We start from the raw sequence: 144,179 nt of genomic DNA, 5'->3' as shown, positions 1-144,179 counted from the left end.
AAAGTCAATCTGAATTCATGAAAATAACCTGGCTTCTTACCTGTTTTTAAAAATAATGCTCTGTGATTTCTGCTCGCCTTCGCCTTCTTTCAGCGGCATCTGGTCCGCGCATTCTTGCATGTGGTTGTTGTGGCTGGTTGTCATTATTTGGTAGAATGTCATCTACATCCAGTTCCAAGCCTCTCCGTGTGGCAATGTTGTGCAGGGTGGCACATGTCGCTACTATTTTGCTACAAGGGATTTGTTTCTATAATGTTAAAACTCAGTTGGGAGTCGTATCAATAGTATCAACCTCCTGTGTAACAAGTATCACATATTTACTGAAATAGAGACCAATCTTATGGAAGGCAAAGGAGACACGGAGAGGTGAAATCTGTTCTTCACAAAGTTTTATATTGATTCAGTAAAGTGAATTTCGAGTCAAAATATGGGGAGACATACATAAAAAGCAAAAAAGAAGTGAAAAGGGGTATATATCACTTCACCACATCAATTCACAACTTGAACATCAACTCCAATCAAATTATAACAACAACCAAAAGAAATCAATTAGTAATGGTTGTATGCTTGTGCCCAAGCAACAGTAAAGGAGATGATGTAGCTGTCGACGTTTCGGTCTTATATTGCTGCCGTCGTCAAGACCATCATCAGGACCATGAAGTTCATTTGCAGGTAAAAAACCCCCTAAGTTAAAACAATAAATGTTACATTATTACATTTCCTACAACAATTAAAAAGGCAGAGTAATACCTGAATTACAATTCTCACGTGTATCTAAAATAAACAATATGCAACAACAATTGATCCATATGTAGTACCCCTTCCTGGTACTACTTGGATAATAGCTTAAAAAACAAACCTAAAGAGTGTTTGCAGTTATTTACATTGATTTTCATACATCCAACTGATTTGCAGACATGGGAAAATTGAGCCCCATTGTTCCTGGTGTTCTAATTAAATGACACGTAGCATTCTCCATTTAATGGTTGCTTAACGGAGTGAGACACTTGATAGAGAGTCATTTTTTATCAACTCTGTTCTAAACTGATTTTAGAAATTAGCTGAAAAGTTAAAAACTCGTAGCTAGAGCACATATTTATATAAAATACATTCCTTTGAATGTCTTTGAAAAAACATTGCTGAGCAATTATGTGTCTACATTACTTTTCATTGGTTGTCTATAGAAAACATTGCAATTCGTATCTATTTCATTCAGCGATATTATGCTAATACAATTTCTCACATGGCAAAGAGAATTATATGGTATTGTTTGTCACCTGAAAATTCCAGTAATTATATTCTCATGTGGAATTCTGTATGTTAAAAACGATTCTGAAGAAAGAAAGAAGAGTGGCTATAAGTATCCGAATTATGATTAATCACAAAAAAGGGGGTGGTTGAACTCTGTTAGAGACCTACCTCATACGAAGCGTGTGTGGTATCAGCGATCATGTAAATTCTACAACTGAGACACAAGGCCAGTAGTTGAAATCTGTAAAGATAATACCAGGCGTTTTACGATTCTGGATGACTTGTAGGGGTTTTAAAGCGGAGGCATCATTAAATAACTGCTTCATAAGTAGGGATCTTTATAATGACATCTACAATTTTTCAATGGGGTTAGAAATACTCTAACGCACTCGAGGTGCTACCGTAATTACTGGGAAGTACAGAGTGTGTGAGTCTCCCATGGATGTTAAGCAATCACAGGTAGCAGAACTGTTATTTATCCGCATCATGACTCAGTCATTAAGCAAGGGCCAAGTTCCGTTTACATTGACAGAACCTGGTGGCTAAAAACATTGCTAGGTATTGTTCAGGAAAAGGAGACTGGTTTAGAGCAACCATGTCTCCTGAAAACGGTAGTTCGAAATAGCACTAAACTGGTGTGTTTAGCAGAGTCGTTCTCACATTGTTAGTTATTATTTGGGAACAGGAGACTGGCTTGGAACAGCCATGTCTCCCAAAAACGATACTTCGTAATAGCGCTAAAAAAGTATCTATACTGAGACGGCAGAGTCGTTCTCACTCGAACAGAAAGGCATGCATACTTGCTTACTTATAATTCAGAACCGATGGCAGAATATCTTCGGGTCACGTCGCAAACAGTCAGTGTCGGCCATGTTTCAAAGACCGGTGGTTTATAAAGCCGGCAGGGAGGTCTAATAGAGGTAGGACTTCTATCAGCGTGATGCTGACTTGAATAGTTCACTAAAGAAAGGACTACAATTGCCGCGAAAGTGGCGGCCATCTTGTAGGTTCATATGTCAAGTTGTCATTGTTAAAAATTAAACATTACATGTTGTTAAAAATGAGCGGTTGTTAACAAGAACATATAAATGTGGAAATAGAAATGTTTATAGCCGCACTTTAGTGGTTTAGCCATTAGCTTGATCGTAATAGCTCATAAGCGAGGTTTTAAACAGGTTTTCAAAACCACTAGGAATCGAAGGTGTCAAACAAATACCAATTAGACAATTATTAAAATGCATTTAACACAGCTTAACTAAATTATACAGATCAGAGAGTAGTGTGAATCAATGCCAACCTAAGGGAAAAAATTCAGAAAGACCTAAGTAAGGCATGCCAACGCATGCCACTCAGTGCTAGAGTTGAGTCCCTGTTTGACTGACTCAGCTGTACAGATCCAGCGTTGTTCTTTAAGTGTTAGTAGGTGGTCTACATTAGGTTGTCTGATTGTTGGTTTAACAACCTCCACAACCCACCAAGTTAGGTCATTTTCATTATGTTGTTTTGCTAGGAAATGGTCCACTAACGGAGCATTTTCGGTATGGCACCGTATCCTTGATTGGTGTTGGAGAATGCGTTTTTTTACAGGTTGAGTTGTTTTCCCCAGATACCTGAGGCCACAAGGACACTCTATGCAATATACAACATTGGTTGTGTTGCAATTAGAGAACGTTTTGAGAACAAAGTTTCTGTTGTTCAGTGAGAATTGTTTGATATTCTTAGTGGTGTTACAAGCTGTACAATGATTGCACTTATAGTGACCAATAAGTGGACTCAATTGTCTCATGTTCTCTACTGTGTGGCAGTCCTTATTCTGATATGCATGGACGAGTCTGTCCCTCAGATTCCTTCCTCTTTTAAAGGCGAACATTGGTTTTTCAACTAGTTCTGGTAGGTCTGAGAGTAAAGTCCAATGTTTGGATATCAATTTCTTGATAGAGTTACTGTGTGTGCCAAATGTAGTAACACAAACAAGTTTAGATTCAGTTGTCTTCTCTTTGACTTGGAGTAATGAACTACGTTCATTGTACCATGCTCGTTTCAGTGAACGTTTCAAGAGTCTATTTGGGTAACCGCGTGCCAGCAATTTGATCTTCAAAAGATTGGCTTCTCTGAAATAGTCAATACGTCTAGAGCAGTTTCTGAACGCAGAAACTGCCCGAACGGGAGACCATTCCTAAGGGCTTGTGGGTGACAGCTATTGTATTTTAACAGAGTGTTCTTGGCTGTCGGCTTGGTGAATAAGGTAGTGTAGAGAGTTTTATTTTCATTCACCTTAATGGAGATATCCAAAAAGTCCATACTGGCATTGTTAAAGGCTATGGTAAACTGTAAATTATTGTTTCTGGAGTTAATCCACTTATGGAAATCGTTTAATTCTTCATTGTTACCATGCCAAATGAAGAAAATATCGTCTATGTAACGTAGCCAACATCTTATGTGGGCTGCGTAGGGATTGTTATTGTAGACGAATTGCTCCTCAAAATCAGCCACATAAATATTTGCTATATCCGGTGCAAAGACAGCACCCATGGCTACACCTTTGAGTTGTTGAAAGAAGGTTTTGCCATGGATAAAGAAGTTTTCACATAGTGGGATCCGGATACAGTCAATAATATATTCAGATGGAACTTGATGCGGTCTAGGTCTTTTTTCCAGTAAGGAGAGCAAGATGTTCAATGCATCAACCTGTGGGATGTTCGTATAAAGACTTTCGATGTCCATTGACACCAAAAGCTCATTCTCACCATCAAAGTCAATATTTTCAACACTATTGATGACTGCCATCGTGTCCCTGATGTAATTTTTGTTTTCGGTTGCGAAGGGGCGAATAAAAAAGTCAGCATATTGTGCCAGGGGTTTCAAGATGGAATTACATCCTGACACAATAGGGCGCCCAGGGGGACAAGTCTGGTGTTTATGGACCTTGGGTAATATATAGATCGCAGGCACTGTAGGTGCCTTTTTGATGAGGAAGGCTGCCTCTTTTTCACTTAGCCATCCACCCTCTACGCCTTTCCTGGATAGAGTTAAGATCTTTTTTTCTAGCTGGGTGGTTGGATTACATGTGAGTCTGCGGTAGTTGGAATCAACCGACAACTGTTTTTCTAATTCCAAATTATAGGCCTTTTCATCCCATAGTACTATGCCGCCGCCCTTATCGGCAGGTTTTATGATGGTATCTGGTAAGGATTGGAGATGAAATAAAGCCTGTTGTTGTTCCTTTGTTAAATTATAAGGGACCCATCTGTGTTGTTTGAGAAGATGTTCTATCTCAGTTAGCAGAGCATTCTCGAATGTAATAATTTCCTTGGCCACCAAATTATTTGGCGGAAAGAAAGTTGAGACAGGGCGTAGGCCGGTGGCATCTGCATATGGTAAGGCAGTTTTGTTGGCAAAGAAATTTCTGAGCCGAATGGCTCTAAAAAATTTATATAGCTCAAGCTTAGTGGAAAACAGGTCATTTTTAAAGGTAGGGACAAAGGATAATCCCTGTGAGAGGACAGATATTTCTGCAGTTGTTAGGACATGGTTGGAAAGATTAAAAATGGGTAGACTTACATTTTCTTCTACCACTCGTAGTATTGGTTCCGAGTGCGTCGGAATCCTGGGGTGTAGTTGTTCCGGCCCCATCCTCTGCGTGGTTGTCTCTGTTGTCCTCTGGGAGGCTGTCCTCTCTGGCCCTGTCCTAAAAAAGGAGGCCTGGAAGTAGAAGGTTGTTGGTGTGCGGCACCTTGTTGGTATTCTGAGCCGCTTTCACTGTTTGTATCAGAATCTGTGCCCGAGAAGGTGACTCTCTTCTGTTGGTTAACAAAAGGGCCTTGTTGATGTCCTTGGGGTTGGTAAAACTCCTTGTTCAAATAAGGGTACGTTTTTTCTTTGTTGTACCGTTTGATGTCAGATTGGAGTTTGGTGGTCTTTTTCTGCGAGTTAAATGTTTCAAACTCTTTGATGGTAGCAGTTATTTTATCTAATAAACCCTTGGCATTAACTATGCTGGAATGAGTGGTGATCTTATGTTCCAACGTTTCAATTTCCTTAAGTAAGATCTTCATGTGTTTCAACGCCGTTTCGATGCTGAGCACCATCCACGTGCGTGAACACTTGTTGGATGCAAAACTGAAGTGAAGTTTAAAGTCTTCGTCTTCAGTAAATATGATTGGAATATTACGTATCTGTAAGCCACTGGGGATTATATTTGCATTAAGACAATCTGTTAAGAACTTGGCATGCAGTTCTGTGCGTACCAGCTTCTTGCGTAGTCTTTCCAGCTGGTTCAAGTCTGATTCATAGGGATTGGATGCAATAGGTCCCTTAGTTCCTAGTAGTGAGGGCCCTGCTGAAATTTTCTGTATATACTCGTCGGTATATGACAAGGTCTCAGCTTCAGACATTTAGGGAGTTGAAACCAAAGATGGAGGAAATTTATGTACTCCAAAGGGATTAACCACTTATACAAAGTGACCCACAGCAGAGAAATCTCTGCGCGTAGAAACGTAAACGTAACAGGGGAAACCCAATAAACCCTTGTAGGCTTGGGCAATGGTTATTTCAAGTCGAAGGAGTGCTACAAGGGATTTGTTTCTATAATGTTAAAACTCAGTTGGGAGTCGTATCAATAGTATCAACCTCCTGTGTAACAAGTATCACATATTTACTGAAATAGAGACCAATCTTATGGAAGGCAAAGGAGACACGGAGAGGTGAAATCTGTTCTTCACAAAGTTTTATATTGATTCAGTAAAGTGAATTTCGAGTCAAAATATGGGGAGACATACATAAAAAGCAAAAAAGAAGTGAAAAGGGGTATATATCACTTCACCACATCAATTCACAACTTGAACATCAACTCCAATCAAATTATAACAACAACCAAAAGAAATCAATTAGTAATGGTTGTATGCTTGTGCCCAAGCAACAGTAAAGGAGATGATGTAGCTGTCGACGTTTCGGTCTTATATTGCTGCCGTCGTCAAGACCATCATCAGGACCATGAAGTTCATTTGCAGGTAAAAAACCCCCTAAGTTAAAACAATAAATGTTACATTATTACATTTCCTACAACAATTAAAAAGGCAGAGTAATACCTGAATTACAATTCTCACGTGTATCTAAAATAAACAATATGCAACAACAATTGATCCATATGTAGTACCCCTTCCTGGTACTACTTGGATAATAGCTTAAAAAACAAACCAAAAGAGTGTTTGCAGTTATTTACATTGATTTTCATACATCCAACTGATTTGCAGACATGGGAAAATTGAGCCCCATTGTTCCTGGTGTTCTAATTAAATGACACGTAGCATTCTCCATTTAATGGTTGCTTAACGGAGTGAGACACTTGATAGAGAGTCATTTTTTATCAACTCTGTTCTAAACTGATTTTAGAAATTAGCTGAAAAGTTAAAAACTCGTAGCTAGAGCACATATTTATATAAAATACATTCCTTTGAATGTCTTTGAAAAAACATTGCTGAGCAATTATGTGTCTACATTACTTTTCATTGGTTGTCTATAGAAAACATTGCAATTCGTATCTATTTCATTCAGCGATATTATGCTAAAACAATTTCTCACATGGCAAAGAGAATTATATGGTATTGTTTGTCACCTGAAAATTCCAGTAATTATATTCTCATGTGGAATTCTGTATGTTAAAAACGATTCTGAAGAAAGAAAGAAGAGTGGCTATAAGTATCCGAATTATGATTAATCACAAAAAAGGGGGTGGTTGAACTCTGTTAGAGACCTACCTCATACGAAGCGTGTGTGGTATCAGCGATCATGTAAATTCTACAACTGAGACACAAGGCCAGTAGTTGAAATCTGTAAAGATAATACCAGGCGTTTTACGATTCTGGATGACTTGTAGGGGTTTTAAAGCGGAGGCATCATTAAATAACTGCTTCATAAGTAGGGATCTTTATAATGACATCTACAATTTTTCAATGGGGTTAGAAATACTCTAACGCACTCGAGGTGCTACCGTAATTACTGGGAAGTACAGAGTGTGTGAGTCTCCCATGGATGTTAAGCAATCACAGGTAGCAGAACTGTTATTTATCCGCATCATGACTCAGTCATTAAGCAAGGGCCAAGTTCCGTTTACATTGACAGAACCTGGTGGCTAAAAACATTGCTAGGTATTGTTCAGGAAAAGGAGACTGGTTTAGAGCAACCATGCCTCCTGAAAACGGTAGTTCGAAATAGCACTAAACTGGTGTGTTTAGCAGAGTCGTTCTCACATTGTTAGTTATTATTTGGGAACAGGAGACTGGCTTGGAACAGCCATGTCTCCCAAAAACGATACTTCGTAATAGCGCTAAAAAAGTATCTATACTGAGACGGCAGAGTCGTTCTCACTCGAACAGAAAGGCATGCATACTTGCTTACTTATAATTCAGAACCGATGGCAGAATATCTTCGGGTCACGTCGCGAACAGTCAGTGTCGGCCATGTTTCAAATACCGGTGGTTTATAAAGCCGGCAGGGAGGTCTAATAGAGGTAGGACTTCTATCAGCGTGATGCTGACTTGAATAGTTCACTAAAGAAAGGACTACAATTGCCGCGAAAGTGGCGGCCATCTTGTAGGTTCATATGTCAAGTTGTCATTGTTAAAAATTAAACATTACATGTTGTTAAAAATGAGCGGTTGTTAACAAGAACATATAAATGTGGAAATAGAAATGTTTATAGCCGCACTTTAGTGGTTTAGCCATTAGCTTGATCGTAATAGCTCATAAGCGAGGTTTTAAACAGGTTTTCAAAACCACTAGGAATCGAAGGTGTCAAACAAATACCAATTAGACAATTATTAAAATGCATTTAACACAGCTTAACTAAATTATACAGATCAGAGAGTAGTGTGAATCAATGCCAACCTAAGGGAAAAAATTCAGAAAGACCTAAGTAAGGCATGCCAACGCATGCCACTCAGTGCTAGAGTTGAGTCCCTGTTTGACTGACTCAGCTGTACAGATCCAGCGTTGTTCTTTAAGTGTTAGTAGGTGGTCTACATTAGGTTGTCTGATTGTTGGTTTAACAACCTCCACAACCCACCAAGTTAGGTCATTTTCATTATGTTGTTTTGCTAGGAAATGGTCCACTAACGGAGCATTTTCGGTATGGCACCGTATCCTTGATTGGTGTTGGAGAATGCGTTTTTTTACAGGTTGAGTTGTTTTCCCCAGATACCTGAGGCCACAAGGACACTCTATGCAATATACAACATTGGTTGTGTTGCAATTAGAGAACGTTTTGAGAACAAAGTTTCTGTTGTTCAGTGAGAATTGTTTGATATTCTTAGTGGTGTTACAAGCTGTACAATGATTGCACTTATAGTGACCAATAAGTGGACTCAATTGTCTCATGTTCTCTACTGTGTGGCAGTCCTTATTCTGATATGCATGGACGAGTCTGTCCCTCAGATTCCTTCCTCTTTTAAAGGCGAACATTGGTTTTTCAACTAGTTCTGGTAGGTCTGAGAGTAAAGTCCAATGTTTGGATATCAATTTCTTGATAGAGTTACTGTGTGTGCCAAATGTAGTAACACAAACAAGTTTAGATTCAGTTGTCTTCTCTTTGACTTGGAGTAATGAACTACGTTCATTGTACCATGCTCGTTTCAGTGAACGTTTCAAGAGTCTATTTGGGTAACCGCGTGCCAGCAATTTGATCTTCAAAAGATTGGCTTCTCTGAAATAGTCAATACGTCTAGAGCAGTTTCTGCGTAAACGCAGAAACTGCCCGAACGGGAGACCATTCCTAAGGGCTTGTGGGTGACAGCTATTGTATTTTAACAGAGTGTTCTTGGCTGTCGGCTTGGTGAATAAGGTAGTGTAGAGAGTTTTATTTTCATTCACCTTAATGGAGATATCCAAAAAGTCCATACTGGCATTGTTAAAGGCTATGGTAAACTGTAAATTATTGTTTCTGGAGTTAATCCACTTATGGAAATCGTTTAATTCTTCATTGTTACCATGCCAAATGAAGAAAATATCGTCTATGTAACGTAGCCAACATCTTATGTGGGCTGCGTAGGGATTGTTATTGTAGACGAATTGCTCCTCAAAATCAGTCACATAAATATTTGCTATATCCGGTGCAAAGACAGCACCCATGGCTACACCTTTGAGTTGTTGAAAGAAGGTTTTGCCATGGATAAAGAAGTTTTCACATAGTGGGATCCGGATACAGTCAATAATATATTCAGATGGAACTTGATGCGGTCTAGGTCTTTGATATCCAAACATTGGACTTTACTCTCAGACCTACCAGAACTAGTTGAAAAACCAATGTTCGCCTTTAAAAGAGGAAGGAATCTGAGGGACAGACTCGTCCATGCATATCAGAATAAGGACTGCCACACAGTAGAGAACATGAGACAATTGAGTCCACTTATTGGTCACTATAAGTGCAATCATTGTACAGCTTGTAACACCACTAAGAATATCAAACAATTCTCACTGAACAACAGAAACTTTGTTCTCAAAACGTTCTCTAATTGCAACACAACCAATGTTGTATATTGCATAGAGTGTCCTTGTGGCCTCAGGTATCTGGGGAAAACAACTCAACCTGTAAAAAAACGCATTCTCCAACACCAATCAAGGATACGGTGCCATACCGAAAATGCTCCGTTAGTGGACCATTTCCTAGCAAAACAACATAATGAAAATGACCTAACTTGGTGGGTTGTGGAGGTTGTTAAACCAACAATCAGACAACCTAATGTAGACCACCTACTAACACTTAAAGAACAACGCTGGATCTGTACAGCTGAGTCAGTCAAACAGGGACTCAACTCTAGCACTGAGTGGCATGCGTTGGCATGCCTTACTTAGGTCTTTCTGAATTTTTTCCCTTAGGTTGGAATTGATTAGCACTACTCTCTGATCTGTATAATTTAGTTAAGCTGTGTTAAATGCATTTCAATAATTGTCTAATTGGTATTTGTTTGACACCTTCGATTCCTAGTGGTTTTGAAAACCTGTTTAAAACCTCGCTTATGAGCTATTACGATCAAGCTAATGGCTAAACCACTAAAGTGCGGCTATAAACATTTCTATTTCCACATTTATATGTTCTTGTTAACAACCGCTCATTTTTAACAACATGTAATGTTTAATTTTTAACAATGACAACTTGACATATGAACCTACAAGATGGCCGCCACTTTCGCGGCAATTGTAGTCCTTTCTTTAGTGAACTATTCAAGTCAGCATCACGCTGATAGAAGTTCTACCTCTATTAGACCTCCCTGCCGGCTTTATAAACCACCGGTCTTTGAAACATGGCCGACACTGACTGTTCGCGACGTGACCCGAAGATATTCTGCCATCGGTTCTGAATTATAAGTAAGCAAGTATGCATGCCTTTCTGTTCGAGTGAGAACGACTCTGCCGTCTCAGTATAGATACTTTTTTAGCGCTATTACGAAGTATCGTTTTTGGGAGACATGGCTGTTCCAAGCCAGTCTCCTGTTCCCAAATAATAACTAACAATGTGAGAACGACTCTGCTAAACACACCAGTTTAGTGCTATTTCGAACTACCGTTTTCAGGAGACATGGTTGCTCTAAACCAGTCTCCTTTTCCTGAACAATACCTAGCAATGTTTTTAGCCACCAGGTTCTGTCAATGTAAACGGAACTTGGCCCTTGCTTAATGACTGAGTCATGATGCGGATAAATAACAGTTCTGCTACCTGTGATTGCTTAACATCCATGGGAGACTCACACACTCTGTACTTCCCAGTAATTACGGTAGCACCTCGAGTGCGTTAGAGTATTTCTAACCCCATTGAAAAATTGTAGATGTCATTATAAAGATCCCTACTTATGAAGCAGTTATTTAATGATGCCTCCGCTTTAAAACCCCTACAAGTCATCCAGAATCGTAAAACGCCTGGTATTATCTTTACAGATTTCAACTACTGGCCTTGTGTCTCAGTTGTAGAATTTACATGATCGCTGATACCACACACGCTTCGTATGAGGTAGGTCTCTAACAGAGTTCAACCACCCCCTTTTTTGTGATTAATCATAATTCGGATACTTATAGCCACTCTTCTTTCTTTCTTCAGAATCGTTTTTAACATACAGAATTCCACATGAGAATATAATTACTGGAATTTTCAGGTGACAAACAATACCATATAATTCTCTTTGCCATGTGAGAAATTGTATTAGCATAATATCGCTGAATGAAATAGATACGAATTGCAATGTTTTCTATAGACAACCAATGAAAAGTAATGTAGACACATAATTGCTCAGCAATGTTTTTTCAAAGACATTCAAAGGAATGTATTTTATATAAATATGTGCTCTAGCTACGAGTTTTTAACTTTTCAGCTAATTTCTAAAATCAGTTTAGAACAGAGTTGATAAAAAATGACTCTCTATCAAGTGTCTCACTCCGTTAAGCAACCATTAAATGGAGAATGCTACGTGTCATTTAATTAGAACACCAGGAACAATGGGGCTCAATTTTCCCATGTCTGCAAATCAGTTGGATGTATGAAAATCAATGTAAATAACTGCAAACACTCTTTCGGTTTGTTTTTTAAGCTATTATCCAAGTAGTACCAGGAAGGGGTACTACATATGGATCAATTGTTGTTGCATATTGTTTATTTTAGATACACGTGAGAATTGTAATTCAGGTATTACTCTGCCTTTTTAATTGTTGTAGGAAATGTAATAATGTAACATTTATTGTTTTAACTTAGGGGGTTTTTTACCTGCAAATGAACTTCATGGTCCTGATGATGGTCTTGACGACGGCAGCAATATAAGACCGAAACGTCGACAGCTACATCATCTCCTTTACTGTTGCTTGGGCACAAGCATACAACCATTACTAATTGATTTCTTTTGGTTGTTGTTATAATTTGATTGGAGTTGATGTTCAAGTTGTGAATTGATGTGGTGAAGTGATATATACCCCTTTTCACTTCTTTTTTGCTTTTTATGTATGTCTCCCCATATTTTGACTCGAAATTCACTTTACTGAATCAATATAAAACTTTGTGAAGAACAGATTTCACCTCTCCGTGTCTCCTTTGCCTTCCATAAGATTGGTCTCTATTTCAGTAAATATGTGATACTTGTTACACAGGAGGTTGATACTATTGATACGACTCCCAACTGAGTTTTAACATTATAGAAACAAATCCCTTGTAGCACTCCTTCGACTTGAAATAACCATTGCCCAAGCCTACAAGGGTTTATTGGGTTTCCCCTGTTACGTTTACGCTACTATTTTGCAGCACACATCAGGGCGATATTGCAGTGCTCCACCGGTTTTGTGCAGTATCCTGAACCTAGACTTCATGACCCCAAAGGTCCGCTCTACTACATTTCTAGTGGAAATATGGGCATGGTTGTAGTTTTGCTGCTTACGGGTTGTTGGATTGAGGTATGGTGTAAGTATATATGATCTCACACCATATGCACTGTCTCCTATGGGTGTTTAAAAAAATAGAATGGCAGTTAAGTTATCATGCAACAGAATGTGAATGAAATGTACTTTGAGCAATAGACCATTATTTACCAAGCAAATATCCATCTTCAAATTCACCAGACAACAGTCGCCCATGGATGGCACTATGTTTGAAAATATAGGAGTCATGGGCACTCCCAGGGAAACTTGCAACTAAGTCTGTGATTATTGTTTTGGAATTGTAAATTACTTGGATGTTTAAAGAATGATAGTTTTTTCTGTTGCGAAAAATATACTCATTTGTAGATGGGGGACAGATGGGAATATGGGTTCCATCTATGCAACCTATGACATGAGGGAAATTAGCCATGTTGTAGAAGTCCAACTTTGTTTCCAAAAACTCTTGTGGATTTCTAGGGAAATTAATGTGATGCTGTATCCTTATCAGCATTGCATTAAGGAAATCTTGGAAAAATCTAGAAAGTGCACTCTGTGAAACCCCCCCAGCAATTGCTATTACTCCCTGGAAGGAACCTGAGGCTAGAAGGTGTAGACAACATAAGACCTGCACATGGGTGGGTATGGCTAGGGTCCTACGTGTTTCTCTGCGTAAAATTGGGTCTAATTCAGCAATGAGATCTATTATGGAGTCAGCATTCAGCCTATACTTGTCATATATTTCTGCCTGTGTCTGACCAAACAAAGTGATGCGCAATCTAAATATCCTTTCACTAAGCATCCTCCTTCTCCTTCCTGCTGCTCTCAACCTCCAGCGACGTGCAAGAACAATGACTGCCGCCATCCCCAAAGAGGTCTCCTGCAAATGTACAACCCCTTAAGTACCCTACTAATTGATTTCACATGTTTCCCTTCCAATAAAAAAATTTACCACCTGCTCCCAGTACTTTTAAATTTAGGAATTCCTAAATGCGATTCCTTGAAAAATCGCAATTAGCGATTTTTGATGCATACACTTTTTTGAGAATTTTTTGCGATTCCTTAAAATTGCGATTTTTTTAAGGAATCGCAAAAACAATTGCGAATTCGCAAAATGTGAAAAATACAATTTTTCATGATGCATCTCAAAAACAGGAATTGCATTCGCAAACGGCCGATTTTTGCGATTCGCACCATTTGCGAATGCAATTCTGCTTGATGCATGTGGGCATTGGTCCTTCATATCGTGCACCGGTTCGAGTTCTTGGAGTGAAGGGCACGAGAACAGTCATATTACCACCGCTTCCAGGTCGTAAGGAAAACAGATTTATCTCAATTGACAATGTCAAGATACACAGGGTGGCCGATTCTTCATAGCATGACACCGGCGGTATCCTGTCCTTCCATGGTGAGGCATTCTTTGTTGGCCATTACTTCTGGTGCTGAGCCAGAGGTGTCCCTCGAGATGCCTGTTATTTCCAGTCCTTTATTAAATACTTTTCCTGTTAATGACACTGATGAGCTGAACTACACCTATCCAACTGATTTATCAATGCCGGAATTGCAGACTCGTTTGGCCACACAATCCAGATTCTCCTTTGACTCTGTTTCAGTACATTCGAAGAAACCCTCAAATATTGCAATTTATGCCACTTTATTTAAAAAAAAATTTTGGGTACCCCTTTACATACATTTGGATGATTCTATTTTCAGTTTATCTTTTTATGTCAATTGGTTTTGTGTTTTATTTTTTCCGTCTGATCGATGGCCACTATGTCAAAGAAAGAACAGGAATTCGGTACCTTAATGGAACATTGGCCCCTCTTTCCTCTTCACATTCAGCACACAGACTGAAAAGAGATTTGAATACAGTTAACATCACTGCTTGGCCTGTTCTTGATGGGATTGTGTGGGATGCGGTTAGATTTCAAATACATGGCCCCACTGAAGTGATTAATGTTCCGAATGTGCTTAGAGTAAACATGGGGGATGTGGTAAAACAAGATATACGTTCTGATGATTGGGATATTCAGGCCGTGGAAGCATTATTCTCTGATTTAAAATACTATGCTGCCTTTGATGCTGAGGATTTATACTTAGATTCTGTTAATTATGGTGACTTGTTTTGCTTTCAACGTTATGGAAATCATTTTCTGCATAAAACAAGTTCCAGAAGGGGTACTGTAAATTACACACAGTGGGAACATTGTCCAGCTCCGTTAAGAGGCAGCTCCAGTACATTTCTGAAAAAATACACTTATTTTACAGACTTTAATCAATCAAATCCTGAGTCATTTTATTTCAAAATTACACAAAAGTCCATGTCCAAAGTTAGACTTACCAATACAAAATTGCTGTATTCTAAGTCCTTTCTAGACAAGTTAGCTGTGGATGGCTACGAGCTATGGAAGGAAACAATTGACCTTAAATCGGTTTGGGGTACCAAAGATTGGCAGGTACAAGACACTGAGGCTTTGCACCGTGCATGTCTCATCCCAAATCACATGTTGTTTCTAAATTCTACTGTTACCCAAACAACATTCTTTGGATTGGCTACTTCCAAAAAATTAAATACATCAACTATCCCCGAATTGGAAGAATATTCAGGTTGGGGTAATTATACTGAATTGTCCATTCGTGAGTTACAAACTCTATTGCATCATTCATCCTTTCATGTGTCCAGTTTGGATCCGAAGGGTTGGCTGATGTGGCATAGAAGTGCTGATTCTTGCCAATGTCGTTTTCTGGGTTTGACTGAAGGGTTTACACATGTCAGGCCTGATCCCCGTTTTGAAACTGACCATACTGTCACTACTTACTCTGTGGGTAAACTGTGTCAGAATTGGTTACAACATTCCAAGTTAGCTGCAGTTAAACTACATCTATCCCAGTTAAATGATAATGTGGATTTAAATGATTTTATAAAAGGCCCGGCTAATGGTAGATCTAAACGGTGGATTTATACGGTTTACAATCAAATTTGGAAATTTTCTCAAATTGAGGCTGCTAAGCGCCTAAGGGCTATTGACCAAGCAAATTTGGAAAAAGTGCTTGCAGTTGTTGATAACAGTATTAACATGCTTTCTTCCCGAATTTACACGTTGAATAATATTGTTTCTTCTGTAATTGACATTGTGAATGATGAGGTGTCTGTACTATACCATGGTCAAAATCAATTGCATTCTGTAATGCAGTTTGCATGGACACTACAGACTCTTAAGGCGGGCCGTGTGCCCTGGAGTTACATGAACGTGTCCTCCCTCTTTGCCCCATTTAATTTGACTGACAAACAGCGCATGCTTTCAATGCGGAATGCATCATTTTCTATTTTACACATTGAAAAGTTAGAATCTTTACCTTTTTCTGTAGCTGAAGCCGCTGCTGCAACATGGCTAATCCATGGATTAATTACATTACCATTTGCTTTGTACAAATTCACTAATTGTATGCGGTATATTGCAATAGGGCGATATGAACCACTAGGCAGCGCATTCCTCCATGAGGCATGGTCTCTACCATACACATACAGATGTCTAAAGGATGGAAAGGAAGTGAATCTTAATGGTGAACAATGCACACAGTCGCCTGACCGTTCATTAATATGCAGACACATCCAGTTACACGGTTCTTGTAATCAGGACCGGCCTAATTTAGCCTGTGTTTTGAAAGGCACACCAGTACCAGCGATTGTTCCCGCATTTACATTATTGACAAATGGTAGTTATTTGCTTTTAAATAACGAAGAATGTTGTGGTTTAATGGTCGGTATCGCTTATGTGGTTCCTGTATCAGAACGTGTGGTGTGTTGCAAAAATGTACTATATCCTCCCACACATGGGAATTCAGATGTTTCCATCTGGCCGCGCATCCCAACCTTGAAAGAGAAGTTCAATGGTATGAGTAGAATAAGAGCCCTTTTGTCTCAAAAGGAAGTGGCCCTGAGCTCGGCCCGTGAAACTTATGTCCTTCACATAGCTAACACACGCACAGAGGTGCAGGCACTTTTAAATACTGACTTGCCGTTTCATTTCTGCGAATTAGTTCATCAAATCTTTAATGCCTCCTCTACGTCTGGCTTAGCTCATTTTTTTAAATTAGTTAGCAGTGGTCTCGCGACTACCTTTGAAAACATTTTTGGTGTCATCCCTGCGTTCTTCCGTTCTATATTTTCAAGTTTGTTTGGCGGGTTCCCTGTTTTGCTGGCTTTGGCTGCAGGCATTTTGATATTATTTTGCTTCCTAAAACATGGATGCCCGTCCTGCGCAAGAAGCCGCTCAGCTACTTCTGACACTGTTTCGTAACCGGATGCTTGATTACTATGGCACCCTGCCGCTTGCGACTTTAAGCACGGCATTTGGATTATCGTTTCGATTTTCCTATTTCACATGTGTCCAGCCTGTGTTTCATTGCCTGAGCTGCGATTTCGACTGGGCCATTGATTTGTGTCTCTGCTTGCCGATATCTCCTGACGTCGACTTTAATCACCTGATGTGCCCCGTATTTCCTCACGAGTTGGTTTGTTCTGGCGAAAGGATTATGGCCTTGGCAGCGATGCATGGACTAATGGGTCAGTGGGACAAACCCGCAGCGGCGCATGAGTTTCTGGCACATAGCGTTCTTGAGAACCCACCGAGTTGTCCTCTGATGTTGCTAGAGGATCCGGTGCTGGAGGAGCACGTATGTTTTTTCCCATTGTTTAATTGGATGGCTGAACTGTTTTCGGATGATAACAGTGATTTCATGTTGGAAGCTTTTGCTGCCTATTTTGCATATTCTGCCCAATCATGAGATGCCTTGAAGACTTTGATTATTATGGCACGTGACTTTTTGGTATTTTTGAAAAGTTCCTTTTTCTTACGAACATTTGACTTTATACGACCTAGGCCTATAACTTTATACTTCAGTGGCCTCGCGTTGAAGACTTTTGATTAATTTTTGTTTGGCCACTATAGGCATTCATACATATTTTTTATATTTAGCTTGGCTCAATATTGTTGAACTCTGCTTTCATGTTATGCCTCTATTCTAGTATTGGCTTGTTTTTTGACCGTCCTTGGATCATTGGGGGGGGGTGTCATATAGTTACTGCTTTTCTATATACTGTGTTAAGTTAGCATGAGTTTATTAAGTGTTTAAACGACATATTTTCCTTCGGCTTCAGTTTGCACACGACACATAATTGTTATTGTAGCTTTCAACCTAGACGAAAGATGTGATTTATTTGAGAATAATATGTTATTGCTCTGATATCAGTCGTGCTTGGTACACTGTCTGCACACTGAGTGCTGAACCCTCTAAGAATAACCTAACACAAGGTTGCTGGGAGGCCTGATCCTCGCACCTTATTAGACATAACACAAATACAGTTGCTGCCAACATTGGGCTCTAAGCGGGTTTAAGATAGAGTTACTGAGAATGCAAAAACACACTCGATGATGCTTCGCATGCAGAGAGCTGGTAGCAGATGATGTGATCATCTCCTCCTGACATTTAGAGGTATGGGCCCGCCCTGCTAAAACCCAAATGAGACCTTCTTAGATATAATATAGTATGCTAAATAGGGAGTGCGAGAAATAGGTGTTATAAATTTCTATTGATTTTTGCACTATAATATGCTATCACCGTTTGCTTATTATGGACTAGTAACTATGCTGATAACTCTGATTCTTATAATATGTCTTCTTGTATTATATAAGATACTGCGTTTGAGAACCTTGCATTGAATAATAAATATTTCAAATGTGCACGTGTCCTCTTTTACTCCACGTTCTGGTTTGAAATGATTATAGAGCGAAAGAGTGTTCATGTGTTCCACGATACCTGAGGTAACCTAAGTTCATGTTCCGGTTTGTCTAAGTCATTGGGAGTTTGTTATGACCAATGAGACACTGTAGCTAGCTCGGTAAGGGGATTTTGGATACTGAGGTGAGTTTTGGGTCACCCTAATTCATTGAGGTTCCTGATCTCTATGCACAGTTCTGTAAGAGAACGGAATCCCTGCTACAGTATAAAATGAAAGCAGAAATGATTGAAGGTGTTACCCCTGTAATAGACAAATTCATAAAACAAGGTGTTCTAAAAGAAATTGAGAGTAGTCCATGTAATTCACCTATTATGGGAATTAAAAAGCCAAATGGAACTTACAGAATTGTTCAAGACCTGAGAAAGGTTAATAAAATTGTTGTTCCATGTTGCCCAGTTGTACCAAATCCAGCGGTAATTTTATATCAGATTCCGCATGGTGCAGAATGGTATACGGTTATTGATTTGTGTAATGCATTCTTTACTGTTCCATTGCATCCAGAAAGCCAACAAATGTTTGCGTTCCGGTTCAAAGAGCGTATTCTAGCATGGTGTAGAATCCCTCAAGGGTACATTGAAAGTCCATCTATTTTTAATCAGTTGCTAAAGAAATCATTGGAAAATCTAGATTTACCTGGAAAATCTACATTAGTGCAGTATATTGATGACCTCCTTGTGGCCGCAAAAACAAGAGATAATTGTGTAGCAGATACTATTACTCTTTTAATTCATCTGGCAGATGAGGGACATAAAGTATCTCCTGCGAAATTAAAGTTTTGCAAACAAGAAGTAAAATATCTTGGTCATAGAATTGCAAAGGGAGTCAGACAAGTGACAACAGAAAGAATAAAAATGATTCAAGCAATGCAACCTCCAAAAACACAGAGACAGGTTAGAATGTTTCTAGGAATGGTAGGTTATTGTCGCCAATGGATTAGTGGGTTTTCAGTGATCGCAAAACCACTGCAGAGACTGACAAAAGCAGACATTAAAGACCCAATTAGCTTAACAGAAACTGAATTAGAAGCTTTTGAACAGTTAAAGAAAAGTTTGTGTGAAGCTCCAGCATTAGGAATGCCTGATTATGAAAATGAATTTGAACTGTATTGCAGTGAACGAGACGGATGTGCAATATCAGTTCTGATTTAAAGACATGGAAAACTGAGAAAGCCAATAGCATATTTCTCAGCTGTTCTTGACCCTGTTGCAAAAGCATTACCAGGTTGCTTAAAAGCAGTAGCTGCAACAAGTGTAAGTTTGGAACAAAGTGAAGGAATAATAATGGGATTTCCTGTAAAAGTATATGTGCCACACTCAGTTGAAATTCTCCTCACTAGAAGCATAACACAACATTTGACAAATAATAGGCTAACAAAATATGAAAAGGTTATTCTTGGCTCGGACAATGTTTCAATTGCGAGATGTGTGAATTTAAATCCTTCCACATTATTACCTGACACTACTGAAACGGAAATCAGGGATGAGGTTGATCATGAATGCCTGGATGTATTAGAATATTGCACTAAACCAAGACAAGACATAAAAGATGTCCTGTTAGATGAATCAGATTATGTTTTATTTGTTGATGGTTCATGCTTAAGAACAGATGAAGGTGTTCTGAGTGCAGCATATTCAGTACGTACAGTTGCAGATGTAATTGAAGCTTCCTGTCTCAAAGGAATTCGTTCAGCTCAAGTAGCAGAATTAATTGCTTTGATTTGTGCATGTGAATTGGGAAAAGAGTTAAAAATGATCATAATGACTGATAGTCAATATGGTTATGGTGTAGTCCATGACTATGGACAGCTCTGGTCTCAAAGAGGTTATTTAACTTCTGCAGGATCACCAATAAGAAATGCTCAGTTGATTAAAAGATTGATTGATGGAATTCAGCTACCAGAAAAAAAGATTTAAGTAATAAAGTGCACAGCACATAAAAGAGGTGAGGATTACATAACAAAAGGAAACTCATATGCTGACTCAATAGCAAAATTCTGTACAAAACATAATGTGTCCATGGATCGGGAAAAAGAAAATGAACATGTTTTGAACTCACTTATGCTAACATCTGTAGTTGAGACTTGGCAGGAAGTAAAACAGTTGCAAGATGAGGCAAATGATGAGGAGAAAAACACATGGTTAAAAGCAGGATGCAGACAAAGAGAAGAAGATGAGGTTTGGGTTTACAAAGATGACAGAGCAGTAATGCCAGATAGTATGATTTCTGACATGGCACGCATGTACCATGGTCCAGGACATATAGGTAGAGATTCAATGATTAGATTATTCAGACAAATATGGTACAATCCAAAATTCAGAATAATTGCAGGGTCCCTTTGTCAAAGGTGTCTTATCTGTCAACAGATCAACCCCAGCAGAAAAACTGTTGTAAGCATGGGAACCATAGGACGGGAGGGTGGTCCATTTACCAGAATACAGCTTGAGTTCATTGACATGCCACCTCACAACAAACTCATATATGTCTTGGTGATAATCTGTTTGTTTTCAAGATGGGTAGAAGCATTCCCAACACGCCGCAATGATTCAATTACTGTGGCAAAATTGCTTTTGAGAGAAATCATACCAAGGTATGGTTTTCCAGTGACGATCGAGACAGATCGTGGCACACATTTTGAAAACAGATTGCTGAAATTGATTTGTGAAGCACTGGATATAAAGCAAAAATTACATTGTGCTTACAGACCAGAAGCATCAGGTGTTGTTGAGCAAGTGAATGGTACAATAAAAAACAGAATAGCAAAGATGTGCTTAGCAACAGGAATGAAGTGGACAGATGCACTTCCACTTGTTTTGATGTATTTGAGAAGCATTCCAGATAGAAAAACAGGATTGAGTCCTCATGAAATAATAATGGGCAGAGTTATGAGGCAAGCATTTGTTCCAGTTGACAAACTGTTGAGCATTAATGATAGCATCATTATGGATTACCGCAAAAATCTATCTGATGTGGTGACTTCTGTGTTCCATCAGGTGGGAACTGAAGCATATACAAAAGAGAAAGAAAAAGCTCATGATCTGTTACCAGGAGACTGGGTAAGGACAAGAGTACATCGAAGAAGAAATTTCCTAGTACCAAGGCGGCAGAAGGCAAGACAGGTGATATTAGTCACAACAAATGCAGTAAAGTATAGGGGATTGAAGAGATGGATTCATGCTAGCCACACCATACGTGTGCCAACACCTGAGAATCCCGACGAAAGTGAAACAACAGCTGATTCAGATTCAGAAGAAGAACCTGAAAGAAATCCAGATCCTGAAGATCGACAAGAAAGTCGACATCTGGAAAATTCAAATGTGAATGAAGCATTGAATGAAGAAAATGAAGAAATTGTGATACAAGATTCTGAAGAAGAAAAAAATGATAAAGATCTGCTAGATCAAGAAGCAGAAAAAGAAACTGAACAAGAAGTGATTCAAGATCAAGATCAGGAGAGTATTGAAAAGCAGATTGGCACTCTGGAAGAAGGAACGAAAATTCTGAAACTGGTGAGTTGGAAGTAATTGAGGAAGAAGAAGAAGAAGATAATCCTAGTACCAGCTATAAGGATGTTGTTCCTAACAGAGTGAAACTGCTGACTAAAGAAGTACCTGAATCTAAAGAAGAATCTGATACAATAAAACTGATTATTAATGGATCAGCTGATAACACAGAAAGTGAAACAGATGATAGTGGAGATGAATCAAAATTGAAAAGATCAAGGAAAAGAGCTTGGAGAGTGGAGTATAATTTAGCGGAACCAAAAAGGAAATTAACAAGAAAAGGAGATAATTGGCCAAATGAAAACGTAGGCCTAAAATTTTAATTAGTGAATAAAGCAATGGAGCAGGTGAATGAGATCACAAGTCAAAAAGAAGAAGACTCAAATAAGGAAAAACAAGCAGGAAAGAAAATAGAAGTGATAAACAGATGAGCAAAAAGAGTAATAAAGCCAAATCAGAAGTACAAATCACCTGAGTGGACCTATATTATAATTCCACCAGTAGTAGAAGTAAATAGTAGTCAAAGAAATTTAGATGATGCAAGTGATGATTGAATTTGTTCATTAGGTGACACAAGGTTGAAGAAATTGTGTTAGGTGACACAAGGTCGAAGAAATTGTGTTAGCTAGAAAACACATTGATGTATGACATAAGGTCGAAGAAAAGCTGTTAGAAAATAAAGTTATCTGTTAAAAAAAAAGAGGGGAGTATATTTAGTAATTTTTCATTTTTTTTTTCATTTTTAGTAAAGATGCCTTCTACTAATATTAATTTGAGATGCTCAGTTTTCAAAAGATGTTGCAAATTGTCTTCAATATGTGTAATCTTGATAATTTTAGTTTGGTTAATTTTAGCTGTCATTTTTCCTTTTGGAATAGATAAAGCGATGTATAAAACTAACATGACTAGTAAAGTTGTGGTTAATCATGATAAAGTTGATAAGACTGATAAAATTATTGTACATAAACCAGAGATTCATCAAGATAGATCTGTGGGAGATTTTTCTAGTAATACATTTTCAAGACTTTTATCTGAATATGTTAAGGTGATGGACGCAAAAGACTGCTACATTTGTGTGAAGTTACCCACTTCTGTGTCTGAAGGTGTTATGTATAATATGCTTCCTCTTACTTATGGCAAAACATGTAGTGTAATAGCTAGTTTGTTTTAGAAAACTGGACGTTTGGAATATTATTATTCAGATTTTGATGAGATTTTTGCAAATTTAAAAGTTGAAGATAGCTTGAATAAAGTAAAATATGCTAAATAGATGAGGGAATTTTTCCTAACGACTAGTGAACTCACTTATGAATATGCTATTAGAAATAATTTAACATTTAAATTGAGAACAGAAGAGAAGACGTTCTTAAATATGGTGGTAGAGAGAAGGGCAATTTACAAGCGAAATGAAATGTTGAAACCTATACAGTCTAAATTTTGGCAGATGGAAGATGAAAAGCTTAATGGTAGAAATGAAAATGTTGCAATTCATATAGATAAACCTGTTAGGGGAAAATTTTGTATAAGAAGAGATAATACTTTGTTTGATAATTATTTTGTAGGTGCAAGTCAATGTGAAGACACTTATCGTATTATAGGGGGTTGGGGATTTAAAGGAGGCAAGGATCCAATTTTTCCTGGAATTTATTTTGTTTGTGGGAATAAGGCTTATTACAATCTCCCAGACCATTGGTATAGGACGTGTTATGTAGGTTTAGTTTTTCCAAAAAATGTTCATGCAGATAGAAATGCAAAAGGTTCATTTGAAATTAGCAATCACTTGAATAGATTTAGAAGGGAAAGTTTTACAGAAATAATGGGAGACATATTTAGTGCATTATTACCTATGGTAGGAATAACCTTGAATGCAAAAAAAATCAGAAAAATGTCTACAAGTGTTGATAGATTGTCAACAGTGGATTTCAATTAGTGAATACAGAGCTTATTGCTATGAGAACTATGGTGATGCAAAATCGTCTTGCTCTAGACATTTTTCTGGCAAAAGATGGTGGAGTCTGTGGAATTTTGCATGTTCAACATTGTTGTACGTACATACCTGGCAAAAGTCAAAATATAGAAATGTATATAAAAAATATGACTGAATTACATAATGAATTAGAACCTTTAGAGGATGAACGTTTTTCAGAACGTTTAAGTAAAAGATTTGCAGCAATTAAACACTGGTTTTGAGAGATTGGTAATTCAATTATAGGTAAAATAGTTTTTACTTTAATAGTCATAGCTATAGTGATACTTTTGTTAAAAATTAGTTGCATGCTACACAAGAGAAGAAAACATGTAATAGAAAAGAAAAGAATTTGCAAACTAAGAAAAGAAAAAGAAATAGAATTAGAAGAGTTTCAGAGAATTCAATATGAAAAATGCAGAAAACCAGATGAATGTGAAGTTTAGAAATACTAATATTAAGAAAGTCCAAAACATGTTCAAGGGTTGAAAATGTATAAATTTTGGGTATTATTTGGTGATTTAGAAATCACCAGATGAGGGAATTGATGGAGCAAGGTGAAGAACAAGATTTTGTTCAAACTTGTGAAATTAATCCCCCATAACAGTAATTAAATTTATAACCTTGTGGTGAAATTACTAATCAACTTAGTTTAAGAATACATTCATCAATACACGCGGGATAAACTAATGCACTTTATGTTGCAAACACAAAGAAAAAAAAATTTAACTAACCTTGTCTATTGTCTTTGTCAGTATTTATAATGCTGCTTGACTGTGCTTTTTGCTAGGTAACATAATTAACAGGATTATTTAGTAAAGGGGGTGGGTAACAGAATGGGTCTCAATTATTTAATTAATTGATGTCTTGTGTTTGTTTAATAATAGTTTCTAAAGTGTGGCTTAAAGGTGGTTCAGAAAATATGGCTGACAGAGCTGCAGATGCAAAAGCTTGTCCAGAGTGAATTCTTTGCACATGCGTAGCTGTGAAGATTTTTACTGCATTGTCATCGTTAATTGAAAAAGCAGTTCTTTGGTCGAGTTGAACGTGCTCATGGAGAAAAGGCTCAAGGACAGGAACTTAAAGTGTCTGCCAAGGCTAGTAGGTAAATGTTCGAAACTCAAGGAAAAAGTAACTTTCTTGAGGAAGCTGAAGTTGTGGAAATGAAAGAGAATAGGGCTTATTTGAGCCTGGACTTGGTCAAGAATCGGAGATGACCTAATACATTTTATCATGGACTGACACAGGACAGCCAATGAAAAGCTCAGATTTGCTTAAAAGAATGTAAAATGTAGAAAGTTTAGCTAGAAAGAATGGTATAAAACCTGACACTATCAGCAGGGAAAAAACTCTTACTTTCCGATTCCTGAATGACGTGACATGCTGTTGGACCTGTGGCACATGTAAGGACAGCAGTCTTTAAATGATTTTTCCTTTTTAGGAGAAGTGAGAAATAGTCAGGGAAATAGATTTAGGGAATGGAAACTGTTATTCTGCTAATTCTTCGTTTTTCTGAGCTTGCTTTCAAAGTGTCCGTTTTTATTAATTTCCTTATTTAAATACTGCTTTCTTAATTGCTTATAAAATAAAGATTCTAAACGTAAATGCTTTTTCTTTCTGAAAAATAAAGTTAATAAATTTGATTTAAAAAGACAAGCTGATCTTGTTTATTCATGGTCTAGTTTCCATCAGTTGATCCAATTGCCTTAGTGGTCTTATTAATAAATAATAAATGCTTAAAACCATGGTAAAGATGGATAAACTGCAGTTGTATATAATATTGTAAATAATATGTGAGTAGTTTTAATTAATCATACCACCTGATTCAGTTGCTCACAAATTGTCTCATTGGTATTATGGGCCGTTATATGTGTTTCATGATTAATGGTGAGTATTGAGGTATAAGAAGTTTTATGAGACAGTTTTTCATACAGAGCGCTGGATCACTGCCTACATGTACGAAGTTGCCCTGCACTGGCTATGAAGCCTTCCTGCCCTATATGGCCGAGATAGTCCACTTACCACAGCTCAGCACCCAGTACAAGCTTAAGAACAGTCCCGGGGTCCAGCATGCCACCTTCGTCCACCACCACCCGACCGTTTACCCATACATCTAGTATGAATTTGAGGATCCCTCCAGGCCCAAGAAAAGCACCGGCGAAAGCACCTCACCCTGAAGGCCCGGCTGAATGAGAACTGCAAGCACCCCCCATCTAGGGTGAGAAGATCATACTCTAAAATGAAATATATATTTGTCCAACCCTAATCACTTCAACTTTTCTTAATATGTAATCTACAGTGAATTTGCAACTTGTACCCACTTAATGGAACTCTGCTTTTCTGTTATTTTTTTTGTTTTGTTTTTTTCCCCGAGAAAATCTACTATGTGTATATATATATATATATATATATATATATATATATATATATATATATAGAGAGAGAGAGAGAGAGAGATAACTCTAATCACTAGTATATGCAGTAGACCTTTGTACTCTCTACCATTCCTATGTGACTCTTTGAGTATATCCATTTGTATCCCGTCCATATGTATAGAGATAACTCTAATCACTAGTATATGCAGTAGACCTTTGTACTATCTACCATTCCATGTGACTCTTAAGAGTATATCCATTTGTATCTCTTTTTTGAGTGACTTTACTACTTGTACATTTGCAATTTTCCTTTCTGTTTGTATTTCCTCCTTCTGTGACTTTACATCTTGTACATTTGCATTTTTTTCTGTTTGTATCTTTTATGTAACACATGTAATTCTAAGTACTTATGTTTTGCAACTGGTTCTTATGTAAAGCGCTCTGGCACCTTTGGGTAAAGTTCGGGCTATAGAAAATCGTATTAAATAAATAAATAAATAAAAATAAACGATATATGTATTGTCATTTACTACCATACTTTTTTTTAGTTTGGAAGCATGTTATCTGTTCCCTACCTTATATGTAATTCATGTAATCTGAATTCCTCACATATGTAACTGGTTCTATTGTAAAGCGCTCTGACCCCCCCTTCCCCCCCCCCCCAACTCAAATGGCTTCAGCCGCCGCCGCCGTGTGAGGCAGCCCGGGCACACACACAGCCGCACCCGACCAATTGACAGTTCTTTCAAAGACCTTTTGATTGTTATTGTGGTAGAAAGCCTTAGCAGAGGTTAACGTAAACTAAACGTATCTGCTGCGTTCAAACTTAAACTTCGCCGCACTCTATTATCAACCTAGACGCGCCCCCTTTTCCCTCCTGATTTGGCACCTGCGCAGTGACAACTGGGGAGCAAACTAAAGACGCCAGGGCGCCATATTGTGTGTGCTGCTGGAGGTGCGGAGGTTGTTCGGGTTTCCACCCCCTGCCTTCACGGGCTGGGCAGCGGGTATGGCGTCTGCTGAGTCGCAGGGAGATACAGCAGACGCAACAACAGTGTACCCCGACAAAACCAAGGACAAGCTGCTGCTCGTGAAAGGTAAAGAGCACGAGTTAAGACCAACCAATAGGAGAGAGCACGATTGTGTTTTGTCATTTCCTGTGTGTACACAGTGCGACTTGAGTAGGAACCGTGCAAAGCGGCAACGGACTGCCTACGGCTCACATTCAGTGCTGCGCTCGATGTGCACTTCCTCTTCCGGATTCACCCGACTCCATCAAATACTTAAGGAGTTTTGCAGGTATTTTGCAAACTGGGTTCCTTCCATTCCTTCAAACATCACAAAATCCCAAAGCGCTAGTTTGTTCCTGAAATTGGCCATCGAGTACGAGGGATTTATGTGGAATTTTCTAAATGGTACATGTAAGAACAAGCATTGGCAAAGCTAATGTTTCTCGGCAATCCGAGAGCTGTTGGCATTGTCCGTGTTACTGTATTTTAGTCACGTGTTATGGAGTGGCATAACCTGTTGGCTTTGCTTGCAAAGACGGGTGTTAAAACTTTAGCAGGATGTCTTAAGCAGACAGCTGGCAAGACGAGAGGGGCCTCCGGCAGACTATAAACCATCTTCACAAGTGCTCTTTACAGTCCAGATAGAGGAGGCAAGATGATGGTATATGTTCTCCATTGTGTGGGCTCCGCTGCAATGCACCTTGAAACAGTACACGATTGTAACTGTATTTATTTAGTACTTACTACCCCTAACGAGGTGTTGAAGCACTTTATACTGCAAGAAGTAAACTGCTCAAAAGCCCATTGGTTAGTGTTTAATCCAGTGTTTTTTTTTAAATAATATTGGTTATTGAGATTAGTATTATGTCCGCAAAGAAACTTATCTATGCATTTTTTCCAATTCCTTTGTGTACAGAATTAACAAATGGCTCCTGTGACAATTAAGAGTAGCAGCGTACATAGAGTACTTTACATAGACCAATAAATAACGTCTGTTCATCGAAACAAAGTACAGTGAATTTTTACAACCATAATTCCATATTTATTGTACAATGCAGGACTTGTTTGGTAGGAGGTTGTGAGGATTCTAGTAAGGTTTCAACTCGCAGGGTAATTACTTTGAGTGAAGCTTGATGTAGTGGGGGTTACTGGAATAGCGGATGCAGCTGTGCCTAAAGTTTGAGTGTGCATAGAGGTGGCTTTTGGAAGACGTATAAAGATGAAAGGTATACCCTACTATGGGTTTAATATTTTTTCAGAAAGGGGACAGACCTACGTGTCATGAGCCCTCTGAGGAAGTGAGCCAAAACCAGTTCGGTAGAACAATGGAGTTTACCCATACAAACCACATATTCTGGAGATTTGGCTCTGTGGAGAAAACAAAAAAAGTGCGAAAATCAGAAATAAAATAAAAATTGGCTGACATGGTGGAAAATGAGACCACAGCCCCGCATCAAGTGCAAATCGGCCATTGGAAAAAAAGAGTAACTGAAGATCATGTATCAGCATGAGCCACAGCAGAATAGAACTACAAGAGTAAACCAGTGATACTGTGGTTGTGCTGAGTGATGCTGTGGTTGCGCTGAGTGATGCTGTGGTTGCGCTGAGTGATGCTGTGGTTGCGCTGAGTGATGCTGTGCTGGTGCCGAGTGGTGCTGAGTGATGCTGTGGTTGCGCTGAGTGATGTTGTGGTTGCGCTGAGTGATGTTGTGGTTGCGCTGAGTGATGCTGTGGTTGCGCTGAGTGATGCTGTGGTGGTTGCGCTGAGTGATGCTGTGGTGGTTGCGCTGAGTGATGCTGTGGTGGTTGCGCTGAGTGATGCTGTGGTGGTTGCGCTGAGTGATGCTGTGGTGGTTGCGCTGAGTGATGCTGTGGTGGTTGCGCTGAGTGATAATGTGGTGGTGGTGGTGGTGCTGCTGTTGTGGTGCTGAGTGATGCTGTGGTAGTGGTGTTCTGGTGGTGGTGCTGCTGAGTGATAATGTGGTGGTGCTGAGTGAAAATGTGGTGCTGAGAGGGTGTGTGAGGGTGAGCCGGTAAGTGAGGGTGGGTGGGGGTAAGTGAGGGTGAGAGGGCGGGTGAGGGTCTGGGGTGCGAGGGTGGGTGCGAGGGTGCTGAGTGGTGCTGTGGTGGTGCTGAGTGATAATGTTGTTGTGCTGAGTGATAATGTGGTGGTGCTGAGGGGGTGAGAGTGTGTGTGAGGGTGGGGGTGTGAGGGAAAGGGTGAGGGAGGGTTAGGGAGGGTGAGGGGGTGGGTGTGGGGGTGTGAGGATGAGGGTATGTGAGGATGAGGGTATGTGAGGATGAGGGTATGTGAGGATGAGGGTATGTGAGGATGAGGGGGGTGTGAGGGTGTGTGAGAGTGGGGTGTGTGAGGGGTGAGAGGGTGTGAGTGTGAGGGTGAGTGGGTGGGTGGGGGTAAGTGAGGGTGAGAGGGTGGGTGGGGGGTAAGTGAGGGTGAGAGGGTGGGAGAGGGTCAGGGGTGCGAGGGTGGGTGAGGGTGAGGGGGGGTGTAAGGGTGAGAGGGGGTGTGAGGGTGTTTGAGGGTGAGTGAGGGTTGTGCACAGAGGAGACGAGTAGGGTGAAAAACGGAGATATTGCTGGGACTTTTCTGGTAAAATACTTGATGAGAACCCAGGCCAGTATAATGCTGTCTTCTGCGTGCAAGTCTCTGAAGTCAGCGGAGATCGTACCTTGTAGGTGCCCACTGGACCTGTGTAGGAGGGGTGTAGGGAGTCAGGGAGGGTCGGGCAGACCAGGGAATGGAGGACGAATAAGGAAGCACTGACACTTGATTAAGAAAGGCTCCGTTTGTGCTCTGAGGGTGGGCGGGCTGGTAATGCGAAGCAGGATGGGGGAAGCTAAATTATGATGGCGAAGCGAAGGTCAGCATTCACCGTCATTATCTTTGGTCCCTACCTTATTATTGATGCGGACTGCGGACCACTTCGAGTCTCCCTTTCTCCCAATGCCTATTAAAACAAGCTTGTGTCCACTTAGGTCTACTCCGACGAAAACAGTGGAGTTCACTCACTGTTTGGAAAGGAGGGGGAGGGAGGAGCGAAAGGAGGGGGAGGGAGGAGAGAAAGGAGGGAGAGAAGAGAGTTGGGTGGAGGAGCGGGGGTAAAGGCAAGACAACGAAAGCAAATCCAGCGCGACATTCATGAAAGGGCACCGTCCTGGGGCTCCAGCCTCGACTGTCTCACAGGAGAGCTGAGGAGTCAGGCGGGTGGAGAGGGAGGGCTGTGCTGGAGCCTAATGACTAATTGGGGGAGAGGAAGGAAGACCAGATAAGATACGCAGCAATGAATGTGAAACCAACGTGGTGCTTGTAAAAGGGGCGCATGCTGAAAAACAAGCTTGTGTCCACTTTGGTCTACTCCGACGAAAACAGTGGAGTTCACTCACTGTTTGGAAAGGAGGGGGAGGGTGGAGTGAAAGGAGGGAGAGGGAGGAGGGGAGGGAGAGAAGAGAGTTGTGTGGAGGAGCGGGGGTAAAGGCAAGACAACGAAAGCAAAACCAGCGTGACATTCATGAAAGGGCACCGTCCTGGGGCTCCAGCCTCGACTGTCTCACAGCAGAGCTGAGGAGTCAGGCGGGTGGAGAGGGAGGGCTGTGCTGGAGCCTGATGACTAATTGGGGGAGAAGAAGGGAGACCAGATAAGATACGCAGCAATGAATGTGAAACCAACGCGGCGCTTGTAAAAGGGGCGTAGTGCTGATAAAGTATGTTGACACATTATCCTGCCTGCAATAGTAACGAGAGGTAATACCGTATTTCTCCTGCAAGCTCACACACTTTAAAGTCACCGCATGCCTACTGGTAATAAGGTACATACGGTTGGGGAACGTATGACGTGAAGAGCTTCTAACAAATGTTTTATGTTTGAGGAAGTGCCATCAGAGAAATGCGTAGAAAGGAGAAACAGCCTGGCGGCCGTGAAACTAAAAGCACGGCCGGCCGTGAAAAAGCCTTAGATGCAGCAGGGGGCAATTAGGGGAGGAGAATGGCTGGGCTGGCGGCACCAAGCTGACGATTTGATGCTGTGCACGCGCATTTTAACTCCTTGTGCTTGCGCAATGAGTTAAAAAGCACATGCACTGCATGGAATCGCCAGTGGTTAAACTCTGGATAAGCCACAATAGAGTTTCGCCAGCTATGCGCAAGCCCATCAGCAGGCGAGCCCTAAAAAGTTTTTCAGGTGGAATGAGCACATGCATTTTTTATGTCTGCAAAGGCAAAAAGACCTTTTCCGATCGCCTTGGCTTTTCAGCCAAAAACGGGCACGCGTTCCATTGCCATCAATGGCAACGCGTGCACGTGAGGCGATCTACCTATGGGAGCGCGCGCGCCGCCAAATAGCAGCAGTTATCGCTTCCACAAGTGCTCCGCCCCTCCTCCCGCGTGAGCTTGTTTGAAGACTTTCTCGAGTGAGAGGTGGAACTAAATCTCGTTTGTCAGTCCTGGGAAGAGCCGAAGACTCCTGCCCCAGGATATTGTTTTATGTCAGTTTTTAAGGTAAATTTTACTCTATTAATGCCAGCATAAAGGATGTGTCACCTCAACGTATTATGCATCACTTAAACATTGATTGCATATGCATATTGCTCTCCAGAGTACTGCTTTAGTACACGCGTCCTGATACATACAGATCATGGGCTCAGCCAATGGGGCTATCTCAGAGGCGCAGCGCGGGTTGCGCCCCATCTTCTCACCGCGGCTGCCTCTGACCACTTCCGGACGAAGCTGTGCTCCCTGGCTGGGGTTCCTGTGTCCCACTAATCCCCGGCCCGTGGCCCCGTGGGACGTCGCTGTCCGCAGCACGCGCTGTGAATAATGAGCGCGCGCCGACCCTCCGCTGCGGAGCCACCGGCGATGGAGGGAGGCTTTCTAATTGGCGAGCTCCTCTGCTGGCCACGATCAGCGCCTATTGCTCTGCCGCTCTCTTCTCCTCCCTCCTACCCCCACCCCCTATTTCTCATCAGCATAGCGCGCGTGAGGCTGCATATCTGGCCCTAAGACAGGAGCGCTGTAAAATTCTCTTCCACCGCCAAAGCCGGTAGTGATTCTAGACTCGCAGGCTGGGAAGACACACAGGCGATTCCACTGACCTGCAGGTTACAAGAGGCTGTGCCTGGGCGATGGCAAAGGCACCGAATGCTGTGTGTGGGTATGCAAGCTACGTTCACCACATTTTGCGCATGGTCTGCAGGATAGCCACATTCATGACGACTCATGAAAAAGACCCCTGATTTAGCGTGTATGTCTCAGACTCAAAGGCTGTTGATCGTGCGTATGCCCCACACTCGTCCACTGCAGACTTATCGCTGTGTCAAGGATTACTGAGCCTGCAGCAACTAGTGTTTCCCCTCCCCCGACCCTTACTAAGGGCTTGAACCCCTCGTATATTGAGAGCCGACGCAAGAGCGGCCCCAGCTCCTTCCAGCCGAGGGCGAGCTGCGCTGTGCCCAGCACATTTTCACATTGGAATTATCTCCGCCGTTTCACACACAGCCTTGCTTTGATGTACGGCTCAGCTTGGAAGGAATTACTTTCCTAGCCCCGCCCTTTGACCCTTCCTTGGCGTGCCTAAAAGGCAGCTGGCTGGCGCGGTTAGCGGAGTTGGGTTGTTATAGCTAAGGATCGTAACGTTACATTTTTGAACCATGTCTGACTCGGGGTTGGTGTGGAATGTGCACACGGCGTGATGACCTCTGACGGTACACCTTTCGCTCAAACTGGGCCTAACACGGAAACACAACCAATGGAAGTGTATTTATATTGTTTGCATTAAATGACGCATTCAGACTTCTTGCCCTTTTGTGGAGTATTTAATGGTGTTGGTGGTTGATAGCTCTGAGGCAGATTTCTAGTTTGGGTCGTCACTGGGTGATCACAGCCCGCTTTGTATTCTAAGTAAGGACTTTCAGCATTAGTCTGTCTTCTATTGAGATGGCTAGCATCTGTACTGGGGTATCGTGACATCACACAGGGCTTGGCACTAGCATGTCTGTGTGTAGAGCGTGGCTCCGAGTAAACTACTTAACGGTTTACACTCACTGCTTAAGGATGAGGAAGACCAACAGGGCCTGATGGGCACACCCAGGCCCGTACCTTCTTTCCATCCTTGGTTGTGTTGACTAGAGGCTCTGTGTACATCACTGCTGGACCCCGCCAGAGGCAGATTGGGGGTGTCTCGTTGACCTCGTGCCGTGGGCAGAGGGCGCCTTTCAATGGAAACCATGAAGTGCAAACACAGCGCACAAAAGGCCTCGGTTGACAGCGCAGGCCGTCGGATGTTTGGCTCAATCCGACTCAGTCATTGTTAAAGAGGTTATTTGGAGCTGTCGCCCCTTCCCGAAACGGAACACGGGGTAGCATTGGCATAGCCAATAGGTCTCGCTTTTGGGACCTTATAAGTATTTTTTTTATTGGTGCATTGCTGCAATGTGGAGTTACGCGTTGTATTTCATCTGATATTTATGCGATTTTGTGGATTTGAGAGGGACAAACTTTTTCTTATCCTAGTTTATTCCACTAAAATTTATAATACTTGTCAACTTTTTAAAAAAACGGAATTGGTCAAAATGCATTTTCAAGCTCATTATGCCTAGCTTTTTGTTCCGGGAAAAGTTTGAACAACTTAACTAGATTTTTCTGCGCTCCCCTCACCTCTCAATAAAAGATGATGCGTTTTTGCTTACAAACATGTGAAAGTTGCGAGTAGAATTCCTTTTCTGAACGTTTAGCATTAGCAGAGAGAAACTGCAAACTGAATCTTAGGAAAATGAGTCGAAAGAAGCCTGTAAACATGCCTTTACTTCATGAACTTGATATTTTAAAAAACATTATAAATCCTAAGGCTGTGCTATTTACAAGCGACCCCCTAAAATGTTATCACAGGATAAGAAATCCATAGAGCAAGGACTTCCTAAACAAAAGGAAATGCATCCAAGAGCAAACACAGGGTCTTAAATTGGATGATGTGTTTTTAGTCTAAATGATGTCATTCATTATTTCATTAATGGGCGGCCCAAACTAACTGTGGCACAGCATGATAAACAACAAGCATTGACATCGCCAATAGGTCTCGCCTTTGGGACCTTATAAGTATTTAGTTATGCAGCAGGTCCAAAAGGCAAGACCTATTGGCTATGCCAATGCTTGTTTTGTATGATTCTGTTCATTTCTGTAGCTTTAGAAATTACAAGAAGCACTGCAGACCCCCATGCACAATTCTTTGAGAGTTTCTCTTGTCTAAAAGCTTGCCCAGTCATTAGACTAAAAACAATTCAGGCACTGTCACCTTCTGAACTTTGCACCTCGATGTTACAGATACTATCTTGCACAAAGTGAGGACATCCCAAAAGAAAACCAAGCAATGACATAACAATTAAGCCACTCAGAAACCATTCTCAGCTGGCAGAATCTCAGTCACACAGAATTAAGTACAGAGCAGCCTGAGACCGAGGCGCAATATAGAACATTCACTGCCTGCAGGCATGGAGAGAAGACTCACTTTGCAGTTAGCTCACAAGCACAGACTGCAGTTTTAGAAGCCCAAACTGACGATAGTGTTTGTATTTGGGGTGTGTCTTAGACAAGAAGGGAGGCAAGTGGCATTATTAGTGCACTCTAATGTATCTCCCCACAATAGTACAAGTGACCGGAGGGCTGGAGACCAGTGTCGGGAAGCTGCCGAACTCTTGCCAAAGTAACGAGGATGGCTGGCGACATGAGTGTGCTATACTTTTCTCAGAATGGGATTTTTATTAGTCAGAAAGTGACAGTGGCAAACCCTGTGAGCAAGATTGAATAACAGGCACTTTGAAATGCCTTTGAAATATGAGCTTTAAAATATTTTTAGACCGTAGAATTAAAATGTCTACAAAAAGGCATGGAAAATAAACAAATAGATGTTTAATGTTTAATCAACCGCAATGGATCGCACCTCGCTAGCCCCTTCTCCGGATCGCCCCTAAGGATTCTGGTACGTATAGTTCGTAAGTGGTTCACCTAAGTAGGTGCAAGTAAGTACTTGTTGTTCTGAAGATCTCTAGACCCGGGACATGGCCCGGGTTTCGGGATATCTTCCCTCATCAGTAGAGAATGTAGTTAGGGTGGAAGAGAAGGCCGCCAAGTAACCGTCACAGGCCTCGATGCCTAACCGGCACGCAGGTGCGCCATCCAGAAGCTCGTCAGCTTAAAGGCTGAAGGGAGCCCATTTGTAGAATCAACCGCAATGGATCGCACACCGCTAGCCCCTCCTCCGGATCGCCCCTAAGGATTCTGGTACCTATAGTTTGTAAGTGGTTCACCTAAGTAGGTGCAAGTAAGTACTTGTTGTTCTGAAGATCTCTAGACCCTGGACATGGCCCGGGTTTCGGGATACCTTCCCTCATCAGTAGAGAACGTAGTTTGGGTGGTAGAGAAGGCCGCCAAGTAACCGTCACAGGCCTCGATGCCTAACCGGCACGCAGGTGCGTCATCCAGAAGCTCGTCAGCTTAAAGGCTCAAGGGAGCCCATTTGTAGAATCAACTGTTTAATGTTTGTTAAGCATTGCATGTTGGTAAAATGATTGTTTTGGGTTCTTTAGAACAAGATTATTGCAAAACAAACTAGCAAAAACAAGACATTAAGTACACATGCACGCTCAGAAAACAGTGTCTGACATTTGAACTTGGTCTTTGTACAGCCAATGTGATGAGATAAGAACAAGATTCACAGGCTTGTTTACAGGAATGAAGCAGTCGGTGAAAACACCAGTGCTCGCGTAAAGTGCTCATCAACCAGGAAAGAAGTAGTTTAAAATACTACTTAAAATGGGGGCAGTGGTTGGATAGCAGCAATTGTTCCATTCTCTCCGGTAGAGCTAAACACAGGAAGAGGAAGAGGCATGATTCATGCATGCCATGGACAAATTGGGAGAAGGAATATGAAAGTTATGATGCAGCCAGCAAATGGGTAGCCTATGGGCGGGCTGAAGCCCACAAAGTATATAGAACATGTCTCGTGCTGTCTAGTCGAGACCTAATACAATCCTTGGGGGCGGGGTGAATAACAGGTTGAAAGCAGTACTAAACTGCCACCCCTCCAGTCCCACCAGAAAAGCGATATTGGACTATGCATTTTAGCAAGGAATTGAAGACCACACGGCTCAGGTGGCCACATTTTTAATTTTCTGAATCTGGATGAGTGTTTAATTATCTTCACCATTAAGCAAGTTAATTACATTGAGTTTCGAACTGATGGCATATTCACTAAAACTGTATGTACTTTGGGATGTGAACCTTTTAATTTTCACCTTTGGTAGGTTTTGGAAATGTGATCAAAACTCCTTTAGTAAAACACTTCTCAAAATGTTTCGGTTGCTAGGAGATCCAACTAGTTGAAGCGGAGTTCCTTTGTAGGATCAGCACCAGTTGATAACCGAACACTATGCTTCGTAGAAAAGCAGGTGTTACGCATAGCCATCTATGTCAAGAAAACCATAGGGGGAGGAGGAGCTTAGCTAGCATCCAAGATGGTCGCGTGAGCCAGAGGTGGGGAATTCATATCTCCCGACGCCCGAGACATCTAGATTTTCTACAAGGGCAAGAGGTTTTAATTTCTGTTCTGTCCGAAGGACAAGTAGAAAGTCCTAAAGTAATTGGATACACAGCTGTTGAACTCTGTTCACATCCAGTTTATAAGTCGCTCAGAGCAGTTTATTAGCACTGAAAGGACGAATGCAAAAGCTGGGGGTTGCACTTTCACTTTCCCCTGAGCAGAAGAACATGATGGAGCGAAGGTCAAAGTTGCAGCTACCTCCGACCCCAGCATGTACATCCACAGCAGTATCAGGCTCACGTGTGGCTTGTGGGCCCCTTCTGGGCCTTTCATTTACTTTGTGCCTGAGACCAACATCGAGCTTCTGCAGCTCCAGAACACCCGCAGCACTGGCATGTAAGAGACTGCCTTTTCTGCCTCTTGGCCCCCGCTCTGACTTGAACTTGTGATCCCTGCCTTTCATTCTGTGATTCACCCTTGGGCCTCTTACGGCCCCAAGATTCCTCCACATCCTCACCTCCAGGAACTACTGTAAAGCACCTTGTTTTCCCTTCTCATGAAGCTCGTGCCCCCCCTCCCCTTTGTATTTCCTATACACCTTTATGTTTTACCCGGTGCCTATACCTGCTAACCCTCCTCCGCCGCCATCTCTGACAGCCCTGACCCCCTTCTCTTGGCCTCTCATATCTTACGCATACATTACATCTCCTTACTTTCCCCATGGGGCTTTCATGCAGGCCTCAGGCCCACACCTATTTCTGTACATTCACTTCGTCTCACTTTTTGCCTTCTCCAGGGTGCACGGTAAACACACAGTTGTAGCAGCTACTGCAGCTGTGAGGTTCTTGATAGGCGTCTTTCATCTGCAGGTTCGCAGACAAAGGCTAATTAATGTGAAAGGGTGGGTGAGTGGGTGGGTTAAAGGGTGGATGGATAGATGCAAGGATTGATGTAAGAATGGATGAGTGAAAGGATAAAAGGATTAACGCAAGGGGAAAATGAATGGATGGGGTGAACGAGGATGGATGAGTGAAAGGATGGATGGCTGAATGAAATGGTGGATTGACGGCTGAAAGCACGAAGATGGATGGGTGGATGGTTGGGTGGGTGGATGGATGGATGATAGGTGGATAGGTGGGTGGATGGAGGATAGGTGGATAGGTGTGTGGATGGAAGGATAAGTGGGTGGATGGAGGATAAGTGGATAGGTGGGTGGGTGGAGGATAGGTGGATAGGTGAGTGGATGGATGGATAAGTGGTTGGCTTGGTGGAAAGGTTGCTGGATGGATAAGCGGATGGATGGATAGATTGATGGGTGGATAGTGGAGTGAAAAGGCTGATGAGTGAAAGGGTAGATGGAGGGGGTTGAAAGGGTGGATGGATGAGCAAAAGGACAGATTGATGGTGGGATGGCTGAAAGGGAGGCTGGATATGAGTTGAAAGGAGGATGGATGGGGTGAAAGGATGGATGGATGAGTGAAAGAATGGATGGAAGATGAGTGCAACTGTGGATGGATATCTGAGTTAAAAAGAGGATGATGGGGTTAAAGCGTGGATGTATGAGTGAAAGGATGGAGGGAGGGATGAATGTATGGAGGGAGGGAGGGAGGGATGAATGAATGGAAGGAGGAATGGATGAGTTTGATGGATAGATTTGGAGATGGAAGGATATGGTTGGAGAAGGGTGTCATGAACCCCCCCCCCCCCCCCCCCCCCCCCCCCCCATTGTAGCAGCTACAGTGGGGGTGCAGCCCTTAATGTGCCTCTTCGGTCTACAACTCAGCAGACAAAGGCTGATAAGTAATGTGAAAGAGCAGGTGATTGAGTGAAAGGATGGATGGATGTGTGGGTGAAAGGGTGGTTGGATGAGTGAGTGTAAGTGTGTCTGGCTAGATGGATGGATGAATGAATGAATGAGTGAAAGGATAGGTTCAAGGATGGATGAGTGACAGGTATGGTGGATGGATGACTGATGTGATGAAGGAAAGAGTGGATGCATGGGTTATAGGGTGGATGGATTAGTGAGAGAGAAGATGGATGAGTGGAAGGATGGGTGGGTGGGCGGAATGATGGATAAATAGATGGATGAATAAAAAGGAGGGTAAATGTAAAATGTAAATGTAAATTTGATACTTGTATAGCGCACTACTCACCCGCAAGGGTCTCAAGGCGCTTGTACGAATACCGCTGTGGAACCCATCCTGGCTTTCCCTGTGAGGCGTCCACTCCTGGGCACCCCCAAGGTGGAGGCCAGGCATCCTTAGCGTTGTGGGGGCCGTTGTGGAGATTAAGCAAGCTATTGCCCAGAGTTGCAGAGTGGGACTCCATGATTGGAATAGGCACCGAGGCGAGAATTATCAGGTCCGTGGAATTTTGAGCCCAAGACCCGCCGAGGCGGGGAATTGAACCCTGGTCCGGGGCTAGACCTCTGCATCAGGGTCTGCCGCTCTAACCATTGAGCCACACTTCTCCACTGGAATGGAACGAGTGAAAGGGTGGTGGATGGGTGAGAAAAAGGAAGGGTGGGTGGCTGCAATAGATGGATGTATAGGTTTGGAGATGGTTGGGTAGGTTTAGATATGGGTGGGCGGATGGTTGGATGGAAAAACAATGGTGAAAGGCTATTGGATGAAAGAATGAATGGATGACAATATAAAGGTAAAATGGTAGATATCAGTGGGCGAATAATAAGATTAATGGGTAGATGCTTGGATGGGAAAGACAAGAGCTTTTCTAGAGAGGGTTGCAATGGCTTTCTTCACTTGCTTGGTAGCATAAGAACTTTGGCTCAAAGTGGGGTGTATTTTAATTTTCTGCTCACGCACTTGGCCTGCACTATGCTCCTTACTCTATCTCGGCTCATCAGGTGAGCGTGGTGCTGTTTGCCAGCACGTTCTTCCTAGACAGCCAACTGTTTTTGTTCTCAAAAAGCCCACATTGCCACAGTAGTTCCTGGAACTGAACAAAACTACTTTTTGTGCAGATATGCTTCTTGTAAAAGAGCAGAATGCTGTTACACACAGTGAAGTCAGCCGATAGATAGAGATAGCATTTTAATTAAAACAAAAGTTCTTGGTTAAAGCTCAATTGTTAAAGAAAGCCACAAAAGTGCACAATGATGGATGTCCTTGCATTAATGCACATTTACATCTTTCATGAATTCACATGAATTTCCTTAAGTAGGCCAGGAAATCATACTCTAGGAAATATTTGTGAATTGCACTTTCACATGAGCTATGAATGTGCAGTTTTACCACTGCGAAAATCTGTTGAATGTTTACAAGTTCACTTTTCTTCGAACCACATTTTTCCCAGCCCTCAAAGAAATGTTACTACTGTCAGGACTACATTTCCAACCCTTCTCAGTATTGGAAAGGATTAAATAGAGGCTGATGATAGCCCTCAAAATATGCGCGTTAGTAGGTTTGCATAGACTCGAAAGAGCATTCTAACCTTGTAAATATTGCTTACTGCTACCTCCAAACCCAGCATGTAGACTTGCAGAAAGGATGCAAAATAAGGGATTTGCTAGTATTCAAATCCTTCTATACTATGAGCCTGACATAACCAGAGTGGCAATTGCCAAAGCTCTTTTATGACGAGATTGCTGCCATTATTTGACGGTGCACTATATGGCACTAAAGGGACAAGTGGGTTTTGTTAAAGGACAAGCAGATTTATGAAGCTACTTGTCCCATGGACAACTAGATATTTTATTAAATTCCACACCCCTGCGCGTGAGCGCAGGGCTCCCCGGACCCCCACCACTCCTCGCAATTTATCCTGAGGATATCCTGATTTCTTGGACGGCTCTTCGAAGATGAACCTTGACTGAGTCCATAACTCTTCTCAGAATTGAAATCGGACTTGGGTAAACAAAATTACGGCACTTTGAACTTTCGAGGCCCACCTGGAGGCCGTGCCGGGGCCTTGGCTGCTTGCGGATTTGGGATGGAGTTGAACAACAACGGCAGTGGGGCCTCCTTGGTGCCGCATCTCTACTTTCGGTTTCGTTCCCGGATCCCCACATGGTCTGATTGAGAGACCATTTCGCCTGGCTGGGGACCGCTCTAGCCCCCACTTAGTGTCTGAACTGCCTCCTCATTTCATCTCTTTTGGATCACACTGTTACTTTTTCTTGGTCATACGAGCCAGCCCTTGTGGTTTTGTGTTGGCGCCCAGGTTTCCGGCGGCCATTTTCACCAGGTCTCGTGGGCCCCTCCCGGGAGCAGTCTCCAGTATGGCGGGCAGGGGTGACGCCGAGAAGCGTAAGACTAAGACGTCTCTTCGAGGTGGACCGGTCCAGACAAATGTTATGGACCTGTATACTCAAGCCAAAGGCTCCCCCGGGCTTTCCAGTCGTACCCCGGAGGACGTCAGAGACAACACTTCTGTTCCTGTTGAGCTGTCCCTGCAGGACATTATGGGCGCCATCACCGGCATGAGGGAAACCATCGGCCAGCAATATGAGGCCCTGGCTAATAAAATCGACACTGTGGCCGTGGATGTCACTTTGATCAGGGCCGACCTGTCTAAAACAAACGAAAAAGTAAAATCACTGGATCTGAAGACCTCCAGCCTCACGGCCGATGTGGTGGAACTCCAAACCGAACTTGGAAATTTGAAATCGGTGAATGACCAAATGTCCCATCGGCTGGAGGATTATGAAAACAGGGCAAGACGCAATAACATCCCCGTCATTGGTGTTCCGGAAAACCCAGAGACTCACTCGGTGGACCTCCTGATCGAAGATCTGATCCTCACCCATCTTGCCCCTTCTGGCCTGAGTAAATTCTTCGCTGTGGAGCGTGCACATCGTGTCCCGGGCAGTCAACCCAAGCCGGGCGCCCCTCCGAGGCCTATCACTGCGAGACTTTTCCACTTTAGAGATCGTAATGCGATTTTGCAGGCATCGAGAGTGCATGGCCCGGTGAAATTTGAAAACTCCTCGGTTAACTTTTTCCCGGACTTCACCCAACTTGTGCAAAGACAAAGGATGGGTTTTCTCGGGGTTAAGCGACGTCTCCCGGACCTGGGCCTGAAGTACGCCATGCTTTTCCCTACCAGGCTTCGAGTGGCATATGAGGAATGGACCTTCTTTTTCGATCGACCGGACAGTGTGAGTGACTGGTTGGATTCCCTGCCGGGCCGAGGCGATCGGACGGGGCACCCTGGCGGTGCCGAGGGTGGTGAGCCTACGCAAAGTGACTTTTCGGTCCCTGATCTCTGAACATTGGACTTTGCTCAGCTGGGTGCTATTTCTCTTGTGTATGTTGCTCTGTAGTAGTCCACTTTTAGGTGGCGGGTGGGGACGGGCCTCTTTCCTCCTCCGGGGTCTTTTTGTAGAATGAGATTGTTAGGGCGACAGGCACACTGCATTTTGGGGTGGCTTTTTAGTCTTTTGCAGGGGTGCAGGGAGGGGGGAGTTGTAACGCGTTTTGGTTGGAGGGTGGGAAGGGGTGTTTGTGTTTGTGTTTTTCTTTCTCAAGGCGGCATACTGGTTCTTTCTCTGCTCCTGATGTCCTACTCTTCGTGGGGAGCCCCATGCAGCATGTTTGGGAATGGGGGGTAGTGGGCTGAAGCTCATTTCTTGGAACGTCAATGGTTTGGGTGATTGTATAAAACGGGGTGTTGCACTGCAATATTTACGGCGTTTGTCCCCTGATGTGGTACTTCTGCAGGAGACGCACCTAGTTGGCAATGTGTGTCACTCTATGAATAGGTGGGGTTACCGATTGGTCGCGCTGGTTCTAGAGGGGTTGGTATTCTGGTCCGGTCTTCCCTCCCTTTTGAGATTGATAATGTCACTCTTGGTGACAGTGGGCGTTGTGCCGCCCTCACCGGTAGGTGGGAGGGCAAGACTCTCTCTTTGGTCACTGTTTATGTACCCCCAGGCCTCCAGACCTATACTTTCTCTGATGTTGGTCGGATGATGCAGGGGCTCCCTGACGGTCTTCTCCTTATGGATGGGGACTTCAATTCGGTAGTTCCACCACCCCCCCAACCCGGGACCTTCCCGCGTCTCAATCATGGCTTGGTGGGTTCCTGGACACTTTTGATGGACTGCTGGAGGTTAATGCACCCGACGCTACGTCACTACACCTTTCACTCTGGTGCTCATGGCAGTCTCTCCAGGCTAGATTACTTCCTTATGCCCGCTGTCCAGTCCTCCTACATAGCGGAAGTTGGCCATTTGGCCCGGGGTATTTCGGATCATTCTCCTGTGTTGCTACTTTTTCAGTGTCCCTGAGTGAAGCCTTTAAGGCTGTTATTCGCGGACACGCCCTATCTCTAATAGCAGAGACTAAGAAAGCTAGGAATGGGGAGGTTGAGAGTCTAGAGGCTGAAATACTGGATTTAGAGCATGACCTGGACACGGGTGCCACCCGGGACAAACTCCACGCCCTTAGCTTGAGACAGTTTGATTATAAATCCCTTGTGACGGACGCCGCCAAAACGATGTACAGAGAACAGCAAGGTAGATTGTATGATGTTGGGGATAATGCGGGTAAACTGATTGCCTGGCTCGATAAGAAGGAGAGAGCGAATCGTGTGGTCCCTGTGATTCAGAATTCTGACGGAGTAGATGTGATTGACCCAGGTGAGATTGTGGAATGTTTTGCTGATTATTTTCGTGTGGTCTACTCCCCGGTGTCTGACAGAGACGAGGATGACTCTAGCTTTTTGATGAGAGACATCGCGCTGCTGTGCCTGTCTGAAGAGGATCGGGAGAGTATGGATGCATCGTTGTCGGTTGACGAGATTGCGACTGCCATCCGTTCCCTCCGTTCCGGCAAAGCCATGGGGCCTAATGGCTTACCCATTGAATTATACAAATTACGCCCGGACAAGGTCGCACCATATCTTCGTGATATGTTTACGCAGTCGCGTGATCTTGGCTCTCTCCCTAGTGACCAGCGCCTGGCTACTATAGTGGTAATTCCAAAGGAGGGCAAACCTCGTGACCGCTGTGCTTCATACAGGCCTATCTCCTTACTGAATGCTGAGCCTAAGATTCTCGCTAAGGTCCCTGCTAACCGCCTCCTCACTGTTATTTGTGACCTGATCCATACGGATCAATCTGGTTTCATTCCGCACCGGAACACTGCTTTAAACTTGCGTCGCCTTCATGGCGTCCTCGCCAGGGCGGAGCTTCTGTCTGAACCGGCCATCTTGGCTTCATTGGACGCCACGATGGCCTTTGACACGATAGAGTGGCCGTACCTTTGGGCCAATCTCGAAAGGTTTGGCTTCGGTGCGGGATTTATCAGTTGGGTGAGGCTTTTATATACGGACCCGCTGGCCCAGGTGGTTGTCAATGGTAGGGTCTCCCAGTCCTTCGCACTTGGGAGGGGTACCAGGCAGGGGTGTCCACTGTCCCCCCCTGCTCTTTGCTCTTGCCCTGGAGCCGCTCGCGGCCTGGCTCCGATGGGAACCCTTGATAAAGGGCATTCAGTGGACCCCTGACTTTGAAGACCGGGTTTCGCTGTACGCTGACGATATTCTCTGTATCTCAGTTCCCCTCGCAAGTCCCTCAACGTCCTCTTTGACGTCCTGACTTCTTTTGGCAAAAACTCCGGTTTGATTATTAATTGGTCTAAATCGTGTGTTTATGTCATCTCTGGTGGCCTTCCTTCCTTGCCGACTAGGTTCCCCATTCAAATTTCTCACTCCGGCTTCAAGTACTTGGGGGCTTACATATTGTTGGACTCGGCTGCCCGCTACGAGCATAATCTCCTTCCTCCTCTCCGAAGCTTGACGTAGCTCGTTGGCGTAGACTGCCACTGTCCCCTCTTGGTCGAGCGGCGCTGTTTAAAATGATGTCCCTACCCCGATTTCTCTACACACTTTAGAACTCCTTTGATATTATTCTGGCGAGCTACTTTCGGGAGGTGGAGGGTTTACAGAGGAGACTTGTTTGGGACGGTCAAGCACCCATCGCTCTCTCAAATCTAACTCTCCCCTGGAATGACAGGGGCATCGCACTCCCAGACATCAGGAGGTATTATTGGGCCTCCCAGTTGTCCGCCATTAACCATGCTACATATGCACCCGGTCCGAATCCAGCGTTTGCGATGGATAAACACCTGTTGCCTGGTGGCGACTTCAACAGAGCACTCTACTCTCGGACGGCGGGGAGGAACCTAACGGGACCCACCAAGATTGCAGTGCGTGTATGGAAGGATGCCAATGTGGGCATGGGGTGGAATGATCGACTGACGCAAGCGACCCCTTTGTTTGCTTCGGAACGATTGAGATGCCTCTGGACGACGAAAGGTTTTGAGAACTGGGACACGATTGGCATTAGTAGAGTGGGTGATCTTTGGGTGAAAGGTGGGGTCAAACCATTCGCGGAGCTTCAGAGTGAGTATGAGTTGAGTGAGCGGGAGTTCTTCAGATATGCACAGGTGCGTCACGCTCTACTGTCGGTCTTCACGGCCGGTACCACGGTCCCTGAATCTTCCCCGCTTGAGGACCGTATACTCGATGGTCATCTGCCCGACAGTACAATTTCCCTGATTTATAAAAAGCTAATCAACAATCGGGCGGATCTCCTTGTGCGTCTTAGGGAGGCCTGGACTGGAGACGGGTTGGAATTGGACGACGAAGACTGGCAGTCTGCACTATCCTCCCCGAAAGAGGTCGCCATTCCGGCCCGTCTCCGCATTGTCCAGCTTAAAATTATTCACCGTGTGTATGTGACGGGTCCTCGTTTGGTTGCAAGGGTTTTTCTTCGGACGGATTGTGTAGGCGCGGTTGTGGAATGAGTGCCACTTTCCTTCATATCCTTTGGGAGTGCCGTGATGTCGTTGCGTATTGGCACCACGTGCATGCCGTAATGGAGTGTGTCACAGGGGTCGCTCTGTTGCCGGAGGCTCGGAGATGTTTGCTGAATGTGTGGGAGCCGAATGACTACAACGTCGCCCAGGCCCTGTGGGCGGCCCTTGGTAACATGATTGCCAAAAGGGATATTGCGCAGCTCTGGGGTTCCCAACGGCCTCCCACCGTGTCTGTATGGAAGGAGAATATGGATTGGTGCATGTTCAGGGAGAAGACAGTATATTTGGCTAGGGGCAAGCCTAGGGCGTGGAGTAAAATTTGGGGCCAGTGGAACACATACCGAGGGAACATCTGTACGCCCCCCTTCGCAGACATCCCGAACATTTCCTTGTCCCCCTGACCTCTGAGGTTCCTTGATTACTGTATTCCTTACCCGATTGTCCTGACTTACCCACTGCCTCCCCCCACTGGCGTTCTCTATCGTCCTCCTGATTCTCTGTCCTGGTATGGTAGGTCTCCCCCGTCTGAGCTAGACATCTTCTACAATGTTTCTCGTCTTGAGTTTTTTTTTGTTCCTTCGTTCTTTCTTTGTTCCTTTATAAAAACTTAAAAATACTTTGTATCCTGCATACCTCCTGTGTTGTCGAACGTATATCCTGTACCTCTGCTGGACCTATTGGGGTCGCCCGCTGCTTTTTGAATGTATGTAATTAATCCACAAACACTAGCGGCCGGCCCCTGTGGTTGTAGGCCCATATCTGTAATGATTTTGTTTTGCACAATAAAGTTTTAAAAAAACAAAAACATAGGGAGTTAATAAGGAAGAGAAGTGGCCATGCTTCCCTTTAGTTTGCTCATTTGTTCCAAGGCACCCTTGCCTGGTGCCCTATACCATTAGCATATTTGCAAACTTTTTACAATCTAATGCAAGTACTTAATTTGCTTAAGCAGCACAGCGAGTGGCACATTTTTCAAACTCATTGTTTGCATTTTAGAAGTAAAGTGCATCAGAATTTTTGTTGCCTGACTTGATTGAAGGGGCCGAGAAAGAAAACAAACCAAGGGGGCAGATTTATCAAGACTTGGCATCACCATAAAATCACTCAAGATGACATAAAGTGTCACAGTGTGTTGACTGGGGATTAACTTTGCCAGTTGAGTTTCAGAATCCTCAAAACTGTGAGCTGTGTAGCACTGCGACTGGGTATAAATGTATTGAGTTTGTCGACGTGCCTGCAAACGGCATGCTGTGTTACACTTTGTAAACATTAAGAAGCTGCATCTTGGGTCAGGGTGCCAGTAGTCTTATGTTTTAATCATGAATATTTTGAGCCTTAAACAAGAAACCTGTTTGGGCAAACATTTTCGGGCACACTGAGGACCCCTCATTTTGTTGGTGCAAGACTCCAGAGCTGAGTGCTCACATCAATGGTGGTTGTCCAAAGTGCGCACCTCATTCAGAGCGTGTCTACCGTACTCTGCCCTGGCCGTGGGAGACATAAAGTGGGGGCCAGTGATTATGTTCAGGAGAGACGACTTTTTTTTCTGTGCTCTGGTGGAGAAACTGCATAGTGGCTTCACCCCATGTGCATTCTTTCCGGACTTCCTTAACTGGAGTACTTTACCTCCATCATGGATGAAACATGCATGAAGGACTCCTCTACACACATTTACGTATGGTTATTATGATCACGTGTGAGGTGTTTAGGAATTTTAAACCATGTGCATTATGGAGTCCATTAGTCTTCTCATGTGTGTCCTTTGAAATAAGGATCAGCTTAGTGCACTGCTGCCCAGAGTCTGTGTTTTGCATTCTTTCCCCCTGTCTGAGCACATTGTTCCTGATGGCCTGGGAAGATAACTCGTCACCTCTTTAAATTACCTTGATGCATTTGCCAGAGTGACACAATACCCTTCTCATCTTCCCACCTCACTTTTGTATGCTTTTAGTTCTTGCCTCGTGTCTGAGACTGATGCACACTTTCTTGACCATTTCAAACGAGGACTCGGCTAATAAGACTTAAGTAACTTTGCCCTGACACTGGGCTCTGTCAACTGTCCCCTTGACCCCTAAAGGAATTTTGGCTGTTTGCTTGAGCCAAATGCACGTCACTCTCCAATCACAGAGGTACACTGGCAGTTAGTGAGGGTCTGTATAAGTTTCATCGCAAGTGCACAAAACCATATCTGTGCATATCGAAACTCTAACCTGGACGTCTTTTTCAAAATTGCCTTAATTTTGTTGGCCTTAGTAAAATTTTTGTCATGAACATTACCCCAATTCAAAACTTTGTTACACCAGGACATTCTGCCAAAATGCCATACTTTACTTTCACTCAATTTTTCAGATTTGGAGTACACTTCCATTACTTGTAATGGATTTGAAAATTTGCTACAACCCTTCTTTGTTTTGTGTGCAAACTTCACTTAAACCCAATCTCTCATGCTTAAGGAAAATATCTTATGTGCTATGCTTCTGATCATAATAAGCTTTACAATTGTCTTGTAACTTATTTTAATTAGATCTTACTTACTACAGCGGGTGACCACTTATTGCATATTTTCTTTTGGTTCAAAGCACCATTATCTTTTGTGAAAGGTTCTCTACCTCTTAAAATCCTGAAATGTCTGTAACCAGTACCTGTGAGTTTAATCCTGAATACCCAAATGGTTTTGAAAGGTTTGTAGCTACACTAATGGATGCTTGAATGCTACCCATAATCACTCTGTAGAATCTTTCTACAATTCCATTCCCAGCCAGATGATAAGTAGGTGCTTTTTTTCCATTGGTACCTTTCGTGGTCAGGAAGCAATTGAATTTTTCAGCACAAAATTGAGTACCATTGTCACTTAAAATGACCTTCGGGATCCCTTCTCTTGAGAATAAACTCTCTAAACAATCAATAACGTTATTACTTTCTATATTATCAATTAAAACTACCTCTGGTCATTTTGAGAAATTATCTACTATGACTAGTAGATACCAAGGTTTCCCATCAGAAACGGGGCCTAATAAATCAACACTCTATTCTTCCCAAGGACCATTAGGAATACTCCTCTCACCCAAATATGGTCTGAATAACAATTGTGTTTTTATTAGAATTGAAACAAACGCTGCAAGATGTAACTAAATCCTCAATGAGATTGTCCATATTAGCCCACCAGTACCAGAGTTTCACTCTTAGAATAACACCAGAGTCATTAACAGAAAGTTCATCTCTTATTTCCCCAAAACTCTTATGATGAGGTAAAATGTTTCTCTTACAAGGCCAACCATTGACAATGAATTCCTTAATTTCAGTAAGAACAGTATCTTTAGTGTATTCATTTATCTATTCAGAATTTGAAATACCATTTGAATCTAAATCATGAATAGTGGCTACATTACAATCTTCCCAATCTAAAGCGTTAAAATCACTGATACAAGCTACACTATAATTGTCCCAAACATTTTCAGTGTTAACAGAGTATGGTAAAGGTGCCCTACTCAAGAAATCTGCAACTTGATTTCTCTTACCCGGTAAGTAAACCACATCGTACACATAATCCAAAAGATGTAAGGACATCCTAGCAATTCTCTGTGTGGCTTTCATAGTTCCATGGGTGGTAAGAACTTTCACCAATGGCTTATGATTCGTGCTTATAGTACATTGAGCACCTCTAAACAAATGTATTGTCTAAACTTTTCCATCACCTAGACTGTGGCTAACATTTCTTTCTCAATGACTGAAAATTTGCTCTCAGAAGTGGTCAAAGATCTGGACGCAAAAGCTACAGTACGTTCATCACCTGTGTTATTCCTTGAGTTAGCACATCACCTAACCCTTTACCACTAGCATCAGTGGTTATGATACTGTGGGCAAGTGGATTAAACCCCTATAAAAGAAAAGCAACCACATAGTTAGTTTTTAACAGTACCAAAATCTTTTTGCAATTCAGAGTTCCACTTAAATTCTTGCTTTTGTGAGTTTTAGAGGCAAAATTGCTGACAAATTTGGAGTAGAATTCTGCTAATCCGAAAAAGGACATTAAATCGTCTTTTGAAGTTGGAGAAGGGGCTTCTTTTATTGCTTTGATTAAAATTTTCTTCGGAGAAATGCTATCTCCACCAACCTCATGACCCAAATATGTTACAGATTTCATGGCAAATTCACATTTGCTTAATTCAGTTGTTAATCCATATTCAGAAAGTTTGTTCAACACAAGTTCTAACTGTTCGGAGCTATAATATCCGGAACAACCCGACCCAGCCGATTAGCTAGAATAGATGTAAAAATGTTATAATCGGCATTTAGTATAGAAATGGGCCTGTATGAGCCACAATCAGAGGCGGGTTTACCAGGTTTCAGAATTAGGGTTATAGAGGCGTTATTCCATGACCCCGGTGGTGTTTTGCCCTCTCTAAGAATTTGGTTAAACAGAGTGGCCAGCACTGGTGAGACCTCCGAGATAAGTTTTTTATAAATCTCGCTAGGCATCCCATCTGTGCCAACCGCCTTACCATTTTTTGATTTCTTTATGGCCTCCTCCACCTCCACTATAGTTATTTCCCCGTCCAAATAGCAAGACTGTTCTGTTGTTAAGGACGGAAGAGATATACCCTCCAGCCAATTAATTACGTCACAATGATTGGGCCTAAGATCGTCTTGATATATGGTTTCAAAGAATTCTCTAAAAACTGCTCTGATTTCCTCATCCCTGGAACAAGTACCTGCCGCTGATGTAACTGAACAGATGTTATTACGTGCCCGATCAGATTTTATTTTCCAGGCAAGTAGCTTACCTGCCCCCTCCCCGTATTGAAAATGCGAGAGTTTGCTTGCCTCCCACCTCTGCATGACCCGCTTCTCCAAAACTGCTGACAATGAAAGTTTCAACCTATTCAATTCTGCATGTTTAACAGCAAGGGTTGGATTTCCGATGGGATCGATGGGATCGATGTTGTCTATATCGTTTTGTACTATCGAAATGTTTCTTTCGATGGAGGTGACTTCATCTATATATTGTCTACTACGGTAGGCTACTTTATTTTTAATAAGGCCTCTAAGTGTACACTTGAACGCGTCCCAAATTATCCCTATAGGAGCTGTATCCTTATTAGTACTAAAAAAGTGACTTGTCTCTGATTTGTAAAAATACAATATCCTCTATTGAAGAGAGAAGGGATCTATCGAATGACCATATTCTAGTGGGAGGAGTCGTAGCCAATTTTAGTACTAGTTCAATTGCAGAATGGTCGGAGAGATGCATCGGGGTGTATTGTATTGAGATAGTATTTTCAGCTAAAGCTCTACTTGAGAATGAAATCAATTCTAGACCTGTGTCTATATTTCTGATTTCTAAATGAAAATTCTTGCCTTTGACCCTCTTTAAACCGCCAAATATCTAAATAGTCATATTGGTGCATCAAACCTAACAGGCAGTTTCTAGATTTGGAAGTGATTTTCTGCCTACTATTAGGGGTTTTATCTAAGAGTGGATTCAAGGTTCTATTAAAATCCCCTGCTATGATCACCGGGTCTGGGAAACTGAGCAAGTGACTAAATAAAGTTTCCAGTGTTGAGGGGTCATCAATGTTAGGACCATAATATCCCACGAGTGGTAACTTAGTGTCTCCTAATTCTATTGCCGCGATAACCCATCTACCTCCGGTATCTACTTTCTGCTGTTTAATTTTGAATATGACAGATTTTTTGAAAAAGATCGAGACCCCCCGAGTGTTAGAGCCATGTGTTGTAGAGATTGATGACTCTATCCATCTGTTCCTACGGACCAAGTCAAGTATCTCACTCTCGATTAGGTGAGTCTCCTGGAGGATAATGATTCCCGCATCGGTATCTCGAAGATACTGCATGATTTTATTAGCTCGTGGTTTCGTGCGGAGACCATTAACGTTCCAGGACAATATTTTTAGTTTACTCATTGGATGGTGAAGTTAAGACATTTGTTAGGGCTGGCTGTAATAGGCAGAAAATAAACAATTCAAACAACTTGTTACTTTGTATCTTACAATGAGAAAAAAACATTGTGTTGAAAATGAAAGCTATTTACATACAAAGATTGGAGCTCTTTACTAGGGATGTGGTTTTGCCCCCTTACCCCCCCAAGCCCACCCCAACTCCCCCTCCCTGGGAAAACCCCGTACTCACCAACCGGAAAACATCCGGAAGTAAGTGCCCCTAGCTCTTCCCCGTCTCGACACCTCGTGCCCATAATTTCTACAAGGTGACTCGCCGTAACATTGCTATGTAAATCGTGTATTTGTGTTTGTTTTTAGTTCGTGGTTTTTTTTTTTTTTTTTTTCCTTCCCCTTATCCCCCTTTTCCCATTTTTTTTCCCTCATTTATACCCTTTTGTTTATACCCTTTGACTTATTTCCCTTTTTTTTTTCGACCTTGTAGCCATATTCCATTACGATCTCTTGATTCATCTGATTATGATTGTAATAGTGATAGTTTCAACAAAACTTGGTATCATTCCCTTTGCTTCCTATTGCCAAAGGCTAACAGGAGTTCATCTGCTGCTTGCACTGATCTAATATTGTGCATTTTGTTGTCTAACATGACTTTAAGGGATGCAGGGAACCCCATTTGTACTGTAGCGCCAAGCTTACGAAAAGCGTCCATCCTTTTACCGAGTTCCCATTGTTTATCCAAGGTGAAGTGGGACAAATCTGAGCGGATCTGGAAATTATAGCCTTTATATGTTTGCGATTTAAGCTTAAGAGCTTGGTTCAAGATATGTTCTTTTAATGAATAGGTGTGAAAAGTTACGAGGATTTTCCTAGGCTTGGTCCGCTGGATGTTACGCCTGAAAGGATCCCGGTGTATGCGCTGAATATCTACTGCTAGCTCCTCAATGGATTGAGGGAGATTTAGAGTCTCTTTCAGAAGAGTGGTTATGTAACTCTTGATGTCTGCACCTTCAGACCCCTCAGGAATATTCAAAATGCGTATGTTACTCCGCCTCGCATTATTTTCTAAAATCTCCATTCTTTCTGAGAGGGCTTGATCTTCTTTCCTTAGTTTAACGATGTCATCCGTGGTGCCCTCAGCTCTCATTGATATTTGACCCACCGTCTCTTCTAAGGCTTGTGTTCTTAACGTCAAATTACCTAATCTCTCATCAAGAGATTCACAAAAAGTCCTTATCTTTCTGATTAGAGGCTGACTCAGCGAAGCCTTGTTTAATTTCTGCTGACAAGGCCGCAAACATTTTTTGTACTGAGGCGACTGATATTGTGTCAGCACTAGAAACTGCCTCATCACATAGATCTTGAGGAGTTCTTAAAGGGATTTCAGAAAATATACCAGCCTCAAAATTATCTTCGATGTTAGCGTTAGGGATCTCGAGAGGATTCCTACCATCTGCTGGAGAGATAGATATCAATTCACCCCCTACAATTCCATCGTCTATTGTGTCTTGGTGAACAGAGCCCTCCGACTCAGACTCTCTCAGTGCGCTTGGTGTAGTCTCCTCTAAATGTGGTATATGGGACAGATCATTATTAGCAACTTCATTATCCTCTAGCTCTTTGGTTTCCATGGTCTCAGAACCAAACTTAGAAATGCTATTGCTGGACTGGACTTGTTCTTTCCCTAGGTTCAAAATTTGAGGGATCGCCTTAAAATACGAGCGCAAAGAAGGGGTGACTCTAGGGGGAAGAGCTGTGGAGGGGTTCGCTTTGGAACGTTTCCTTCCCCTTTTAGCTTTCACTTCAACAGAGAGGTATGAAGATGTTTCCCGCTCTGTTTGTGGGCTTTTTCCTGATTGAGAAGCTTTTTTATCAGTCTCCTCCTCGATGGCTTGTAGTGCGCTCTTTACTCTCTTTTTTCGAGATGCGCTAGCCCCCACTAAGTTCTTTGCTGCACTCTTTCCCCTTAACTTTCTAGCGGATTTTGAAGCACTCATGTGTGCCAGATTTTGGCTAAGGGGCGCGCTGTTAGCTTTGTAATTAATCACCACATTTATACACTTTATTGTATTCACAGTACTTACTGTGGGAGTCTCAGAAAATACAAAGGACCCGCTTTTTGGTATACCACTCGCATGCAGGGAAGAGTAATCACCGTGTATCTTTTTTCCTTCTGGAGTGCCGGGTCCAAATCTCAAATTGTAAACAGCAGAGGCTCCGTTCACATAGTTGGCGCTACCGACGCCGAGCAGACTCTGAACCCGTTTTATCTTGTGAAGCTCCAAAGCGGCTAGGTTCCACGGTTGCAGCCACGCCGATGGAAGCACCCCACACGAAGGGCGTTTACTTCCGCGTTCACTGGAGCTGCCGAGGCTGCCGCTCCCTTCCCGGGCGCTGCTGAGAGTGCTGAAAACTCGGCACATTGAACAGAAGGTATTTCCCTCGCCGATCAGCGTGTAAATAATAGTAACCAGAAAGAAATAGCCTGCGATTGTCTTGCAAGTTAGCAATGACGGCGAGTCAGTTTCTTCAGCTAACTGTCAGGCATCTAATGACGAGACGGAGCGGAGCACTGCCGCAGTCAGCCGACTGCCGCCATGTTTTCCCCCGAAGACACCCGTGTTGTAGGCATTACCAATCATTTTATAAAAGGGAGACAGCTCTGTGAACTCACATACGAATTGATTGGTTCAATGGACATTGCTATAAAGGAAGAAATTCCACTGGTTGTTCTCACTCTAGACGCCACCAAGGCCTTCGATAGGGTGAACTGGCTGTACCTATCGGAGGCCTTGAAGAGGTTTGGCATTGGGGATAGATTTCGGAGGACGATAGAGCTTTTATATCGTAATCCTTCTGCTTCACTGCTAATTAATGGAGGTTTGACAGAACCTTTTAAGGTCATGAGAGGAACCAGACAGGGTTGCCCCCTGTCCCCCCTTCTTTTTGACATATATATATAGAGCCATTTGCTCAGACTCTTAGGGACAACACACACATTAATCCTTTTGTTTATGGTGGCTGGGATAAGAAGGTGGCACTTTATGCAGACGATATTATGATTTTTTCCACAGATTATGAAGAGGCATACCCAGAAATAATTGAACAGGCCCATACATTTGGGAAAGTCTCAGGGTATGAAATCAATGCTCTCAAGACAGAGTCAATGTTTTGGAATTGTAACAGTATTAACAATAATGGGACATTTAAAAGCCAAATTCGTTATCTAGGTGTGAACATAGTTGAGGATATTAATGCAATTGCTTCTCTTAACTTTAATAAAGTAGCTGCAGAGTGTAGGAAACTCATGAGAGATTGGTCTCATCTCCCGCTTTCTGTTCTGGGTAAGCTTAATTTGGTGAAGATGAGCATTTTACAGAAAGTTTTTTTTATTTAATTAAATTCCACTTTATTTTGATCCAAAACTAATTTCTAAACTACAGAGTGCTATTACCAGCTTTATTTGGAATAATAAAAGCGCCAGAATCTCGTGGAAAAAAATTAGACGACGGAGGGAGAAGGGAGGGCTGGCTGGACCAGACCTTCAAATATACGCATGGGCGTTCCAGCTATCGCACATGCGTATGTTGCTTAAAACTCCGTTATCTATTGGGATGGGACCTCTTTTTTCTACTTTATTGGAATGTGAGGGAGTTAATCATGCCGGTTTCTTGTTTAAGTTCAGTGACCCAAAATTCTTTAAAAAGATCAAATTGAAAGTTCTAAAAGGTTGTGTATCTACTTGGTACAAAGTTAGACAAGCGATAAAGATTGGCTACTATTCAGCGAGGGCTCCGATATGGAACTTACCTGCCCCTCCTTTATGGACAATAGATGACCTTAATAACCCCTTAATAGAAGCTGGTATTTACTGTTGGGACGACTTGTTCATGGATGGGGCTTTACTTCCATGGGATTATCTTATTAACAAAGTCGGCCCTGAGCTGTCAAGATTTAAATATATTCAGATTTCCAGCTGGGCTCAGTCATATAACAGTCAGCCAATGCGACGTAACAAGCAACCTTTAGGCAGCCTTAGTGACTTGATAACCTCTTTATTAGACAGCCCAGTGGCAAAAAAAGAAATCTCGCGATAGTATAACAAAATACTAGACGAAATAGATGTTAGTTTTCAATTACCAATAAATTTGTGGGCAGAACTAATGCCAGATCTTGATGTGGAAGAGCTCTGGATTACTTCCTGTTCATTGCTTTGGGATTTAGTTAAACCATCGTGGCTCCGCCGGAACCACCTCTTTACTTTGCATAGGGCATATTATTCTCCTCATAGGTTAACAAAATTCTCATTAACCGGTCCAGTTTCATGTCCTAGATGCGGGTTAACTGCAGCCACGGATACACATATGTTTTTAGATTGTCCAAATTTATCAGAATATTGGGAAGCTATTAAAAATAAGTTGTCGCATTCTGTGGGTGACCACATTACTATAGACCTCGCTCTTGTGATCTTTGGTCTGAGAAATAAAACCCACAACGCAGCAACAAGATTGATATTCTATTCCATCCTTGCGGCACGTAGGGAGATATGTAGACACTGGAAGGATGCTCTACCACCTACAGTGCACCATTGGCGAACATCACTCCTCCAAATTTCCAAACTTGACCTTGCCAGGGTAGGAAATCCGAATACTAGAGCATTCTGGGCAATGCTTGGTTAGTCGTGATCTCGCCTGGGTTTTTTTTGTTTTTTTTTTCCCCCAGGTCCTATGATTAATGTGAGCATTGCCTATCCTGGCTATCAAGACTAATAGTCTAGATTCCAATGGGGTCTCGATGATTCGGGCACTATCAACTGAGGAACCATCCTAAGCGAGTTCAAGATTGGTCACTGTATTTAGTGCTGAAGGGAACTGGCCTCGCCTCTCGTTAGATAAATCCCCTTACCAGCTATAAGCTGAGTTGGCATAATACATGACCAGTTGGCTCTTTGCTCTGTGGTGGTTTTCTTCGCGGTTTTGATAGATTGGAGCTATGCACACAAATGAGGATTAAAAAAAAAAAAAAACAAGTTCTAACTGTTTGTCATGTTCCATTTTGTCTCAACTTATCACAAGAATATCATCCTGAAAGTATGTTGCCCCTTTGTGCCTTTAAAAACCTTATGCATTAGCCTCTGAAAAACCGCAGCGGCTGAAGCTAGCTCAAAGGGCATGCATATAAATCAATGGCATCCAAAAGGGGTAATAAATGCAGTGAGATTCCTGCTAGCAGGGTGTAACAAAACTTGGTGATAAGCCGGGGTTAAATCTATTGTAGAGAACCATTTTACGCCTTGAGATTGAGCTAATAATTCATCAATTCTTGGAATGGGAAATTTATCTACTATAATATTTTTATTTAGCTCTCTCAGGTCAGTGCATAAATGAAGAAGTCTATCAGGTTTCCGGGCGACAACCAATGGAGCCAACCACTCTGAACTCTAGACCGGCTCAATTATACCTTTCTGCCCTAAAGAGTCCAGTTCAGCCATAACCCCTTCTTTAACTCCTAATAGAATATTTCTGGTTTTATGACGCACAGGAACAGCTCCTTTCTTCAAAATGATTTTCTGCACAAAACTGTTCAACCTGCCAACATTACCAGAGAATACACTTGAAAATGTATTTTGAAGGTAATTAATCAAAACCTGGTTTGGATCGTCGAGTATCAAGACTTGGCTGCTCCTGTTGGGGTCAAGTATGATTCCCAGGGCTCATTGGTCCTTCCAACCCAAAACTGAGGGACCTTTTTCAGCTACATAGAGTTTACCTAAAGCTGATCTATCCTTGAATTTAAATGTAACTACAGTAAATCGTACCATTGGAATCTCTTCACCTGTGAATGTATCAGTGTGTACATCAGTGGGTCTTAACTCTTTCTTGAGTATATTGACTAACTTCTCCTCCAATACATTCTTTTGAATAATGGTGTACGGTTAGCCCGAATCTGCTATTAATTGAATTGTACCCCATCAATGGTAATATCACAAAGTGGTTTGTTCTGTGAGTTAGAGCAAACTCTCAAAACAACATTGTTTTCACAAATACCATCTTTAGTACAGTCTTCATTTGATGGGTCTACGTCTTCATTATCTCCCTCATTATTTTACACACACACACATGACTTGTTTGCGACCCAATCTGTTTAGTCTTCTTCTGCACATGTTTACGAAATGACCATTAATTCCACAAAAGGTGCATTTAGACTCCCAAGCTGGACAACTTTTATCTTTCACAAAATGACATTGTTGCCACATCTATAACAAGTAGGTACTCTTATCACCTTGAATTCTATCATTCTCTACAAACTTGTTTTTATTTGGTTCTTTGATATGAGGTTTGTCTAATTTTTTTGCTCTCCCATTTGGGAACTGTGCATACCTTTCCAACTACCTCACTTTCTTTTTTTTAATGCTGTTTTTGCGCATCTTTTCGACATCTCTTCCTTTTTTTTATTAAAGCAGTGACCTCTGCTGAAGGTGCTTCACCAACCACTCATAGTTTATCTTGAATACCAAAATTAGATGTGTGCATGACTAATTGGTCTCTGATAAAGTCATCATGTAGTGATCTAAACTTGCATGTGATGACTACCTTCTTCAACGCAGCAACATAATCTTCTACAGTTTCATTGATTTCTTGCTTCCTATGGAAAAAGGTGTATCTTTCTATACCAACACATACAGTGGGATGATAATGTATGTCTAAGTCTTCTAAAGCTTCTAAAAATACATTTGTGCTGCTCGCTCTCATCTTTTTTTCCATTTGATAATATACACGCAAATATCCTGGACCCACATTATGTAAAAGCCATTTATTTTTCCTAGGTGAGTATTCGTCTTCACTTTCTTCTTCTAAGGCAGAGATATAATTTAAAAAGTAATCTTTCCAATCTGGCCACTTTAAAATGGGTTCTCCAGGATGAGCCAGAAATGGATTAGGAGTTGAATAGTCCAAGGTTTTGTGCTCTCATGTTGAGCGTCTTACCAAAAGATAAGAGGAAAAAACCAATTATGAAAGTACTTACTTGATTTAAAATGTATTAAAAGCAATAGGAGAGAAGTCCAAAATTAGGTAACTTCAGGTGTGAAGTGTATAACCCTTGAGAAGAGGAGCAATCAGAACTTGTTTACTTCGTAAAATAAATTGGAACAATAACTAAAAATTGCTTCCTGTATGGCAAACGCAATACTCTTGGTGTGCGCGTCACTGTATAAATTATTCTGATGTAAAGAGCACAAAATCTCCTGGTGTGCGCATCACCGTTTATAAATTACTTCTGTGAATAAATTATATGTGTGTGACAAACACAATAATTATCTGGTGTGCGCGTCACCGTGCATGAATTAGTTCCGGTTCGGTAGACACAATAGATGCTGGTGTGCGGATCACTGTGATTGCAAGTGATGACTAATGAGAAATTTCCTAGTTACCACAAAGGAAAGTTTCAATTCTATTAAGGAGGCGGAGGCGAGGATTTCGCTAGTCCTTTCTCCATTTTATTGGACAGCAAGTTAGTAGTAAGAAAAAAAACAATACACCATGGACTACCCAAACATGGCAGCGGTAGTCCTGGTAACATAACAACCAATCAGAGTCCAACAGTTAGCATATAGGGAGTCCCAGCTGTTAGTCCTTCCTCTTTCTTGGGTGCTGCCGCAGGAAAGAAGTCATCCATCCACTAGTCCGCTTTTTGATCGGAGCCTAGGGAAGAGAAACAATAATAATAATATCTCGTCCAGAACAATGTCGAACAATTCAAGAACATTGCAATGGAGTAAACAGAACGAATTGCAAAGAGAAATTAATCATCATTGCACAGTTTATCAATGAGAACATTAATACACAGGAAAAGAGATACTTCCCTTAGACGAAGTAAAATCATCATAGTCCAGTCTCGGGAGGGAAGGCTCGATAAAGCCTGGGTGGGAAAATCCTCGCCTCCGCCTCCTTAATAGAATTGAAACTTTCCTTTGTGGTAACTAGGAAATTTCTCATTCTATGTCAGGAAGCGGAGGCGAGGATTTTGCTTGTTCAAAGCTTACTCGCCACCAACAAAGCAGCCTCATGGTTTGGCTTAAAGTAGAACTTTTTGAAAGTCGAATCCGAGGACCAATCCGCTGCATTCATGATATCTTCCAGGCGTCCACCTACCTGTATAGCCTTGGAAGCCATTGCACCTCTAGTGGAATGCGCCCCAAAGTCAGTGATGCTAATTCCAGCTTCTGACATAACCCACCTGACCCATCTGGCAATGGTGGGAGAGGAAACTGCCTTGAAAGGTTTCTTAACCGCAATAAGCAATTGTCTCTCGCCCGGAGGGCGGAGCTCAAGAGTAACATCTTCATATGTCTTAAGGCAACGAACAACACAGAGCTTTGGCGAATCTGGGAAAGCCGGGTAAGTTACTGACCTGGTATTACATTTAGTTCTTCTTGAAACAGTAAACGTAACCCCTTCTGGGGTAAAAACCCTGGCTGATATATCCAGTGCACGAACATCTGAAGCACGCTTACATGAAATCAGGCAGAGGAGAATCGCTAATTTGGCCGAAAGTTCCTTGCGGGAAAGGTACTGATTATCCTGCCAGGACTTTAGAAAATTCAAGACCACATTAACATCCCATAATCCTGTATAACGGGGTTCTGGGGGGCGCGAAAGGCGAATACCTTTAAGGAGTTTACAAACCCAAGGGTGCTCACCAACCGGAGAGCCATCAACAAGGGCATGCCCAGCAGATATTGCCGACCTGAAAGAGTTAATGGTGCTGTACGCCAATTTCTTTTTGAAAAGATCAGCGAGGAAGTTAATCACGTCGGTGACAGAGGAGCCCATGGGATCCAGGTGTTTTCCCACACACCAACGAACCCATCTGTTCCATGCTGATCCATAACGTTTAGTGGTGTTAGGGGCCCAGGCTCCTCGAATGAGGAGCTCAGCGTCTCTCGAAAGCGAGTCTCAAGACCAACGTCTCCTGAAATCCTCCATGCCATGAGACGTAGATGGCCCTGGAGAACCAGCGGATGTGGGTGACCCAAGGGATCCGTCAGAATGTGGTCGAACGACGGAAGTCGAAGAGGCCTGTCCCAGGACAGTTCCAAAAGAGAAGGGAACCAGCATTGAGCTCTCCAGATTGGCGTGATCAGAATCAAAGAAGCTCTCTGTCTGCGGACCTGCGCCGCCACCTTTTGAATGAAAAGGAAGGGGGGAAACGCATAAGCTGGAAACTGGGACCAGTCCTGTAGGAAGGCATCCACTGCTTCCGCCCCCGGATCCGGTTTCCAGCTGTAGAAGCGGGGCAGGTGGGCGTTCCACCTGGACGCAAATAAGTCCATCACTGGAAGACCCCAAAGGTCCGAAATTCTCCGGAATACTGAAGGATCCAGCCTCCAGTCGCTGGCATCCCGAAAATTCCTGGATTGCCAATCCGCTACTGTGTTCAGATCGCCTGGGAGATACTCCGCCGTGACAGAGATCTGGCGAAGAAGGCAATAGTTCCAGAAGTCTTTCGCAAGATCCGCTAGGACCTTGGAATGCGTGCCTCCCAACCGATTGATGTACCTGACAGCAGTCGTGTTGTCCATCCGAAGAAGAACACAACACGAAACCCTGGTCGAGGTGAAGGAGCGGATTGCGAACGAGCCCGCAAGGAGCTCCAAGCAGTTGATGTGGAGGTGAAGTTCCTCCTCCGTCCACCTGCCGCCCACCGAGAGTGAGCCGCAACGGGCGCCCCAACCCTGGCGACTGGCATCTGACTCGATCACAAGATCCGGACGGGAACCGAAAATCGCCTTCCCGTTCCAGGCATCCATGTGATCTAACCACCAAAGAAGTTCCGATCGGGCTTCCAGATTTAAGGAAATCAGTTCCGAGTAAGTGAGACCCTTGCGGAGATGAAACGCCTTCAGTCTCTGAAGAGCCCTGTAATGAAGAGGGCCTGGAAAAATGGCTTGGATCGACGAAGACAGTAAGCCCACAATCCTGGCCAGTTGGCGGAGGGATACTCGATCCCGCCGGAGAACCTTGCGAATCTCCTTCTTGATCTTGGAGATCTTTTCGGAAGGAAGGTGAAGAGTCGCATCCGTAGTTATGATCAGAAAGCCAAGGAAAGTCATTTCTTGACGAGGAAAGAGATCCGACTTCTGGGCATTGATGATGAAGCCCAGAGACTGAAGAAGGGTTATTGTAACCTGAAGATGGTGAAGAAGGAGGTCCTTGGACTGACACATTAAAAGAATGTCGTCCAGGTAAACAATCAGACGAATCCCCAGGGTACGGAGATGCTCTACCACCGGGCGCAGGAGTTTGGTAAAGCACCAAGGTGCTGAGGAAAGACCAAAGGGAAGCGTACGAAATTCGTAAACCTGATTCTTCCACAGAAACTGGAGGAATCGACAGTGAGGAGGAAAGATTGGAACCGAAAGATAAGCATCTTTCAGATCCAAGCGAACCAACCAATCGTTCTGTAACAGAAGGTCTCTCAAAAGATGGATGCCCTCTATCTTGAAGTGTCTGTAAATTAGCCACTCGTTGAAGGAGCGGAGGTTGATTACCGGTCTGAACCCTTTGCCCTTCTTTTCCACCAGGAAGATGTTGCTGAGGAAACCGTTTGGGTGAAGCACCGAGGGGATAATGGCGCCTTTTTGTAACATCGTCCGAACCTCTAAATCTACAAGTTCTTGTTCTGTGACAGAAAAAACTAGAGGACGAGGACGAGAAGGTTGAACGGGGGAACCGTAAAATTCGATGTGAAACCCCTGAACCGTCTCTAGAACCCAAGGATCTGAAGTTGACGCCCAGGCCTGGGGAAACAACGCTAACCTTCCCCCCATTTGAACCAGAGAGATGATACGAAATCTTTCCATTAAATCCTCTGGAGTTGGACTGGAATCCACCACGTCCTCTGCCTTGGCCTCTGCCTCCTCTGGAAGGGTAAAAGGTACCCTGTCGTCCATCATTCCAGCCGTTATTTCTTTTGTATTGGCCTCTATTGGGGCCTTGCTGGACCTGACGGCCGGAAGAGCGACTCCTGCCTCTGCCGGCCCCGCCAAAAACCTTTTTGGGAAAAAATCTTTTCATAGAAGCCTGAGCCTTGTCCAGAGCAGAAAAAGTTGCCACAAACTTCCCCAACTCCTTCACAAAGGGGTCTCCAAACAAAGCACCCTGTGCAATAGGGCCTGCCTCAGAAGACGACAACTCTCCTAGTTTTGGATCAATCTTAAGAAGCAAGGATCGTCGCCGTTCCGCCAAAAGCGCGCAATTGGCATTGCCAAGAAGGCACATTGCCCGTTGCGACCAACCATCAACGTCATCAACCGACATCGGTAAACCCGACTCCTTAGAACGTTGGGCCACTTCAATTATTTTAGTGAGAGGGCCCACAACATCCAAGAGTTTATCCTGACAGGCTTTCCATGACCTATCTATACCCTTTTTAGGGTCCTTGATATATTTGGCGAAGAAGGTACACAACTTGGGATCAATCTCAGGGGTGCATGCCACTCTAAAGGGAAGGGAAGGGCGTGGGCACTCAGAACGCAGGCGAAGGCGAACATCCTGAGGTAAAGGCTTTCGAAGCTTAGCTGCGACATAATCAGCTGTAGACTGCTCAGGAAACCACTCCGATGACCTGGGTCTTACAATAGTAGATGGGTCAAACATATTAGGAGGCACAAGATCACCCTCTGTAAGACTAGGAGCACTGGGCTTTGGGCGCCAAGACCTGCTCACATCAGAAAAATCCTCTGAGGAAGCGTCCTCATCCTCATCTACGTACTCGTCCTCCTCATCATCTCCCTCAATGGGGAACCCTTCCTCCGGGTCAAGGTCCTGGGTGGCAAAACCACCAGTCTCTCCGGGTGAGTCGTCCCCCCGGTAGGGTGCGCTTCTAAGCGTGCGCGCACTCTTACGGAAGACTTCAGATAATTTACAGAAACCCTCCAGGTGCCCCGCGTCACGCTTTCTGGCCGTACGTGGTAGAGCACATGGAACACCACTGGGCCCTGCCCCACTGTCCCCAAAAACACCTGTATCATTCTTAAAAACATGGGCTGACAGTCTATTTACACTGTCCTGCAGAGGTGCCAGAGCTTGAGCTATCGCAGAAGAGAGAAGCCTGTCAACCTCTGCAGGAGGGTGCAAAGGGGTCAGTTGTGGCTGATCATTAGGAGCCACCACCTCAACAGTAGAAGGACCGGACTGCATTTTAGCAGAAAAACTGGTACCCATACACAAACACCCCAACTATATATAAGGGGAAACCCTTCACACAGGTACCACACAGGCTAACACAAGTGAAAAACCTGAAACACAAAAGTTCTGACTGAGATTAAATTAAAATTTATAAAATTCCAGTCAGAAAATACTTCTTGCTGTCAAACGGCGTCAGTGTGAGGGAAGTGGCCAAAAAACGAAAGAAGCGCAGTGCCTCAGCGCGTTTCTACTCAAGCGCGAAAGGCGCTGAGGAGAACAGCTGATCGGCGTCAGAAGCCGACACCAAGATCGCGCACGCGCGAAGAAGAAATGCTCGGGCTGAAAGCCTACCGCGTTAGAAACACAGCCTACAACAAAGGCAAAGTCAATATCTATCAAGCGATATCCAAACAAAGCTGTCTACAATCACAACAAAAACTGCCACGACAAAGATAGTTAGCTCAAGAAAAACGTGACTTATCTTGCCGAGGCAGCAATGGAGAAAGAGGAAGGACTAACAGCTGGGACTCCCTATATGCTAACTGTTGGACTCTGATTGGTTGTTATGTTACCAGGACTACCGCTGCCATGTTGGTTTAGGTAGTCCATGGTGTATTGTTTTTCTTCTTACTACTAACTTGCTGTCCAATAAAATGGAGAAAGGACTAGCGAAATCCTCGCCTCTGCTTCCTGACATAGAATTGTAAATAAAACGGCGAACGCAGTTGTTTTCTGCTATGCGTATCACTGTAACGCTTGGATTGAATAGCCAATCCGTTCCTATAAGGAACTCCCCCAAGATAGAGGCACTTCCCGTACAAGCGTACTGACGTCACATTGTGAGTTTAAGGGTTATTCAACAGTGACGCACATCAGTTCCAGCACACTCAGGATGCCTCGAGCTTCAGAGTCTTCAAGATATGACCCGCGCCAACAGCCTCGAGCGCACCAACGGTCACTCCACGCCCAATACCTTAAATTTCTTCCAGAACCACGTAATCGGAACCTCAAAGGAAGGAATGGAATGCACATCTCTGCTGGTGAGTAGATTTTTTTTCCGGATTCTTCAATATGAAGGCTTGAAAGGAAAAGAAAATTGCTCTGGTTCTCTTCTCTGCCTGTTCTCGATTCAGTAAGTGGTGTGGTTCAATATCCCATACTTGTCGCCAATTTGTAGGAACCACAGAAGAGGGATGTATTCAAAATAAGTTTCATTGTAGGAGAACAGGCAAGTACAACATCCAGCTAGCTCCACTCACGATAACTGAATCCTTCCCCCAACATTCTGGAACTAATAGCATCCCGTCACCTAGGAACAGGTAACTAGGATACCCCAGCCTTGAAGAATAACGTTCTAAACCCTTTTCTAAGTTGATTGCGTTGCTGCAGTTAGAGATACTGCCTGCAGCACATACTCAAATGGTGTTGTAGCCCTGCCGGCTGGCCTATGAAGCTTTGTGAACATTGTGTTGTAGTCAAAGTGTGGAAGTCGTGTAGTATATTATAGGTAGGTTTAATGGATCGTAGTTACTGGGACGTAGGATGCGTTTACGACCCTCCAGGAGCAGCATCCTGCTACCAGGCCCAAAACCAACTGACACTTTCCCACCAACACTCCAGATCACCTCACACTCTGGCTGAGCAGCAGGGGCATAGACTCTGGGGAGGATGCATAGCAACCAAAGCAAGTCACAACACATCTTCCCCTCGTAAGGAAGCAATAGAATATATAAATAAAACAATCCAAGTCCCACAAATTAAAAGGACAAAAGATGCCACAGTGCAAGGGTGCATGGAGCCCAAAAACTGGAAAAACTACCCGATCCCAACACGAACACAGAACCAGCCTGTATCCTTCACAACACAACAGTGGGATTGGTGGTACAATGGGCTAAAACACTGCCACTTCACCCCTTAGGAAGGGTGGTAACATTGGGCTAAACAAAATGCCCTGGCACCCATAATCCCCTTAGGAAGGGTGTTACCTTGAACAGAGAACTTCAGCAGAAAGGGAGTCATTAAATCCATCACATTCCCCTCAAACAGGGAATTTCAGAAAAACGCAGCAAAAGGTATCTTTCAACCTATAACCTCACAGGGTATCTATAAACCCTTTACAATCAAAGAGTATTGTTTTAAACGCATCATATTCCTACTCGTACTCAAGGAAATTCTGGGAAAACGTAGCAAAAATGTATCTTTCAACCCATAACTTCACATGGTATCTTTTGACTCCTCAAAATAAGAGGGTATTTTTAAACCTGACACATTCCCACTCACACTCGTGGAAACTCAGTAAAAATGTAGCAACAGATATATAGCAACCCATTGCATTCTCGCTAACACAGGGAATCTCAGAAAAATGTAACAACAGGTATAATATAACAGCTCATCGCATACCCACTCACACAGGGAATCTCAGAAAAATGTAAAAACCACCAAAAACCTGCACACCATTCACGATCTCAAACATCACACCTGGTCTCCCAAAAGACTCAAACTTTAACCTTCACTAATTCGTACGCACAAGCAAACTTCACAGTGTAATACTTTATGCAATGGCTCCGGATTTTCGTCCCCCCCCCCCAACCACGTGTGGGGAGGTTCATGGTCGTTGCCCGCCCAGCGGACAGGGTACCTGCCACTAAGGTGTCATTACACGGGAGAAGCCCATTGAAGCCCGCTAGTGACCTTAGTAGGGTCCCACTAGGACACAGCAGGACTGTGTGGCCTGCTTCTAAGTTTCCAGTGGAAGGTAGTATTGCCCCTATCACTTTGTGTAGCACAGTTTGTACTTTTTAGGTCCTGATGAATTGCTATAAGAGCATGAAACATGTCGACCACTAGGTAGAATATACACCACAGGATCATTGCACCAGTGTGTAACTTTTCCATTCACTGTTTTTATTAAGGTAGTTAACCACACCATTAAAATGCTTTGTGGATTACCTAACTTTTTTTAATTATCACCCACCTCTCACGTCCACACTTCACCCAAAACCCTCATACCCACATGCACCAACTGGCAGGAACAAAAGCTCTCTGATAAAGAGCCCCTTCATGGGTGCCCGTCAGACATTGCATCGCCAGTCTGACGAGGAGCAAAACCCAGATGATGAAGCATGACACCTAGCTTGCTGGGTGTGTGAGGGTTTTAGTTCCGAAAGGGGAACTCCCCCTTATCCTCTCTTGCTTGGTTCTCCTACTCCCCCCCCCCCCCCCCCCCCTTTTGGGGAACTGTGTATTCTCTTTGTTTAACATAGTATCAGGGCTTATACACTGGACCCCGTAAAAAATAGCCCACCCCGGTTCCTCTCGTTGTTACCCGATGTTCTTCACCAGGGCCAGATAACGGGAGACAATGCAAAAAAATCCTGAATGTAACAATAGATCTAGAGTACTTAGTGCTGGCTTTATAGACTTCCCACAAAGAGCCTCAGAAATGAAATTATTCCAGCATTAGGGTTCTCTCCTCATACCTTAACGCTTCACAGACTCCCTCCACAGAGTCCTCACCAATGACTCGTGACGATACTGCAGCACTCATTTTGACTTGTGGTGTGAAAAAAAAATAATAATGCTGCCTCCTTGCTTATGAGGTGAAGGCATCTTTATGCAAGTGCACATTCCAGTCTACCGCACTGACGTCACAAGGAAGGGCAACTCTTCACGAGCGGCATGCTCCAGCAAGCAAGTCTTGTCCACATAAAGATGACAACTCGGGGACTCTCAAACCAAGGGCTACGTATGATGCACAGGAACTCATGCTGCAGCTTCAAGCGCTGCATCGGATTTCGACAATCTTCACTCAAGGAAAACGGCGATGACGCACACGCAGAGGTATGACATCACAGCACCCGGCTCGCTAAGCTGCATACTGGCCGTTACGCTCCGTCGCCTGAGTCAAACAGGTTCGCATGCCCCAGAATCCTCATAGTTCTGTTTCAAAAATATAAATGTCGCCGCCATTCTCACGCTAGTAGCAGTAAGCACAAAACCCACTCACCGCAGTGATGTCTTGCTGTCCGTTACTCTCACCGGTATGTGCATATATTGCCGCCAATGTTCAGATCACAATGGTAATTCATCCACAGCGATGTGTTAATATGGGCTCTATTAAAAACATTAACTGTCACATCAGCATCTTCTCTGTGTTAAATGCAGGTAAAGGCTCTGCGTCTCGCGCTCCTTGCTTCACTGGTTCCTAAGTGCAAGTAGAAGTCCTGCGCAAGTCTGATACCAAACCAGTTCAACTGAGCAGCTGGCCTCTCGATCTGTTACACCTTATACACTGGCTTGTGACAATGCCCTGGATTGCAGGATGACAGATCCTTCATAACATAAAAAATGCTGCATGTTGATAAGCATATTACGCAATTCGTTGTCTCCGTGAATAATACCAGTCTATGTAAATAACAGATCCACGCCCTGGCAGTGGGCTGTCCGATCGGGAACATACTGGTGGGGCTGCAGGGTGTTCTGGTTCTTCTGTAGTGCTCTAAAGTTTATTCAGTAGTTTCCTCTTGAGTTCCTTTACATTTCTTCTGTAATTTCTTCAATTCACACACATGGTTCTGTCTACAAATCTTCCTCAGAGTTGTAATCAAAGTCCGGATGTTGTGGAGTATATTATAGGTAGGGTTATTGGACCATAATTACAGGTAAGTAAGATGATGGTTAAGCCCTTCCAGGAGCAGCATCATGCTGCTCAGCCCATAACCAACTGACACTTTCCAACCAACACTCTATATTCCAGATCACCTCACACTGTGGCTGAGGGGCAGGAGCATAGATCTCTGGCGAGGATGCACATAGACCAAAGCAAATCACAACATTTTGTGATGGAGAACGGGTAGATGTTTCAGCTTTTGAGATCATCTGCACTCTTGCGTCATGGCACCTTTTGGATTCGGGGGGCTTATTTGTCCTTTCTGATTTGTGTGACGTTAGAGATGTTACGTTTTAGCTGTGTGCATTATTTACATCTTGCATGTTTACATTTTCTATGTATCAGATATGTGTGTTGTTTTTACATCTTTCAATCTTGCATATGGATCTGTTCCCTAGTATTTTATGAATGCGTGATCCCACCTTGCACTCATCATTAATATATTATTTCATATCCATCTTGCATTAGCTATCCATGCATTATCTTTATGCGGTATGCCCATATTACATCTGTTGTTGTTTTTTCTTCTTCTAAAGAGGGAAGATGTGTTGTATCTTGTGTGCTGCAATACATTCTTCCCCAGTGCTTTGTTCCTTGCTACTCAGCCAGGGTAAGTGTGATGTGTGCCTGGTTGAGTGAGTGTCAGTTGGTGAGAGTGGACTGAGTAGCAGGGAGGCTGCTCCTGGTGGGGCGTACCTTCCATCTTACCAGTTACTTGGAAACAACTGTGACTTAAACCTTTCTCAGGACCTACTTTACTGCCTACTGGATTATCTGGATGCAAGGATGTTACTTCCATTCCAACACATTGCCATAGAATACAGTTTGGGCTGGACTGTTTGCATGAGGAGCAGGGTCAAGACTGATTTGCATATGGTTGGGTTCAAACCGGGTAGGCGTAGTGAGCAAAAGAATGATGGATTTAACCCAGATGTCTTGACTGAGGGTGGATGTTTGACTCCGCACTCCGTCCATTTGTTGCTGTAGCACTTTTCGCCCTAAGTGGGATGGGTATGCCCAGACTCGAGCCCTTTCCCCGCTGCGCCACTGGATTCAAGCTAGCCTGTCTGCTGAGAGGTGAAACCCCAAAACTGGTCCCAGGATGCTTGTTTCCGGTCCAGGGAGAACCTGGCTTGGCAATTCGGCCTGGACTGTTCCATGAGGAGCAGGGTCAAGACAGATTTGCGTATGGCTGGTTCCAAACTGGGGTGGCGTAGGGAGCAAAAGAATGATGGATTTAACCCAGATCTCTTGACCAGTGGTGAATGTTTGATTTACTCAGCATTCTGTCCATCATGTGTTGCTGTAGCACATAGTATAACATTGGCCACATACCCCATGTTAAACCTGTTTAAATGTTCTATCACTTAAGTACTATAATAATGTTTGAGATTGGCCAGAGAGCGCTAAAGACATGTTTTTCTGTGCTAAACCTTGTTTTGATTAAATAAAGAATAACTGGACAATCATTTGTTTTTAAATTGATTGTTTTACTATCTTGTTGATCTCTAACCTCCAATCACCTCCTGGAGTAAGCCTTGGACATTCCAGTTTCGTTACTTTGAGAGAGTCAAGTGCTAAAACAGAGAGCTTGGTAATGCAATTTGGGGTTCAGTAGTAGTTTTTCCCCAGGACACAGATGCTACACACCGTTGTAGCACAGTGAACCCTGTCTGCCCATCGATACCAGGGACCAGGCCTTTAACTTTAGCATCATTTGTATTTTACTTATCGTAATTTATAAAAAAAAAAATATTACAAATAGAAGTGTGTTCAGCAATGTGTTTTTTTTTCTCTCGCTATGCTATATTCTAGAGTGTTCTTCAGCCAGTGTGAAATGTATTTACATCCAAATTTCTTTTGAATGCTTTTCAGGTGGAATTTTCCTTGCTAGTGCTGCCGCAGTTGGAATGGTGGTGGGCTTCGGTGCAACTCTCTCTCTTGCAAAAAGGAAAAGCCCTAGTTGGTTCAACAAGGTCTGTTTTATGCTAATATTACAGTACATTCCTGCATATCTTTTCCCACTGCATTCGCTCGGTCTTCAATGATTTCCACAAAATTAAAGGTCAACGTTGGATAGTTGCACAGAAGTGTTCTGGGGGTACATCATTACAGATATGTATGAATTGGGTGCACGAATAAAAACATAGATTTTACCAGCGATTATAACAGATTTTTGTTACAGGCCACCAACCCTGATTATATTATTAATCTCATTTAAAGGATAGATTTCCACAGGGTGTTTGTGATTTGCCCAAATGTAATTTTGTCTTATTGGTTGCTCTATTTGTTTGACCAAAGTCAACTGCAGGACCAGTTTTGGTGGCTATTATCTCTCCTTAGAATTATACCACTTCATTCTTAAGTGCTGGTCTAATATCTTTGGTAGGGTCTTTTGGTTTTCTCTGGCCCTTCTTGACAAGTTAATAATTTGGCAATGTAAAACTGTTTTATTAAATAATCCAAGCCTTTAACTAGTGCCTCAATCTTATTATGCTTGTGTGGTTTATGTATTTTAAAAAAAAGTATTTGTTTCTCCCAAATCCATTAAGCATTTGGAATTTTCACATGCTCATGAAAAGCCTTGAGAACTCATCTCCTTCCTCCCCACTCTATTTTTGCTCTCACGTTTGGTACCTAAAATGCTGATTATCAGACGAGGTAGAATGTAGCCTGGACATTCTGTCTAGCTCCAATTTTGTAATTTCGGCTGGTAAACTTGTGAGTTTTGGCAGGAGTATGGGGCTAGCCTTCTGTGTGGGGAATGCACAAGTGGAGTTTAAAGGTTCCTACCTACGTCTTTCAGACCAGACTTTCTAAGCACAGTTGACTACTAGGCTAAAAACCAACTCTTTTGACATACAGGTAACTTTTCCTGTTGCGGTCATCTCCATTGTGAAACCCATTCTAACCAGAAAACGGGTGAATGTAGGTTTCGGTCAGTTGGAAATATTAGATTCAACACTGCTTTGTAATCTCGTGTTTATTTATGTGTTGTACTCCGACTAGGTTCGTGATGCCCTATCCTGGCTTTCATAATTGCATAGTCTGCGTTTAACTTTGACGAATGCATCCTTACAAATCTCTTGTTTCAGTTTCCTCTAGGCTCAGTTGAAGTTTTGAAAGCTGTTTTTCGTCGAATTTTTCTGATTTTCAAAGGAGCACGTGTCTGGGAGGCATGATGAAGAGAAACTGACCTATCTATCAGACAAGCTCGTGACCGTGACCTAGTTCTCTGGGAACAGTAGCTTACAGATTCCCCCAGTTTCATCAATGAGACCGTATTGTCAAAGCTGTTGTGTGGCAGCTGGTTTGACGATAGATTACTGCAGCGCTTGTCTTGAGGCTTTGGAAGGGTTTGTGCAAACATCATCTGACGGCATATTTCCGATGCCACAATTAGTATTGGTACAGAACACCCTAGAGGCGCTGACGTGTGACTCAAGTCAATGTTTTTGCACTCTTTTTAGCCTTTTCTCTTTAGCACGACGAATCTTAAAGTGGCTTCTTCAGAACAGTTTGCGTTTGTAAGGGGCGAATTTACCAAAAGTGTTGGAATTTTGAAATTGCTATTTATAGCATTAAATGAGTGGTCCATACCGTAAACACAGTGCCCCATTGTGTTTCAGCTTATTGAACATTGTCCCTTCAAATGCCCACGTCCTGCTATACAAGAAACCTCTGCCCATGATTGCATTTGTCTGGAGTTCTGCTGTTTCTTAATATGTAACGGTTCGTTGTCTCGGTTGACCTCCGGTTTAAAGTTGTTTTTCTTTCTAGGAAAATGCGCATTTAACATGTCGAGGACGTTATTTGCTTTTCTAACATTAGCCAATGTTCATTATTAATGCCAGTGGGCCCATTTTTTACATTTGATATCACAGATCACATGGCGATTTATGAAATATGCTTATTCGGTATAAAGTTATCAAATGCAACTCGCCTTACTTTTTGCTGGATGCCAATGTATGCTTTTGACTCAGTTTATCTTTCCATGTGCTGGGTTCTCTAATACTGCATATACTTTCTATGAAAACTCCAATAGATGCAATCTGTATTGAATCGCATCTTTCTGTTAGTGTGGTCAGCAAGCTTTATTTGACAGCTAGCAAGATGGCAGACTTTATTGAATGGTGGTCTGTGGTAGAGGCTGGCTTATGCCGCCACTTGAGAGGTCGAGGTCATCATGTCTGTGATACAGTGTCTAAGTGGAGAATAGGACTTCCTTTTAGTTAAAATTTTTTTCAGGAGCTGAACAGGGAGGAAAAAGTTGACCAAATATTGGAAAGCGTGCTCAAGAAGTGCAGATACAATAAATGACGAAGCCTAGGCGTGCTTCTACTTGTAAAGACTGCCAGGTGCGTTTTTTACATTTTAACTGGAGTCAAGGTCTAGGATGTGGCTGGAGGCACAACTGGGATATGTAAGTTTCATCTAGTCTGTTTTCAGTAGAAGCCCACGAGCTAACAGGACTTTAATTTTTAAAATTTTTTTATGTACCCTTGCATGAGTTACCATCAAGATGATGTAGGTTGCTGAGAGACTTTCAAGATGTGGTTGGTGACCTGCATAAACAATGATGGAAGTTATCAATCACATCTGAAGGCTTGTCTTACGTAGTAGGAAATGCAGAACTAGCGTTCATAGATCACAAATGTTATATCTGTACAATTTCCTATGTCGTATCGAATGTGACCAGCATTGAGCAGGCACGTTAAGGATGTTTCACTTGTTAAAACCTACAGGGTGCTTTCTCTGTCTGGCGTTCGACAGTATGGGAAAGTCTTGTGCTTCCTGACTGTAATTTGTTAAAGTTTCCTGGTGATGCCAAATGTGGGTGAGATAATCACTGTTCACTGAACGCCGCATCAGTGTTGTGTATTGCATCAGACATTTAGACGACAATGAGTTTAAGGAAATAATTGAAGACTGGCTTCCATAAGAAGATTGCAGGAATTTTATATCTGCTTTGGTTTCCATTCAGTGTATTGCTTTTCCATTTTTGGGATGCATTAAGAGTGCAGTAAGGATTTTCTATAGATTTAGCCGGCCAACTGAGCCTGTGCTTCATAAATCAGTGTTTTCAAGATTTAATTTACGCAGCCCCATAACATAATGCTGAACCATCCGTGCTTGAGCATAAATGTATGCCGAGCCAAGAGTACCACACATATGTTGGTGTTTAGTTCTGTGGGCTGTTTATCCACTGTTTGCTTGCAGTTTGGCAACGATTCTACATGGGATAGCTGCATGAGGAACACAAGGATTTAAGAGGCTGACATGCCCTCAATGACTTTCCTAACTATGGTTAAGGAAAAGGGAAGATTCTATCAAGTAATAAGGATTACCCTTCAATATTTTTTTAATAGTCTCCAATAGGTCACCAAAGCCCTTATTAGTGCACATGACAGTTTGTTTTAGTAATCATTTGAATGAGTGGGCGTGAATGGTGCGGGTTCGATGGGGTTTGGTCGTGAGTTAATTGTCCTTCCAAGAGATAGGATCTTTTATTAAGCTGTGATACCTAATTTGGCTATCCATTTTAGATGAGGATCCAGTGAGTTAGAGAGGAAGGTTGCTTTGATGGGTTTCCCACCATATTTGTCTCTGTTGTGATTTGTGGGGCAGTTCAAAATTGTATTGCTAAATCTAAGCTCCTGGCCTCGTTGTAGAGGGTCATGGTTTTAAGGTACTTGAGATCATCTGCCGGAACGGATTACAAAAATAATCCAGAAACGTTGAATTATATGCCTATGTCCCATGCGGTCAATGGAGTTCTTTAAGGGATAGAGTAATCAAATTTCCTCATATTGAGATAGTCTTGTAGCTTGCCTTTGTATTCTGTCCCTTTTTAGGTCGAGCCTACAGCATTGCTTTAGCAATGCTTGTTTGGCGAGATTATAGTATGGCTTTCAAAAGTCTACCCAAACTGCGGATTAGGTACAGTGCATGTGACCCGGGCGCGTGCACATAGCACAGAGCCTCGACATCAGACTTCAAAGCTAAGGAATCAGCTCCCCCGCCCCCGCATTAGAGGTTGTTGTAAAAGGGATCTCAAAAGTGCTACCTACCCACGTTTGCTGGCTTGCTACAAGCTTAAGTACATGTGCGCGTGCGCCCATCTGCCTTTGTGTTGCGCCTCTCACAACAGCCCCTGCCTCTCACCCTCCCCCACCACAGAGCGCAGCGCATCGCACTGCTGCGCTTTCACTGTCACGGCCGTGTCTTTCACTCCTCCGCCAGAAGTGGTGCGTTTCTCGACAAGCTCATTTTTCTGCCATTACTTCTTCAACCTCTGCAACTGCTGGCAACAATGCTTGCTCCTTTCCCTGGGCTGCAGCTGACTCCTCCTCCTGTTCGCTCCATCTCTTCCACTGAAGCTGCCTCCTCCCTCCTTTTTGAAATGCAGGATCAAAAGTATGCTTATGTTTAGATTTCTTTTGAACATTTGCGTCTCGCACACATGTATGGGTACCAATACATGGCCGCCACCTCTACAATGTAATCGAGCACTTCCCTTGCATCACACCCTTCACTGACGCAATGTTCTTTTAACCCCTTCCATGCTGATGACGGCCCCCATCCGTCATGCATTACAGTGCTCGTGTGCTGATGACGGCTGGGGGCCGTCATAAAGCCATTGATTCTTTAAAAGCCTAGCACATGAGGAAAATCGGCCCAGCATGGAAGGGGTTAATGTATGCATCCGATTTTCTTGTAATTCATGCACCGGCTTTGCACGATTTTCCTTTTTATTTATTTAAGCTTTAGGGGGGATGCTCAGCACGGCGCCCACTTCATGCAGTTGCTCATGTTAACTTTAGGGGTTCTCATTCGTAGGCATATCCTCATAGGCCTCCTAAAACTCTTCTCACATGAGCTCTAATACATGCCTTGGTGCATTCTAAGCGCACCCCCTGTGCTACATTTTGCTTTTGTTTAATTTCTCTCACAGGGTGAGTGCCAGTGGGGGAGGGATCCTATGTGCTCCACCTACCTTCATGGCACACGCTTCAAGGAAGCCCTTCGTCGCCAACCAGCCCGCACTGCTCCGTCAGGCCCGTGTGGAAGGCTCCAAATATCTGGTACTGGTCCGTCTGAAGCTGTTTTTTAGCCGGGCTTGATGCCGCGTTCACGGAAGTGCTATAAACAGCCCTGCCTTTGATGCAAGATATGAGTGACCTGACCATGGGATACCGTGAGACCCGCCGCAGATGCGAATGACTTTCCTAGCCTCCATTTCCCACTCCCGCGGCCGCCATTACAGCCCTGTGAGGAAGGAAGCAGAGCAGACAGACTTCCCTCCATGTCACACTAATCATCAATTATTGGATTAGCTCAATGTCTGTGTTTATGGCAAATTCGCTTCGTCACGAAAGCCTGTAGATCTCCCTGCAGTGACTGTTGCCTTTATGATAACGGGCTGGGTCGACACTCTGACCTGCTGGTGACCAGCCAGGCCTCTGGAGAACCTGTCTTCCATGGCCTGTCACGCACTCCTCCAATGCACGTCTACCCAGGTAACATCTCCGTCTGGTGCCTGTCTCCACAGCCACCTCGTTCCAACCTCACGTGCCATAAATGTACCGCCAACAAACAAGTGTTTACCTCCGCCCAACACATTACACGAGACACCCTTCACAGGCTGTATGGTAACAGTTCTAATTCCCTCAGTGCGAGGTATTTAAAGCAGGTGGCATGGGGCGGGCGGTATTGACAGGGTTTTGCTAAGTGGCACAGAACGCTCTATCTGCAAACTGTTATCGGTCTCTCCGATTGCCATGGCGACGGGGCGTTTGTATACTCCTGCAGGCAGAAGCGGAAACTATGCCACGGGGCGTGCATTGCACACATCTGTTAGGTGGAAAAGCACATTGAGAGGAGTAGAAAAAAAAATGCCTTCTGATTTGTGTTGATTTATTTTACCATCCCAAGTTAGCCTTTTCAAATGAAATAGGTAATTTTATAATGTCTAGATTACAAATATGTTTCTATTTTCGCATACATTCTTTTGTTTTGGGAGAAATGTCAACAATTACGGAATTTATACAGTTTTTACTGTGGTCTGTCATTGCATTCTGTGCTTTACATGCACCCATTGTCATCGTGTAGACTTTCCATTAAAGAGGACGCTTGCTGAGTCCTTTTTTTTTTTAGTTCAGCCTCTCTTGGGGCCTGAGTCGTTATGCCGTCAGGCAGAATACACTCACAGAAGCTGTGAAGAAAGAGCCGGTGGCAGGGTTTATTATTTTTCCTGACACTTGTGGGAGAGCTGCCATCGCCTACACTAAAATAGGTGCACAACGCTATTAAGCTCAACGCAAAGGTATCAGGACAACGGCACTAAAAGGCTTCATTTACCACTACATTTCTCCTAATAATCCTCTCACAGAGTCCCCATTTCTCCTGGTGAATGTGCTTCTACAGCTAATGTATACACGCCCACTTCCTCAGCCAAACTGCATTCTGTCACAGCCCAGTCAGTTAGAAATCCGTGGGTGAGCCCTGCCGACAGGGTGGGCCTCGGCGCTGTCAGGATGCGTCAGTCAGTACATGGGGTCTGAAGATATCTATCTATCGCCCTCACTCTATCTATCGCCCTCACTCTATCTATCGCCCTCACTCTATCTATCGCCCTCACTCTATCTATCTATCGCCATGACTCTATCTATCTATCGCCATGACTCTATCTATCTATCGCCATCACTCTATCTATCGCCATCACTCTATCTATCTATCGCCCTCCCTCTATCTCTCTCCCTCCCTCTCCCTCCCTCTCCCTCCCTCCCTCTATCACCCTCCCTCTATCTCCCTCCCTCCCTCTATCGCCCTCCCTCTATCGCCCTCCCTCCCTCTATCGCCCTCCCTCCCTCCCTCTATCGCCCTCCCTCCCTCCCTCCCTCTATCGCCCTCCCTCCCTCCCTCCCTCTATCGCCCTCCCTCTATCGCCCTCCCTCCCTCCCTCTATCGCCCTCCCTCCTCCCTCTATCGCCCTCCCTCTATCTATCGCCCTCCCTCCCTCCCTCTATCGCCCTCCCTCCCTCCCTCTATCGCCCTCCCTCTATCGCCCTCCCTCCCTCCCTCTATCGCCCTCCCTCCCTCCCTCTATCGCCCTCCCTCCCTCCCTCTATCGCCCTCCCTCCCTCTATCGCCCTCCCTCTATCTATCGCCCTCCCTCTATCTATCGCCCTCCCTCTATCTATCGCCCTCCCTCTATCTATCGCCCTCCCTCTATCTATCGCCCTCCCTCTATCTATCGCCCTCCCTCTATCTATCGCCCTCCCTCTATCTATCGCCCTCCCTCTATCTATCGCCCTCCCTCTATCTATCGCCCTCCCTCTATCTATCGCCCTCCCTCTATCTATCTATCTCTCGCCCTCCCTCTTATCTATCTCTCGCCTTCACTCTTATCTATCTCTCGCCCTCCCTCTTATCTATCTCTCGCCCTCCCTCTTATCTATCTCTCGCCTTCACTCTTATCTATCTCTCGCCTTCACTCTTATCTATCTCTCGCCTTCACTCTTATCTATCTCTCGCCTTCACTCTTATCTATCTCTCGCCTTCACTCTTATCCATCTCTCGCCTTCACTCTTATCCATCTCTCGCCTTCACTCTTATCCATCTCTCGCCCTCACTCTTATCTATCGCATCACTCAGGGGCACCACAACATCACTGAATGCCACAGCCTCCCTCGTCGTCGTCACCACATCACTCCGCGCCACCACCACAACATCACTCAGCGCCACTACAGCATCAATCTGTGCAACCATTCAACAAAAACTGGTTCAAATATGTTCTCTCAATGTTTCAAGCTTTATTACAAATGTCTCAAAAATATGTTAATATTTCACTTTTGTTCTTGGATTTTCGTCATAATAAAATACACTGAACATAATCTTCACAAAAGTTATTTACAAAAGTTTAAGCTATTGCATTATAAATTACAATAACTTTTATTTAAGTATTAATTATTTTAAAAAAAATTAAAACTATTGTTATTTGTAATATCAATACATCTAAGTCACGTAAATACAACACATATTGCATTACAAATGCTAAAGGTGTCACATTTGCGAAAGTTATAACTATTGGCATTGTAAATGACAAAGCTATTAATTTCGCTATTTTCAAAACCAATAGCTCAAACGTTCCTAATGCGAGACCTATTGCATTGCAAATGCTTGTTTTCATTGAGAGTATATTGCTGTAGACTAGATAAGATAAGACCATTAATCTTGCAACGTATTGTTTGTGGTCTAGATGAAATAGAGAGACCCTTTCTCCGCCTCAAACTGTGAAGTTGTGCTTGGTTACTACATTGATGTGGCGACTAAACAGAAGCTTACAGTCTAACTAGAAGTCTATAACGCATTGCTATACATATCTTACTTGTTTTATGACATTTCTTTCTTTCTTAGGCCAGTTGAGATGTAGACCACAGATAGTTAGGTTTCGTCTAGTCATAACCTCTGTTTTGGAGCCGCTGTAGCATAAAAATGTTCCTGTATATAAAAATATATATGGCTTAGATTGTTGGAGGTCTCAATAGATTGGTCTTGATTGTTTTGTAGTGAATATGTAAAGATGGAGTTCTACATCTTTACTCCCAAGCCCTGCGCAAAGTAGTCCAATAACCACAGGGAAATCTTGTAGTTCAACACTTTTTTGGGTCTCGCTTAGAGCAGCGCTTGCGCTCTCTCTTCGAGACATGCAGTATTCAGTATATGTGCATTAAGCTACACCCATCTTTACAATTGGCTTCTCTCCCTGTCCTTTGTGAATGATGGCTTTTGATTTGTCAATAGGCTCAGTAGTACCTCCTTGTCTCTTTGTAACCTCCAATGAGGACTGGCTCTCTTACTGTGGTGCTATGCTATCTATCGCCCTCCCTCTATCTATCGCCCTCCCTCTATCTATCGCCCTCCCTCTATCTATCGCCCTCCCTCTATCTATCTCTCGCCTTCACTTTACTGTTTTTGGGCACTATTTTCTTAAATTGCTTTCTCTTATCACACACACACATGCTTTCCTGCAACTGCTTGTTTACAATTTACCACTGACAGACGCTCCTTCCGTCTACCCTGCTCCCTCCTACTTCTTTAATCGACGCTGTCTGCTGCGGGTTTTACATTGTCACCCCCACCCAGCATTAATTAGCACCAACATCCCTCCCTCCTGATGCTTGTTTAAATTGCCCTGCAGAAATGAGTTGTAAACGGAGGGTTTAGTAATGCATGATGGCAGAGTAAGATTAAGGTTGGAAAAAACACTTTTTGGCAAACCCACACTAAATGTAGGGTGCCCCATAGTCACATTTTCCTTCCCAAAAACAAGAGTTTTGCAGCCATTCAGATGTTAAAAACAACTTCCACAAAGGTGAAGTGTGACATTTTTCAAAGAACCATATTATTTATGAAGTGCCCTATCTCCTCCTATGTCTGCAGACAGTTTAGCAATGCATTAAAGACACATTGTGTCCAAAACGCACTGTCTCTGTGGACATAGAAGGAGGGAGGGCAAGTTAGAAATAATTTTGTTTTGCTTATTATATGTGCACTAACAGCCACTTGCATTTTTCATTGTTAGACCTGACATCATTGGCTTGAGTCTCTCCTCCATTTTTTTTCTGTTTGCCTCCACTGTTTACAATGTTTTTGCTGGTGTATTGCTTTGGGCACTGTGCCACTGCTGATCGGTGCCACAGTGCAAGTGCTCCCTATGTAAAATGACTGTATTGATTGAATTCCATGTTTGGCTTATTTGATTTACTGTCAGTCCCTAGTCTAGTGCACCAGGAGTGCCAGGGCTTGTAAATACAAATGCTGCTCGTGGGCTTGCAGCACATGTTGTGCCACCCACAAGAGCAGGCTGGTAAAAGTATGTCTAAAGGTCTGCCATTGCTAGACCTACGTGCAGTCTGGTACTGTCACGCTGACTGCGCAAGTACACCTACTTGCCAGTCCCTAAACCTTCCCTTAACTTCATGTTAGTCACCCCTATGGTAGGCCCGAAGGCAGGGTGCATTGTAAGTGTAAGGTAGGACAAGCCTGACCAATTTGGCATGTCCAAATAGTGAATTACAGCCATATTCGTTTTTCACTATTGTGAAGTCACCTGCTCTCCATTAGTTAGAATGGGCTGCCGGGGTTATTAATGCTATAATCCTAGCTGGCTCGGGGAGCATGGTGCAATGTCGAGTTTGGTATCCCTGAACTCGGAGTTTAATAACGCATCCGTTTGTGTGGATGGTTTTTGGACTCTGGGTTTGAAAATAGCACTTTTAGAAAGTGGCTATTTTCTTGTCTAACTATTTCTGGTTTGGTGTGTGTGTGACAGGGGCTGGGTGGCTCCAGAGTTCTGAATGAGTCAGTGTGGGGTGAGTGGTGCATTTGCATTGAGAGTCGGGGGAGAGTAGTTCCTGATAGCCTGCCCTGCCTGATACAATGCTGGCTCCACCTCCTGCCGGGCGACTGATAGCTCTGCTCCTGCCAGTGACAATACTGGCTCCACCTCCTGCTGGGCGTCTGAGGACCCAGCCCTGCACAGTGAATAGGCCAGGTGCCTCTGCCTGGCTACACTCACAACAAACCCAGGATGTTGGGAAATTCCCCTGCATAGACAAAGGGATCAAAGCCAAAAAGGGGTATAAGAGAAGGACCCCTGAACCAAGAATTTAGATCACTTCTGACAAGGAACCCTGAACCAAGGACAAGAAGCCTGCTGATCCAAGGACTTGCCTACCCCTTCTGCCAGTGGGCTGTTTGCTGGGGGGAATCCTGCAGTTGCTTCTTTATTTTTGCCAAGGAACCAGGAGAGAGGAACTGTGTGTGTACTCTCAAGCTTTGCTAAAGAAAATCTCCAAGGGCTGAAAGAGTGCCAGCCTCCTGTTGAATTCACAGGGCTAAAGGACTTCATCTGCTAAAAGTGCTTGTTGCTGGAACCTGAAAGTCCAGCACCTCTGAAAGAAACCAGCAATCTCGACGCCGACGGACGCCGCCGAATCCAGCTTGACATCGTGAATAACGGCTCCAGTGGCCGGACACCTCGACGCCGCTGATCATTGTGTGCTTCACTTTTCCAAGGTACTGTGTTGTTGGGGTCTGTGCGACTCCGGGCTCGACGTAGCGCTCCTCACGGTTGACGCCGAACCTTTGGATTAACTTTGCCTCGATGTCGTGTGACTCCCGTGTGGGTTACATGTGATTTAACTAAGAAGAGTTGCTTTTGATACTAAAGACTTTGTGCTAAGAAGAAACTACACTTGAACTATTATTTTTCCTTCCAAGAGTATTTATTAGAATTGTGGTATATTTTTGTCGTTATTTGGTCTTGTGCTAAGCCTTATATAAAAATCCTTATTTTTATAATACTACTGTGTCGTGTCCATTTGTAGTGTATTCACTTTATTACTGTATGTGGTCATAAATGCTTAACGCACTGCCTCTGAGATAAGCCTGTCTGCTTTGCCAAGCTACCAAGGGGGTGAGCAGGGGTTATCTAAGTGTGTGATCCCCTTGCCCTGACTAGAGGAGGTGAGTCCCTATTTGTCAGAAGTGTATACCTCTGCCAACTAGAGACAGCCAAGTCTAACATTCATTTACTGTCACTTAATGCAATTTTCTGGCTTTAATGCAAAGGGAGTGTTTTTCTTTAGCACACATTTCAATTGCTAGAACACAAAGCTATAGAAAAGGCAAATTTCACTGCCTGTGAAAGCGGTCTTTTGTTATTCTTAAGTAGAGTTTATTGCTAAGTCTTCACACTTCTCACAAGCTTTTTTTATGGGTGCTCCAAAAAGAAGATAGCCCTGATAAGATAAGGATCAGCAACCAAAGTCTGTGTCTGTTTTCAAGAAACATGTGCTGCTTTCCTATTACGATAACATGATACAGTGTGGAATGTTTGTAAATCATCCAATTCTTTTTATATTTATTTTTTAACCGACACTTAAGTGATAATCTCAACACTAAAAGTCTATCCTAAAAAAATATTTGTGATATCTTCCGAGGCTTTTTTTCTTTAATATTGGATATTGTGCAGCTTTTGTAAAATTGTTCCTGTTTTAATCTCTTTATTTTCTAAAGTGTCTACGATATATTTGAAAATCCAAGGGAACTCATGATCTGTAAACAGGGCATATTAGTTGTAACCAATTCATCTGGGCTATTTCTTATAAGCAAACAACCATAACCCACAGGTTCCTACAAAAGGACTCCTCCTTTACTGAAATAAAAAAAAAAACAATTCTGCTCATTTGGGAACTATAAACAGCGCAGCTTTCTTTCTAGAAATTGTAAGAATGTTGACATTGTTTTTCTGAAGCTTTTGCGTGAAGTTTTCACAGTTTTTAAAGGGAAGGCTTTGTTATATGTACTCAGTCAGCGCTTCTGTAGATAGACAAAGCATTCAGCACCACATTAATCAAAACCGTGCCACACAATTCCACTACACACAACATAATTACAATCCACATAATACCACTCAACACTACATAATTCAACTCCACCTAATTGCATGCAACTCAATACCACATAAATCCACTCCACATAAATTCACTCTACGACACACAAAAATCCACATAAATACACTCCACGCCACATAATTCCATTCAAAATATTTTCCCTCAACACCACTGTTCCATGCTACACTATTCAACTCCACACAAATCCATTACACACTACATAATTCAACATCAAACCACATTATTCCACTTCACAGCACAATTCTGCTGCACACCTCATATATTACATTTTGAACACAGAATTCAACATCATACCACAAATTTCAATATCACACCACATAATTAAACTTCACTACATAACAATTCGCAACACAAAATGCCATTCCAGTAGTCCAAACACCCAATTGTTATTCACATAATACAACAGCATACCTTGCCACATAATTCCACTACACCAATCCACACCACACAACAATGCCACAACTAACCATTCCAATCCAAATCACATAATTCCACTACACCCTGCATACATCCACTCCAGTCCATAACACATAAGTACGATATTTACATTTACAACCCCAATACCTCAAATTTTCTTTTTTTAACACACAGATCTGGAGCTTAGCTATTAACTATTTGTTCATTTTCGTCTCAAAAACGCAACACTATCCACACAGTTCCATGCCCCACAACTCAACTTTACAGATTTTCAATGCACACCACATAATTGAACACCTAACCACATTATTTCACTCCCAAACACCATTCCACTACAACTCACCAACACAATTGCCCAACACACCACATATATACAGTCCACACCACACAAATCCGTCCACACCACACAATTCCACATCATGCCACAAAATTCAACAGCACACCACATAAATACCCCTACATACCACTTCACAACACAAAATACCATTCCACATAATCACACTCCTTAACTCAGAATCCCACTCCACATGATTCCAGTACACTAAATACCACATTATTACTATCCACATAATTCCACAGTACACCATGCCACATAATTCCACTACACAAACCCTGTCCACACCACACAATTACACACCTAACTAATCTAATATAACCCACATAATTCCATTACACACCACATACATCCACTCCATAACACATAGGTAAAAGACTTTGCCATTTACAATGCCAATCGCTCTAACTCAAACTAAAGCAAGACCGATTGCTTTTTTTGTTTAAAAATATCCCAGCAGTGGCATAAGTACGGGTGCATTACCTTATATGGCTAACCGAGGTCCCTTTACAACTCCACAAAGACACCTTTTTTAACAGCCTGTGGTACTGAACCCTTTTTTTCTTTGTGGATCTTCTTTTATTACTTATGTTACTACTGGGATATTTTTTAACAAAATAAAATCTAACAAACATCATTTGCATAGCGAATGGCTGAGACTTTCAGTAAGGCGAGACCTATTGCATTGCAAATTCTTGCGATCTAGTGCAAATCTAATAAATTGATCAGGGATAAATATTCAATAACATCTCATACTTTGGCCAATACACATTCACCCAAATCCCTGATGCACGTTGGTCAAGTTTGTTAACTTTACTTCAATTTACTCTTCTTCTTACTTAGGCACAAAATATAAACATCCTGTACTTTTGCATATTGAACAAATAATAATTGACATTTCATCTAATTGGTCGATGGACCAATTAGTTGAAGAGTTGATGACCATGGTAATTCTCAAAAACATCATGAAAAACGGACTAAAATAACCCCAGACTCTCGGTGAGATGTAATAATTTGATCTAGTATTAATAAATGCTCATAGCGATTTACTTTCATAAGTTTAAATACTGGAAACCTCATTAGAGAGCAACAATGTAATCATAGCAACATCGGAGTTATCATCTCAAATATACATTGGAAAGAGTGGATAGATGAAGAGACATTAGATGCAAGAGAATATATCAGTTTTTTTTTTTTAGATTTTTTTTATACCAACAATTCGGAGGGATAGATGAAGAGACAAAAGGTACAGAGACAAGAATATGACTGCAAAATATTTTCTGCAATGCGAAGTTAAATCAAATACAAACCCAAAGGATCTGTAAGGGAAAACCACCACCCATGCCTAGGTAGCAGGGGGGATCCTTGAACTAAGAGTCAGGGATCAAAGATCAGAACCAGGACGGGGACAGGACAGGAACAGCTAGGCCTCTCAGCAAATCTAACAGCGACTCATCCCTCTCTCGGACAACTTCAGCCTACGTGACCCAAAACACACCCCTAAAGCACCTATTCCTATGCCCTAAAAGTACATGTCCGTCCTACAATAGTTGCTAAATTCATATTTTCTAGATAAGGTATTGGTTGAGTTCTAGGGGTGGAATGTCACCCCCCCCTGAAATCATCTACATTTGTCTACACCATTGTTCTAAACAGTTTTTATACAGTCATCAATACAGCTTCTCTCTCATGAGTACACATCTAACAATTTATTGTACATTTTACTAAATTAAACGACCGGTTCCGTTCCCCCAATGACACTGGCCTTGGCTGGCTTTCAACGTTTTGTCCTTCACCAGGTCAGGCTTTTTCAGCTTTGCTCAGCAGTTCAGTCATGTGGTCACATGGTTCCTGCTTGCACATAATTCCACCCGCTATCGGTTAGGCTAATGTTACAAATGGAGGACTCATCCATTACTTAAAGAACGGAAAACAGACATTTATTGATTATATGGCAATTACATTTTCACTGTTTACGACCCACTTTAGCTCTACTTCATTATTAACGGTTAGCCTAGCCTAGCATAGCATAAGCTGGAAAACCGCAATATTTATTAGGCTAAAGCAACACACCATGCATTTTCTAAATACACATTTGGCCTTGCCATGCAAATCCTTTAAATTAGTCCTAAACACAAGATTATTACATTTCCTGTTATTTACGCAATAATTCTGGTTAGTTCATGCATTATGCAAAGTAACCTTTCAGTTTGTATGTAAATGTGCACATTAGTTGTTCTAACACTTCTTACTGTTAGTGCATATTATAGGGGTGTTCAATTGAGCAGGTTTCTTTCAAAGAATCCTGCTCCATCACTTGTTTTTTCTTTTCAGAACAGTGATGCATGACATGGCTCAACTAACTGTATACCCTCGGCAATAGTTCTCATATGTAGCTGTTCAGTTTCTATGTGCAGGAATCCAGTAATCTTCACATTAACCACAAATGATATGCCAAACTTCCACTTCCAGTCCATCATGAGTACTTTCACTCTTAACTCCTGCTTCATCTCAGTGCCTGGAAAAAGCAATCTCTGGGGATGTTTTGCTTGGTATTCAGTAAAACTCAGTAATCAAACTTTGTACATTTCTGAGATCATCTTTGAAGAAAATCTTCGGTTGGATAATCCTTTCCTTTGTGCTGTCAAATTTCCTTCACAATGGCTAGACAAACTGTGTTGAGAGCTGAACAAAAGTACTATGCTTGATTAATAGCATATTATCTACCAGTAATTAAGCATCAATAGGCATGAAGTTAAATGTCTTAAACTCAGAATCTCCAGACAAGTTGGTTGGCATAATGAATACTGTCAAACCAAGCAATACCTTGGTTGCCTTTTTTCCATTTGTTGTGTTAGTTGTAAACCAAAAGTATTGATACTGGCCTATTGCATCATCAGCCATTATAGGCGAGGAAACAATGGAAAGTTGGGGTTCTCATAGAAATCAAACATTGGTAGTTTGTATGAGATCTTAATATTTATTATTGTATCATACATTTTAAGATCGCTTGGTGCACAAATAAGGTTTCGTAGCAAAAGTAGGGCACAATACTATGTGTCTCTACAGATGTGAAAACTCTTCCACTGCTACCCTGGTGAAGCAGCTATAAGCAACAATGGGCAGCAGATAACCTGTGGGAAGCATTTCCATGCACAGTGTATATACTCTGTGTATGTTAACAACTAGTCATTACATAAAATAATAAACCAAGTTGTTCTCCTTAAAACAGGACTATATGCCCCACCCTGCAAAACCAGGTAGTTTTGTGATAGATAATTTTGAAGTCTCCACAGTACGATTTGGGCCATTTCCTGTTGCAGCCACTATGCCTACCCACACCAGTTAGGTACCATTTTTAACGGGAGACCTGGGGGAATGCTAGGTGGTAGGCAATTTGTCTCAGCCCACTGATCCCACAACATTCCCACACAGAAAAATGTGATTTTTTTTCCAGCAAAGTTTGAGGTTTGGTAGGGAATCGTTGGGGGATCCACGCAAGCCACATCTCCCTGGCCTCCCCAGGGTGTCCAGTTTTCGGAAATGTGTGGGTGTGGTAGGATTCCCTAGATGGCAGCTGGGCCTGGTGCTCATAACCCAGGTGCCCCCCCTTGTAAAAGCTATTCGTTTTCTGATGGATAATTTGATGTCTCCACAATACGTTTTGGGCCCTTCCCTGTCGCGGGTACTTGACCAACCCACACAAGTGCAGTATCATTTTTTATCGGAAGACTTTGGAAAATGCAGGGTGGTTGGAATTTTGAGGTTTGCCAAGGATTCTGGGTAAGAAAACCTAGTGAGAGCCAGACCAGTCTCCCCTTCTTGGATTCCCCTGGGTGTCTAGTTTTCAAAAAGGTATAGGTTCCCTAGGTGCCAGCAGAGCTAGGGTTCGAAACCTACAGCTAGGTACGTTACATAAAGGGGTCAGTTTTCACTGTAAAAATGTGGTGTGTCCAGGTTGCTGATTAGGCCATTTTCTGTCGCAGGCACTAGGCCTACCCACACAAATGAGGTATCATCTTTATCGGAAGACTTTTGGGGAACGTGGGATGGGTGGACGTTTGTGGATCTGCTAGGTTTCCTTGGGTGCCAGCTGCGCTAGGACTCAAAATCCACAGGTAGGCACATTCTGAAAAAAATCAGGGTGGCAGAAACTGTTGCTATTTTTTTGGGGGGGGGGGAGGGGGGGGGACATTGGAATGCCCATTCTGGGCAGTCACCACCCCAAGTTTAAAAAAAGCCAGCATAATTACTTGCGCTTAGTGGGTTTTCTGCCTCCTCCCCGTGGGGGGTGATCAGGGGCTACTGCCCCCCATCTGCCTTCCGGGGGTGGGGAGGGGGGCAGACAGACACTGTGGCATCTCTTTTCTGGGGGTGGGGGCATTGGCATACCTCTTCTGGGCAGCCCCCACCCCTGAATTTTGCTCCAATCTGTCTCCCAGGGATGGGCAGAAAGACTCTGGCAAATTTTTGGGGGTGGGGGTAAAGGCATGCCATTCTGGTTAGCCGCCACCCCTACAAATAAATAATCCTAGTGCCTAGCAGAAAGACTGTCTGGCAATATTTTTTTGGGGGGAGCAACCCCCCTTGCCCAAGGAGCCACTCCCCCCCTCCCTAGTGGCTAGTGGGACCATCCCCAGGCAGGGATCTACTCTGGATGGGTACCATTGGAAAGGGGAGATTCTCCCCTTTGCAACAATACCCCACCCGAGTGTTTTGGTGCTCGGGGGCTGAGAGATCCCCCCACAAGCACTAAAACATTGAAACTGAATTTGAAGTTAGTTTTGTTTTCAATGTAATGACTACAGCACTCTATGTGCACGATCGTCATTACATTGAAATTCCAAAACGGGCCTCTGGAGGTTGGGGAAGCTCTTCCCCCGCCTCCCGAGGCCCTAGGAAAAAAGGAAATCCCTCTGCTGTGTGCAGCAGAGGGATTTAGTGCGCCTATGCACATGACCGAATTCTGTCATGAGCACAGGAGAGCTGGTGCTCATGACGGACCGATTCCTTTATGAGCACTGAAAGGGTAAAAGTATTAGCTAGGCAATAGTATTTATGACATCTTCTTGAGATTGCGCCTTGAGACTCTCACGGGTATGTAGTGCGCTTTATAAGTGCCTTGATTGATTGATTGATTGATTGATTGATTTAGTCTTTTGATAGTCCAAGAAAGAGAGTGAGAGTGTGATAGGAAGAGCTTCCTCCTGAGTGATGTGTTCCTTTCTTCCTTAGGAGTGACCAAAAGGAAACCAGCCATTTCATAAGAGCACAAGCAAATTTAAATCGGTGAGAAATTGTGTAACACGTCTGGGTACCAGGATGTGGAAGTTTCCCTCCTCTAAATCTTCCCTTTGAAAGGTCTCCGGTAATATCATCAGCCTACCATAGACCCTAACCCAATGTGGGAAAGGCATCTAAATCTCCTTGGTTTCCCTGCTTGTTCACTCCCTGAAGCCTAGCTCTTTGTAAAAATATCAGTTCAAAAAGTGCTGTTATCTACCCATACAGGCAGAAGTGTTCCAAATCAAACAATATAATCTGAAACTGTTACCATAGCCCCCTCTCCCTCATTAGCACTATTTGATAGACCATCATACTCCTCGGAGCCCTGTCACACTCTGCTCTTACTTTTGGAATCCAAAGACCTTTCATCCTTGTGAGATAGCAATGCTGTTCTGGCTGCCATGCCTTAATTTGGAGATTCAGTCAGAAGCTGGTAATTAAGAGAACCAGTCCTATACCAGCTCAGTCGTGCCCATAAAGATAAACTCTTCAACACTGATCACTGTGACATATTTTTGCCTGTACGCTTTCTATTAGACTATCAAGTTACCATAGGGTTCCAGCTGTGGATTATAATTGTGTTTTTTACTTTGATTTTGCCTCTGCTGCAGTACTATTAGACGAGCGCAGAAGAAATGCTTTAGGAAAACAGTCACCCAGGCCCTAGTCAGCAGCAGACTCGACTACGGAAACGCCCTCTACGCCGGAGCCTCGTCCAAGCTCATCAACAGACTACAGAGGATTCAGAACGCCTCTGCACGCCTGATTCTCGACGTCCTGCGCCGCAACCACATCGCCCCCCACCTGACTGGCACCCCGTCGAAAGAAGAATCTCCTTCAAGCTCCTGATCCACGCACACAAGGCACTCCACAAGACCGGACCAGCCTATCTCAAAAACCGACTCTCCTTCTACTTACCCAACAGGAAACTCCGCTCTGCCGACCACACCCTGGCCACGATCCCGCGCATCCGTAGAACAACCTCCGGAGGCAGGTCCTTATCCCACCGCGCCGCCAGGACCTGTAACACCCTCCCCCTCTACCTACGACAAACCGAAGACCTGCTGACCTTCAGGAGACAACTTAAGGCCTGGCTCTTCGACCAGTAGCAGCAGCCCCCTCTGCGCCTTGAAACCCTTACGGGTATGTAGTGCGCTTTACAAATTACTTGATTGATTGATAGAGTGCAAAAGTAGCGCTTCATTTTTTACTCCTCCGATTACTAGGTATTGGCACCAAGGTTGCTGCACACTTCACGAAATAAGTACACTGAAACGGACAAGTTGATTGTGCCCTTTTGCAGATATAACTTCCTGGTAATGACAATTAATTCGGTCTCTGTAAATAGTGCATAGTGAAACAAATAATTGAACATGTCATCCCACAGTCCTGTAGCCTATTGCCCTATCTCAGCCTTTGGTGAAGTGTTTTATGCAAATACTATCAGTGAACTCTTCATTGAATATGCATTACACACAATAATCATTTGCTCCTAAAACTCGAGACATTTATAAGCAAAAAGTAGTCTAGCAATGACTAACAGTACACATTGGGTTTAGAGTACCTTCCTTCATGTTCAACATCACATACTGAACAAGTCAGAATGTGTCTTAACTTCCTAATTAATCGTAATGTCCTTTGAAAAGTTAAACCTGTTAATAGCTCAGTCATGTAACAGTTAATGAACAAAAACCTGTCTGTTGAAACTCTTGAATTGTTCTAAGCCACTGGCATTTACTCTGGGCCACATTCGAGGCCAGCGTTATGTTTGCCCATTATGCCACTGCAGCCAGAGAACAGCCAATTGCAACTGTGGGTTTGTTCTTCTCTGAGAGGAAAAGTCGAATCTGGGCTGCCAGGACATGTTCCATCGAGATGGCAACCTGTGACCGGGTGTAATTCCATTTTCCCTTTTCAGTGATGTGAGGTTGAGCCCCATGGCACAGTGAACTCTGAGCCAACGAAACCATATCTCACTGCTGCATCTGTCTATCTTACAGAGAATGTGGTAATGTGATCAACCTTATGAGATGTGTGTGACCTGTCTTAACTTTTAGCTTGACCGCATTTCAGGGGTCAAGGGATCCCCTGTTATTTTTAGGTCTTGCCTACACAGCGCACTTGCACTGCATAGGAGGCCTTTAGCCGTCGTACAGCTCTTTTTCCAAGCACATACTTGTGCTTGTGGCGCCATACAGCTTGCGGGAGTGCGCTGCGGCATGCCACCAGCACGAGTGTGTGCTTTGAAAAAGAACAAACAGCTGCTGTTTAACGCACGCGTGCGTGCACTCCAGCGCCCCCACCTCACCCTACCCATATCCACTGGGAAGCAGCAGCAGATGGAGAAGTCTGCGCTCGATCAGCTGAAAGAGTACAGTGTTGGTTGCTGACACTGGTGACTTCAATGATGAGGGTTGTTTAAAATAAAAAAAATTCTATTTCTTGGCATTCCCTCGGTCTTCTTTCTCACACTGGCTTTGCCCCATTCTCTCCCCTGTCGTTCACAATCTCACTTTACACTGACCAATCTTTCAATTTCACTTTCATTGTTTATTCTATTCACGTCTTCCCCACCACCCTTTCACCTGCCCTAAGACTCATCCACTCCTTCTTCCACTCAACGGCCTGTCACTTGCGTGTTTCTTTCCTCCCTATTTTCTCACCTCCCACTCTCAGCTTTGCTAGGCATTTCATGATTTTGATGTGAAAAAACACGTTGCGCATCCCCCCCATGTCCACTGGAAAGCAGCAGCAGATGCAGTCTGCGCTTGATCAGCTGAAAAAGTACTTAGCGGTGGTTGCTGACACTGGTGACTTCAATGATGAGGATTGTTTAAAAGGCATTTTTTTCTTTTTCTTGGCACTCCCTGTGTCTCCTTTCTCACACCAGCTTTGCCCCATTCTCTCCCCTGTCATGCACAATGTCACTTTTCACTGACCAATCTTTCAATTTCAATTTCACTTTTATTGTTCATTCCACTAACGTCTTCCCTACCCCCCTAACTCATGCCCAAAGACTGATAGACTCCTTCTTCCACTCAATGGCCTGTCACCTGCATGCTTCTTTCCTCCCTATTTCCTCACCTTCCACGCTCAGCTTTGCTAGGCATTTAATGATTTTGATGTGAAAAAACACAGCTCTATTGTATTGCACCATTTACATAGCGTTTGCTACCCCATGTGGGGCGCTGAAGCACTTGCCTAAAAAGGTAGTACACTGCACCGTGTAGGGTTGGAATTCCTTGTTTGATTTATAACTGCAACAGGTTGTAATACATTATTTAGAATTTGTGGGCACTTCACACACTGTCCCAGGCCTTGCATTAGTTAAAGTTAGAGCTGTTGGCGTTAAAAATGACAATCTTTTTTACTTTTGATTTTTTATACCAATGGCAATAGCGCAATGCAAATATAATTACTCCACTGCAAAGAAAAAAAATTACATTAAAAAACATTGTCATTTTCAATGCCAACAGCTCTAACTTTAACAAATGCGAGACCTATTGCATTGCAAATGCTTGTTCAATGTTGCTCACAGACTTAGTTTTTCAACCAACATTTTGTTTAGACTCTTCAAAAATCTGAAGTCTGCGTTTTCTTCCAGGCAGTCATGGAAGTGTTTGCAGTAACCAGTAAATACTGCAACAAAAGTATGGAAGAATGCTTGAATTAATATCGGCCAGAAAGATTGATTCAAGCATTCCACCCGTGACTCTTTTGATTTCCTAAGTCTAATTAATAGTATGCCAGATGGGAGTTCTATGCTCTACTGTGCCACAGCACAAAAATCAAACCCAATTTACCAGGCCTAGCTCAGCCGAAACTGTTCTGGGGTTGCTTGTGTTGCCGTTCATAGGGAAGCTGGCCTGACAGCTTGGCTGGACTGTTCCTATTGGTCAGTACCAGTGCTGATTTGCAAGTGGCTGGCATGGTGGACAAAACATAACAAAGGACTGGAAAGCAGCCTGAGTAACTACTAGTAACTGAGATTACTCTCTCGCTTTTGTTTTCCTCAGTAGCCAGGAAGTGCAATACGGGGTCAAAATGCATTGCCTCGCTATTCCCAAAATTCCTCACAAGATACAGTTAGTTGACATTTCATCCCAGTTGGCCTAACGTGTGTGGACGAGGTATGCAATATGCTGCCTCGGGATGGCATGTCGCAAAGAGACCTCCCTGGCTATGTCGTTAATGGGCGCTGTTTCTCCTTGAATGTTTTTCAGTGTGTAGTGAGGACTCCATGCAAGAGTTGACTGCACTCTGAACAATTCTAAAGATGCAGCTGTAGTAGCTCAGTGTGTTCGACCTTGACCGGAGTGTGAAGTCTCCGGGTGAAAGACGAATATTCTGCAGTTGAAACAGATTTTTGCGACAATAATTCAGAATTGAGGTCCACCCTGTGCTGCATGAGAGGAGGACAGCACTGTGCGGCTTCTTTGTTAATCAGAAAAGTACTCTGAAACTTTATCCATAATTGATGACAAAAGTCGGTCCCGCGACTAGTTAACCCCTTCGATGCTGGTGACAAAGCATGACGAGCTGGCTTTGTCACGTAACGCGGGATTTTTAAATTTTCAGCGCGCAGCGGGAAAACCCGCTAGCGCGCATGCGGTTAATCTACTTATGGTCATGTGTCTGTCACACAGTATATTACTAGCTTTAGATAATTAATCAAAAGGAGGGATAAGAGATGAGAGTCTCCGTTTTCGTTCCCCAATGGTTAGATAGCAGTTATCAAAAGTAGAATAACGGACACTAGTTACACCTCATGACTTTTGGCATAAGGGATACAGATCAGAGTAGCCTCAAAAAACTCTGTGTTTATGGTTGGAAAAGGTGCGGTATATGTGTTTCGTCCGCCCCACACTAGAGTTGTGGCAGTTATCATTGGCTGCTCTGAAGTAGTGGGTTTGCCAGCCTCGCCCGAGGCGCCTCTGGTCAAGGGTGCAGTGTCCAGAGATTATACGTGAAAAAGGTGAAAAGAAAACTGTGCAAAAAAGGAAAAAATCTTTAAAAATAGGGGGTAAACAGCCCCAAAGTTCTTTAATGGGGGTTGTTCCTCACCACAATTAAAATGAGTGGTACGATCTTAGACCGAGTTACTAGGTCTGATAGTGTAGTTAATAAAATACGTCGACATGTTTCAGCTCCTAGGGCCTGGAAGGGTCTGCGGAGCTTTCGTCAGGACTCACAAAACATAAAGGTATTGTACTCACACAATTTGTGCAGTCATTTTGGTACAAACATTCTTGTTCAGATTGTGTATTATTAGGGAATTTCCCTTCGTAATCTGCAATGAGATAGACAAAAGTACAGGTTTTGCACACACACACACTTCTTACACCTTATGATAGTGAATTTCATTATCAGAGTTTTGTGACATTTTCGGCAAAACTTCTAAACATAAACAATGGCAAATAATGGAGAGTAGAGATGCTAGGTTCACTTATGTTAAAAACGAATGTTAAAAACGAAATACTGGCACCAGTATTTCGTTTTTAACATAAGTGAACCTAGCATCTCTACTCTCCATTATTTGCCATTGTTTATGTTTAGAAGTTTTGCCGAAAATGTCACAAAACTCTGATAATGAAATTCACTATCATAAGGTGTAAGAGGTGTGTGTGTGTGCAAAACCTGTACTTTTGTCTATCTCATTGCAGATTACGAAGGGAAATTCCCTAATAATACACAATCTGAACAAGAATGTTTGTACCAAAATGACTGCACAAATTGTGTGAGTACAATACCTTTATGTTTTGTGAGTCCTGACGAAAGCTCCGCAGACCCTTCCAGGCCCTAGGAGCTGAAACATGTCGACGTATTTTATTAACTACACTATCAGACCTAGTAACTCGGTCTAAGATCGTACCACTCATTTTAATTGTGGTGAGGAACAACCCCCATTAAAGAACTTTGGGGCTGTTTACCCCCTATTTTTAAAGATTTTTTCCTTTTTTGCACAGTTTTCTTTTCACCTTTTTCACGTATAATCTCTGGACACTGCACCCTTGACCAGAGGCGCCTCGGGCGAGGCTGGCAAACCCACTACTTCAGAGCAGCCAATGATAACTGCCACAACTCTAGTGTGGGGCGGACGAAACACATATACCGCACCTTTTCCAACCATAAACACAGAGTTTTTTGAGGCTACTCTGATCTGTATCCCTTATGCCAAAAGTCATGAGGTGTAACTAGTGTCCGTTATTCTACTTTTGATAACTGCTATTACTAGCTTTAGCCATTGAACTGGAAGCTTTTCTGCAAACTTATCATAAACTTGCTTTCCCCTGCCTTCTAATATGGTATGTTACGAGACCGGGCTCTCTCGGCTGTAGTCTGAGCATAAGCAGGTTCGAGGGTGTCACCTGGTGGAGCCAGATACATTATTTATATCTTAAACCTATGAATGTAGTCCATGGAGGTGGCCAGGTCATACATTGCGACACCTTCGATTTTAATTTTAAAAACCTGGAAAATGAGGTTTAAAATGGAATGCTGCAGAAGCCCTGCTTTAAGGGGTTTAAAGGAATCTGAGATTGAATTGAATGGTCAAGTTACAGTCTTTTTGATGTAACTAAATCTGCTTCCTTTGAAGTAAAAGACGGTTGTGGAGGATGGAAACGTGCAAGAGATGTATGCAACAGTGTTTTGCTTTGTTTTAAAAAAAAAAGTTGATTTTGAACTGACTGTATGCCTCCTGATTCTAGGGTATTACTGCTACAGCGGCCTTACCAGAGAGTGGTTCATCGCTTGCTTTACGTGCCCTCGGTTGGGGATCACTATACGCCTGGTGCGGAGTCGGACTCATTAGTTTTGCTGTCTGGAAGGCACTAGGAGTGCACAGTGTAAGTATTGCACTGGTGTGTGGAACACTTCACTTCAGGTTGTACACATTTTTGCATTTGAACAACAGGTCAGTATGACGTTTAATGATTCATCGATGTATGCACGGCACTTATGGACCTTGCTTGAAGCTTTATGCATCCATTAAACTACGAAACCTATGTCCCCTCTTCTTCATATCCTCATTTCCTCTGGTCCATGATTATTGGGGGCATTGAATAGAATTACTCCTACCATGCAGAGAGTTTTTAAAAAGTGTGTGTGTGTGTGTGTGTGTGTGTGTGTGTGTGTGTGTGTGTATATATGTATATATCATATAGCAATTCCCTTGCAGGCATAGAGTGACGCATAAATTATGCAAAAAAGGAGAGAACTCTGGGTAGTTCCCAAGTTTAGGTGAAAGGCCGCTCCTGTATAGAGCACCCTCAACACCAGCGACACTCTAAATTTGCTCACCTCAAATGTCTGCCTTTTTTGCCATTTGAACAGCAAAGTCTTTAAGCATAGGATTAGCACAGTGCTATCCACGCCGAGCTGTAAAATGTAAATGTGTGTGTATGTATATGTATATGTGTGTGTGTGTGTGTATATATATATATATATATATATATATATATATATATATATATATATATATATATATATATATGCAGAACAAACCTTCCTCCTCGAAGAAAGGAAACGAGCCGCTACCTCAGCAGTAAGGAATTTGTTTATTAAGTGATTTGTTTAAGGCATTCCTGACGCGTTTCAGTCCCCATGGACTTTTCTCAAAGGATTACGCCTGTTAGTTAATTGCAGCAGAGTTCCACAAGTCTTTCCATTTCTTAAAAGTTCCGCCCTTGTTGTTCACGGGCTGCCTCTGTCATCTTGGCTCGCAGGACCGGCATTAATTAAATCCATTTCCTCTGATGGTGTGGTATGGAATCATTTCCTTTTAAAGACGGAGTGTCTTGTGGGTCCCGTGGCGTCGATGGCAATCATTTTCTTAACGAGGGTTTGGCTGGGACTTGTAGTTCCATGTTGCACATTTGCTGAAGTGTTTAAAATTACAGTGATAGTTCATTGAATTTTTCCTTTTGCCGCTGACTCCATTGCATGCCTCCTTTGAAAGGCTGCTTGGACACCATACCGAAGCCAGTCTTCGGTGTCACCCGCTGGTCCCTGTTCGTTTTGCACGAGGTTCCTGAGTGGTTCATTTGTGGGCAGCTGTGGTGCGCTTGGCTGGTGGTGCGATCCTATATATATATATATTGATAGTAATGTAATATGTGAGGTCATAAGTAGTGAATTGCTAGGGGGTAAGTTATAGGTAGCTTAGGTAACTCCAACTGCTGAATTTCACTGGTTTTGTTCATGCGAAATCTGAGCCTAACTGGAACGTTTCTGTAAACTTGGTTTTTTTCGGTTAGTGTAAACTTTGTTTTTTTCGGTTAATGACTTAAGGTTTTTGAATTCTATTTCTTTCCTATTACAACCCTGTAACCTTTGATTTTTTAAAAGTGAATTTCTAAGATTTTTTAAATTTTCATAACTAACATTTGAGAGTGTGTGAGTGAGTTCATGAGTTTCTCAGTCGTATGAGTGTGTGAATGTCCCACTGGGTGTGTAAGTGGTGCGTGTCGGAGTGGGTTTGCGAGTGCCTTCATGCGTGTGTCAGTCTGTGAATTAGTGCATGAGTTGAGTACTGCTTTACAGATTGCGTGTTACAACTACTTTACACATGTAATCAGCTCTCCTAGTCACAAATTTAACCACTTTTACACTGGTTTTGTTTAAATATATTTTGTTAAATGCACATAAAAATGCCATGGCATACACCTTATATGCAGATACTCAGAGTATAATAAGCTATTTATTACCATTGTTAATGAGGGAGATGGGCACTTAGTAGGCACCAACTTGTGCACCGTAATGATGTACACATTCATCTTTATGGCTTACAGCAGCAACATATTTGTTTAGTTTTGGATAAAAAAGAGACTACTTAGTGAACAATGTCCGTTATAGAACTGCACAGTCTAGCCTTTATCTATGTGGTATTCACATTTATTTATGCACAAAGAGCATTTGTCCTTGCACACATTATCTACATGTACAATAGCTTTCAGCAACCACATATGTAAGGAGAGATTGCTGGCAATGTTGTGACTATTGGTTTAAGCTTCTGTCTCATGACAGAAGTCACTTGCAGTATGTGCATTGTTTGCTTCATTTTTTTCTGGATCAGGTAAGTGGAAATAGAAGATGCCCAAAGTAAATATTGCAGTTTAATGTGAAATAATTACTGCCTTCAGTCAAGTGAGCTCCGATGTCCAACTCCTAAGTCCGAAGGGTGGTATAAGCGTATTACTTTACCTCAAAAGGTGAAGACTTAAATAATAAAACGCATATAAACATTGTCAATAGAATGCTTGGAGGGATCAGCCCATCAGAATGATTGGAATACTGACATCCTGAGGCTACGTAAACTCTGTTTTATACCCTGAGCTGAGGACAATAATCCTTACATTGCATAAATGGTTCTTAACACCTTGGCTGCTAAGGGTTTTCCCGCTGGGCGCTGGCACTCATTTTTTCCCATTGTTCATGACAAGGTCAGCTCGTCATGAGCGCAGCGCAGGTAACACCCATGACGAGCTGACCTTGTCATTAGCATGGAAGGGGTTAAAGTAAAATGTAAGGTTGTGCCCTGGTGCATTCTAAGATTCAACTCTGCAGTAGGTGCATTTGTCCACTGGTCTTTCTTATTTGGACCAGGGCCACTTACCTGACGGATATACACTCAGAAAAGTTTAATTCACAGGTCTCCCTGGGTTGCAAATTGGTGACCTTCAGATTACTCCTAGATCTCCGGGATTTGAAGAGGTGACTTACTGATTAAACGTAAATCTCTACAGTAGGTAAATTTGTACACTGTAATATCTGTTTTAACCTGCTACATGCAGTGTTTATTTTCAATAAACTTCAATAGGGAAGAGAATGCCCGCGGCCCCCTCACTTTAACGATTTTTGCCCCGGAATTTCCATCCCCTGGGCCCGACCTCTTGCTCCTGTGTACCCTGGGGACTAACCAGGGCACCAAGTGTAGTATGAGGGAAACCGCGATGAGAGACTGAAAGCCCGCTGACCATGCTGCCTCATCACCTCCAGCTGGACCCAGCATTGCTCCTGCATGCATGGAGCTACTAGAAATGTAGCTTCCTGCATGTGGGAGCACTCTTTCATCTGTTTCCCTGCCCATATGAAAGCGGGCAGGGAAACCGAAGAATACGAAGTTCCCAGCAAGCTGAAGCAGTTTGAGAGCTCCCACTATCTGGGGGCAGTGTTAGTGTTTGCTCTCGCTTGGCAGGAGCTGTCATAGCGTCCTCCAAGCAAAAGCTAACCGCTATCTACAGAGGGTGGGCGCCTCCGGAGATAGCAGGAGCCTGCCCTGAGGGGGGTGGCGGTCCCCAGGACCATTCAATATCTCCCAAACTCCTAAAAGGATTTACACAAAATAACAAATATGGCACTTTCTGGACCAAGAGCTACTTTTCTGCCAAATTTGCTGTAATTCCGCCTAGCAGGTCTGGCTGTAGGTGTGTGCAAAATCCCTATGGGAATTAACATGGGAAATTATGCACTTTTATTTTACTTTTACTTTTTCTCCGCCCCCGTTTGACGGATCGCCGGAAACGTTCCATGAACAGCAACAATCAGCGGGGCACTTTTTTATTAAAATTTTGTAAAGATTTGTCAAATGGCGCCAAAAGTATGGGCAAGTCATAAAACGCTTTTCGTATGGAAATTGCGTCCAACTATAACTGCCTACTGGCTCCTTCTAGTAGATAATATGTATGTGGTCAGTCTGTCTGCAGCTGGCTTAGCTGAACAATTTGGAAGACAATTGACCTAGTGGTTTATTGTGTTTTTTTCCTTCGTCTTTTTGACTTTGGTTTGGCATTGATGAGCAGTGTGATATAAGGCACATCTCTTAATCCCAATGTTTCTCATTGTAAATGTGTACTGTGCAGTCCCCATTACATGATTTCATCCCGTTGTGGTAACATCATAAAACACAAGATCAAGGTCAAGAGGGTTGAAATTGTTACCAGTACCCAGAGATGGAAAAGTGGGATCATATAACACACTCTATATGTATTTTTTTTATAATGCATATTTATTTTAGTGTTGATAACCTTGAAAAAAAACTGTTTTCATAAAAGTGCAGCCATCAGTAGGCTATGACTGTAATATAAAATGTCCTACTTTTCGTAACGAAAAATGTAAATTCTCTGAAGGACACAGAGGCAAGGATTGTGCTAATTTTTCTAAATTTTTCATTATTACAACAACCTTAAGCACAACTGTAAAAACTATCTTTCCCAGAAACCATAGGAAAAGAAAGTAGGAAAAACTCTTTATCCAATCACAATCTTTGGTGTCTTACAGTCTCTTGTCAACTCTTTGCCTTCTTCTTTCTTCGTGCAGTGGTTGCCATCCCAAATCTCCTGCTCATTCCTGTTTGGAAGTTTCATTTCCTGCAAATATAAAATACTATCATTGTCCTTTCTTCAGCCACTTGCATACAATGAGCAAAATATTACCCCTAAAAACATTTTACCACTTCATGCCTTCCTCCTGTTCCTTACTTGAACATCCATTGAAATCCATAATTACTTACACAATATGTTGTGATAAACTCGTTATCTATTCTCAATCTGTCCTATAAGAGTTGGACTACAGTCAACCTTGATCTTCTGGAGGTATAATCCTCACCTCCTGGTCCTAAATAGAATTTAAACTTTCTGTTAAGAAAGCTAGGAAATGTTCTATTCGGTGTCAGAACCAGAGGCTAGCAATATGCTTTTTCAAAGCTTACATAGCACCAAAGTTGGCATGTTAATTACTGGTTTAAAAGAAAACCTTTTAAACGTGGGGTCTGTAGACAAATGTGCAGCATCAAATATTTCTTTGTACAGGGCCAAAAGCGAATATATTTGAGGCCATAGCTTAATGAGCAGAATGTGCTAAATAAACTGATGTACCTATGCCTGCTTCCCTCGTAATCCACTTGACCCACCTTTCTAGTGGGAGAGGAGACCACCTTAAAGTGCTTGGTGATGGAATTCAGCAACTGCCATTTTCCCTGGAGGACAAATCTTCTCAGTCATGCAGTCATAGGCTTTAATACACCTGGCCACATACAATTGGAGTACCACCAAAGGTTGGATATGAGAGCTCACTGGAGTCCAATTTTGTTCTCCTAGAGATATGGAAAGTTACCTGGTCTGGGGTAAATACTCTACCTTCTAGTTCTAGTGCCTGAAACTTTCCAGTAGGAGATTAGACCCAGAGGCATGACTTGCTTACCCCATGATTCTTTTTGAGAGCGGTATTAGTTGCTCCTCCTAGAGAGAAAAAGTTTAAGTACTTTAGTGACACCCCAGAGAGATGAATATCTGTGTTCTTTCGGAAGGGATAGATTTATTCCCCTCATCAACGTCCTCTCTAGTGGATATTCTCCAACCGGAGAGCCTTCTTTCGCAATATGTTATGGCTGATTGGAATGTGTTTACAGAGACTATTTCCTCCAAGACTATGAAGCACAGGAACTTTAGTATGTAAACAGCATTGGACCCCTCAGGTTAAACATCCCTCCGCAAACACCAACCCATCTGGGTATCGCGTACCCGTTATGTCTGCCAATGCCTTTGATAGGAGACTTTTAGCTTCTTAGGACAATCCTGGGTCTTTCCATCATTTCCTGTAATCCTCCAGGCCATGAACCTTGATTTCCCATCCATCACAAAGTAGTGTGGATTCCATAAAGGAATCGGGAGACGTTCTTGAAATTGGTGGGGACTGATGAGAGAATTCCAAGAAAGTCTATCAGAACTCGATACCATTATTGTGATCTCATCCACGAGTATTACTACCACATTTACTTTCTGCCTCCTTACCTGAGCTAATAATCTTGTGATCATTGCGAACTGGGGTAATAACTTTTCCATCTCTTGAAGATAGTCTTTGAGAAAGGCATCTATCGCTGTGCTTGCATATACGTTCTCCAGCTGAAATACTTGTTCACTTGATGATCCATTCTTGAAGCAAACAGGTCTAAAGCTAAAGGACTCCTTCTGTTTTTTATCTTGCTGAATATTCCTGCATCTGGTTTTCCTAAGCCCCTGTCCTGTGAGTGCCAATATAGCCAATCTGCCACCTTGTTGGCTGTGCCAGGGAGGTACTTCACCATCACCGAAATCCGGTTAGTCAGAATTAACAAAAATTCCTGGCCAGACCTGATAGGGTTTTTGATCGTAATCTCCCTAGATGGAGGATATAAGAACCAATGAGATGTTGTCAATTTTCAGCAGGATGCAACATTGTATCTTCTCTTTGGTCCAGCATTGCATTGCTAAGGTATCTGCCATTGGTTCTAGGCAGTTGATGTGCAATTGCTGTTCTGTGTTGACCACTGTACTCCTGTGGATGATAACCCAGTTCTGGCTCTACTCCTGTGGATGATTAGCCACAGGCACCTTTGCTGGTGTCCTAATATATGATCATATCTGGATTTGATTTGAATATTGCTCTCCCTTTCCATGCCTCCATCTGAGTAAGCCACAACCTCCTCTCTTCCTTTGCGCCTTCAGTCAGCAAGACTTCCTCCGACTACATCCGGCACCTGTGCAAGTGTTTTACCTTTTAGTCTTAGTAGGGCCCTGTAGTGGAGAAGGCCCGGTAATATGGCCTTACTTGACTATGAAAGCAGTCCCACCGGTCGGGCGATCTACTTTAATAAGGTGTTCTGGTGTGCCATTGAAAATTTCCTAAACACATTGCACGTGCTAGATTTACTTTTGGATATGGGATCTCCTAGACACTTAATGTCCCACTTGTATACACTCAGAAAAACAATAGACAGAGCACCATGCAAGACTGAGGTGGGATAGGGACCTCACTGAGATGTTGACGTACAGGGAGTGGTGTGTGTGGCTTGTGACCTGGTTCAGAGATTACTATTACAAAAAAGGCAGCAGTGGATCAAGATACAATCGCACAGGTATCGCACAGGTATCGCACTAATGCTGTGGTCCGTAAAAGAGAAACAATGTTGTACATTGCTACCACAGATGGCACTCCTGCTGCTAAAAGGTGCAAATGAGTCAACTGCAAAAGCAAATGACTTCTATAACATACCACTGATGCCTGGAGTACATAGACATTCAAAAAAAAGATGTAGTCATTTGAAAAACAGACCTAGTTGGAGGCAAGATGGCCGCCGTAGCTCTATAGAGAGTAGTCGCATTTTTACTCTCTCCTATCCTAGGATGATGGAGTACTGTTGAACCCAGGGATGTGGGGTTTGGTTAACCTGGTTCATCGTGGTACGGCAGATACACTTAACCCAGGCTGGCTGGGGAGCCTCACAACAAAGAAGGTGACAAAGAAGGTGATAAATTGGCTGAACTGTTGGAGAAGTTTGATAAGCAGCGTGAAAGTGCCCTTTAAGATGTCTGTAGGAAGGGGGAGGCTCTAGTTGGCGCAGTGCAACACTAGCGACAAGCAGGGACTCTCTCTTCCTCGTCAGGGCTGAGGGTTACCTTCCAGACAACCTCTGCTTACCCTCTAGGTAGTGTGGCTTAAGCAGTCTTAGGCTAATCCTTGGGGCACATAGGGTTAAACACCTGCAACAGTACACCTTTACAACCAACCCACCACACAACGAGACCAGACTGTATTCTTGTAAAAATATATCTCTTTATATAGACTTTACGCAGGCTTGTGAATACAGTCAATAACTTTATGGATACGGTTGCAGATTATTAGCTTTGGGTTACCACAGTTCTTATTGTAGTTCTTTTGAGGCCCGTAGGCCGGCGTTAAACAAAGGTCTTTGTGGAGCCAGCGGCTTCCAGGGGATCTGTCCCACGTCGTATTGCCCTCCCGGTGTCGCTGATCGTTGCGGCTCTTCGGCCGAGCAGGTCACTGGTCGTCCGGGGCAGCGGTGCTCTGTGGCGGCACGGTCCTCTCTCCGTCGTCTGCTCCGACCTTGGAGTCGGCGGCTGTGTGGCGGTGACACGTGGCAGTACGGTCCCCAAGTGCAGGACGTACCCAGCCAAATGTCGGTGCAGCTGTGGCTCACAGCTGGGCTGTCGGGCAGGTTACCGACCTGGTGGACTCTCGTCGGGCAATAGTCTGTCCTTGCAGGTGAGGGACGGCTCGCTATGCAGTCGCCTCGATAGCTCGGACCAGACGGGTCCTCCTTCGCTTTGCTCTCGGGCTCCCAGCGCAGGTGTGGTCACGATGTTCGGGCCAGCGGCGGCTGGTCCTCACTGTGCTTCCGCTGTAGCTTTGGGCCCCGGTCACGGTGGTCGGGAGGGAGCGGATGCCTTAGAGGAGCTTCCTCTTTGTCGGTACTGCGGCGATGGTCAGCACCCGCAGTCGCTTTCTTCCAAGGGGGGGTTTAGCGTCCACTGGTCCTGGGACGCTGGTCAGGGGGCAAGTTCAGTTCCAAGCCCTTGGAGATCTCTTCGCAGAGTTTGGCACAAGTAGCATAAAAGTCTTTTCGTAGTCTTTTTGTCTTCCTCTCCTTCAGCAGCCAGGCACCAGACACAGGCAAGAGTCAGCACCCTTCCTTGTCTTCTCGCGGTCCTTCTCGTAGGGCAGAGTCGTTCTGTGGCCCAAACTGGATCTAACTTTCAAGGAGCAGGGCTCCATCTTTTATAGGCCAATTCTTTTGTTCTCGCAGGCCAGGGGGGCCTTTGCATAGCCACTCTCAGTTCTGGAGTACCCCGGCGGGTGTACTCCGGCTTCTGCTTTCAGTGTGAGGGGCAGGCGCATCAGACGCCCCACAGGAGGTGGAGCCAGCATTGTCCGGACAGGGGTGGCCAGAGTACCTTGTTGATGGGGCTTCGCCCTTCCTGGGCCAGGTGCCGGCAGAGTCATCCGCCGCTCCCCAGGAGGGTGGAGCCAGCATTGTGGTGGCCGAGCACAGTGACAGTTCGAGTCAAGAGGCACTCCTACCTCCCACTAAGGTGTAATCTGCGCATTCACCACCTGTCATCCCTCCAGCCCTGTCACTCACACATCCCAGACAGTCGGATACACATACTGGCAGAGGCAACTGAAATGGTTAGGCAAGCAAATGCTAACTTTCTAAAAGTAGCATTTGCAAACCCAGGATAATGAAATAAACTTGACTACAAGAAATATCTCATCATCCTGAGTCCAGGCATACTAAACATGACTCACTACCATGCTCCTTGAGCCGGCGGGGGTTATAGGTTGTAATAATCCTCGCAGCTCAGTCTGGCCTAATGGAGCAGGTAGCCTTCAGTAGTGAAATACGGTCTTCGTTGTAAGTCACTACCAGGACATGCCACGCACATCAGGGCTTGTCCTACCTTGCACCTACAATGCACCCTGCCCGCAGGCCTACCAGAGGGGTGACTAATATGTAGTCAAGGGAAGGGTCGGTGCTGGCAAGTGGGGACACTTGCCCAGCTAGCGTGACAGTACGAGACCGCACGCGGGTTCTGCGGTCGCAGTTCCCAGACACATTTTTACGGCTGCTTGGGTGGGTGGCGCAACCAGCGCTGCAAGCCCACCAGCAGTATTGGCATCTACACGCCCCGGCACTCTCTCGTGCGCGTTACTAGGGACTAACAGTAAATCCAATGCACCAATCATGGATACCAATCGTATGTACAGTTTAGAGTAGGGAGCACTTGCACCGCGGCACGGATCAGCCGTGGCGCAGTGCCCTGAGTATCGGAAAACCAGCAAAACATCGGAGGCACATCAGCAAAAAGTGGAAGGGAGACTCACGCCAAAGTGCCAGGTCTAACATGTGTCCCCTCCAGCTGAAATGTGGGGGGAACTACCCTTCCCCAGGGAGTTCCACATCACTAAGGCGGAAAAATCTGGACAGACCGTCAGCGTTGGCGTGATCGGAGCCAGGGCGGTGTTCCACCGTAAAGTCCATACTCTGTAGAGAAATGGACCACCTCAATAGTTTCGGGTTCTCACCCCTCATTTGCATCAACCATCTGAGGGGCCTGTGGTCCGTCTGAACTCGGAAGTGAGACCCAAACAAGTAGGGTCTTAGCTTCTTCAGTGCCCAGACCACAGCAAATGCTTCACGCTCTATTGCACTCCACCTACTTTCCCGTGGAAGTAACCTCCGACTTATGAAGGCTACGGGTTGGTCAAAGCCCTCCTCAGTCATCTGTGAAAGAACAGCCCCTACACCATGCTCTGAAGCGTCTGTTTGCACAATGAACTCTTTGGAGAAATCGGGGGCCAGGAGCACGGGCGCCGTGCACATGGCAGTCTTCAGGGTGTCGAAAGCTTTCTGACAGGTGTCAGTCCAAATCACATTCCTGGGCTGCTTCTTCGAAGTCAGCTCTGTCAAGGGGGTCACAATCGTGCCATAGCCCTTGACAAACCTCCTGTAATACCCAGTGAGCCCCAGGAAGGCTCTCACTGCCGTCTGGGTCTTGGGGGGTTCCCAAGCCAGGATGGTTTCGATTTTGGGCTGCAAGGGGGCTACCTTGCCACTCCCAACTTGGTGTCCCAAGTACACCACGGAACCCTGCCCAATCTGGCACTTGCTTGCCTTGATTGTGAGGCCTGCTCTGCGCAGGGCCATCAACACTTCCCAGAGGTGTCGCAGGTGTTCGGGCCAGGTGCCGCTGAACACCGCGATGTCATCCAGGTAGGCGGCACTGAACTCGTCCAGTCCAGCCAACACCTGGTTGACCAATCTCTGAAAGGTGGCAGGGGCATTCTTCATTCCAAATGGCATAACCCGGAACTGGAAATGCCCATCTGGGGTAGAGAATGCCGACCTCTCCTTTGCCCCATCGGTCAAGGCGATCTGCCAGTACCCAGACGTCAGATCAAACGTGCTGAGAAACCGGGCAGCCCCTAGCCGATCAATGAGCTCGTCAGCTCTGGGGATGGGGTGCGCGTCAGTCTTCGTGACTGAATTGAGTCCTCTGTAGTCCACACAGAACCGGAGTTCGGGTGTGGCTCCCGGCGCAGCAGCCTTTGGGACCAAGACCACGGGGCTGGACCAAGGACTGCTGGAAGACTCAACCACCCCGAGGGCAAGCATCTTGGAGACCTCCTCCTTGATGCAGGCCCGTACCCTGTCCGTCACCCGGTAAGCCTTATGCTTCACCGGCAAGCTGTCTCCAGTGTCCACATCATGGACGCACCAATCTGTGACACTCGGAACCAGGGAAAACAGGTCTGGAAACTGCCCCAGCAACTGGCGGCAATCCTCCTGTTGTTCGGCGGTCAGGGAGGGTGAGAGGTTAACTCCATCCACTGACCCATCCTTCTCACAGGCCACCAAGAGGTCCGGTAGAGGCTCTGACTCCTCTTCCATTCCGTCATCGGTTGCCAACAACATGCCCACTTCGGACCTTCGCAAGTGGGGCTTGAGGCGGTTGACATGTAGGACCCGCAAAGGGTTCCTGGCCGTCTTCATGTCCACCAAGTATGTCACGGGGCTTTTCCGCTCCACAACCTCGAATGGTCCTGTCCACTTATCTTGAAGGGCACAGGGCTCCACCGGGGCCAGGACATACACCTCTTGTCCAGGCTGAAGCTCGACCAGAGTGGCATTCTGATCGTACCACCGCTTCATTTCTTCCTGGCTCGCTTCCAGATTTGCCTCGGCAAGTTGTCTGAAGCGCCTGGTCTGGTTTCTGAAGGCCAGCATGTAGCTATATACATTCTGGGGAGGTTTCCTGGGAGATTGCTCCCAGCCTTCCTTTACCAAACTCAGTGGTCCTCTCACGGGGTGGCCGTACAGCAGTTCAAAGGGACTGAACCCTAGGGACTTCTGTGGCACCTCGCGGTAGGCAAACAGTAGGCATGGTAAGAGGACGTCCCACTTACGCCTCATCGGACCTTCCAGGCCCATGATCATGCCTTTGAGGGTTCGGTTGAATCTTTCAACCAACCCGTTACCTTGGGGATGGTAGGGGGTGGTGAACTTGTACGTTACGCCACACTCCTGCCAAAGGGATTTCATATATTTCGATATGAAATTGGTCCCCCTGTCGCTCACTACCTCTAGAGGGAATCCTACTCGTGAGAAAATTCCCATCAGTGCACGTCCCACCACGGGAGCCGTCACTGTCCTCAGAGGTATGGCTTCAGGGTACCGGGTGGCATGGTCCACCAAGACCAGGATGAACCTGTTGCCCATGGCTGTCTTGGGGTCCAGAGGCCCGACGATGTCAATACCCACTCGCTGGAATGGCGTACCGACCACAGGGAAGGGTTGGAGGGGAGCCTTGTTCTTCCCTCCCGTCTTCCCACTTGCCTGGCAAGTCGGACAGGTTCTGCAATAAGTATCGGAACTCTTATGCATTTGGGGCCAGTAAAAGTGGGTGACAAGCCTGTCATAGGTCTTGTCCATCCCCAAATGTCCTGCTAAAGGTACATCATGAGCCAGACCCAGTAGGAAGGCTCTGAACTTCTGGGGTACCACCAGCACACGGGCTGACCCAGGTTCAGCAGCCTTAGGCTCTGAATACAGGAGGTCGTTCTCCCAGTACACGTAATGTGTTTTGGCCTGAACACCATTGGCCTGGTCTGCAGCCTGCTGCCGCATACCCGTGAGAGAAGGGCATTCTTTCTGCTCCCTGCAGAATTCCTCCCTGGAGGGTCCTCCTTCTTGCTGCCAATGGGTCAGCTCAGGCAGGTCCCCCAGTTCGGCGATCTGTTCCCCCGTAGGCTCCAGGGCATCCCCCTCCAGGTCTGCCTCCTCCTGGACCGTAGGAACTTCAGGGGCCGGTTTCCCGCGCCCCCTGCGCCTTCTCCCTAAGGCCGGTTCCTGGGCCTCTCCATCAGGCCCCAGGACCTCTCGATCACCCTTACTGGCTGCCATCGACCGGGTGGTCACGCACGCCCAGTCAGGCAGACCCACCATCCGTAGGTGAGTCGTTTTCTCCACCTTTTCCCAAGGGGAGTGCTCCAAGTCGTTCCCTAGCAAACAGTCAACAGGCATGGTTTTTCTCACACAGACCTGCAGAGTACCAGAGACCCCCCCCCACTCGAAGGGAACTTGAGCCATCGGACACTGACTCTCAGAATTATCAGCGTTGATAACCCTACAGTAGGCATGGGGTACAACCTGCTCTTGAGACACCAGGTGCTGCCTCACTGCAGTCACACTGGCTCCTGTGTCTCTAAGAGCCTCAGCTTCCTTGCCATTGATGATCACCACCTGCCCATATTTCTTAGTGTTAGAGGGCAGGTAGTTCGTAGGGATCATCTCACTGTCTCCTAACGAGACCAGGGTCATGTGAACGGGATCTCCACCCCCCGGGACCATCATTTCTTCTCCCAGGTGAACGCTAGTCACTTGTCGGGGCGGAGCACCAGTGGGTGCGGGTTTTCCAAATAGGCGACACTTGGGGTCACTCGATATGTGCCCAGGCTCGCCACATTTGAAACAATTGAAGGGCCCCTTTGGAACAGGTTTACCTGTCGGGGCCCCATTCTGCTTCGGGGGTGGGGGAGGCTGAGAACCCTGCTGCGGATTCCCTTGGGAACTACTTTGGGGGCCTTTTTGGAACCCTTTCTGTTTTCCCCCCTTGTCCCCCCCACTCTTCTGCTGGGGACCCTGCCCACTCTTGGCGGAATCTCCCACGGGACCCTTGTGGACCCTGGTGCTGAGCCAGCGGTCCGCCTCCTCAGCAAGCTTCCTCGGGTTGGACAGCTTGCTATCGATCAGATGTTGGCGTAACTCAGGAAAACAGTGATCAGACAAGTGCTCCCATGCAATTAAATCAAAGAGACCTTGAAAATCATTCACTTTGTTACCTTTCACCCAACCATCCAGTGCTCTGCAAAAGTAAGTCACATATTCCACATACGTATTCCCAGGCCGCTTAGTACATCCCCTAAACTTCTGTCTATACATTTCAGGGGTAAGCCCGTACCTGCTCAACAAAGCTTCTTTCATGTGGGTATAGGACCTCTGATTCTCGACGGGCAAATCTAGCAAGGTATCTCTCCCTTCGCTAAGGAACCTTCCCCACAACCCCGCTCCCCAATCCTTTTCAGGGACCCGGTGGGAGGACATGGCTACCTCATATGCCCTAAACCATTGTCCTATGTCATCCCCCTTAAAGAACTCCTTGACTACGTCCTTCGGGATATGCACTCTTGACTCTACCTGCACTGGCGATGTGCTGCCACCAGAGGGAGGCCGATCCAAGTCTCTCTCTTTGAGACTTATCTCCCTCATTTTCACCTCATAATCCATCTGGTGCTTTCGCTCTTCCAGCGCCATTCTTTTCGTTTCAAGCTCCAGCTGGATTTTCAATTCTGCCAACTTTCTTTCGTGATTCCGGGTTTCCTTCCTGTCCGCCAGCTCCTCTGGCGACAGGCCTTTTCCAAAGCTGTGTTCGCTGTCCTGCCGCTCGAGATCGATCAGATCCCCAAGCGCATTCTGCTCCTCCGTTGCGTTCTGCTCGGCGAGGACGTCTTGCTCTTCCGGGGTCTTTCGGGACTCTATCCAGGCTTTCAGGGCCTTGGAGAGCTGCGTTTTGTTTTTGCAGCCAGCGTGCGGAACTTTGAGTTTCTTGCAAAAGAATTTCAGTTCGTCCTTGGAATATTTATCCACTTTGGCGGGGTCCCACTCTACCTCCAAAACCTCGGAGGTCGTGGACTCCGCTCCATCCAGGCTCTTTGTGCCCGGCATGGTTTCTGCACTCGGAATCTTCTTTTCAAAAAGCAAAGTCTGTGGTTTAGTAACTGTACCGTAATCCTTGTGTAGTGGTCAGAAGCTCAGGTATAACTATCGCAAGTGTAAATTCGAAATCCTCACCGCTGCGTCCAATGTAGGAAGGGGGAGGCTCTAGTTGGCGCAGTGCAACACTAGCGACAAGCAGGGACTCTCTCTTCCTCGTCAGGGCTGAGGGTTACCTTCCAGACAACCTCTGCTTACCCTCTAGGTAGTGTGGCTTAAGCAGTCTTAGGCTAATCCTTGGGGCACATAGGGTTAAACACCTGCAACAGTACACCTTTACAACCAACCCACCACACAACGAGACCAGACTGTATTCTTGTAAAAATATATCTCTTTATATAGACTTTACGCAGGCTTGTGAATACAGTCAATAACTTTATGGATACGGTTGCAGATTATTAGCTTTGGGTTACCACAGTTCTTATTGTAGTTCTTTTGAGGCCTGTAGGCCGGCGTTAAACAAAGGTCTTTGTGGAGCCAGCGGCTTCCAGGGGATCTGTCCCACGTCGTATTGCCCTCCCGGTGTCGCTGATCGTTGCGGCTCTTCGGCCGAGCAGGTCACTGGTCGTCCGGGGCAGCGGTGCTCTGTGGCGGCACGGTCCTCTCTCCGTCGTCTGCTCCGACCTTGGAGTCGGCGGCTGTGTGGCGGTGACACGTGGCAGTACGGTCCCCAAGTGCAGGACGTACCCAGCCAAATGTCGGTGCAGCTGTGGCTCACAGCTGGGCTGTCGGGCAGGTTACCGACCTGGTGGACTCTCGTCGGGCAATAGTCTGTCCTTGCAGGTGAGGGACGGCTCGCTATGCAGTCGCCTCGATAGCTCGGACCAGACGGGTCCTCCTTCGCTTTGCTCTCGGGCTCCCAGCGCAGGTGTGGTCACGATGTTCGGGCCAGCGGCGGCTGGTCCTCACTGTGCTTCCGCTGTAGCTTTGGGCCCCGGTCACGGTGGTCGGGAGGGAGCGGATGCCTTAGAGGAGCTTCCTCTTTGTCGGTACTGCGGCGATGGTCAGCACCCGCAGTCGCTTTCTTCCAAGGGGGGGTTTAGCGTCCACTGGTCCTGGGACGCTGGTCAGGGGGCAAGTTCAGTTCCAAGCCCTTGGAGATCTCTTCGCAGAGTTTGGCACAAGTAGCATAAAAGTCTTTTCGTAGTCTTTTTGTCTTCCTCTCCTTCAGCAGCCAGGCACCAGACACAGGCAAGAGTCAGCACCCTTCCTTGTCTTCTCGCGGTCCTTCTCGTAGGGCAGAGTCGTTCTGTGGCCCAAACTGGATCTAACTTTCAAGGAGCAGGGCTCCATCTTTTATAGGCCAATTCTTTTGTTCTCGCAGGCCAGGGGGGCCTTTGCATAGCCACTCTCAGTTCTGGAGTACCCCGGCGGGTGTACTCCGGCTTCTGCTTTCAGTGTGAGGGGCAGGCGCATCAGACGCCCCACAGGAGGTGGAGCCAGCATTGTCCGGACAGGGGTGGCCAGAGTACCTTGTTGATGGGGCTTCGCCCTTCCTGGGCCAGGTGCCGGCAGAGTCATCCGCCGCTCCCCAGGAGGGTGGAGCCAGCATTGTGGTGGCCGAGCACAGTGACAGTTCGAGTCAAGAGGCACTCCTACCTCCCACTAAGGTGTAATCTGCGCATTCACCACCTGTCATCCCTCCAGCCCTGTCACTCACACATCCCAGACAGTCGGATACACATACTGGCAGAGGCAACTGAAATGGTTAGGCAAGCAAATGCTAACTTTCTAAAAGTAGCATTTGCAAACCCAGGATAATGAAATAAACTTGACTACAAGAAATATCTCATCATCCTGAGTCCAGGCATACTAAACATGACTCACTACCATGCTCCTTGAGCCGGCGGGGGTTATAGGTTGTAATAATCCTCGCAGCTCAGTCTGGCCTAATGGAGCAGGTAGCCTTCAGTAGTGAAATACGGTCTTCGTTGTAAGTCACTACCAGGACATGCCACGCACATCAGGGCTTGTCCTACCTTGCACCTACAATGCACCCTGCCCGCAGGCCTACCAGAGGGGTGACTAATATGTAGTCAAGGGAAGGGTCGGTGCTGGCAAGTGGGGACACTTGCCCAGCTAGCGTGACAGTACGAGACCGCACGCGGGTTCTGCGGTCGCAGTTCCCAGACACATTTTTACGGCTGCTTGGGTGGGTGGCGCAACCAGCGCTGCAAGCCCACCAGCAGTATTGGCATCTACACGCCCCGGCACTCTCTCGTGCGCGTTACTAGGGACTAACAGTAAATCCAATGCACCAATCATGGATACCAATCGTATGTACAGTTTAGAGTAGGGAGCACTTGCACCGCGGCACGGATCAGCCGTGGCGCAGTGCCCTGAGTATCGGAAAACCAGCAAAACATCGGAGGCACATCAGCAAAAAGTGGAAGGGAGACTCACGCCAAAGTGCCAGGTCTAACAATGTCCCAAAGAACTAAGGCGGACAAAGACAAACTAGCATCTGCAGGACCGATTAAAACTTCAGTCGTTGCGGTGAGAGAGGGGGCAATCCCAAAAACTACCTCTCTGAGAAAAGCAACGGAACTTCCTAATCGGTACTCGAAGAGTGCAACAGCAAAGAAAACAGAAAAACAAGAGAAGAAATCTGAAGCGGGCCCGGAGACTCGATCAGCGATGATTAAATCGGCGAGGGAAACAGCATTGGACGGAAAAGTTCAGCGCGCACAAACGGCGTTGACGACTGTAAAAGATCAGAAGCGGCAAGCGACCTTACCAGAGTCTTTCACCCCAAGAGCATCTCCAGCTGTCCCGCGGATAGAGATTCAGGTAATCGACCCACATCAAAAGGAATTGCCGGACGGGAAGGTAGCGTTGCCGCTGTCGGCTGCCGGCGTCCAGGGAGACAGATGCGAGGTGAATGCGGAAGCAGAGTCAGCGGACCGCGAGGACGCAAGCGTCGGAGGCCTGGTTGCCAGGCAACCACCGAGCACTACAGGAGACGGCGCGATACAAGCAGAGCTGCAAGCAGAAGCTGCAGAAGACGCGGGAGCCGGGAAGGCAAACAAGGAGGCTGGTAAGAATACCGGCTTTGACATTGACATTGTTTCAGAACAGCTAGAAAAGCAAAATAATATGCAGATGCTGGACGCTCTATTGTCAGTGGAGGCAGGGCCACATAGCAAACCTATGCAGGGCACTGAGTCAAGTTGGGGCAGTACCCAGAGTTTAATGGAGCAGCATGGGCTACATTTGGATCAAGACATTGGCAGAAATAATAAAAGCACAGATAGAAGTATGAGGGGAGGCTCTCCTGAGTTCTTTTCGTTCTATGAGGGTTCGGACTCATCAAATGCTAGTGAGCAGGAGTCAGAGGAAGAGGAGAGCGGCACTGAACGCACCTCTGATTCAGATACTAGTAAGGACTCTAGTGAATTGGTGACGAAAAAGAAAAAAGGAACTGGTGGTGGTAAAAAAAGAAATGGAAGAGGATCAAGGAGTAGCATGACTAAGAAATTATCATGGGACTACTCCGCTACTTCAGAGACCTACAAAGAAAGCGAGCAGGAAGGAGGGGAAAAGGAGGGGAGACAGAATACCTAAAATGTAACCCTTGAAATGCTGTTTGGAACTTTGAAACAGATGCAGAAAGAGGCAAGAATGGAGAGTAGAAGGGCAAAAAGAGACACAAAAAAACTTCAAGCATCGCTAAGGAAAGTAAGTAGAAAACAGGAAGAGGTTGAGGAAAGAGTCTCGCAAGTTGAGGAAAGGACAAGCAGGGTGGAAGACGAAGTGACAGAATGGCAGACTTTTAAAATGGATCAAGAGAAAGTGGTTGAAGATCTCCAATGGAAGTTAGAAAGCTTTGAAAATCGCCAAAGGAGAAACAATGTGAGACTTTTGGGACTGGAGGAAGGAAAGGAGGGGCAGGATCCCAGAGGTTATGTGGTTAAGATTTTGGAAGAGGCCTTTCCTGAGTCAAAATGGCAATGGAATGTGGAAGTGCAGAGAGCGCATAGGTACCCATTTTTCAAAAAGAAAAATCGGGGAGGGCAAGAGAAGGAGCTCCCAAGAGCAATGCTGGTTTTTTTAGGTAATTTCCTAGCAAGACAGGAAATAATTGATAAAGCTAGGCCTGACTCAAGAAAGACAGCTGACGGGAACACTTTTTTCTCTAGGCCAGACTTTTGCCACGTTACTGTGGAAAGAAGGTGGAAACTAAGACAGATGATAGGGCCTTTCCAAAAGCAAGGGGCAGAAGCGTATCTGTTGTTCCCGTCAAGGTTGAAAGTTATCAGGAAAGGTTATACCAGAATGTTTACATCTGAGATAAAAGCAGCAGAATACTTAGCAGAAATCTCAGAAGTTGGTAAAGGTAAGGAGAGTAGAACTAGAACCAGAACCCCACCAAGGTCTCCTTTGACAACTCCACCAAAGACCCCTAAGATGGTAAGATGGTAATGCCAAATAAATGTATTTAGCAATGCTGGACAGAGAGGAAAACAGGATAGGAGAGAGTAGCGACTCTGCAGACTACAGGGGGCTACACATAGGCCAGGATTGGCCTATTTGCCTGTAGCAAGGGGGGGGGGCTCCTAAGGGGTGGGGGGTAAGGGGGGGAGAGGGGAGGGTGGCGGGGGGGGGAGATAAACACGTTGGTCTTGGGCGCAAACATGGTGTAGGAGAAAGAGGTAAAAAAGATACAAAAAAAGTTGCATGGGGTAAGATACACAAACGAGTTCAAGGAAAAAATGTGGGGGAAAATCCAAAGATAATTACTAAATCCTGCTGGTTTAGATGGAAATACGTAATAGGGAAAACTATGAAATATAATGACCTGTAGAATAGTCTCAATAAACATTTGTGGACTCAATGAGTTAAATAAGAGGTTAAAATCTGCTTCTTTGTTAAAATCGCTAAAACCTGATCTAGTGTGCCTTCAGGAAACACACATTGAGGGCACTAAGGCCTATTTACTTGATCAACTTGGCTTCAATGTTTTAGCAAAAACCAATCAGAATACCAAGACAAGAGGGGTGGTGATTCTGGGCAAGAGACAGGACACACTTGTTAAGAGGAAGTTGGAGGATCAATGGGTAAGATGGGTTATAGCAGAACTAACGTTTAGGGGAGAAACTTTTACGCTTGTTTCAGTTTATGGCTCTACTGGAGATGATCCAGACATTTTTCAATTTCTAGATGCGGAACTTGCACAGTGGCCGGAGCCTATCATCTTATGTGGCGACCTGAATATTCATGATGCAGATAGTAGCGTTTTAGATTCTAATAGGAAATACGCGGGGAGAAAAAAAGAGAACTTACAGGGCCTTAGCGGATATGGCAAGGAATAAATCTCTAGAGGATCCATGGCTAAATTGCCATCCGAATCTTGACGGGAGTACCTTCTTTTCAGCTCCCCACCAGATCTTAGTCAGGCTGGATTATTTTTTAATTACAAGAGGGCTGATAGATGGTGCAAGGATAGTAAGAGAACCAAGGATCATATCAGATCACAGCCCGTTAGTGTTAACTGTAAGTCTTGGGCGAAGGAGAAACAAGGAGCCAACACAATGGACATTTGACAGAATGCTTCTCCAGGATCAAACTTATAGGGAGAAAATGTCTGAATGGATTAAGGAATTTTGGGAAATTAATAGAGGTACTTCAACACCAGGGATTGTGTGGGATGCTTTTAAAGCCGGAATAAGAGGAGAGACCCTGAGCTATGTTATTAGTACACAAAGAAGGGAGAGGGAAAAAGCAGAAAGAGATAACGAATTAATTAGAGAGGCAGAGGAGGAACTTATATTGGCTATACATGCGCACTCACCAATTGAGCAGATATTGTTGAAGTTAGTCGCTCTTAAAGCAGAGGTTATGGATGGGATGGCAAAAAAGACAGTGGAGAAGTATGTAGCCAATAAAGAAAAGGCGTATGAACTTAGCGAGAGAGTGGGTCATATATTAGCGGTACGAGCTAGACAAAGAGATGGGATGGCTGACATTAAGGAGATCAAAAATGGCCAAGGAGCCAAAGTTAAGGGTGCCGAACAGATCAGAGAGGTTTTTAGGCAGTTTTATATGGAATTGTATCAATCAGATGGGTATGGAAGAGAGGAGGACATAAGGGCTTATCTGAGGGAGATAGAGCCCTCGATGTTGGAGGAGGCAGACAGAAAAGAGCTGGAAGAGAAATTCAAGGTGGATGAACTGATTGAGGCTTTGAGGGAGCTGCCATCTGGGAAGGCTGCTGGCCCAGACCAGATCCCAGTTGAATTTTATAAAATCTTCCAGTCCTCTTTGTTAGCAGATGTGTTTAATCTGATGTTGTTAGCACAATTGGGTGAGTCTGCTCCACACTCTTGGGGAGGCGCAGACATCATTGTTATTCCAAAAAAAGGCAAACCGGTAGATGTCCCGGGCTCCTACCGACCCATCACTTTAATGAACGCCGATGTCAAGGTGTTCTCAAAAATGTTGGCAAAAAGATTATCCAGGATAATTGAATCTTTGGTTATTCCCTCTCAGCATGGTTTTATTCCAGGTAAGGGAACAACCCACCATACTAGGCAAGTAATTATGGCATTTGATGTAGCAGACACCCTGGAAGACCCAATGGCAGCGGTGTTTCTCGACGCTGAAAAAGCATTCGATAGGGTCGCATGGAGATATTTATGGGATGTTTTGAGGTGGCACGGTATAGGACCAGGATTCATAAAGGCTCTGCAGACGCTATACATAAATCCGACGGCCAAGATAAGAATCAATAGAGGTTATTCGGCCGCAGTTAATATCCAGAGAGGCACAAGGCAGGGTTGTCCCTCTTCTCCCCTGCTGTTTGCTCTATTCCTTGACCCCTATATACGAAAATTGGAAAATAATCAACAGATATTACCGTTAGTGCTAAATGGTTGTAGACTTAAATCATTAGCCTATGCGGATGACGTCGCTATCTTGACTCCAGATCCCTTAGCTGCCATCAGGGCAATTGAAGCAGAAGCTGAGAGGTTTGGTCAGTTTTCTGGATATAGTTTGAACACCACTAAAACGCAGATAGTTAAAAATCAATGGGTAATTTGTAACGATGATAGAGTGACGAATATGGCAACCTATCTAGGGGTACAAATGACAGCAGAAGTAAGTAAAATTGTGGAAAAGAATATGGATCCCTTGATAGCTCAAATGAAAAAAGATTTGGAAAGAATGAACAATTTACACCTGTCGCTAGTTGGATGTACAAACATCATCAAAATGATGATTTTACCCAAATTTTTGTATGTGTTCAGGGCTGTACCTTTGTTGATTGAAGCCAGCTGGTTTAACGGTATAGAGGCTATATGTAACAGGTTTATATGGGCCCAAGGTAAAACCCGGAGAGCTTATAGGTATATGACACTCCCCAGAGAAAAAGGGGGATGTGGGGCACCAGACTTTCGTTTATATTACATGGCTACTGTGCTGCAATACATTCAAGGTCTTATTGGTGGAAACTCTGATGATGTAAGACTGCAGAAGATGTCTACAGAGGTCTATGCTGTCGCACTTGGGGTAAATGCTGAGAATTGTTTTCTAAAATGTATTGACTATAGTTATTTTAAGAGGACTAAGTTTAAAACTGTCAAAGCGGCAGTTACGATCTGGATTGCATTTTTAAAGAAAGTAAAGATTGGGAGGTATAACAGGTATGTCTCATTAATTAACAACAGGTCACTCCCTAAGGAAATTTTTGGAGATCACACTATGGCAGAGTGGGCTCTAAGGGGGGTTACGCAAATTGGAGATTTATTCACACAGGATGGTTTTAAGCAATTTTCAGAGCTAAGAGACACATATGGCTTAGATAATAGGGGATTTTTCAAATATCTACAGGTTAGAAGTTTCTTTAATAACAAAGTCGGAGGTCCAGCAGGTTTTAATAAAATAGAAATAATGGAGAAAATAAAACTGATGGGGGATTGTTCTATCAAATCCTTTTATGCAGCATTGGTGAAAGATAAGCAGGATGATTTAGTTAAATTTTGTAAGAAATGGGAGGATAAACTGGGAGTTGATAGTAGCTTGTTTTATGATTCTTTGAATTTAGGGTGTACGATACTATGTGCTGCCCCGCTGCAATCACAGCATTATAAAACACTGTACTCTTTGTACTTTACACCTGCAAAGATTGCAAAATGGGGGGGGAATCAAGGAATCAACTGTCCCAGATGTAACGAGCTGGAAGCAGATAGCGTACATATTTTTGCAACATGCCCCCAACTACGAACACTGATTAGGGAGGTTGAGGGGTTCTTGGCAAGTTCACTGGGTATTGAGATATCCCTTACACCAGCTTGGATTATGCTAGGTGTGAACGATGAAGAGCAGGTTCAATATGCTGAATTTCTGTTTGTAATAATGGCTGTCTATAGACTAACAATAGCTAGGGCTTGGCTAGATAAAAGCCCTCCGAAATTGCAATGTTGGCTGGCAAATACCCTGTATGCATATAATATAGAGGAAAAAATCTTTGCTCGAAAGGGGAGGAGTGGAAGACGATTGGGGAGAAGAATTTGGGAGCCACTACGTAAATGGAAAGAGAGGCAAAGAAGGAACAGCTAGGGGAGGGGGCGGGAAGCTGTTGTCTCTACTGACTTTGGTTTTTTTGTAGACTTCGGACTCTGCTTTCTTATTATAGCTGAATCGCATAATGTGTATGCTTTTTCTGTGTAGATGTATTGTATAATCTGTGTGTTAGTACCTAAGGTTGGAGTTTAAATAATGCAAAAAATATTGCAATGGATAAAATTGTGATACATGTAAAGCTCATAATGCTATGTTGTAATGAAGAAAAATAAAAAACTTTAAAAAAAAAAAAAAAATGAAAAACAGACCTAGTTGTCTTTGAAACTTTGACATTTAAGAAGGCATAATGAACACAATCCTTGAAAGTTGCTATTTATCCACAAGATGTAATAGTTTGGATGGAATAATACATTTGGTTGAAATCGGCACACCCAACAGGTGTTTCATTGAAAAAGCCTTCCTCAGTGCTGTAATTGTGTAGCACCAAAGGAATATGTATCAATTTTGAAGCTGCAAGTGGAAAAAGTAAGTAAGTCTCTGAAAAGTGAAGATGCTGATGTGGTGTGTGGCACCTGTTCACGGTGGAAGGTGTTAGTCGTACGCAACTGATGTATGTCACTTGTTCAAAATGTACGTAGATACTGGACAAGTAAGTCACTGAGCAATCAAGCCACTGATGTGGTGGTTCACAAATCCACAGTGAAGGAAGTCACTGTAATGAACAGTAATGTAGAGTTCACAAGCAATCCCCTTGATAATGGGTGTCCTCGTGCCGAATCCACTCGTTAGTCTGTAGCTCATGTATACTTCATAGGCCTAATGTGTTTTTACCTTTGCCTCAAATGACAAATGACTGCAGCTCTTTTTGAATGTCAACGTGCTCTGGGCATCATCTGTATGGTTCAAGGAGTGTCTACTAATGCATGGCTCAAATTAGCACACTTCTTCTTTTTTTTTTTTAAACCATATTTATTAAATTTTTCCACATATTCCAACGTATGTATTACAGCACATTCCAATTTCTCAGGTGGTTATATAGTACATATACATTTCATTGTTTTATACATTTTTCATATCATAAGCAGATATAATAAACCAATAAACAGCCCTCTAAAACAAATCAAATCAGACTTCTCTTGCACTATTCTAGATTTATCCTACTAGTTTTCCACGTCATAATTGGTTGCCATATTTTTTTGCCTAAGGCCTTAGCCCTTCTACCTTTCCTGTCGTATATTGCCTTTTCTAAATTATAAATAGTGAGGAGGCTAGCAATCCAATCTGAAAATAATGGAGGAGCCTTATTCAGCCAATTCCTTGCTATACAGATGCGGAACACTGCTATTGAAACAAAAATAAACTCTACTGGCATAGTTTCTATCGTGTTTACCACCCCTAAGATAATTAATTCATCTAGAAGCTTGATCTTAATCCTAAGCGTTTTATCAAAAAATTCTTCAATCGCCATTTTCAAAGTAAATAGTTGTGGGCACTGCGAAAACATATGTACAATATCTGCTCCGCTCGCATTACATCGTGGGCAAGTTATTCCTGTTGTTCCACCCCACTGGGCGATTCTAGCCGGTGTATGGTAAAGTGAAAATAATGTTTTAAAGTGTTGCGATTGAAGGGTTGCCGAGCATAGCACCGTTCTACCCAGATCTAGTGACTCCTGAAAAGTTTCTGAGCCTGACCCCAATTTTTCCATCCATTTTTGTGAAAATTTTGCCCTTTCATCTGACTTAGTTCCCTTCAATTCTGCATAAAGATGTCTTATTGTACATTTGGTGGTTGTTTCTATATAATCCATAATTTTGCATTGCCCCAACCCAAGCGGGCCGCCTTGTTTTTGTGTTAAAAAACTCCTCACTTGTAAGTATTTATAAAAACTATTGTGCTCTAGTCCAAACTTTGCTTTGAGTGCTCCAAACTGCATGATATTGCCCTGCACGTCCAGTAAGTTCCCTATCTGCACTATGCCCTTATTGTACCAATCATACATAGTGGCATCCTTAAAGATCTCCCTCGGCAATGAGCTATTTGTATACAATCTTGTATAGTTATTAAATCTGCCTAGCCCTAATTTTTTTGCCACTCCTTTCCACACCCTATATACTGCTTTCAGAGTCTTAAATCTCGTGTGTTTAAAATACGTGAATTCAGTTGTATTGAAAAACCCATTCTCAGCTTCCTCCCCCAGTAATACAGCATACACATTAGGTAAGCCCACCTCACTATCCGTTGGGTGCTCCAGACCTCCCCCACCTATTAACACCTTACTGTATTGTAATACCGCAGCCCAGTAATAGAGCCTAAAATCCGGTGCTCCCCAGCCCCCTTTTTCCCTATCTACCGTCAAATGTCTGTATGCTCTTCTTGTTTTCCCTTTCACCCAGATGAATTTATTCAGAATCAATTCTAATTTGCTAAACCAACCATTTTCAAAATATAGGGGTATGGATCTAAGTAAATACAGCACTTTAGGGAATGTTATCATTTTAATGACATTTATTCGGCCCATTAAGGTCAAATGCAAGTTATTCATTCTTTCTGTGTTTGTTTTAATTTTCTCCAACAATGGTCTCATATTGATTTCTACTAAACTGTCTAACTCGGATGTGATCTTCACCCCTAAATAAGTGACTTCAGGTGCTATTCTTATATCATGATAGTTTACCCAATTATTTTTAATTATTTGTGTTTTTCCTTTATTTAGTGAATACCCTGAAAATGTGCCAAAAAGTGTAGCCTCCTGTTCGATTTCAATAATGGCTGACCCTGGATCTGGTGTGACCACTGCCACGTCATCCGCATATGCAAGTGTCTTATATGCATAGCCATGTAAGCCAATCGGGAGGATGTTCGAATTTCCTTCTAACCTTCGCAAAAAAGAGTCTAGGTATAGGGCGAATAACAGTGGTGAGGCCGGGCAGCCCTGTCTTGTACCACGCTTTATATGTATATCCTCTGTGTACCCTCTATTAATCCTCACTTTAGCTGTTGGAGCTGCATATAACGCCTTTATGGCCTGTATATAACCTGTACCTATCCCAAACCACTCCAAGGCTTTCCACAAATAGCACCAGGAGACCCTGTCAAAGGCCTTCTCTGCATCCAAGAAAATGGCTGAGGCAGGGTCTCCTGCAGCTCCCGTGACATCCAATATGGTAACCATTCTCCTTGTGTGTTCCGTAGTCCCTTTACCTGGTATGAAACCATGCTGTGTTGTGTATACCAACCCCTCAATTACTCTGCTGAGTCTTTGTGATAGAGCCTTAGAGTATATTTTTGCATCCGCGTTCATAAGCGTGATAGGCCTATAAGAGCCAGGATCCAGATGTGTTTTATTCTTTTTTAAAATAACTACTATACTTGCACCAGCCCATGACTGTGGTGTATTCTCCCCTATTTGTGCATGCCTTAAAGTTTCCAACATGTCTATCCCCAATGTATCCCAAAACGTCCTATAAAATTCTGCCGGTATCTGGTCATGTCCTGCGGCCTTTCCCGAGGGGAGTTTTGATACTGCATTATGTATTTTTCACTCAGAGTTAGTGGTGCCTCCAAAGTCTCTTTATCTTCCAGGGACAATTCCTTGTGTGGGATACCAGCCAAATAGTCCTCTATTTCGTCTTCCTTGCTCCTCACGTCTTGATCATATAATTCAGAATAAAACTCTCTAAACACCTCCCTCACCTCTTCCACCTTGGTTACAACCTTCCCACATTTATTCTTAATTTCTTTAATTTCCCCGGCTGCCAGGTCTTGTCTAGTGCGCATTGCGAGCATGTGTCCAACCCTCTCATTGAACTCATAACACTTTTCTTTTTTTGCTAAATAATTAGCCGCAGCTTTATTAGCCAATCTTTCCCCAGTTTCTGCCTTCTTCAATTCTATTTCTAGTAAGACCTGCTCAAGAGGTTCTTGATTTATAACATGCTGGATAAGCTGTTGTTCTAGGTTCCTTAAATCCTGTAGCCTACTGGCTAACTCCATTTTCTCCTTTTTACTCCTATGTAGAGTATAAGCCAGTGTTTCCCCCCTTATCCCTGCTTTGAATGCATCCCAGACCATGCCTGCGGTTGCCGTACCTCTGTTTACCTCCCAAAACTGTGTAATCCATACCTTCATTCTACTAACATAATCATCTTCTCTGAGCAGCCCTCTTTCAAATGTCCAATAGTACTCTTTGTGGCTAATATTGCGGTTCCGGGAGATAGTCAACACCAGTGGATTGTGATCTGAGGAAACTCGAGGTAATATTTCTATTTTCACTTCTGATACAAATGGGCTGGAGACTAAGAAGTAGTCTAATCTGGCTATACTTTTATGAGGGGCAGAATAAAAAGTACTACCTGTCCCTATAGGATTATATGCCAACCAAACGTCTACCAACGCATTATTATTCATTAGATTGACAATGGCATTTCTTACTCTCTTCTTGCGCTCGCCCTTCATCCCCCCTCCCATCATACCCAACCCTGTTAGCCCATTGATGTTAAAATCTCCGCACACAATTATTGGTTCAGGCCATAGAGGCAATTCGGTATCTAGATAATCAAATAAATCAGATTCGTCTTCATTGAAGCCATATACAGAAACAATTGTGTAGCGGCATCCGGCTATTTCTCCTTCTATCATCACCCATCTACCATCCACGTCTTCCTTCTTTCTCTCTACTTTCATCAAACCTTTTTTTGCCAGTATGGCCACTCCTTTTGTTTTAGTATCTTTGCTGCGTGTGTGCTAATACATCAAACCCTAGCTGATCCATAAGATTCCTATCCTTCCCCCTCACATGTGTTTCCTGCAGACATATAATATCCAATTTTAACATTCTGCACATGGCCGCTACTTTCTGCCTTTTACCCCCGACATTTAACCCACATATGTTAATTGTAGTAATTCTTAATGCCATCTGCTTTTATAAAAAAGTCCAAAAAACAATTCCTCAAGATTTTTTACTGCCACCTTTGTGTGTCTACATACCTTTTTATTTTGTGCTGTACAAATCCTTATCTCTTTACCACCCCCTTCCTGCCCCCCCTCCCCCAACCCCCCCTTTCCCCCCTCCCCTTACTAACCCCCCCCCCCCTGTCACAGGCAAATAGGTCAATTTTGACCTATGTGTGGCTGCACACTGCTGTAGTGTCGCTATCCTTCTCCCACCCTAGTTAACCATATTACCATCGTGAAACCCAATATACAGTATGCCTGATATTTTCCTTGTTTATCCTATGCTGGTTCTGATTCCTTACTCTTCCTGCCTTTCTGAAGCTCTGTAATCTCTGCAAGATATTCTCCTGCCTTTACTTCCGAGAAAAACCTCCTGATGCGGCCCCTTGTAACCACTTTTAACTTAGATGGATACATCAAGTATGCTTCTGAGCCCTGTCGTTGAAAAGGAGTGATAAGCTGTCTGAGTTTCCACCTCCTTTCCACGGTAGTGTGGCAGAAATCGGGCCTCGTAAAAAAAGTAATCCCTTCAACTGATTTTTTCCTCTCTGGTCTTGCGGTCTCAAAAACTTCCTGCCTAGCCAAGAAATTTCCAAAAAAGACCAGCATTGCCCTAGGCAATCCATTTTGATTCCTGCCATTTTGTTCACTGCCTCTTCCCCCCTTCTGCGTCAATGGGAATCTGTGCGCTCTCTGTACTTCAACTTCCCACTGCCACTGCGCCTCTGGATATGCATCTTTTAACAGTTTAACCATAAACCCCCTTGGGTCCTTCCCTTCCAGTCCTTCCTCTATGCCTAGAAAGCGTAGATTGTTCCGCCTTTGGCGATTCTCGAAATCTTCCAGCTTCCACTGCAAGTCCTCGATCACCTTCCCTTGTTCTGTTCTTGCATTCTGCCAATCTGTTTCTCCTTTCAGTTAGTTAAGACAACCCACTTCAAGCTACAATCCAGCAAAATCATCAGGAAATGGTCCTCTATGGACATGCCAGCTTTTCTCAACTTCTTGGGCAACTCCCTTCCCCCTGACAGCACTAATGTAGAGGAGGCCGATGGTCGGCTTAATGATTGGCTTACTGCTGCGATTAACATCTACGCCCCTCCCACGCATCTCAGCTGCTCTAGGAGCCCGGACGCACACAAATGGTTTACACCTGAACTAAAAAAAATTAAACTAGAAGTGAGGCAAAAGGAAAGAACCTGGCGCTCCCAGTATTGCCCACTGGCCAAGGTTACATACTGCTCAGCCAGGAAGACTTACCAAAAAACTCTACAAAACCATAAAACCACCTATTACTCTACTAAAATTCTCAACTCCACCAACAAGTCAAAAGAAATTTTCAGGATAGTGAACGACCTCTGCAATGACGACAGAACTTCCCCCCCGGTAGTTCCCTCACAAGCGTTATGCAATTCCCTGAACGACTTCTTTCGAGACAAGATCCTAATGATTAAGCAGAACATTTCCACACTTCCAGCCTGCGCCCCAGTGGATGACATCTTTCTTAACCCCTCAACTCTACACTCTTTTCCCCTTATTGATTTGAAAACTTTCCTGGCATTATTGTCCAGAGTCAAATCAGGATCTCCTACGGATGTCTGCCCCCCCCAAATTATGAAAGAAATTGGTCGAGCTATGCCCAACAGCATGATACCCCTGCTCAACGTTTCCCTTACTTCAGGAACAGTACCTTGCAGCTTCAAACAGGCCTTATTGATTCCCCTCACCAAGAAGCCTGGTATCGACCCGCTAGACCTTACGAACTATCGGCCCATATCCTTGCTGCCTTTCCTATCGAAAATGTTGGAGGCGCATGTCACCAAATGCCTCTCTAACTTCGTGGAGGAAACGGGATATCTCCAACCCAACCAAGCAGGTTTCCGGCCTGGTCACTCCACTGAGGCTGTAATTTTGGCCGTCCAGAACACCTTGAGGTCCAACGCTGACAACAATTTACACCAAGCCCTAGTACTCCTTGACTTGTCCGCTGCATTCGACACGGTTGACTATTCCATTCTGATCAACCGTGTCGAACAGGCGGGTCTCAGAGACTCCGCCCTAGCCTGGTTGAAATCGTTCATCTCTGAACGTACCCAGTCTGTCTGCTTGGGCTCCTTCTCTGCCACCAAAGTCAAGTCCTTCTGCGGGGTGCCCCAGGGCTCGTCACTGTCACCCTTGCTATTTAACTTGTACATGCGGCCCCTTCTCTTTGCCCTGAGAAAGCACAAAGTCACTGCATACAATTATGCAGATGACTTACAGCTCGTCTTTGTTCTCAACTCCCCTAACGCGGTGGAGGACTTTCAAACCACGATGACTCTTATCCAGAGTTGGATGTCCTCAAATCACCTCAAACTAAACCCAGGGAAAACTGAGCTGATCCTGCCCGGCAAGAGCGAAATCAGCTGGAGCCCTAACTTCTGGCCGTCTGATATGGGCCTCCCCCCCCAAGAAATCTCTCACTGTAAAAAGTCTGGGGATAACCATCAACGAGGACCTTTCGTTAAAATCTCAAATTGGAACCGTGGTCTCTTCTGGATTTTTCCAACTTAGGAAAATCAGGAAAATTGCCCATTTCCTCACTCCCTCCGCCTTAATCCAGGTAGTCATGGCCCTGGTCCTCTCCCACATTGACTTCTCAAACAGCCTTTATCTAGGCCTACCCGTAGGTCAACTCAAAAGACTGCAGTACTTGCAGAATCAGGCCGCTAGGCTGATTTGCAAAGTTCCCAAATGGGAATCAATTAAACCAGGCCTAGAGAGCCTGCACTGGCTACCCGTGGCTCAACGAGCCGAATTCAAAGCCGGGTGCATTATCTTTAAGGCTCTGCAAGGCAAGGGACCTCTATTCATCAGACAGCTAATTGGCAGATATGCTCCCTCACGGAACTTAAGATCTGCTTACAAAGACCTTCTTGAAGTTCCTCGTTTTAAGAAAAAACGACAAGGTGGCAGTAGTTTCCATTTCCTAGCAGCCACCCTATGGAATTCTCTGCCACTAGCCCTTAGACAGAGTAAAGATCTCCTCGCCTTCAGAAAGGCACACAAGACACATCTTTTTACAAAAGCCTACTTAAAATAACGCGTCCGGCAGATTCACCCCTTGTTATGTTTTTTCTTTTATCTTTTCAGCGCCAAGAAGCCCTTGGGCGTACGTGCGCTTTACAAATTTTTAATAACATAATAATAACATAACATAACCTCGTCCTCCAACTTTCCAGTTCTATCTTCTACTTGTTCCACTCTACTTTCAACTTCCTGATATTTTCTGTTCATTTTCCTGATGCTCGCTTGTATTTTCTTTGTATCCTGCCTTGCTCGTCTGCTTTCTAAGCGAGCTTCTAAATGCATTTGCTTCAGCATAGAGAACATACCATCCAAAGTTGCTTGAGGCGGGATATCGTTTAAGTTATTAGAGGCATTTAGGGGATAGTTCTCGGATGCAGCCCCCAAATCTTGGTCCTGATACATCTTGGAGGCACTGCCATAATCCCACAACAATTTCCGATTTGTGCTTGTCGCTGCTCTATCCATCTCTCTATCGCGCCTTATCATTCTTCTTCTTCTTTTTTGTGTCTCCTTATTTCTATGTTCACTAGAGAGAGATCTTTCAGATTCTGACCCTGATGATAGGTCTGTAGTAATGCACTCTTCCTCTTCCTCTGACCCCAACAGAGAAGAGTCAGATCCCTCAGTCACTGAGTAAAATTTTTCCCCCTCCGGCGAACGTACTCTCCTCCCTTTGACCCCCTTTGTTGTGTGACTCTGAATGCTTTTCATACTACCCCAGTTAGACTGTGTCAATACGTTCCTTTCCACTGGTGTTGGCGCTAATTCAACTTCCAACAGTGCCTCGAGCATTTGGGCATTATTAACATTTGCCGTTACGGTCTTTTCCATCGAGAATCCCTTGCCAGGCTTACTTGTGCTATTTGCCGTCTCCAAGCCTGTTTCACCGCTTGCTTCGCTGCCTGTATTCACATCCTTGCTCAAGTTGGCGTCCTCGGCAGGCTCTGCAACATTCTCGGCTTTCTGCGTGCTTCCCGCTAGAGGCGTGAGCGTCTCGGACCCTGGTTGCCTAGCAACCGCCGTGCCTGCGTCCTCGCGGTCAGTTTCCGCGTTCAGCTTCGAGCTTTGCTCCGTAACTCCCCCAGCACCTCCAGCAGCCGAGTTTACCTGATGGCTTTTCCCTGCGAATGCCTCCGTGACCGTGGATTGGCGCAAGTCTCTGCCGGTAGAAGGTACTGTACTCGCCTGCTTTGTTGATCCGCTTTCCGAGTGAGAGCGCCTCTGTTGTACCTGTCCTTTAACTCCGGGAGTCTCTGATTGTGTTGTTTGCGGTGCTACCTTAGACTCCGCTTTGGAGTCAGCTTTTTCTTTATCTTTTGCCGATCTCTCGCTTTTCTTGGGCTGCATTTTCTGGGCCGCGCCACTTGATACGGCAGCTGTTGATGTTGCACGTTTATTCAACGTGGTCTTTGGTATCGTGCCTGTGCGATGAGACATCCTTAAGGCTGTATTAATACCATCCACAATCGTCTTCTTGAAATGCTCACAATAGTAGGATCCCAAAGTCATAAGCGCCTTTTGTAGTGACTTGATGCCAATGCCGCCTCTGGTCCAGAATATACCATGTAAATTCAGCATATTTTACTCCATGTCCAGCCGCTTAATCCCTGGGCCCAGGAGAAGGAGTATGTGCGACTGCTCTCTACAGCAGCATGGCGGCCATCTTGCCTCGCATCTGGACCGTGATGCGGTCCAGGAGAAGGAGTATGTGCGACTGCTCTCTACAGCAGCATCAAATTAGCACACTTCTATGTATTACACAACACATACCTCTCACCAATGCAGCTGAGTGGCCTATAATAGGTGGATCAGATGCATGTCCCAGATGCAGAAAGAGGAGGGTGTATAATAGGGAAGAATGCATGTAGAATCATACTGGATATGGGGGTTAGTGAACGGTCTCTGGAGAGACACCCACATACATCTTCAATTCAATTTTGGGCAGTCGCCTAGATCTCTTTGCATGCATAAAGAAATGTAAAATGAAGTACAAGATGACTCTTCTATGATCAGCTCTAGCGAAGAGGAGATTGGCTGTCCTACTCTACACGAATGGATAGAGGAGAAGCACATACAGGAGGTTAAGACTGATGAAAAGGTAGATGAGGATTGTCAGATGTGGGCAGAAATGTTGCACAAACTGATCCGGCTGGATGATGACCAGGTCTCATCGGCCACACCCTCAAGTTCCATCCACAGAAAACACTGGGTGCAAGTGTGGGTACAAAACAAGACTGGGTGCTTCTGGCAATTCAATACCACATTCATAGTATATTCACGGTATAATGCAAATCCCAGAACAATTACATTAGAATGGACTGGAGGACCCCAGCATCAAACTTCAGACCTTGGACCTGTAGTCTTTGCAGTCTATAATGAGACAAAGATCCGGAAGGATGGCTAAGTGGCTGTCCAGCAAATCTGTGAAAGGAGAACCCCCTGGACTTCTGTCTGAAAGGTCGTCATACCTGTCGTATACTAATCTGTCGTTCATGCACATCCATCTAATGCTGTCAGGTCCAATCCTTAAGAGTTATGTTCAGGAATGACATTTTGAGTTAGAGATGTGGTTTGAGCAGGAAGGTAGTTGTGTTGAATCTGAGATAGCTTACCTATTATGTGTGAACTCTGAATTCACAATCCGTTGCTTTTCTAGGATGTGCAGCCTTAATTACTTTTCAACACTTTGTGTCAGAAGGGCCTACTAATATTTTGTTACTAGACCTTTAGAAAGCAGTACTCCAAAACTTTAGTTTAGGCCTTTGCTTGAACCTTTAGATTTCTCATTCATTAAACATTCAACATCAAAAACACAATATTATCACTGATAAAGGTCCTCTTTGAAATTAACTTTCTGCTTTCTTCTGAACTAATGATTCAAATTTTAAAGGAAACTTGAACACTGAGTACAGTTTATTAGGCTGAATTTCCTCCATTGTAAGGAAATTTTAGAAGAGGAAATTCAAACTGTACTTTATTTCATATTAAGATTTTTCTCCAGTGATTAGAGTATTTTCATTTTTCTGAAAACTCTATAAATGGGTCTGTAAATCTCACACACATATGTTGAGTGCTCCAGGTGGGAACACCTTTGAAATTTGTTGAACATCCACACACTTGCACGTTTTATCAGTATTTACTAAACAGTTGCATGTACCCAAACCCCTGAAAACAGTGGTAGATTTTCTCATGATCAAGGGCAGCAGTAAATTATTTTCATGGAATTACTCCAAAATTGCTAAGGGTGCAGTGAAGAATTGTCCCCACAATATTTCTCTTAGAAATGATAAATAAAACCGCAAAAGTGAATGGTCGATTGTTAAATTTATGAATGTGTAAGAGTTCGGCACGTGAGGACACAGGGGAAGCCGTGACAGTTTACTGTTCAGAAGTAATCCAAAAATTATTTGCAAGTTCTAAGAAAGTAATATGTTTGCTTCAAACTTAGCATTATTTTTTCAGGGAGCACATTTCTGCTTGCTTTATGAATCTGGCCATTAGAGTAAATAAAAGCTTTAATCTATATACATATACAATTAACCTTTTTGGGGGTGAATAGAACTTATTTTTATATTTAGAAAATGTAGCATACCTGCACTGACGTCCTCTTCAGTGGGAAAAGCATCTACTATAAATGTGTTTATTTCATTGAATATAAAGTTCCAAAATGTACGACCTATTAGCAGAAATGGTGGATATACTAAATAGTTGTTCTGAATTACAAAAAAAACCTCAATGGTTCACTCTGGAATCCCCCAGTCATTGTACTGCTTCCCATTTTAATTGATAACTCGCTGACTATAATCGCCTACTTAGTGACTCCTGGCAATCATCATTTTTGCATACCACTGAGAAAATTGCCTCACGACCATTATATTGCCATAAAAAGAGAAAAATAGAGGGAGCATTGGTACTTAACCTACCTGGCCGAGTTAACAGGCACTGGAATAGCTACCATTGTGATGGCGGAGCAAGGACCTTAATAAATATTTGGTTTATGATTCAGCAATTGTCTCTCAGCGTACCTGAAAATGAAGTCTCTGCTATTACTGGGCTCAAAGTCTTTGCACCTTGGTCGCAGGTAAGAATTAAAAGCTGCAAATCAAACCTCAAATTACTCACCACAGATAAATAATCTTTTATGAAGAGTCCAGTATGAGATTTTGATGCGAGTTTCAAGGGTTTTGTTTAAATCTTTTAATAAGTATTTCTTTATTAAGCATTAATTGTTTATTTTCAGTACACTACAGAACATACAGCATAAAGTGCGTTCCATGTAAGTAAAATCCCTATTCTAAATAATAAGACAAGAAAAGTATCTCAAACACATAAAGAGTTAAAAATTGAGAGGTGAAAGCATAAAGCTTTAAGAAATTCAATTGGCACTTCTCATGACCAATAGTTTGGAATATTCAGTCGAGTCTCCTAAATAAAGCATAGATTCTGACAAGGGGAAATGAATGGGTCTTAGCAAATAGCTCAGTAAAGAAGTTAGAAAAGACTGCTGTAGCGCCAAGCTGCAGAGAGTCTGGGTGGCCGTAGGAAAGAAGCCTCCGGAGTGTGGAGAGTGGGAAATCTGCCATGACTCTAGTCTAGGAACACACACCAGTATAACATTTTGATATCTACATCTAATAAAAACGTTGCAGAGGTTCAGCTTTTTCATCTGATAGGGACACATTGACTTCATAGGAATGGAAAGCTTCCATTGCCTACGTTGTTGTCACTGTCTCAAAAATTCTAACTTACAAATCTTATTTATGAAGAAACATTTAACTACATTTTAACTACATTATTTATCGAACTATGGTATTGTATGAGTACTATCTCTATGGGAGGATTTATTAAATCATGTTTGTCCAGCACATTTTATCATTTAACTCTTTACATTACTAAAAATGTAGAACTACGGTCAGTAAATATGAAAAATAAAAACTGCATTCAGAAACATTTCTAACTTAACTTTCCTTGCTATGAAACGCAAATTCCTAGTGGGATGATAGCGCTTAAGCCCCTGATAAAGGTGCTTAGGACCTTTCCCCTGCAGAGCTTTATAGGGTAAACAGCATATTTGAAATACTATTATTTTCTTTACTGGCAGGCAGTGTAAAGATCTTAGAAGGGAATGGAGGCCGTTCTAGGAGGCTGATTACAAATCAGCCGTGTTTTGCACCTCCTTTAATTTAGACCGTATTCACTCTTTGGCAGAGGCCAATAAGCCAATAATGCGTTCCATAATCCAACCGACTCACCACAAGATCCTGTACCTAATGTCTTTCTGGCTGTCAAAAGGAGGAATGGCAGATCTTTCCTCAGTAAACGTAGCATGTACAAACGGGTGCCTGTTGTGGACAGAACTTCATCTTTCATACTAAGTTTCTGGTCTACCATCAGTCCAAGGTTTTTTACTACCTTGCTTGGAGTTCTTGCCTAACTCTGACGCCCACCAATCCAGAGTCCACAGAGATTAGGCTTTCCCCAAACAGAATAATCTCTGTTTTCCCTGGATTCAGCTGAAGAAAGTTATCCGACATCCATCCTGAAATAGTTTTCATTCCAGCCGAAAAGCGGTCCTTCACTTTTTCAATGACTTCATCAAAGATACTGACCAACTATGTGTCATCCGCATAGGACAAAACAAACCCTATGCTTTTATAGCTTTGTCCAGGGGTGCCACTTAAATGTTAAAGAGTGTAGTACTCAAACATGAACCTTAAGTACCCCACCCAGCCTACTCTTTGTGCCATGATAATCGCACCAAAAAAGGGTGATGCTGAAACAACCTGGTTGAAAGCCAGTGGTTCACTTTATTTTGAGCTGCTCATAATTTTCTGCATCCCTGCCTTTTAATGGTGGAACATTTGTCATAACAAAACCAGAAGGTTTCAAAGGAGGCGGTAGCTGAAAAAACACCTTACATTAGTTTAGACTCCATGAGATCGTTTTGAATAAGTGCGTGGCTCCCCTCAAGGGACATAAAGCAATAGGGTTTGGAAGAGAATAACAGTGGGGAAGGGGGGGTGGCAAGCAACTATCGACTGAGGATTTGGCTGGGGGACTATCCGCTTATTATGAGAGGCGACCACCGTTGGAGTCTTAGGGTTGGGTCATTTGGTCCCAAATCTATTGGGCCAGTGGCGAATGAGGTTACAAATCATTTGCTCAAAATGGAAGTGGTTGGAGTTTTTTCAGAACATGGATAGTTTTAGCAATTGGCTCATATTAGCGTTGCTTCATTGAACCAAAAATAATGCAAAAGCATACTAACAAATTCGAATGCTAGGTCGCCATTGAAGACAGTGGGTGCTGTAACAGTGGACACATAGTGACTAATACAAGGATTCAGATTATGCATTCCGATATTATTTTGTTCCTCTATTTGTCAAATTATGGCCTCTATGGGTTAAATGTTCTAATAACATCTTGTTCCTTTTGATTGCTGTTTTGATTCTTCAGTGCCCTAATCTGCAACTCAAACTTATAATTCAAGGAGAGAGCATTTAAGAATTGATTTTCCACTTCATGTACCATTGTAATGCATCAGAGCGGTGTACAATGCACTGAAGAATACAAAATAGACATTTCAAAGAACAGCAAATAAGTAATTTCAATTGTAAAGAACAGCAAACCGGTCTTAGTTACTTAGCATATAGGAAATTTCATTTAAGACCCGAATGGAGCATCCTGTTAATAAAAATCCTGATCTAATCTATATGATGGTCTGTTGGAATAATTGAAGAGGGTCTTCGAAATATTGAACAGTTATATGTAAAAAATGTAAATGACTTTTTCCGGAATGTTTGTGTAGCTAAGAAATCCTCTCACTAAGTTCATTTGAAAACCCTGAAGAATAAACTGTGAAGAATGGAAAGCTGGCAGTTCAACTCAAAGCTGGAGCTGAGGATTACAGAGCTCACAATAGAGCACCAGTCTTCAATCTGTGAGGCGCGACCCCCAGGGGGTCCATGGAGTCCGGGGAAGTTGTTCATGCATTTCCAGGCCTAACTTCGGCCTGGAATGCAAAATGTGCTTTTCCTTTTGGACAAAGGCCGGGACCCTTCATTCGATCGTTAAAATGCTTTAGCTGAGGTTAATTGACTCTTATGTGCAGTAAAACAAAGAGGCCTGGTAAAACAATCTTTCAAGTAAGTGTTCATGCCATGGTGCCTGCTTGTCTGAATGACATGCAAATAAGCGGTAGGAGTTAATCTGCAAATGTAAAGGGTGCTTGAGTGGTTCTTGGTTTAATTGCTTGATTCATTTCAAGCATTGTGATGGCAGATATGTGTTTCTTGTGTATTTTTTTGTTTTGCCTGGTGGTGCAAAGTGTTAACAGAGCTGTGAAGTGCACGCTTTTAACCATAACTGCATTTACACCGTCTTAGTACCCCTGGGGAGGTGTTGAAGGGACAGGTATGCAAAAAAACATTATTTAGGGTCTTCTATTACTCAAATCTACATTTTGGAAGCTCCATTGTATTTGAAACTATTTGCACAGTTTGTATCTGTCTATATTATAATGTGTGTATTGCAAGGAAAAAATAACGACTTGCACATTCACTGTGCTTTCTTTCACAGGCTGTGACCGCATAGCACTAAAAATACACAAGTCCCTATTCTCCACTGTGCCAACCAAATTTAATTCTGTGTGTATATGGAGACAAAGAGACCTCTGCAGTGCATTAAATAATAGACGTTTCATAATGTACTACAGTGCATTCCCCATTGAGTAGATTTATTTTTTATTTAACCTACCCATTATTTCATTTGTACCTACCTGATGGTGAAAGACCTAAAAGACTAACAAAATATTTTGGGGCTGATTTATGAGAGGCTTGCGCTGCCGAAGCCTCACTTTTTACAAGCTTTGGCGGCATAAGTGTCTCAATCATATCTATGAGGCGACGCAAAGTCCCCTTGCGTGACTTTGCATGGCTTCATAGATATGGAGTAAGACAAATCAGCACAAGTTGCTGCGTTGCCTTACACTGTGTCAAGTAGGCGTTCCATAGGCATTGCAGTGGGTGTTCTCATGCAACACCCATGGTTTTTGACGCTGCCCCAGATTTGGAAAACCATATAAACCTAGGGAGCTGTGCATGCGCGCTACGTCTCTTACAAATGACGGTATCTCAAATAGGCGACACTAACATTATTTTCGTTTTGTGCCTGGGCAGGGCGGTTCATCCGAGCCCCGTCTCTGTTTTTGCTCCAGCCTCCACTGACTGCAACACATAGTTTCACAGCTGGCACGTGGTAAATAGAACTAATACAGGACCTGGCTGGGCCTGTTCTATATTTAATTTAAAGCATCACTCACTGCATGACTGAGACCTTACAGCTCCACTCCTCTCACTGCTCTCCCAGGCTGCACTGAGCAGAGCCGCTCAGCTCCGAGCATGATCCAGATCTCAATGATCATTACATGTTATTTACTATTGTCTCATGTGATTGAACTATACGTACGAGTCAGACATATCCTGCTTTTCGTTTAATTCTGGTCAGGTGACGTCCAACTTTTGAACCAACAGTACATTATATTTAATTACAGCGTCACTGCTCTCCCTTAGCCTGTAGCTAGCTCACTGCTCTCAGGACGCGCTGGTGCCCCAGATCTCCACTCAGCTGACACAGTGAGTGCAGTCCATACATTATTATTAGCACTAAAGGTCTAAAATATTATTATTACAGCCTGACTAACCCTGTAGCATACTGACTGAGTAATGTCATTGTAATTAGCAGCTGAAATCCTCGCTGTTGCCTTTCAACCTGCTTGGTCAGGTCTTACATACGACAGAGCCTGGACAGACGATTTGTCAATTGTCAGTGCCTTTTCATATCTGGTGGTTTACAGCAGTTTCAAGATCTTCTTAGAGTTTCTCGTTGCTCAAATTGGTGTAATTTCTGATATTGATATGTTTGCCTGGTCTCCATTGTTTGATTTTGCTCGCAAGAGAATGTCACTCATAGTTGTTGAAATGTCACACATAATTCCACAGAAATTATGAAAAGGTCTCCTATAGCAATCTGAAACCTTGGCCGCTATGAAGCAATCCTGCCTATGTTGGCGTTAGGCAGCAATTTGTGCGCCGACGCTGGGGGAAAGGACTGGAATGCACCATATTTCATGAATAAGGTGCATTCCTGCCCTTTCACACTGGCGTAGGGCAGCGTAGCAAGAAGACTTGCGGTACTGCCCTATGCCAATGCCTCATAAATAAGGCTCCTTGATTTAGCTACACCTTTGACCACGCCCCCAAGCTCTCTTACTGAACTTTGGTTTGCTAAACACTGTTTAATTTATCTCCCTGATGTAAACATGATTTGCTGTGGGAATTGGGGGTGTTTATGGTTGTCGATAGTTGGCAATGATAAGGAGGACTACGTTCTAGAAATTTTTGTCAGGAGGAGGTCCTTACGCTGACATTTTTTGACAGGGGTTGGGGTCATGTCATCAAAAAGTTTGAAGACCTCTGCAATAGAGTATGCTGCAGAGTTCCATTGTGTACATGATGAAATAGAAATGTTTAATGTTACTTTTCCCTAAAGTGGAAGTATGATAGATGGTACCTTTGCTATTGTAAAAAATTGATCTCCAAAGCCAGCTGCTGCCGCCCTGAGTGATAGACTAAGCTGTTTTTTTTTCTTTCTTAGCTAAAAAGTATTTGGGCGGAGATTCTGTGTAGAATACGATAGAGTCTTTATGGTGCTGCGAGAACAAGCTTTTTCCTATAGCTTTATATTTGTGCCTCACTGACAATTTACTTTATGTAGGTGATTACACTACATTTTAACTGACAATATAAAATATGTTGTTACAACTAAAAACTTGACTGTTTGTTGTAAAATATTATTTATTTGATAAAGCGATAAAATAGGGTTAGCCAGTAGTGACCCATAGGACCTCTTGGTTCTCCTCCCAAAGTTTTCTCAATAGGAAACCTTTTTTAATGTTTTTTAAAGCAGCCCTGTTCCTTAAAGAAACACAGGCTGCATTTTTGGGAAGAAGAAGAAGAAAAAAAAAAGCAAAGGGATGATGTTGTGCAGTCCCCTGCATTCCACATTCTGGTGATTGCATTCGATTTCAAATTGCACCTGCTTGATGAATATTGATAGACAGGTCATTTTGCGACCTTGTATTATTAACTGATCTGACTGATTTCGAAAAATATGAAATGATTCATAAAACGTCTGTGCATATTTTGCGGCCTCTTGTTTTAAATCGGAACATAGTGTATATATCTACTGTAAGCGCTACATGGGGAAACGACTTAGATTTTTGTGAATTTCTCTCATTTTGCCACTGGAGGGCAGTATTACCGCTGTGAATCAGCGGAAATATCCGTTCCTAAGAATGCCGAAGTTATTTGCCGAATGCACAGTATTCTAGTGCTTAAGGTTTATGATTCTCAACCCCCATTCAAAACTGAGAACATTAAAAAAATACTCGTGGACAGTTGCTCTTCAACAGGTGCAACTACACTAAAAACAAATGTACATTAAAAAAAAAACGCCAGACCCTCTTATCGTATAAAAAAATAATTCCAATGGCTAGGTTTCCACTTGAGAGACAACTACAGTAGGCACGCGCATTTAACCAAATGCAAGATTTATACATTGTTCTTGTGAGAGTGGCTGTACAAATTGTTCTTTACTGTTATGTTGACACTCTTGCCAAGTTGAACATTATGGGTATTTTGCCTCTTCTCAGCTCACCCTTATGCCATTTAGCTTGTGACATAATAATTCTAGCGGAATAACGCATTAAAACGCTATACCGAAAAGAAGTAATCGATGGACCGAGGCAGTCCAAGGCGAGGACCGAGAAGGGTGTGCGAGTAGCTGGAGAATTCAGGGCAGCATCCTCCCTGTCTTGTTTAGTTTGACTACACTGAAGGCGTTTTTATCTATTTTTGAAGGTTATATATAGCGCTTCCCCACCTCAGAGTGCAGCCGGACATGTGCATGTCTACGAGTAAAACAATAAACAAAATAAAAGGTAATCAAGTTTCTACACAAGCAACGTTTTGTAGCCTGCAATATTTAAAGTAGCCACCGGAGGGAGCCGTTGCTCTGTGAATTTCAAATTGTAAACAAAACTGAATGCAGCTGCTTCACTTGCGACACGTTTTTTAAAGTCTTCTACAACTACCTGGAAATTGAAATAGCAGCTAACTTGGGTGCCACTTTAAAGCGGACTTACAAGGCACTGTATAGATCAACTAAAGTATTATTGCACAGTGTGCGCTTGCGTGCAAAATCCTGGGGTTGTCAAATAGCAGTGGTCTAAATAACAACACCCCACATTTTTTCTTCCAGAGACTGCGGAACTGGATAGTGAAAAATAATTTTCTTCCTTTTAAGAACTTAGTGAGGGAATGTGTGTATGTGTATATGTGTCATGTGATCAAGCCACTCCGGTGGTGAAACGCGTTATGGCGGACTCATGAAGGAATAAACGCTACTTGCTTTTTGCACTCACTTTGGGCTCGTGTCTGCTTCTTTGGTGCTGACTGGGACTTCGTCGTTGCACCCAACCTGTGTAAGCAGCCTTTCGGATATATATATATATATATATATATATATATAATATATTTTCACTGAAAAAACAAAGGTAAAAGTGACGTTATAGTTCGGTGAATACGTCAGTGACAAGATTAATGTTTTAAACTAAAGCCATAGAAATTCACTGGTTTTAGTTAGCGGAGCTAACTACCTTGCGCCCCTGCCTTGCACTTATTATGACCACGCGTATTGCATCACTCATGATCTGTTCTATGACCTCACTAATGACATCACCGATGAGACCACTGATTACATCATCCTAGCTTTTGTATGCATTACTTTATAAACGATGATGGCAATAGAGGTGTGAAAGTAACTACAAAATAGCTCACAATTATTTTTTTTAAAGATGTTTTTATTGGTTTGAAAAACATGTAAATCACAAATCGTTTGATTGCATACATTTCAACACAGTTACATCATTCGTATATTTAAAGGAATCAAAGGTAAATCAGCCATTTGCCCCTACATCATCATCTGTTTTCCTTTCTCATCTCCATTTCCTTGGTAGGAGAGGTACACAGTCCTCCCCCGTACATGTTCCATTTGCCCCATTTATTATTCCACTTCTGAGGGCAACCTCTGGACTTGAACGCCTCTTTTTCTGGTATCATACATTTGTCTAAATCCAGTGCCCAACTTTTCGGCGATGCCACCTCTTCCACCCCCTCACTTCATTGCAATTGCTCTTTTTACTAAAGTGTACCCTAGTGGTCATTTGTTGCTCCACCTCTGTAAGGTCCATTGCTTCCCATATATTAAAGAGCCCTAGTTGTCGTGTTAAGGTAATCTCTTTCCCGTGCCCTTTGCATGTCTTGTAGCTTTCTCCGATAGTGTTTGTATGCGGGGACAATCCCATCTAATGTGGTCAAAGGTTGCCTCTTGATGACAGCGACGGAGACACATTGTATCTAGTCGATGCCCCATTTTTGCTAGTGTGACCCCCGTAAAATGAGTTCTATGCAGGATTTTTAACTGAATCAAACGGAGCGTAAGAGGAATGGCGGCCTCTCTAGGGGACATCAGTGCTGTTTGACAATCATCATCATCAATTTGCCCAATGTCGGCTTGCCACCATTCTCGAAGAGTGTGAAACGGATCCGGCATGTTATTACATAGTTTCCCATATGTCAGCGAAACTGCTTTCTCTGATATAGGTTCCTAGAGCAATCGGTCTTCTAGAGGGGATGACTCCAGTATGCTTGCTAGGTCTAAGAGTGCTGCTGTAAGGGCGTGACGGACCTGTAGTTAACAGAAGATCTCCCCCTGAGCTAGTTCATACTGCTCCCTAATTACGCAAATGTTAATATTTCCCCCTTTTTTTTATCATGCAATGCGGTACTGGCATAAAAAAACCTAAAGATATTTTTGTATCAGGACAAAAGATTGGGGTCACCATGAAATTTTCATATTTGGGCATTCTCTTTGCCCACAATGACTCATAGTCTCAGGCGGTATCGGCAAAAAAACTGGGATTATTGCGCACTAAATCTGCCATCAGACCCTTTGCAATTAAACTTGGTAAAAGACCACCTGAGGAGCTTATCAAAATATATAAAGCTAAATGTGTCTCTGCTGCAATTTACGGGACTGGGGTTTGGGGACCAGTGGACTTGCTTCCCATCCTAAGAGTAGAAAATATATCTTATCTGTTCTGAATGGCACTTCCGCGAGCATTTGTCACACGGAGTTGGGCCTCTCTTCTGTTTCAGATTTAATACAACTTGAGCCTGTGCTGTTATGGCACAGATTCTGGACAAAGGAATAGACCAAACTAAATAGAGACATCAATGGGGACGTTTTGAAACTGGATGGGGCATTGAAAATCGCGTGGATAAGCTCTGTTCGAAGGTTCTTTCAAGATCTTGACCACACAAGGTACTTTACGAATCCCAGTAACATCAGGGAAATAACTAGGAAGGAACTAAAATCAAAGGGCTTGTCTCTGCTAGACACTGCCAGACTATCAGCTGAAATCGCAAAACCTACAGTCCTGCGTAACCAGTTGATTTTAATTACTTTTAACATACAACCCTACCTCAGTTTGGTCCTGAGTGATTTTGACAAGTTCCTTTTAACTCGCTTTTGCTTGGGAATTTTTTTTATAGATTAGTTACTCCGCGAACGACTGGTCCCAAGTCTTACAGCTGTGCCCTTGTGATAAAATGTCTAAGCAGACCTCGATTCATGTTATTCTTTTTTGTAATGCCAGAAGAATGAGCATAGTACCTGTACTAAAACGGTTTGGGCGTCGTAGACCTGCCTTTCTGGCATTACAACAACTAGACAATGTACATATTGTTTTTAGGATGGTAACTTATTTGAAAATGGTCTTGCGTCTAAGGAAACAGTTGCTTCTTCCTTAAATGTTTCAGTTTTAAAATTCAGGAAAGCTTGTGGAGTTTAATAATGTTTTATCTCACAATGAACTTAATTAATTTGTCTAAATGAATTTCATAGGAATTTTAATATTTGTGAAATGCTGCTATTCTGATTGTTTGTTTTCAATCGACCAAAGCTTTCTGACTTGACTAGTGTTAGTGTGGGGCGTTGCTATCCTTTGCCAATTATCCTGCATCTCATCTTTTCCCTTTTCCTGTTTTTTAAGTAATGTATATATGACATTCACCCATACTAGTCGGAATTGTCTGATGCCGAGTATAGTTTTGGAATGCTGTTGAAGATGATTGGTTACAGTCTAATACCTGCTAGGCAAATTATTGTAAAATTTCAGCAGAAGTAATGCATTGGTATACTGTTTACTTTTAACTGCTCTAATGTATTGTTTTTTATTTTTTTAGTTGGCAGAATTTCGGGAGCAAATGCAATCAAAATTTCCAGCAATTCCCAAAAATCCAGAGCAGCCTGAAATGCCAAACTCCTTTGACTGGGACGAGCTATTCAAATCTAAATGAACAGCGAAGAAAGCTTGTACACCTCTCTCATTACAGCTGCATTGGATCGATAACTGCCAACACAATACTGATTCCAGCTGTACGTCTGTGTAGCTGAAACTTTCTGAAGTTAAATCTGCTGGCAAAGAAAAATCAAAAGGAATGTAGTGATGCGAAATCCACTGACTGAGAGATTAACATAAAATTAAAGAAAACCCATGAAATATTGTACATCTATGTTTGTACGTTGTGGTGCTTAACACCTTTACCTGTCATCATGGACAGAAGATGCTATGGTTGTGCCTCAAAGTTTACTGTCTTCAAGAAAGAGTGTGGGTGCAAGAACTGTGGCAAGTCATATTGTTCTGGATGTATTGGGTTTAGTGCAGTTGTTCCTCGCTATGGGAACACCCAGCAGAAAGTGTGCAAACAGTGTCACGTTGAGCTAACTGGAGGAGTGTCTCAAAAGAACAATACGGCGAAATGGTCTCCACCAGCGAACTATAAAAAACGGGTGGCTGCTTTAGAAGCTAAGCAAAATCCGCCAAGTGGTCCGCTGTCTGGTCCAGTGAGAGCCCCTGGAATACAGGATTCAAGATATAAAGGCCTTAGCAAAGAAGTCCGAGCTATTGCGGAGAGGCTGGAAAGATTGAAAGAGGAAACCAAACCCAAAAGAGCTGTGTCTGATGCAGAGATAGAATCCAGGCTTGCCGCCCTCAGAAATGACCCTCTAAAACCTATTCCCACCACTGAGGAAATGGAAGACAGGCTTGCTGCATTACAGGGGGTAATTCCTCCATCGAAAGTTCCTAAACCGGTGCACCAGCCACCAGATACTAGAACTGAAGCACAAAAGACTGCAGACCTTTTAACACAGCTGACGGAGGAGGTGGCCATTGATGGGAGATTTGAACCAGCCGCTAAGCCTGATGGTGCCGCTGGTCCAACCATGAACGATCTTAGCCAGGCAGGTGGGAATGACGATTGCAAAAGCTTTACTGTGGACCTAGATCCAGAGCAGCTACAGGAGGAGAAAGAAAGATTACTAGCTGAGGCTGCTGCGGAACTGAAGAATGAAAACACCAGGGATGAGAAGATCCTAGAAATTGGAAAGAGACTAGCAATTCTCCGAGGTCAAAACCCTGATGATGTTACCATAGATGACTATAAGCTGCCAGACAGTGATGATGAAATGGAAGAAGCAGCCATTCAAAGAATACTTAAACAGCTTACTGAGGAAGCGAATCTGGATGAAGCTAGCGGCTTCAATATCCCAGCAGATAACACCAGCATATCAGATCCTGCAAAACAGAACCCTTCCAGAAGGACAAAAGCGAAGGCCCCCGTCCAGCCCACTGGAGGTTTGAAAAAAAAATCTGTTCATTTGACCAAGGCAATGGACAGTGATGAAGAGGAACTGCCATGGTGCTGCATTTGTAACAACAATGCTACTCTTCGATGCCATGGCTGTGATGAAGACCTCTATTGCCAGCGATGCTTCCTGGAAGGGCACGATAAGTTTGACCGCAAGGAACACAGAACATCCAGCTTTCAGCCTCCTCGTAGGCGGTAATATGACCTTAATCTCTCCTCTTGGAAGAATCTACAATTTGGCTAGGAGGAAAGACATGTTCCGAATCTAGGTACGAAGGAAGATCACTGAAACGGTTCACAAAAAGGTTAAAATGTTGCTTTAATACTTCTTCACGCTTTCAGGTTTGCTTTTGTTGTCTATGCTTTTCAGTGTCTAAATGACTAGTAGTCTTTCACTAACTGAATTGTAAATTTCAAAGAAAAACACTACTTGGTTGAAGACTTGTAAATGAATGCTTAACCACTGATTACTTGTTAACCATGTACATTTTCCAGCATGATTATACATAGAAGTACACATGCATTTCCCCAAAAACGCATGTGCACATGGACATGCATAACATTTTCCAAGTTGTTTTTTCTTGACGTTTTGGCTGGGAGCTCCAGTGCATATGGCATAAAAATAAACATGCCTGACACCCTTTCCCCAAGTGCAATAATCTGGCGGCCTAGCGGGATGTGCAAATCACTAGTGAACCGTGAAAAATGGAGCCCAGAGTATTTCTGGAGTAGGCTATTCATCCGAATAAAGTTTATTGAAATATTCATTAACATGATGTTATTTTCTGTTCCATTTAAAAGGAGGAAGTTGGCTCATGAAAAAGAAGCTTTGATATTTGTTAAAAAACATAATAAAACATCATATATTGAATGGAAATGCATGGAAAATTAAAATGAGATGGCAGAACTGAATGAATAAGTTTCAAATTGCACAATAGAGCACTATATCTAGGGCACCATTGATCTGGTGCTAGAAGGGATTGTAAATCGTGATTGCAAGTTTCAAAGACCACTCTCCTAATGTGTTAGACACTTGGGCGTGTCTAGCCTGCCTTTTTCTACCATTTGAGTATATTGTTTCAGTTAATTGGTATTAGTAATAAATTGGCTCGCGTTCATGTAAAGCTTTTCCTAACTAATGACTATTTTGCAGACCTAATATACTCACAGAACACACTCTAGCATGTTAACACCTTCATTAAAGATCCCCTTTGAGCCAGTTAGCACCATTGTACAACTTTCATGAAGGAAGATTAGAAATGTAATGCTCCTTTT

The 144,179-nt window shown here is 43.6% G+C and overlaps 2 protein-coding genes across 3 annotated transcripts; both read left to right on the top strand.

Annotated features, from left to right (window-relative positions):
* The first annotated feature begins 27,178 nt into the window (after nucleotides 1-27,178).
* TMEM242 (transmembrane protein 242) lies at nucleotides 27,179-143,675 on the top strand. Of its 2 annotated transcripts, XM_086927309.1 has the most exons (4): nucleotides 27,179-27,377; nucleotides 70,269-70,369; nucleotides 95,624-95,761; nucleotides 141,438-143,675. In XM_086927309.1, exons 1-4 carry the CDS (start codon nucleotides 27,290-27,292, stop codon nucleotides 141,549-141,551), a joined length of 441 nt encoding a protein of 146 aa, XP_086783435.1. In that variant the 5' UTR covers nucleotides 27,179-27,289; the 3' UTR covers nucleotides 141,552-143,675. The 2 variants fall into 2 exon arrangements, with proteins under 2 accessions (XP_086783435.1, XP_086783436.1); XM_086927310.1 differs by lacking the exon at nucleotides 95,624-95,761 and having other exon boundaries at nucleotides 27,195-27,377.
* On the top strand, nucleotides 141,808-143,675 carry LOC147708641 (abscission/NoCut checkpoint regulator-like). Its single transcript, XM_086927308.1, has one exon. The coding sequence runs from the start codon at nucleotides 141,808-141,810 to the stop codon at nucleotides 143,101-143,103; it is 1,296 nt and encodes a 431-aa protein (XP_086783434.1). The 3' UTR covers nucleotides 143,104-143,675.
* Nucleotides 143,676-144,179: the final 504 nt, after the last annotated feature.

The sequence above is a fragment of the Lissotriton vulgaris genome, chromosome 6 (assembly GCF_964263255.1).
Source record: "Lissotriton vulgaris chromosome 6, aLisVul1.2, whole genome shotgun sequence".
NCBI lineage: Eukaryota > Metazoa > Chordata > Amphibia > Caudata > Salamandridae > Lissotriton > Lissotriton vulgaris.
Note: the sequence above shows the minus strand (reverse complement) of the source record. Positions and strands in the feature narration are given on the sequence as shown.

What these genes read in the sequence shown, in the direction of transcription:
- LOC147708641 (XM_086927308.1), top strand. Translation starts at nt 141,808, where the DNA reads ATGGACAGAAGATGCTATGGTTGTGCCTCAAAGTTTACTGTCTTCAAG.
- TMEM242 (XM_086927309.1), top strand. Translation starts at nt 27,290, where the DNA reads ATGGCGTCTGCTGAGTCGCAGGGAGATACAGCAGACGCAACAACAGTG. An exon ending in CAAGCTGCTGCTCGTGAAAG is followed by an intron (nt 27,378 to 70,268) that starts GTAAAGAGCACG and finishes AATGCTTTTCAG; the next exon opens with GTGGAATTTTCCTTGCTAGT. An exon ending in GCCCTAGTTGGTTCAACAAG is followed by an intron (nt 70,370 to 95,623) that starts GTCTGTTTTATG and finishes TCCTGATTCTAG; the next exon opens with GGTATTACTGCTACAGCGGC.